Source organism: Camarhynchus parvulus, chromosome 13 (assembly GCF_901933205.1).
Source record: "Camarhynchus parvulus chromosome 13, STF_HiC, whole genome shotgun sequence".
NCBI lineage: Eukaryota > Metazoa > Chordata > Aves > Passeriformes > Thraupidae > Camarhynchus > Camarhynchus parvulus.
In genome coordinates, this window is record NC_044583.1 from 9708933 (window position 1) to 9853111 (window position 144179).

At 40.7% G+C, this 144179-nt stretch overlaps 1 protein-coding gene across 1 annotated transcript; it reads right to left on the bottom strand.

The window, feature by feature from the left end:
• Positions 1–5764: 5764 nt before the first annotated feature.
• Positions 5765–70263, bottom strand: TRPC7 (transient receptor potential cation channel subfamily C member 7). The gene is made up of 12 exons (XM_030957395.1): positions 69493–70263; positions 50688–50870; positions 35492–35656; positions 29175–29391; positions 24196–24429; positions 22152–22416; positions 15072–15267; positions 11888–12109; positions 9665–9745; positions 7933–7986; positions 6643–6718; positions 5765–5907 (listed from the first exon to the last, which is right to left on the bottom strand). Exons 1-12 carry the CDS (start codon positions 70243–70245, stop codon positions 5765–5767), a joined length of 2589 nt encoding a protein of 862 aa, XP_030813255.1. The 5' UTR covers positions 70246–70263.
• Between the last annotated feature and the right edge of the window lie 73916 nt (positions 70264–144179).

Below are 144179 nucleotides of genomic sequence, written 5' to 3' on the forward strand. Positions count from 1 at the left end.
TGCTCCCAGGTGTGCTTAGAGGCTGTCCCTCCAACAAGCCTGCTGGCCTCTGCTCTCCCAAAGGCTTGCCTGAGATCTGGGACAAAAATCAAAGTCCCTGAAGTATGGGCTCACTTGGCTGGCTGCAAATGGAGCTGGGAACACTCCTATTTCCAATTTCTGAATATGGTCTTCTGAGTATCTTGCTGAAGCCCTGTCTGTCTGTCCTGGCTGGCTGCAGGAATGACTGACAAAACCAGTCAGTGCTGCTTCTATACACACGAGCCCAACAAGCTTCTTTTTAGGATGAGCTGAATTCTTTAATTGTGTTTGGGAATCATGGTGAAGATTTGGCCCAAAGCATATTATTGTACAGAGAGCACTTTTGCATCAAACCAGCTTTTTAATTTCATGGAAGCTTTCATCTTCAAATGAAAACCTTGGAGTGAGTTCCTGCAATCCCCGCTGCAGCGCCTGCCATCAGAAGGGATGCTGGTACCAGGGCAGAGAGGCTGGGAGCCCTGCTCCAGGGAGAGAACACAGCACAGTGCAGGATGCTCTCAGCTGCAGGGCACAGGGACACCTTAGGATGGGTGCAGAACCCATGCCTCACCTCCCCAATTTTTTTTTCCTAAATATTTAAAGAAACTCAGCTATCAGCTTGTTTTCAGAAGCAACTTGCTATGAGTCTGTGCCACCCACCTGGATGTACAAGGGAACAATTTTCATCTCCTGCTCCCTCCCACATGGGCTGTGCTGTGCTGCCAAAGCTGTGCCCACCCTGGGGCAGCTGCTGGAGAAGAGCCTGGACTCAGGGCAGTGACTTCACACAGAAATTCATCTCCTCACCAGATCCCCCATGCTTCTGCTCTGTAAGCCTAATTAAAACCTTGCAGCACAATAATTAATCATTAGTAAGGGAATTAAATATTAGTCTGTATGATAGTAAACATTAGTTGTATATTGAGAGGATCATTAGCTGTTCATTAACTGTTTAATCCCCTTTGTCACACTGCAGGTTTGTGTTAAATGTCTGTCTCAAATGACCTGAAGAGAGTGTCCTTTTTACCTGCTGTAAAAGTCATCACAAATTTCAGATCCAGTTTAGTTATTTTGCTCCTTTGGTTACAATGTCCCTTCCTGTTTGACTTTATTTAAATTCAAATAGTAAAGACATATAATTGATACAGAGCCACTAAAATCTCCCAGGGATTGAAGGGGGTGACTTCTCAAAATTATATATGATCACTGAGGCAACCTTTTTTTTTTTTTCCCTGTTGCTCTTGTGCTGCTGGCATCAGGCATTGGCAGATCCTATCCCTCACTGAGGAGTATATGCCCTACAAGGATGCAGAACAGGGACTAAGAGAGGACAAAACTAATGAGCATATTTTCATTCCAATAAGATTCAGAACCACATCCCCATTTTTGTGCCCTTCCTTTCAGGTCATTAAGGCAAATCACTGAATTTCTCTGCATCTGCCTTCCTTCACTGGAAGCTAAGGCTGTTTCATTTCCCCTGTGCAATAAAAATGCATAAAACTCCTCCTTTCTCGATAAAAAGGTCAGTTCCTTAAGGCTGTAGCTTGTGCAGGCTGCTGTCCAGCACCAGGTGTGCTACCTGCAGGGTTCACAGCCCAGTCACAGCCAGGGTGAAAGGGGAATATTGGGACCTGCTGCCTGCAGCCTCAAACACTGCAGTGGTGAGAGATGTGTGGCCAAAGCAAGGGCAGAACTGTTTTTCAGGTCACAAGGGAAGTATTTATAGCGTCTGGATAGAGGAAACACCGACCCTGCCCACCTGAGCACAGCCTGCCAGCCCTCCTGTTGTTGTGGTTCCCTTCCCTGCCTGTGGGTTACTCAGGGAAGTAACTCAGGGTTACTCATCCTCAGCTGAGGATGAAATGCTCTGTTTGTCAGGCTCCTGGCAGGCAGCACAGGGGTTGGGTGGCAGGTGCAGGGCAGGTCCTGCCTCCTCCCAGGGCTGCAGCCAGACCTGGCCATGGTGCAGCAGAGATCTGCCCCCAGCTGCAGATGTGTTTGGAGCCCTGTCTGCACTGCTCAGCTCTCCTGCCTTTGTGCTGATGGACTGTGTCCTGGCTTGTCCTCTCTGAGTGATCATTCATTTCTTGTATCTTTTAATTAGGGCAATTTCTTTTGGCCTGCTGGAAATGCTTTCCTCATGTAGATTAATTAAAAATAAAGCCTAGCTCTGACAATTTAATATGAGCTCTGGTCAGGATGCAGGCAGCCTTTTAAGCCATTATTAATTACACCATTCATATTCTTCGTAATATTTACTTTTAAACCGTGTTTTTTGGGAACTGAGGAGAGTATTTGTTAGTCATCCTCTACAAAGTTACAGGCAGAATTAATCCAGCTGGAGAGCAAAGATGAGCATGAAGCATCCCATCTGCCCTGTGGCAGCACAGCCCATCCAGCCCTTGCTGCTGAAAGCAGGGACAGGGTGCCAGGTGCCCCTGGGCAGCTCCTCTGTTCTGGGACCTGCCCCTCTGGGGTCCCTGCCTTAACACCAGGCACTTCAGCCCCATGAAATATCAACTCCTCTCAATGATTCCTGCTGGCTTTTTCCTCTCTGCTGGCAGCAGCTGACTGGTTTGGCCTTTGCAAGGTGTGAAACAACTGTCTAGAGACTTGGGCAGTCAATAAATCAATAGTGGCTTGTGGATGACTTTGTTCTGATCCTCCTCAGGGTGTCTGTTTCAGTTCCAGTTTGATTGGCCTGTGGTATTTGCAGAATTGTGACCATCTCTTGGAGAATATTCACCTTTGTGTGGAGGACTCCAGATTAGTTTCATTTTTATGGGACCTCTCTTATTTCCCATAAAAAGTTATAATTCTGTATCTACAAATAATTTGTGCAAAAAGTTCCATCCCTTCACAGTATGAATTTGTCCAAGGAATCCCAAGTCCTACACTACAAAGCCAAAGGTCAGAGGTGTTACAGACTGGAGGAAATCCAACTCAGCTGCTGTGACACTGCTCTGCCAGGAGGTCCCCTGATGATAGGAAATGGGACAGGGGACCCACATGTCTCAGGTCTCATCCAATCTGGCACTCACCTACCTTGATTTTTCCTCTTCAAACTCTCAAAGTTCTCTCAGGCTTCTCTTTCATTGAAGCTTCTTGATTTTAATTTCTTATAAACTGACCTTGGAGAATAAACTCTGCTTCTGCCAACAGCCCATTGATACACAGCGAGCAACTTTCTTGGGTGTGTTACTGGGACCAGATGAGAAAAGGGCTCTGATGTAGTCGGATTTTGCTTGTCATGAATATTTATATAACGTCTCTGCGCTTTGATACTTTCAAGAATGTAAATGCAAAAGGGTAGGAAGCAGATTTTTTTTTAATAATATTTTTAATATTTTAGTCTACTTTTGAAGTCCTAGAAAATATTGTGCTGTTTCTTGGCAGGTTCCTGAGTGAGAGCAGCGAGCTGATGGGCACAGCTGCACCGCCACCTGAGACCCAAAAATTCAACAAAGTTATCCACAGTATGGTGCTCTTTGTGCTGAGCAGAGCATGCTTTGACTGAAATATTTAGCAGTAGAAGAATATTCCTGTAGGTGTTGCTGTACTGTAGATCAGGCGCTTTGCTGAGCTGCATTGAAATATACAAAACATGAGTGCATCATAGCATTTCAACTAAACCTTTCTGCAGGACTTGCATTCAATATCATGAGAAATTTAAATTATGGTGGTCCCTGTAAGTTTTACCTAGAACAATTTTCCTTAACTCCCTAAAACACTAAATGGGAAGGGTGAAGGAATACTTTGATCAGGAGCCTGGGGTAGAGATGTAATCAGATTAAATTTTAAGATGGTGCTGTGACAACAGGGCTGGTTTTTTCAAATGGAAAAAAAGTTTTACACAGTGGCTGGAAAGGTGGGGAGAGGACAAGTAGCATTGCCATGAAATATATTCCTTCTACTTATGGAGAAAACTGGATATATATTGGAAATACTTGCTGTGGGAGACAGCCCAAAGTGCTGAGTAAATACCATTCCCTAGTTTTATTAATTTAAAATATATTTTTGTTTAAGCATTGCATTTTGGCTCTTTCAGGCTTCGGAATGACTATGGTAAAATTGCTTTGTATAATAATTTCATTGTTCACAAATGGGAAAAAAGCAAAAAAAAAAAGGCCATGTAATAAGTAGTCAAAAGATCAAGCAAATATTTCACTCAATGTACAACAAAATATTATGAGGTAATTTTATTTTTTTCCATTTTTAGGTAAAAATATTACAGTATACAAGATAATTTTATTAAAGGTAAAAATACAGTATTTTTTTTCTCTAAACAGATCTACGTACAGTACACTTTTTTATTTTGTTTTCTTTCATTTTTGTACAAATATAACTATTATTCTAATAGGCTATATGTATTCTCATCTGGCACTTAAGAACTGATCACAGGTCACCTTCTGGCTCTGCTTGTTTGTCTCAGCTGAATCCTAGATGTCATGTTCATTTTATAGGTGTCTCATGTAAACAAACAGTCCAGTTCCATGGTTCCCAAGTAGTAAGGTGTGCTTTAAGTAGTTGAAATCATGTAGCCAACCATGAAAACCTAAGCCATTCATGTTTGCAGTTGTGTTGCACAGACTTACAACTTTCCTGTTGAAAAAGTGTGATCCTTCTATTACCACAGCCTTAGAACAGTTTGAATCCCTTTCTCATCCTCTGTAAGAGCCAAAAACATGACAACAATTTCTGCAATGATTTTTCCTTTATTTCCTTTTTTTTTTTTGGTCAGAATGTTCAATTGAAACTTTTTGTACAAATTTCAAGGCTGGAAACTACTGGGCAATGTTCTTTGTGATTGATCTCTCCCTATGGCTTGCAGTTTGACCTCCGGAATCTGAAAGCTGAGCTCAGTTGCATCGCTGTCTCTGGATTAATGTTGTTCTTTGAACTGAATACATTAGCACAAGGTGTTTTATCTCTGGGTATTCCTGGGAAGTGAGTTTCACATCATTACGAATATTTCAGTCCGCTGTTGTCGGAGATGGGATCGACTAAAGATAAAAGAGAGGCTAAGTGCATACAAAGAGACCATATCCATCAGCAGACTAGCTAATACAGCTGGAAAAGGGGGACAGGAGTGTTTGGCTGGAAATCCTTTCATCAGGTTAAAGGATAATTTACCCCACAAGCTTGGTTTCATTTTTCCAATGCTGTCAGTGTCTACTTCTCGTTCACTGCCTTGGTCACTTCAACAGATGATTTCTCATTAGCTTTTCATTAGCCACAGTGCTGATCAAAGTTATATTCAGGGTTGCCAAAGTTGTATTCAGGGTTCCCAATGTAAACATAAAAGGAGAGTACACACCCAAGAATAGGAATTTAAAAATTTTTGCAGGGAATATGCTTGGCACATTTTCCCTTCAGGCTTCACCCATTCCTGGTCAGTACAGACTCTGTTGGTGTTAATGAGCACAGTTACACTGTCTTCTCTGGAGTCGGGTGAATGAAGATCTGGCTTTTTTTGCCTTTAATTGGAGGTGCCTTCTCTATGGTGCATCTGTTTCTGATGTCGAGGGGCATAGATTTTTACCATTAAGTCACTTTTGTATCAGAAAAGATTTAACTGGTCACTCACCAAGTGCAGGAGAAACACAAAGTGCTCCTACCAACACTTGCTTGTCAGCAAAAGCTGAGTGTGCAGTACCCATCTTTCACATTTTCTGCCCTCCTTAGATGCTGGTTGAGAATGAACAATGTTTAGAAAACAAGTTGTCTTTCTCTGTATTCTCCATCAAATGTCCTTATTTAAGGTCTTCCCAAACTTGTCACTCAGCTGCTGTATTAGTTTTGCCAGCTCACTAGTAGCTTGGGACTTTTCCTCTAAGAGTTCATAGCGGAGACTGGAAATATCTTGTTTGATTTCTTTAAGTTCTCCTGAAAGAGGAAAATGTTCTTGTTAGCCATACTGAACCAAGTCAGCAATCCCTATGGTTCCAAGACCTGAGAGAGCAATAATTGCAGTGTGTTCAGTCAGGAATGTGTGTGGAGCTGCATTTGATCTCCCTGCATTACACATACAATATCTGTAGTTATAAGGAATAACCTGTACTTGCAGTAGTGGTACCAACAGCAACAGCAAATATGTGTGGAGAGTTCATGTTTCCTTCTCAAATTTGTTCTCTCTCCACAACCTGATCTCCACCTACATAGGGTATTTGCAGGAGGGTAGTTACGAGGTGTTAGAGGTTTTTTTCTATCTGCACACAAATCTCACATGCCACCACAGCAATATGAATCTGGATCCCATTCAAAACAGGGTCCTTGGGGCAGGCCTGGGCAGGGCAGTCAGAAAATGCTTTACCTAGACACCAAGGTGAGGTTGGGTGTTGGCAATACCCTGGTAATTGTAAAGGAAGAAGAGCTAGAGCTACAGGGGTGAGCAGGGCTGGGTGAAGATCCTGTGAGATCTGTGTTCTGCTAAGGACAAGCAACGATCTGGAATTTCAAGGGCACAAGGGTGGCTCAGAGTCAGCACTGCTCACCTGAGTGTGAGCATGAGCAAGCTCTCTCTACAGAGCATCTTAACTAAGCTCAACCCTCCTACTGGCCAGATCAGCAGCAATAACAGCTCATGCCCCTTAGGTGGGTCAGTTATAAAATTCCACTTGCCTTCATTGACCTCATCATTTTCCCGGTCAACCTGAGCCTTCAGCACGTAGCGCTTGATCAGACGCTTCATTATCTTCTGGAAGGAGAACAGAAACACTGCTTCAGTGGGAGACTCTCCACATGCCAGACTTCTTATGAGCAATTCATCTGGTTTCACTAGGGATATTTTTTATTTTTTATTTTTTCCCTATTTATTTTACATTTTATATTGTGAACATTGCACTACAGTAGTTGATTTACAGCCACTCAATCACTCAGCACTTTGGGGTTCCTTGTGGGATGCATGTGAATGTAGAGCATGTCCCACAGACAGAAAGAAAACACAGATGATCCAATAAAAAGCTAAGGAAATGGGTTCCAGAGCCTTCTTTTAGCATGTTGCTGCCTAATAGTACTTTACAGGAAGAAATAAGTGGTAATTAATGATGTTAGCAAACTCACTCACAATGCAGCTGACCTGAGGTCCACAGAAAGACTCTGTTAGCCTTGTCATTGGGTGTTTAAGAGAAAATAAATTTAGAGAAGGACAGAGAAAATAGAGTCTGAACAAAGGTGGGCAACTTGGCTTAAGGGAGAAAAGTTTCTTATGGAAATGTGGATTTAAGAGACATATATGGTGAAAAATACAAAGCCATGTAAATTTACAAAATGGAAGATGATTGTTAGTAAGGAAGAGTAAGTATGGTTATGGATATGAGCTTGCAATGTGCTATTGTTCCAAGGTTGTCTAGGTTCCATTTATCTGGAAGGAAAGTAACTTTGGCAGTTTTGGGCTGCACTCTGGGGTACAGCTGATGGCCTTGTCTTCACTGTAGAAAAGACACCCCAGTGGGGAAAAAAATCTTATAATAAAAACTTATACAGAAAAAACATGTTTTATATAAACATAAAAAGAAGTGCTCTCTCAGAGGCAGAGATTTACATACATCCTCTGCAAACACAAGAGAGCTCAGTGTCTTTGATTGACCAGATGTCCAGTGCCAAAGGAGAAACCTCTCCCAGCATGGACTCACTTCTTCACAGAGCAATCACATCTCTGCTTGGAACGCCTGAAAAATGCTACAAATGGTGTGAAATTAAGAAAACAGTACACCTGCTCTTTTTTTCTGCCTAGCCAAATAAGGATTATAGCAGTGCAAAAGGCTTGTGAAGATCAAAGAAGGATCCAGTCATTTGTCTATGCCATGCAGCCATGGAATATGGGATGACTAAGACTGTCCTTTATGCCAGAGGCATCTGGCTAAGCAGGCGAGCCGCTAAGGCAGCAGAGATGAGGTACAGTGCACCTACGGTGTGCTGGAGATGGCCAAGGCAGTAGAATCCAGAGGGAGGTAGGGCTGTCACCTGAGAAAACATAAATGAAGTAATGTTTGGGGAAAGTAGGGAAATCCTGGAGCCAAAAATAAGTAATTTTTTCCAGAGCAGAAGTCACAGGAGATTTAGACTAAAACAAGGAGTCAGTACACAGGTTCTTATTACCTGGAAAAAAATTATACATAACCTCTCCTTACACCACTTCCCATATTTTCTTTAATAAAGATACTGTTTTTCCTAGACTAATTTATTCCCAAATCATGGCAGCTGTATTGACTTGTTCCTCATGCTTTTCAAAATATTGCATGTTTAAATTCTGTATATTTTTGTTATCCCTCTAGAGCACTGTTCATATGTAGTCTTAAGCACACAGACTGCAGAGATTGCAGATACATCCCTCAATAAACACTGCTAAGCAAGAAGCAACTGCTTCAAAGGTTTTCCTAGTAGTAGAAGAAAAGCCTTCCAGACAGATTATCACACTGTTCCTTCTTCTTTATGTTTAGATAATCAAGACTATTACATTCTCCTTATATTATTGGGCATTATTATATTATTTGGGCAATTTCTTTCTGCAGCAACCAGAATGTTCTAAGGTAGTTTGAAGACAAACCTGGCATTATTAAAACAAAATAACAGGTACTTGTCTTTTTCTGTCTATTTTTCCAGGTCACCTTTGGCTTTTTCAATATTGGAAATAAAGGTCTAATTTACCACAAACACTGGGTGGTCTCATTGAGAAATAATAGCTACAGGAAGAGAACCAGTCCAAGAGAGGCTGACACATCACCTGTGGGTTTGAATGGATGGGGACATGTCAGAAGTGCTGAAATGCCACTTTGAGCAGGACACAATCTCTCATCCCTTTTCCTTTGATAGAATCAAGCCAGCTAACTCCAGATGCCAGAGTGAATGCATGCCATTTCTAACTTAGAATTTTAGATACCCCTCCAATTTTGGTAGAAAAGCATGAAAAATTTTTAAAAGCAGTAGAAATTTCTTACTGGTCTGCTGAACAGCTTGGGAGCCCATTGTGCTGGAAGCTGTACCAACACAAGACAAACCACTTCTGGAATTGCCCTTGCACATTTTAGCCAATTTAACTCCTATTTTCCTCGTCTGTCTTTAATGTCAGTCCCTTCAGACACAACACTTGCCATCGAATTCCTTTCCACTTTATGCTAAAAAAGAAGGCAAAAATCCTGCGGGGCACATTTTGTATTGCCCTGGGACACGTTTGCACAAGAAATAACACATCTGCTGGCACCACGCGGGAGCTGGACAGACAGCTGTGGTACCCTGTGCCACCTCTGCAGCCACAGGGGGGGTTCTGAACCGTAGCACATTGCAGGGTTAGCTGGGCAGGACGAGCCAGAGGAAGCACATGCAGATGTTAATGCAGCAGCTGGAGAGGTGGGGGATGAAATGTTGTCAATGCAAGATGAGAGGAGTAAAGGTTGGGTGATGTGTATTGAGTTAAACACCCTCGAGAGGCATTAATTAGCATGACAAATGCTAACACCATGCGTGTTTCCATGGGGTACAGGCTGCCTTTGTTTCCAAAACACCCCAGCCCAGGCCTGAGCCAGTGCCCAGCCTGGCACATGCCAGGACAGCATCGGCTGGAGAAGGCAAAGGTGATTCCTGCAGGTAGGAGCTGGGCACTGGCAGAGCTCTCCCCTGGCTCCTGCGTTCATGCTCTGATTACCTGGTATCTCGTGGGCTTGGTGTAAGCGTTCTTCCCGGAAAAACTCTCTGTGTTTTGAATGCTAGAGTGAAAACGAACTTTCTGAAATTATAAAACATCATGACATGATTAAATCAATGATAGCTTCTCATACTCAGACAGCCCCAAACCAAGCTGAAAAACAGTGGGAAATGGTTCTATGTACAGAAGAGTAAAAGCCAGAACGTTCAGGCCAAAAAAAGGAAATTTTTGGAAGACAGAAAAAAACAAAAATTACACAAATTAATGGAAAAATCTGGATTCTGAATTATCTAGACAGAAATGGTATTCACACACAAGCTTTAGACAACAAGGCGTGAGGAGGCACAAAATACTTTTATCTTAATGAGGCTGATGCTTATCAATTCAGAACACAAGATAACTACTTGTATTGGGAAAGAACAAGATTGCGGGACAAAACCAAATTCTGAAACATAATTTATTTTCACGGGTACTTTTAAAACAGCAGTACCCTTTCATATTTCTTTCTGGTCAAGAAAAAGATGCATTTTTTAAACAGATGATTTTATTTTTATCAGAGGCATGACAGCTCTAGAAACTTCCAAGGAGACTTTTGTGGACACTACACACAATATTTCTTGGAGGTTTCTTTGACTGTAATCCACCTCTGAGGTTTTTGGTCCTATACGAACAAAAAAAAAAACTTATTCAGAGGAATAAATATCATAGACTTCTGCACCTATATGCAATTGTATGTAGAGGGGAGGCCCTGGATAAGGGCTTTTCTTCCATGGTTGAAACAGAGATCCTGATGTTTTTTTTCTTTCAAATCAGGATGTTTATAATGATTAGGTTGAAAGTCTGAAGTAATAATGTAATCTTTAAAAAATTTCTTTCTTACTCATCAGGTGTATCATGAGTTTACAGAGACTCTTAAAGATGATACATGAACAAAATCAATAGGCAAGCAAGAAATGACTGATATTCTTAATTGTTTATGCTAAAGCCATGGAAAATATGAATTTTGCATGAGTTCCATGAAAAAGGGCAAGCCATACACTTTCCCTCATCAGGCTTAGGGAAGCAGAGGCTTAGAGAAAATTTTATTACTTTGTTTTAGGCTTTGAAGCAGAAATTACATTTCAAACAAAGCGAGCTTAGTGCAGTCTGATTCAAATAACATTTAAAAAGCATTTTAAAATCATTATTTGAGGTAGTTGAAGGAAAAACACTTCTTTCATTTTGAGAATCCACTGTTCTAGTGGTTCTTCCAGTAATCAATAGCAGTGTTAAATGCATTTGTAGACATGCTTGTCTATCTCAGCAATGCTCCCCATGTTGATAGTTAAATTATTTGATAATACAGAGTAAACCCCATGGGCAGACTTCTCCCTTCAATTTAGGTGCTGGCAGAGAGTGGGTGAGCACCAGACCTGAGCAGTTCTCTCAAACTCCTGGGAGGATGATCCTCTTTGGAGGCTGTGGGCTTTGCCTGGAGCTGGGAGGCTCACCATGACCTGGAGGGGTCACCATGAGCTGGAGAGGTCACCATGAGCTGGATGGCTCACCATGAGCTGAGGAGCTCACCATGAGCTGGATGGCTCACCATGAGCTGGAGGGTTCACCATGACCTGGAGGGCTCACCAGGAGCTGGATGGTTCACCAGGACATGGATGGTTCACTATGACCTGGATGGTTCACTATGACCTGGATGGTTAACCATGAGCTGGAGGGCTCTGTTTGCTCCTCCAAGAGATCCAGGCAGGCCTTAAAGCAGCCTGCATGTCCCAAAGGCAAATTCTGCAAAGCCACCTCCAACTTCCCTTCTCCTCAGTCTTCCTTCCAAGGTTACAGCTGAGGGTGGCCTGCACACATCTCAGCTGGAGAGTGCTGCCCTGTTGTCCCCTCCCTGGGCAGTGTCACACAGCTCAGCTGGGAGAGCCTGGAACGATGGCCCTGAGCCAGACAAGTTGTGAACCTCTTTGTGCCTCTGCTTCTGCCCCTCTCTCTGACCTTGCTTATTTGGCCTTGGAGTGCCTGCTTTTACAAAAGTTAAAAAGGTGCCTTCTTTTACAAAGACTGCCCTTTCCCTGGTGCAATGAGGCCACTCCTTTGGGAGGACCCTCTGCTTGCAATGTGATAGAGCAATGTGCACTGGTCCCTGTGTACCATCCAGCCCTCTCCAGAAGCTCCCTGGCATGAATCCTTTCCACAAAGAAGCTGAAAAGTAGAAGTAAAACATACCCGTTTTTTGGAGTTCAGCATCCCCATCTCAAGGTCATTTTCACAGTTTTTGGCCTTAGATTTGCAGAGTTTTATGAGGCACATTTTTATTCTCAGTATGAGATAATAAAATGATTTAGGGCTTGGCACTAGATTAAAAGGAGCAGGTAAAGTCCTTCCTTCATCAAAGTAGGATAGCCAGAGCTTGGCACGTGCAAACTTCCACTCCACATCTGCGTCCTCCTTGGGAAGGGAAGAAGGAAAAACAAATCAACACCCAAATTAGTAAATAGGAAGGAATTTAGCTCTGACCAGGACAAACATACAGGTAGGAGTTAACTACAACCAAATTCTGCCTCCCAGAACAAGGCCCCTGCACAAAACATGTATTTGTAGGTTTCTCTGTGGTAATTTCAAAACAAGGAAAATTTAAACAAAATGATGCATAAAGCATAGAGCATATGTGTGTTCCAAATATTAGACTATTTTCTTGTATATCAAAGGGGTTGTCTCAGTAACAATCTGGTTTTTTGCTCTGCTGACAAATGAATGTGTCAGAACATAGAGACATGGAAAGCAGAAATTTTTTTTTATGAGCACAACAACAGCAAAGACTGTCTGTGATGAACTGCAATGCTCTGTGCCATCTGTTACCACTGCTCTGGCCAGGAATTCCCTTTGGGAGGCTCAGACACTGCTGGATGAGCATTCTTCTATCATCAGCTGATTTCCTCTTGGGTCCTGTCTGTATTCACCACCATGTATCCCTAAACCCCTCAATTCTCCTACTGTTCACCTCCTGCCACTGATGAAGGTAGAGAAAAACTCCATCATTCAGTGTCTCTGAATGTCCTTTATGAACTGTCAAAGTGGGCCAGGATCACTTCCAATAACAAGGGCAAGGTTAGCAAATATTTTATGGAGGAAATCGTTCACTTGGCATTTATACAGGAGGATGATCAGGGCCATGTACCAGGAGCATTTATCAGACACTGTGTTCATTGTGCTTTACATGGAGGGCAGAAGCAGCAGCAGAGCTGTGGATCTGCCAGCTCCCTGTACTCGTGTACATCTGGAATTGTGTGTTCTGCTGGAATTCATACCCTCTGATTACCCTGAACCTCTGGAACCTGCTCAGGAAATGCCATGACACCACGGAGATGAATTCTGCCACAGCTACAGCAGTGTGTCTTCACCAGAGCAGCAGCATTCCCTTCTGCCATTTGCAGTTCTCACGGTTTAGGGTTGCACCTCACAGAATCCTTAAGGTGAATTACAGAACAAACCACCAGTGAACAGTTCTAATGCCCTTCTGTTAAGCAGTTAGAGGTACTACTGATGGGAGTAGTTCTGTTCTATGGCTAGCAAAAGGATTTCTTTCCATAAATCCAAATTTTGTCAGGAAGCACCAATACTTGAGGCATAAACAGAGCAAAACCAGAAGCAGCAAAGAGAGATGTTAAATGGAAGGCAGGCAAATATGGTCTTGTCACTCCAGCTAATAGCAAACCATCTGCTCACTGACCATAATGGAATTTAATTCCTCAGTAATGTCCATCCCAGGACATCACTGACATTGCTCTGGTCAGACAAACACTTTGGCAATAGGGACTTCCTCTGCAGTCAGTCACCACTCCTGGGGATACTGGAAGATGTGCAGATGTGACACTTTGGGGACATGGTTCGGTGGTGGCCTTAGCCATTTGGATGAATGCTTATAGGTTTTTTCCAACCTATTTGACTCAGATTCTAGAGCTCTCTTTAATCTTCACAGAGACTCGCAGAGAGCTCTCGAAATCTCACTCTAGTGAGTACTGAAATGAATTACTAGGAGAATAACTAGTTTTTCTTCAGTTAGGAGGATCTGGGCCAAACATTCACACTTGTTTTGCTTGCTGATAGTTACAAGCAATCTTTAACAAAATTTTGAAACTTTCCATGCAATCAAGAAGGATGACAAACCATTTTGCCAAGAAAATGGCTTTCACAAAGTTTAAACTGGAAAGTTAATATAGGCCATCTATTCAGATATTTTCAGAGATCTTTTTTCTTCAAGAGCATCTCTGTCTACGACAATAAACTGGAAAATGCAGTAAGAGGCTGAGACCTCTTCTGAAGTAAAACTTGTTTCAGGTGAATAGAATTCAAGGAATTGCTTCATCCTGTGTGATTAGAAACCTTTGGAGAAATGACTCTGCTTTCTGCAGTCCTGAAAGGTTCTGGGGCAGAGAGCATGTGTAAGGTCTCTCTGACATTTAGACTCAGTTACAGCATGCACAGGATAGAGTTATATTTGTACTACAGTTCATGGATGAATCAGACATTACAGTGAGAAAATATTTTCAGCCCTGGCCTTTTTCAATGTCAGGTTTTGAGGGGAGATTAGGACAAGTAATTACTACAAATCTAACTGCAGAAGTTTGACATTTAACAAATCAGAAGTAAAAGGTGACTCAACATTAACATTATCCAAATAATGTATTTTTTTCTGCCTTTATTTAGATTAGCAGAGATTTGTTTATGTCTAAAGCATTTAGCAAATCCACTCTGCTGATAGACACACTACTGAACAGGGCTGGGTAAGCCCTGCAAGTGCCTTTCTGCAGAAACCTATTAATATTCCTTGAGGGCTCTGTTTATATGCTTTAAAAGATGGATTTTGTACATGTCCATGAAGTCATGTTTTGCAGACCCTAAAGACTCTTCAAAACATTGTATCAAGTTTTATGCCTGGTAATTGGACAATATGGAATTTCTAAACATTTTCATGAATGCACATGAGTTTCATATCTACGTGGGCTGGAGTGTTTAAGCAGTAGAGAACAGGGCAAAAAATCAGAAGAAATATTACTCTGTCATAAGCAAACAATGCAGCTAAGGCAGCACACATGGATAAATTATCATAACCAACAAAAGGAATAAAAAATATCACAAACCACTTTCATTAAATACATGTTAAGGAAATTTGGTTTACTCACAGAGGGTCATTAAAAACAAGGAAGCTGAAATAGTTATAGAAATGATTAATTGTGTATTATTAATTCAATCATAATTTGGGGACAGACTCAGCCTTAACTGTTATACCACATATAATGTTTTCAGGATTCTAACCTTGGATATAAAGTAAACTACAGCCTCCTTGGGTTTTTAGCATTTTCATTATCAGTAATAATTAAGTTTGTGTTTGTAATCTGATTTATCTTACCTCAATTTCCTGATAGGAGTTGTTGATCATGGCTATTAGCATATTAAGCAGCACAACCACCATAGTCACGTTATATACTCCATAGAGTACATATCCAATATTCTCAATGAATTTATGGTCATACTTCAGCACCACAGATATCACTTCAGATAAGCCAAATATTGACCAGAATAAGGTTTTAAAACTTTCTTCTACCCTAAAAAGAAAACAAACAATCTCTTAATAGAGTTGACACTGGGTTAGCCAGGCCACATGCTAATAATAAAAGCAGCAATCCACAAATATAAATATATCTTAGCACAGTCATTGCCACCCATTATCCATCACCCAGGGATGTGCCAAATCACATTTCCTGATTTGATAAAGAAATATGATTTCTGATTAATTCTACAAAGTTACAGTGTGCCCTGATTTGCTCCATCTGTTCTTATCAGGTGCATTACACTTGGATTTTGTGTCCCTAATAGGGATGACAAATCCATGGGCAACTTGCAGTTTGAAACTTTTTATGTAGGGCTTTTGCTTCTACTCACTCATTCACTCTTTTTTCATCCCAAGAAGATAGAACCAGGTCTGACCTCCTTCTCTGCAGTTTCCAGGGCAGAAGAGAAGCATGTCTTTTACCCAGGAGAAAGGATTGAAAAGTTCTGCATTGTGGCATTCATATAAAGAACACAGAGTGCAAATATAGTCAGACCATAGTTTGATTTTCTTCCCATCCTGCTTTGGGACTCCAAACGTGTCAGACACCCAAGCATTCATAGGAAGAAATTGGATTTAAGGAGTGGTAGAAGATGTTGCAGAGAGGCATTTTGATTTGATTATTATCCTTGCTTGAAAGTAGAAAGGAGCAAGAGTAAAATTAAAAGGCTGAAAGATAGGAAAAAGGGGAATAAGCCAATGACAAAGAGAAGTGGGGCTGGAAAGAATGAAGCTGGACTAACAGGTCAGAAGGAGAATCTGATCCGAGTTGGGGCTGTAACAGGGGAGGGGAGCAGTAACAGCTGAGAAGAACAGAAGGAGGAGGAGGAGAAGGGATGCTGGCACATTTTGAAAGCATTTTGCCTAATATTTAACTTAGAAGGCATTTTGCCTTTGCTGAGCAATCCTTAGTTAACAGTTAATTGCCTCCTTTCTCCTCCTACCTGCCAGCACCTTCAAATGAAACAATGCCATAAAAAATTACTTTGATGAAATTTTTCTTACTAGGGTAGCATCTTAGTAATCCTGCTAAATCTGTTTATAAAAACTGCTTATAGACACAAACCATGGCATATTCAACAGGAAAAATAAACATTACATCAATTCCAGCGTCAATTACATCATTCATAAAAGCAAGAGAAATTAATTTCAACCCTTTGAAAGGCTGGTGCAGATTCCTGGACAGCTCCTTTCTGCTGCAGCAAACTGGTTTTTAATTCTCATCATAATTTGTGGTACTCCACGGCTCATTTACAAGTAGTAGTAAAACTGCAGTAAACAGTATAATATTTACTCTTTATATTGTTTCCTGGGAAGTGACTTTGAGTGATGTTTCAAATAAGTGTTGCACAATTTCACAGATAACCAGAGTCACGGATGCCCCACTCCCCGACCCTGTTGCTCTGCAGGGCTGCAGAGACACCCTTGGGGGATGTGTGACCAAGCTGCACTGTTCCACCTGCTTTTCCTCTCCTGTGACACCCTGCTCTGTTCTCCTGCCCTCTCTGCAGCAGAGCTGACCTGGCATTCATGTGTCAGGCTCCCTGCACTGTGCAGTGGCAATCTGGCCCCTGCTCCTTCAATAGATGTTGTACTTTCCAGTCCAGGAAGAGATATTGCAGCAATGATCTTTGGCATTGAAACCCACCACCGAGGTGATTTCCCAAACTAATAAAAACCATAACTCCAGCCTTGAGCCCAGCTGCACCCTGCTATTAACTTTCCTTTTTAATTTAGAAAGGTTCCCTCAGTTTTCCACCCTGCTGGCAGATTTTAATACAATGTGTCAGCTCTGCTCCTTTTCTGCAGCTTGAGCATTGACCTCTATACTCGAGCAGCGCCAGATTCTCCTTGAAAAGTAAATTGAGAGCTGTGAGCAGCCTTACCACCCTGAGCCCCGGAGGTAAGGATGGGGTGCCAGGTTCCTCTGTCATGTCCATAAACCTGATTTCCAGTGTCAGGTAAGGGACCAGTGCCCGTGGTGGTGGGGCTGGGCGGCTGCTGGAGAGGCTGACCTAACCTGTAGCACCAAAATGATGTTTAGCAGTGCCCCCAGGCAGATGCAGGTCTCTGTCAGAGGAAATGGTTTAAGGAGACCTTGTACCAGTCCATCCCTACCCTTTACAAAGGCTGCATGACTCTTTCCTTCTCCCTTTTAGATTATTGCCAGCTTGCACGAGATTTGGCACAGGTTGCAGGGAACATCGGTTGGGCTTTTTGTTTTTCTTTTTTTTTTCAAGAACATCTCACTAAAACATGAGAGGAGGACGTTGGGAGCCAAGTTCCCAAAGACTCCAAGATGCCAAGGTGTCTCCTTGTTGCCAGCTAAGCAATTTACCCCCTTCCTGCAAGGTCAGCAGGTGTTTTATCCTTCTCAAAGGCAAACAAATGAAGGGATTAGGAAGTCAGGAGTCCTGCCCAGACTGACAGCTCCTGGCAGCAGTGGGGTCTGGCAGTGACAGATTGGCAGATGCTCCCTGTGGAGGTGCCTATGCAGCAATCACCCTCTTTACTGTCAGTTCTACCTCTTTACTGTGGTAGAACTGACTGCACTGGGGAGACCACAGAGATTGTTTGTTTGTTTGTTCCATTACACTTATTTCAGTAAAATTTAAAGATTTTGCACTGAGGAAGGTGATGCTTCCTGACAGACCATAACCAGTTATTTATTTGCAGATTTTCCTCACTTTTGTATACAGCAATGTGCTTTTCGTCAAAAAGGATCATGGCAAGGCTCTCATATCAGTCTTGTGCCCTCCTCTTTAAGAAACCTTAAGGCATCCTTTCAGATTTATCTCCTTAAGTGAATTGGAGAACTAACTCTGCCAAAAAAGCAACACAGTCAATGCAATCTACAAAACTATCACATTCTCACAAAACAAAACAAGTAGAAAAAAGCCTCCAAGCCTCGAAGTAGCTTTGGCACTGAACAGTGAGTCACATTCCCCTTTGGGGAGAGTGAGGCAGGAAACCTTGCCTTGTAGCCTTCAGCCTGATTTCTGATGCAGAAAGCAAGATGAACACAATCAGCCTTGCCTCCGCTTCGATTTGTTTGCATAGCATGTTCTTAATTACAGGCTGTTTCAAGAGCTGTGTGCTGTACACAGCATCTGATAAACAGATAAACATAGCTGGTGTGGTGGCAACTGCTGGGGAAATGATCTGCTCTTCAGCATTGAAGAACTTCCAAAAAATTTTAAAAGTGTATTTAGTTAAATAATTTCTATATTTAACTAATGTGGAGTAAAGACAACTGCATCCTTATTTCCTTTGCTTCCAGAACATCAAAAGGGAAGAAATGACAGAAACTGTGTATAATAACTCAAAACAGAGGCCACTAGGGTGCTATGTGCTTGCTCTGTAGGTGAACAGAGAAGAAATTGAGCACACAATTTCAAAGTACAGTAGAAAGGGAGGGCGAAAGTTAAACCAAATATTCACTAACTTATCATTAGAACTAAGCAAGCAATTCCCTCAGTGTACACTCTTTTTTCTGCTTACATACTGCCCTGGGAAGGTGTGCTTTTTTAAAATGTGTAATTTGAAGTATTTTGTCTAAGGCTTCCCACTGAGGCAATCCAGGGAGCTGCCAGTGCTGTTTGGAACTGCCCACAGTCAATTATGGGCACAAATCCACTGGGTCTTTTTCTGTCACAACTGTCTAAGTGACCTCTGAGAATCAGAGTTAAATATTCACATTTCTGACTGCAGAACTCGCTGTAAAATTTCACCTATCCTCATCAGAATTCACCAACATGCTCCCAGGAGATGCCTTCTGTGATGCTGCTGCAGTCACAGAAGGGTTATGAGGCCACCAAAGTAAGCATGACCCCTTTGTGCCCCAGGGATTTTTCAGGGAATGAAACAAAGATAATAGATTGTAATACCTGTAAAGCTGTAATAAAAGCTGTAATACCCAAGCTCTAATACTGAAATCTTCCTCCTTTCCATGAGTAAGCTGATGGCAGCAGGAGACCACCACCTTCAGCAAGGCCAACAAGCAGCCACCCAAAATAAAGCAGGAAGCATTGCTGGTGTCTGCCCATCTGCCAAAACAACCTTGCAATTAGCTTATTAAAATTGTTTGAGGCTGTCTACCTCAGGGCTTCTAGTTTGTTGCATGGAATGTCTAAGAAGGATTTTTGGAATGAATGTAAATCTGTTCTCTTTGTTTCACATGATGAAAGGGCTCATTTTCACTGATCGTCATTTGCCACCTCCTGTGTGTTTAAATTATCAGAAGAAAGTAGGTATTTTTAAAGGCTCTTCCAAATTCTTGAAAGGAAAATTTATGCTCATGGAAGATTTGCTTTATAAGAACATGAAGTCCCCCCAGGATAAGTAGTCAGCAGGCTGAAGTTAAGGAGGATCTCTCCAAATATCCCTTGGGCATTTAAAGCAATCTTTACTCCAGTGAGCAGTCATCATTTAAGTGAATATTTGATCATTATTTCAATCAAAAGACAGTAGCTACTGGAAGATGCACTTAGATAATGAGTGCTAATAAGAGAGCTACTGTGCTGAATTGCACCAGTAACTGGAATTTGTCAGTGCTGCTCTCCAGGGATGTGCCTGGGGGATGCCACAAGTGAGGGCTGCTGTGCCACCAGGCAGCCAGGGATGGTACAGCCTTGATTCTCATTAAATCTTGTGCTTCAAGGGCATCTTCTTCTTTTCAAATCTGAAGCAAGTCACATCCCACACACTCAGTTCTCTTCTCCCTAACTACTGAGCACAGATAGATGTAAATGCATCTGGTCTCACAAATCTTTCCATTAAAATGCACCCTGAGGCTCCAGGAGAGGTCTAGAACGCAAATTTGGCTCAACAGGGGAAAGTAAACATTGTGTTACAGGTTACATGTGGCACAAGAGGGTGGTGAGGTAAAACTGTGAGGCAACAGCAACTTGCAGGACAGAAATTATGCTGGAAAGGTAATTTCTGCAAGAGGAGTGATGAGCTTAGCCCCAGGCTCACTGTGTAACACGTTCCAGGACTGACACATCAAATGCAGCATCAAATGTCTGCTGTGCACACAGTAACCACTGTGGGCTCAGGCACTATGGCTTGGGAGTTGTTTCCTGGAACTCAGCTCACAGCAAGGGGAAAACATCTTACCAAGACAGGTATGTGGGAAGGAAAAACCTCCCCTGTGTCCCTAAGGCAAGTCAAGTTGAATTTCTGAGACACAAAACAGACTGTCCCAGTGCTCTGCTGGTGCCACACTGCAGTGAGACAGGAGGCTTTTCCCTGGATGCTTGGGACACATCCCTCATACTCAGCAGGACTCTCCCCTGCTCTGAAAATTCCTTCAGGACCTCAACTGTCCCCTACAGGACTGGGACTTGTGTTGCTGGGTCCTGGAGAATCCAGGCTGCATTTTGCCCTGCCACCAAAGGGCTGTAAGTTCAACAGCAGCCTCACCCTGAACCTCATTCCATTGGCATTTGCCAACCTCCTTCTCTTCCCAACATCCCTGACAAGGTGAAGGAGGGACGCCCAGCACAGGCAGCTCTGCAGGGCTGGGAGTGCTGGCAGGGGAGCGTGGCCCAGGCAGAGCCACTGTGGGGAGGAGCCGGGTGTGATGCTCTGTGCCGCTCTCACGTGGCTTCTGCTGGTGAGCTCCCAGCCAGGACTTGAACCCCACATCACAGGCACCCTGCGTGGTTTGCTCTGTTTTGAGCACATGGCCAGCAGCTGGCTCTGCAGAAGGGCACCCAGTAATCACAGCTGCACTGAGATGATGTCCTAAAACAGACCACGCAATTATAGAATATTCTGAGTTGGAAGGGACCCCCAAGGACCATTGAGTCTAACTCTTAAATGAATGGCTCCTATGGGAATTGAACCCGCAATGCTGGCTCTTGGAGAAGCAAAGGTCTTCCTTATTTTACATACATTTCATCTCACAGGTTTAAGAACATTAATCTTAGGTTTAACTTCTCCACTGCTTTTCTTGACACATTGAACTGAACATCTCACAAAATATTTCCCTGATCTGCTATTTTGATTTCCAGAAATAACCGGATCTGAACTGCTCCTCTCCTTACACTCAGGCCTAGAGCTGGCTGCCAGGGCTGCAGGCTGTGGTGAGACATAAACTTCAAGGAATTTAGAGATTTTAGAGGAGCTAAGGTTTTAGTTAGAGATGAGCTTTATTGGAGTTAATTAAAATAAATGGGTAGGCCCTGATGAAGTTAAGAGTTAGTAGTTAACTAATAATTGATTGCTTGTCAACACAATGTTTGGTTAGCTGGGTTTATAATGAAGAATATAGAAACTGATCAATAGCTTTTATGAACAAAAGACAATTGTAGGCCTCCTCTGTTCTGAAACCAATTGAAGACAGGGAATGGGAGTTCTACCAAGGGTTCGTTTGTCATATTTGCATTGAAAAGGTAACCAGGTCAGAATGAGGAAGACTTCATTTACTTCCTCATTTTGGGACCCCTCCCTATGAAAGGGACCACTGACCCATTTCAAGGAACAAACTATGCATGCTTAACAGCTTTTGAACTAATTGCCATATGAAATGGTGAGTGGGATCTACCAAAGTTATGAATATGTATTTGTATTTTGGGTATTCAATACTTGTGTAGATAAAAGGACTCTGTAATCATCTGTAAATCACAGTGTGTATTTGGGAGCTATCCCACAATAAACACGCACTTTCTAACTTTAAACTGTTAGAGAGACTTTGTCCGTCACAGTTGGATAACGGTACTAGATCAATATCCATATTTTTTTAATAAATCAGTGGTTCAAGTTTCCCTGTCAAAACCTGGGTGTGATTTCCCCCCAGAGCTGCAGCAGGAAGCCCCTGAGCAGAGGGCCAGGGGGGCCAGCCCTGCAGAGCAGCCTCACCCCACGGGTACTCACGTCGTAAACGCGGGGTTGTACTTTGCACCAAGGTAGTAAGAGTAAAGGTTGAACATCCCAATCATGAAGGCTAGGAACACCATGATGAAGATGACCATGAACTTGAAGATATCCTTCACAGTCCTGCCCAGAGAGATCTGCAGGGGGCCGAAGCTTTCGTTGGCTGGAAGAATGTAAGCAATGCGGGAGAAGCTGAGTACCACAGCTATGGCATACAGGCCTTCTGAAATGATCTGGGGATCCGAGGGGAGCCACTTGTTCCTGGCTAAAACAATACATGTACACTGGGTGTTAGTAACAAAAAGGGTTAGGTGGAAGCTGCTATGATAAATGACCCTTTTCCAGACTCAGTCTTGCATTTGGGTAGGAGTTAAAGAAAAAAAAACAAATTTGGGGTAATTGTACACTGAACCACAACATGCTGTACAAATATGGTGAATTAGTTGTATTTTTCACATGGTAAAGGCAGGAAATTACCAAGTCACTGGGATTTACTGAAGCCACACAGTGAAAAAAAACAGCATGGCTTTAAACAAACTTGATATTTTCTGTTTTCTAGTTGAATATTAACTGAGCTGTGCTTTCTCCATTTGAAGCTCTTGAGATGGAGAACCAAAACCACAACACAGTGGAGTACAGCTGTAGATTTGGATACAGGGCTCTGTGTCAGTAAATGGAAAGGAAGCATTAGGGAGAATAAGATCTTCTATCCCCACCATTAGATAAGGAAGTTAGGATTTGTTCAGATGAAGCAGGTATAAGCATTGTGTACCATTTTCATATTATCTCTAAATTAAAACCAATTTCTGAACTCTGATTACTCTAATATTTTTACTTTAGAAAGTCCCAGATATGCATAATTTACCTAATCTGCTGAAATGTAAACATTTATATTAATATGGCTTATAAGTGTCCTTGCATCCACTCAGGTTCTTGATGGAAAGATTGCGCCTCACAGATGAAACATGTGACATCTTCAGGGCCACAACACTAAACTTAGGCATTATTTGCAGTAATCTGAACCAAAGGAAAAGCAGCAGAAGGAGGAATTCACAGGATCTTGTTGGGATACTCTGTTCTGGCGCCTTTGCACCTTTGTGTCATGAACTCACTTTAAATGGGTGAGCAGCAAGGCAGAGAGGGAAAAGCCACAACTTCATCTCTGTGGCTCTTGGCTTGTGTGGGCAGAGAGGGGTGCAAGAGGCTGAGCTGGTGGGGCCCCCCAGGTCCTGTGGCTCTGGAACTGCTCTGGGTCAGGCCTGTGGCTCTGGGGCTGTTTGGGTCTAAGTGGAGGAAATACTGCCCCAGCTCTCCTCTCCAGCCCACATGCAGCACCAGAACAACCACCAGAACACCTAGGGAGACACTGGTGCTGCTTGGTGCCCAGCTCTGGAGCTCCTGCAGCCCCCTGTGAGCAAAAATCCCCATGGGTTTTGCCCATCTAGAGCTGGCGGAGGTGTGCAATGTCTCCAGTCCCCACACCTGTGTGAAGCTCTGTTCATTTCTGTATAGCGAAGGAAAACCATTTCAGCCATCCAAATGAACATTTTCAAGGCACTGCTGTGGCTTGCATTTCCCAGTGTCAGCACTTATAAATGATACAGGCTCTACAAAAATGTAGGTTTTGATGAGCAGCAGCTATTTTTATTGCTATTCTTATTTATTTTTGTCGAGGTGTTGGATGTAACAGAAATGTTTGTTCACACATTTCCCTCCTCTCTCATTTGGAAAGCCAAGCAGATTAATTCATCTGTAATTTAAATTCTATTCTGCTCACTCAGAGTTCCTGATTACCTGTTGCTCAAGCTACATTTTCAGGATGTGATTGACCTGAATGTAGCTGCAGCACAAGAGCAGAGGCTGAATGAGGTTCGGGTCCTCTCTAAATGGTTAGGAAGATGGCTGGAATGGGTAGATCTAGGGAAAATAATTTGGTTAATTTAGAAGAAAACTATATAAATATCACAAAAAGAAAGCTGCTTTCAGTATTGCTGCACATTAACCTAAAAGAACAGGAAGTATTAGATAGCAAAAAGCATCTTACCATAGGTAAAGTAAGCAACTTCAGGGGGAAGGGTGACATTATTGAGGTCATCATCCTGAACGTACTGATCTACGTACTCTTGTGCCTCAGAGGCTTTAAGAAAAGCCATGAACCTGGCAGTGAATGATGCCACAAAGATGGACAGCATCCCAAAGTCCAGCAGGTTCCAGAGATGCACCACATATTCACGTGGGCCCTCTTCCCAGATCTCCTTGCACTCCGACCATATCATACCTGTGGAGGGACCAGAGCATCTTTAACTGGCTTATTCAGACAGATCTGTTTCCTCCTTGCAGTGGCTTCTAAGATCAACGCAAAAGACTCTTTAATTAAACATATGAATTGAGAATGGCTCATGTCATCTTTTCTTAAAAATTAATACAACCTTTTGCGATTATGAAGCAGAAATCTCAAAATGTCACTCTATAAGTCAATGAAAAAGCTGATTTCTGATGATGACAGAAAAAGCACTGTTCAGAAATTCTGATGACACTAGAAAATTCTACTCCTGATGCAGTTGGGAAAAAACTTAGATTTCCTCTCTTGTCCCCAGAATGACCTTCCTACACCGTGGCACTGAAGATGGCACTGCTTGCTCTGCTGCTCTTTTCCTCCTTCCCTAAGACAGTGGGTGTGTCCATTTTGAGAATGCAAACAGAACTCTTCAATAGTGATTTTAGTATGATTAAAAAAGGGTAAGGCAGAAGTTCTGTCTTTCCAATTTCATAAAGCTTTCTGTATTAAATAATGAATTTCCATATAATAAAGTCTGAACTACCACTTTGAAAACACTGAGTTTAGCCCAAATTTATGATTTCTGACAACAGACTTACAAATAAACCTAAATGCCAAACCCAGTGAATTCAAATATTTGACATCCATGTCCTACTGGGAAGAGCTGGAGCGGACAAGTGAATTCAGTCGAAGAGCTCAGGTCAGATTTACCAATTTGCCCAGCTTTCAATCCCAGCAGAGCTCCAGGGCCAAAATCTTGCTCCTGAATAGCTAAAGTGTTGGAATATTTAACCCACAGATAAATATTTCCCGCTCTCTACCCAGTCCTGTTTCCATAGCAGCAGCAAAATTCACATTTAATCAAGGAGGAGCAGCGCCTGCCAATTTCCGTGTGACCTCCTGCAATCTTCTCCTTTCTGTGAACTCCTTTCATCCTCTCTGCTGGAAGCTCTTGTGATGTGGCATGTAAATGCTTTTGCTTGGCTCCTTCTGAAGCTCCTGGGGTGTCCCCAGAGGTGCACTGGGGTTACAGAGAGGGAAACAGGTCACTGGGAATTTAGCCTGAGGTGGAGGAGAGGAGAGCTGCTGCTCTCAGTCCTTGTGCATGGGGAAGGATTTAAAGAGAAAAAGGAAAGCTGAGCTCTCCATAGCACCATCAGCCAAGGTCACAGTGAGCCTGTGACCTCCACAGCCCTGGGATCTCCCTGGAGATGTGCCCTGATTTGGGTCTGTCCTGGGAGAGAGCCTGAGATCTGCAGGATGCTGAGCAGAGGGCAGGAGAGGAGCCTCCCAGCTCTCCTCCTCCATGGTGCTTGGCTGTGTAAAAGCAGGAACTGCATCCCACACTGTCACTCACCAAGAGTGAGATTTAATAATAAATAGCCTAAGGCAGAAGGTGGGAGAATTGGTTTCTCAGGAATTTTCCTGGAGCAAGGATGAAATATTAAAGAAACATTTCTACCCTGAAAAAAAAAGCATTCCAGAAATGATGGATAGGAGCCATTAGCCCTGTGCATTACATGTGTGCTTTAAAAAGGTACTAAAGCACTTAAGGAAATATCACATGCGTGGTAGCACTGCCCAACAAAGCACTTGTTCACTGATGACCAGAAATGATTCCCATCCAAATTTATTTTTAATCTTTCTCACTTAATATACCTGAGCCACAGATTAATGAAGAAGTGTCTAAAACTGAGGAGTCTGACTAAAATAAGAATCCATCTGCGAAACTGACGTGCTATTGGCCTATAATTTCCACTGTTCTTTTCCCTAACTTTGTGGCAATCATTTTTTAAAAATGTCTGTTCAGGACGAGTAGAAAAGTTACAGAAATTACTTGGTCAGTACTGCTGGTAATTGTATATACGTTGTGAGAGAGTAATTTAAAGCTTCTCCTCAATAAAAGTATTGAGAAGAGAAAAATCAGCTAAAAATCAGGGGATGGGACATAACATGAGATGTAAGAAATAAGGAGAAGTAGTTAGACAAAGCAGCTCTGCCAGGATTAGATTGCAGTGGTGTTTCTGAGGCCCCCAATGGCTCTGGCAGGGGGTGTTTCCCTGAGTCTGATGCTCAAGATGTGGGATGTGAGCAGCTCCTGCTCCTAGGCTCCAGCTTCTACATGTCTCTTGTTCCCACAGCAGGGATAATCAGAAATGTCACCTTGATGGGCAATTCTGGTTTCAGCAGGGGAAGAAGAGTCAAGATACAGCCACAGCCCATCTGGAAGAAAAATGGGAGTGTGCAAGAAGTGCTGTTCACCACCTGTGCACAAAAAGGAACAGTTTGTCAGATTTTTATATCCTCTGGCCTGGTACATAAATGAGGAGCAGCTGATGTTGCAGAGCTGCCTTTGAGCCTTCCTGGGTCCACCAAAAGCTGTTGGATTAAGAGATTAATAGTGCTCAGATTGCATCTGCTTTAGAGTTTAACTGCTACCCTGGCTGCTTTTGCAGTGGGGATTTAGAAATAAACCCCCTGCTTTCAGTGCACACTTCTGTCCATGCTGTTCATGAGGAAAATGCCAGCCTTCCTCATTTGAAGAGGAAGAGATGGGAAGTCCTGGCCACAGGGAAGAGGCAGCCAAGGCAAGCAATGAGCCCTGGGTGCATGAGCCAAAATTGCTGTGCACCACACACAAGGGGATGTTGGTCTTGTTTAACCTCATGAGATCCCCACGATTGTTTGGACAATTCATCCCATCCTTCAGGTGTGCCAGCCTCAGCATTTACCATCTGCCAGCTCACTAAGGGTGCACTTGAGCCCTCTGTCTCTGTCATTAATGCTGGTATTAAATAACACTGGTCCCCATACAGACCCTGAGGGACACCACTTGTCACCAATGTCCTTCAGTGGACTCTGAGCCACTGGCCACACAACCCTCCAACAGCTTTCTTACACGTCTATCAGTCCACCCATCAAATCCATCTCTCTCTGATTTAGAGAGAAGGATGTTGTGGGGATCCATGCCAAGGGCTTTCCAGAAGTCCAGTTAAATGACATCTGCAGCTTGTCCATGTGCACTTGCACAGTCACTCCATCAGAGAAGGCCACTAGGTAGGTCTATGTTGGCCCCTTTAATTGTATTTCTACTTGCATATAGGTATTTATAATATCTGTAAGATTTTAGCACCAAAAGCTGCTACCCTTAGTGCTTTTACAGTCCTTGAAGTTCAGGGTCACACATGGGGCTCAACAAGTGCAGTTGTCTGCAGGTCATGGCACCAAACTTTCACCTCAGTATTGCTGAAACATTACTTGAAGCTTTATGGAGGCAGGCAGGTAAAATGGCCAGAGAAGATTGTCAGTGCAGATGTAGGCAGTCATTAGAAAATCTCATTATATTCAGGAGTCTGTACAATGAATCACCTTTCTACTCCCAGAAAAGTGAAAACCTTCTCTTTAAATGAAATGTTTTCTTCATCTCTCAGGAACTCAACAAGCAGACAGATACCTACTGCCTATAAGAAAAGAATTCCTAGTTTAAAATCTAATCATATTGTCCAACTGCTTTAATATAATTTTAAAAATAAATCTTACAGTCTTACTCTATCCAGTCTGGCATCTGTTCAGTATTTTCTAGCCTAATATCCTGTATGGGACTCTGATTATCACAGGGACAGGGAACAAAGAAACACTGGCCAGGAAGTCATCAGATAGAGCAGCCATATCCTATTTTTTCAGGGGAATTTAATGACATCAGTACTTATGGAACAGTGGAATTATATTTTGCTGCAAGAAGAGAATCAAAATCATGGTGGTGAACAAAAATAGATACAGAAGAGGTAGACAAAGATTCTACAGAGTTGATAAGCTCAATTTCCCAATAAATTCTCCTGAACTTGTTTAGATTTGTGGTTCAAACTAAGTGACCTGCCAGGACTAAACGATGCCTGTAGGAAAAGTGAGACATCTGAATTTGTCTGAAACTCCTTAGAAATTTGACCTGTGGATGTGGTACACTTTCATACTCAAAGGGTTCACCCACATGAATCCTTACTTTGTAATTGCTGAATACCTTAATTTCTGTTGTAAGATTTGAGCACTGCACTGTCCTCTCACCAGTAAAAAATTCATACTAAGGATTTCATAAAATCTCGTTCTTACTTGCCTAGAAGGTTTCATCACTAGACCTTGGAGTGCACTACAAGAAGAGCAAATGACATTATACTCATTTTGCAGACAAAGACACTGAGATTCAGTGAATTACAGTAGGAGCCCATGGCAGGGTAATAAATCAGACAGACTCACCACACTTCTTTCTGCTCACTTTGTCCCAGAGTGAAGCCACAGGTTTCTATTATAATATTACCTTCTTTAAGATGCAGTGATTAAATCAACAGAGATAAATAGGCAACATCTATAGCATTTATGATGGAAAGTGGAAAATCAGGTAAATGAGAATTTGCTAAGCATTATTCAATGTTTTCAAAAGTGGTGGCCAAGATCAAAGTCTTCTTTGCTCCTCTTTTAATCAGAACTCTTGACATCAACCTCTAGACTCATAGTGGGTTGTTTCAGTTGGGGAGTTTAATTGGTTTGGGCTTTTTGTTTGTTTAGCTTGGGGTTTTGTTGGTTTTGTTGGTTTTGTTGGTTTTCTGGTTTTTGGTTTTTTTTTGGGGTGGGGGTTGTTTTTGGTTTTTTTTAATTTTTCTTTTTTTCTCTGTCTTGCCATTATGTATTATGCCATTCCTAATGATGTTGAATTTCCACAGAGCACTTGTGGACACTTTGGTCTTACTTACCCAATACCCACTTCATGATCAGCAATTCTGTCCATGAGAACTGGGTTGTTTTGACTCTGAATATTTGTTTTGGATGATCCGTGATGGTCTCGTTGGGGAGATTTTTGACCCCTTCAAACCGATCTGAGGCGTTCACCACTAACAGTCCCAGGAAGATTGTGAAAGAAACTGCATGAGCCACAAACTTCATGAAAGGACTTCGAAGGGTACGTCCCAGCTGCAATGGAACATGCAGTCAGAAGGTTTTTATTTACTCACCTCAGCTAGCCTGCAAGCAAAGCTGAGTTAATAAAAGAAATAACAATTGATTATTTTTTAGTGTATCCATAGCAAAAAAAGAAGACAAGGCTGTCAGCATGGAAACAAGATACATGAAAATTTTTGTAAGCTAAACTATGTGCATAAGTAAATGTGTATACGTGCCTTATTAAATTTCTGTAAAACTTTTGCCAATTATATTGACACTAATTGCTTTGCACCAATGCATATAATAAGTTATTGTGATGTAGTTAATGACTTAAGATCACACTTTTTTAAGAGTATATAAGCTGAAGAACATGCAGAATAAAAACTTTTTTCTTAGACCCTGATCACATGTATGTATGTCACATCCAACCTAACAGTGACATTTGATGTGATGTCCTAGATGGTTTTCACTATAAAATTTGAAACCTTTTGCCCAGGGTTAAAAGGATTCAGTAATTGATTCTGGATCATTAGCTAAATCGGGTTTAGAGTTGTTCAAGTTGTTATTTGCTATTACTAGACATTATGCATTGGGTAATTTTCTATGCATGGCAATGCCTCTTTAAACCCACATGTAATAACTAATTGCCCTGGCCATATGGTGAGTGGAAAATGAAGAGCCAGGACATTTATATGAGAGACATGTTTGTTTGTGTTATATGAATGCACTTGTGTGTCAATATAAATGCTAATGATGGACACAATTCTCATCCTTATATGTTAGAATATTTTATTAATGGTGAATTCTCGGTTCATTATCAATGTGTAAGAAACAGCCTTCTGTTTAAATATGCTTTAGTAATGCTTTTCAAATGTTTTGCTATGATAGTCTTTCATAATTAGTATCAAAGCTGGAGAATTACTCCCAGAATACAAGGATTTATTTCAAGACACTAAGCCAAGAACCAGAGCAGCAGGTCTCTTCACTACAGATAATTGTTCTGCTCTTCCTGACAAGCTTCCTTGGTTAATTAATTTAAATATCACTTTTCAAATTTTAAATTTTCTGTGACCCAAGAAAACATTACTCCAGAAAGATGGAAAGAGTAGAAGCATTTTCAGGAGCACTAGGGCCAAAGCCTGTAGTGTTGGACACTACAGGGAGCAATGGAAGAGCTGGCTGTGATGGGGCCTTTCCAAACTCCCTTCAAAGCCAATTGGAATTTTTTTTTCAGTTTATTACTCATTGATCCCTTCCCTTTGATGCCAAGATATCATCCATTTTTTCCTAATATCCACAGATTTGATGACAAAACTTCATAGGAAAAAGGACATAAAAAGGAAATTACTTGTTTTCATATTTATCTCCAATAGCAGATTAATTCCAAGGAGCCCTGGTCTCTGCTTATGGCAGAACAGGAAATATTTCAAAAGCAGAGGTCTCTAGGTCTAGCAGAAATTCAAAGGAAGTACTAGATTTCTGGGGTTTATTTGTTTTTCTTATCAGAGTTTAAAAAATGTCAATAAAATATTTTATTAAGTTGACAGAATAGGAAATACTATTCGAAAATGTGCACGCTCCTAAATACTGAAGAGACTTTCCATTAAAGAAAATGAAAATATCTGCTCTTTCCTGAGGTCCTTATTGACATTCTCTGAGGTCAGTAAGGACATGTTTAGTTGGCTAGATATTGCACTGGCTTGAAACCTAAGTTTATTTAATCTTGTCTAGGAATAATATAGCAGACATAGGAGTGGATGAAGTGTTAAAACCAGTCTCAACACTTACAGTTCTGTTCACCTCCTGTGCTGTCACCATTGGTGTAGTTCTCTACAGTTTATTATGGTTGATGTTGTGTAGATTGATGCTTTGGAGTAGAATTTATAATTTCAGTACTGAGCTGATGGGGTGATGGGATAGGTCAGAAATCACACAGTAATAATCTCAGATGTTTTCCTCCTATGACCTGAGAGAGTTCAGATTGCAAGAGTAAAGTGGAACACCAGCCATGGATCCTTAGCAAGAAATTTTTAAGAAAGTGCATTTGCAATGTGTATGAGACTCATTTCTACCCTGATTTCACTAAAAGAAAAAAAAAATCTATTGAATCATGAATCCTCTCCACATAGACTTTTCCTGCTGTCTATAGAAATGTAAAAAAGACAAGACCTTGGATTAAAGTAGCATAGTCTCAGTTATCAGAGAAATAATCCCATGTATTACAGAACCAAATGAATTCTGTGGGTAATTTCCCTTCTCTCATGATTTAACAGAAATCTGCATTTCGTTAATGTTACATCAGCCATTTGTCCCATTTATTATTGCAGAAAGCTTACCATTATTTTTTTTGAGCTGGTGCTTTTTATATCATCTCAGAAATCTAATTTTTAGCTAAGAGCTACAGAGGGTGTAGACTAAAATGTTCTGTATAAAACTTATGAAGTGTGAATTCCTCCAACCAGTCTAATGCTTTATGACAATAAGATTTTTCAAACAACATGATACAGCTAATCTCAAGGTGTGTAACTGCATGAGTGTATAAATTTCTTGATTTTTTAGAAAATCAAAGTACCACCTTTCATCAAACCAGGATTGCAGGGTAGTGTCTGGCTGTTACTGCTAAGATAGAAACACTGACAGTGTGTGAATACAAAGGTTCATTCTTAAGATAATTTCATGACTTAGCATCCTATCTCTGTGATAGAAAAATAATGAAGCATACATTCATGTTGAAACAAAAATATAGTGTGATATCACCACAAAATTTTTCAGCTCAAAGAGGTGGGAATAAAAAGGTTTTTTTCCAGAAGCATAAGGAAAAATCCATTACTATGCTCAGTACCTGTAGCAGAAGCATGAAGGATGCTGTTGCAGTGATCTCATGTATTTTAGGGGTCAGAAGGTAAAGATGAGGCAACCATTGAAGTTCCAGTGTTTCAACAGTGCAGAGTCTGCTGCAGTGGGAGCTGCTCTCCACAAATCCCCAGTGTGGCTTCAGGAAATGCCAGAACAGCCCAGACTGTGAGGCTGTGTGTGAGTGACCTCTCTGTGTTGTGATGTTTGAGCGTGCACTTCAACCAGCCCAAGAAAGAAAACTCTGTTTGGAGCTCTGCATACAATCCAAACAGCCCCTCCTGCTCTTGTCATTACATTTTCAGGTAACAGACTGTGCAATTTTTCTATCCAATCTCTTTTCTCTTTTGATCACCAATGAAAAAAGTTTTGAAGACCAACATATAAAGCAATAGTTTATTTCAGAGTCACAGCCTCCAGGAGATAGATGAGTCAGCAAGGATATTTCAGGATAGGATAGGCTTAAACTTCATGGGTTGTGTACACAGTCTGTGCATCCAGAAGTGAATGAATGACTGACTGACACTAAAACTGGTTTTAATAAGTCAGTTCTGGGCAACTGAATAAAAAAAAAAATGTAAGGTTGAGGTACAAACTGCAGTCAATACTATGTACCAATTTTTGGGGGGTAGTATTTGGTATGGTACGTTCTAACCCCACAGAGCTTCATTAAAGACAATTTTCTGTTGGGGAGGACAGGCTTTAAAGTATGTTCCTAGCAAAGATACATCAGTGAAGGAATTTTGAATGTGAATTCCTCTATTACCCCATGTGAAACTGCAGAATTTGATCATCATGAGAATGTGACACACAGTAGTGTTGCTCAGGACAACTGAGCTATTGCTATAATAGCAATTGCTATTGCAGTAGAGATTTCCTCCATTTTTCTCACTGCCTTGGTCCAGAAATGAGCCCCTGTCTCACACCTGGGCACCTGTGAGTCTCTGAAGACAGGCCTGATTTAAGTTATATGTCTCAACTGATTATTACTGTGGAAAAATTATTTCTTTGCCCAATTGTGTAACATCAAGACTGCTCCATCAGTAAAAACCAAATAAAGCACTTTTAAAGTTGACCAGGACAAAACTGGGCTGCTCAGAGTGGAGATGCTGCCTGTGTAGAATTTTTTGCAATAACACTGTGAGAGGATAGCAGGCTCTTGGATCAACCTGCAGCCCTTGAAATTAACTATGATGATTTTGGGTGAGGTACCAATTCTTAGGGAAAAAATTGTGTTTGTGATTCAGTTATTTCTATTGCAGGCCCCAATCAAAAATCAAGACTACATTGTTCTGATCAAGGCAAATCCATGCATTAAAAGACAATACCTGCCTGAAAGAAATTTCAATTGGGCTTTGTGCTAGAAGGTTACATGTGGTTTTTCACAGTCTAGTGGGGTGAGAAGGAAGGAACATTGAAAAATGACAATGCATGAAAAGTTTAGGATAATGAAATCAAAGCTGATGAACAGTTAAGTATCCCCTTCCCCCCATTTTTAAATTTTAATACACCTACCTCAAGAAATTAAAAGCAAGTAACTTTCTCGATAATTTCTTACTTCTGCTGTAGAACTGTTTTAGTTTTAGTGGGGCATTGTTTCAGTTTCTTTCCTCTTAGTTTTTATGTTTTTCTTTTAAATTCTCCACTTATTTCCTGTCTAATTGTTCTTCCCACCTACTGCCATATTCAAATGTGGCCTCTGTAATCCTGAGACTGCAGCACAAATGTTGCTGTTGGCTGGTGTGCCAGCTCCCAATACATTCAACAGAGGTGAAGGAAATTAAACAGCTTCATAAATCCCTGCTTGACTGGGGTCTGGCATGAAGGGATCAAGGTGGTAATTCCACACAATAATTCCCTCTGTGAGCCAGCCAAAAGCACCCACAGCACAGCCTGGATTTCACATGAACCTCTCTGTGAGCACCTCTGAGTCCTGGCTGGTACCCATGAAAAATGAGGGGCTTTGTGTTGGGACAGACCTCGAGGAGATGAAGTTACATCCTCATATCCTCTAACACAAAGTGCTCCTCTTGGAGCTATTTTGGAGAAGACCAAGACTTAAATGTGTTTTAGTATCTCAGATGTACTGAAGGACTTTTTCTGATTGCATTAATATGTGTTTCAAATTATAGTCTTTCCTCAATACTAATTGATGTATCTATAACTACTTGAGTTTCAAACATTTAGAAAGGATTCCTCACTGGTTTTTAGAGGAAGTGGAAGAAGTTACTTTCAGGACTGAATACCAGTGCCAGGGGTCATTTTTATCAAATTTATGTACCTGTGACAAGCCTCCTGCAGAAGACATCTACCTTGTAAGGGATGATGTTGCTGGGTATTGATGAATATGAAATTATCTTCTCCCCTGCCACCCCTTTTTCTATGGCAAGAGCAGTGACAAAGCTGTTTATCACTCAGCCACACACCTATTTATCTCCACTTGTTTGCGCAGATTCTTTCAGGATGAAACCTCTACAGATTTCATACCACAAACCACTTGAGATTTTACCTAAGTTAATGTTTGGCTCCGGTCCTTTGACCTCAAGGTCTCAACAGACTCTCCTCCTCCATTTGATCTATATTTAGGTATACAGCAGTATTCTGAGTTTCATCATCTCTTCCCTCAAAACCATAAAGATTTTATGATTAAGTCTAATCCTTGTTGCAACACTAAGAAGTTCTTCTGGGGCTTGCCAGAGTTTCAGGCCCATGTGTCATAATAATGTTACACTAACTAAAACCACAATAATGCTGCATTAACTAAAACCAAAATAATGCTGCATTAACTAAAACCACAACAATGCTCCACTAATTAAAACCACAAGCTCAGAAAGAAGGAGGAAAGGTAACAAAGGAGACCCAAAGAAAAGAGGAATCCACAACAAAAAGTGCATAAAAGAATAAGAACTTAAACATCAGAGTTAACTAAAACAAGAATCTTCTCCTTTAGTTACTTCCAGTTTTGGTGGCTCTTCTATTTTTTCTTCTTTACACTCCTGTGTTGTTATCTCCTACAAATTTCTTTTTCCTTTTGTTTTCTTGTCACCCATTCCCTCACCCTCTTTGCCAACCGCCTCACTTCTTTCCCTGTAAAGATGAATCTCAGACCATGACAGTTCCATTTGTGTCAGTCAAGCAACACCCCAAGCCTGCTCTCCCCTGGGGCAATCTTAGAGGCTACCATGAATCACTTCCCAACATCTTGATGGAAAAATCTGGGGTTTCACTGCAGGCCCTGGGTAAAACTGCCTGTAAACAGCCCATCAGGAGTTTGTACCTTGCTGCAGGGAGCAATCCAGTAGGCTATGGCAAGGAAGGGCAGCCCGATGGAGACCCCAAAAACAGCCAAGAACTTCACAGCTATGGATTGCTGCCGTAGGCCTGAGAGGTTTTCATACCACATGGTGAGCAATTGCTGCTGGCAGTTGGGGTGAGCAACGAACTGCAAGAAAAGCAGAAACAGACATCAGTAACATTGTCTGAAGAGGAAGAGATTTCAGGGAAAAACCTTCTGAACTTGCCCGTGGAACATGACAGGTCATGTTGTCCATAAAACAAACAAACAGAAAAGTGCAAACCAGGCACACAGGACTCCCAGGTGGTGGCAGAACGTGCATCACTTCTGCTCCTTGTCTTCTCTAGAGAAAAGCTATTTTGTATGATTAAAAAGCAGAATGTCTGAGCGAAAACCAAAATCCATCAGTGGTCAGCACTGACAAAATGCCTCAGAGCAAGTTTCCTCTTGGGGTAAGACAGTGTACCCTGAGATTCAGAAAATACACAGAGAGGGGCTTGGAAGTCAGGCTGGAAAACGCTGTGATGACTTTGCCAAGGCCATTGACACAGCAGCTTAACACAGCACTAATATTAAATTGTTCTATTCACTTTGTAAAGACCAAAAGGGAGCCATTCTGCAGGGCTCTCCTGCAAATGATGAGATCTGGCTGGTATTTTGCTACTTTAAATGCTTTATCTCAGAGTACCTTTCAAAATATGACAGCTCATTCTTTACTGATAGGACAAAAAGACAAATTCAAAAGCAGCAGGGAAAGCTGTGGTGCTCTGGTACAGAAAGTACCTGTTTTGTACCCTGTAACTGGGACTCTTCAGTTTACTGCTCAGAAGTAAAAAAAAAAAAAAAAAAAAGGTAAAAAAAGGTGAATGGCAGAAAAGTGAAAAGGGCAGTTTCTTAATGGCAAAATTACAGCACCACCAGATCCTACCTAACAGTTTTATAATAAAAGATTAAACTTTAGTTAATTTTGTTCTTTGAGGTGATTGAATTTAGAATGTGGCTATTTTAATCACAAAGAAGGATAATTAAAGTGCAAAAGAGTAGAAAGAAAAAATGAAAAATAAATATGTTGCTGGTGCAGCTGATTTCATAAGTAGAACTGAGGGTTTCATTTATTAGTTCTGTGGCTGAATAAATGTTCCTAGGAGGGAAATGTAAAATGCTCTGCTCTTTCAAAGAGTAGAACTTTCTGGAGGCGAAGGGGAGGAGGAAGGGGGTCGAGAAAAAAGGAGAGGAGGAAAGCAGAGGCTGCTGAGGGCTCGGGGGCCACAGGGACAGGGACAGGGACAGGGACAGGGACAGGGACAGGGACCATGCCTGGCAGCCACCCCTTGCCCTTGCTGGAGGATTTCAGCTGGCATCTGTAGTTTTCTTGGGACTGAAAAACAGAAAAAATTCTAACTGTGCTTTCATCATCACTGTGAACGATGATCGATTTGGGAACTTAATGGACTGTTTTTGAGATGTTTGCTTAACAGAACTGTTACTGTTCAGGAAGAAGTACAGTTGCACAGTAATTAGGATTGCTCTGCAGTAACACTTTTCCTTCATTAATAGCACATTAGCAGCTGTTTTGAGATGAATTAGGCATTGGGGTCTACATTTCTCAAAAAGAAGGAAAAAACAAAAGAAAATGAGACTCTACCCCTTCTACTGAATAAATCAATCAGAACAAAGAAAATTGATGGGTACTTTTAACCTCTTTTGTCTTTAGAATTTTTTTCCTGGAAATATTAACATTTAAATAGGCTTTCTTTTAAGCTGCTTTCATGAAAAAGAATGCTTAAAAAAAAAAAAAGGTAATTATAAGTCATGAGTCCTAGTCCTTCTGAGCATTTCAAGTGAGAGGTTGAGGTGATGACAGCAATATTACAAGGAGGCATTTCCTATTGCCTGGTGTTGATGTTTGTCCTAATGCTGCTTGGGCTTGTAATCTTCCTGGCAAATGGACAGAAAAACAAAGTGGAAGGAAGCTCAGTAGAGAATTGATCCCTTTTGCAAATATTATTTCCAGATATCATGAATTCAACCACACTTGTAGTGACTCATGGGAAGGGAAATGACACTGGTGAATGTGCAGACTTTGGGATGAAGGGGCCAGGCAATATCCAGACCTCCTCCTCCTGTTGTAATTGTTCAGGATTCTCTCAAACAAAGAAATTCAGTTGTCCTTGCCAATGAGACAGTCAAAGACTTCTGGTTGGCATTTCAGAGACTTCATCAGACATTTTAATCTGTCCATTTTTTCAATGTGTCTGGAAACAGCTACAATAAAAATACAAGTATAGGAAAATTGAGAAGGAATTGCCATAAAACCCAGTTCAGTGGAACAATTTATTTTGTACAAGGCAATAAAGACAGGCAGAGTGCCGCAGAGCCTAGATGGTGTTCATCTGTCTTCTGTTTGGCCCAAATCCTCCCATTCCCCACAGCACCGAGGATTTTCCATGGCTGGGTCCCCTCCTGGGTCAGGGGTCTCATCAGCCCCTCTGGACGTCTCAGCCCTCACTCTAGACATGCTGCAGACCACAAATAGAGGAAGCTTACCAGATAAACTACCAGGAAAGTGGTCTCTTTAACATTCAGGGGAAACAGAACATTCTAAAAAAGTGATGTAACAGATTCAAAGGAGAAGAAGGAAGGGAAAGGCTGAAAAGCTTCATCCTCTGCTCCTCCTCTAACAAACTGGGTGCAATTACCAATAAACCCCCAAAACATGCTACTGGAACTAGGACACAGGCTAGGATGAAGAAACCACAATCCATACACACCTTGAACAAACCCCAGTACCTCTGTAAACTTCCTATAAATCGTTATCAGCCCAGCACAATCTATTGTTGATTAGAACAACAGTAGCTGTTCTAACCCGTGCCCCTCTACTGTAAAAGCTGCGTGTTAGGGACAATACTGGAGCTATCTCCAGAGAAGAAAATAAGCCCAGGGAACCAGAAAAGTGTCAAAAGCTCAGAAAAGCCTAGGAACCAGAGACACATGACGGCCTCCATCCAGAGAGACATAATGAATTCAAGCAGCATGGCTACTGACTGATTTATCCCATTACAAAATACAACTAAAATGTAATCAGTACAGGCTTTTTCCACTTTCTCAAGCCCCATGTTGAGCACCAAGAGAGTTTTTGTCCTGGTTTATGGCAAACGTGGGAAAAAACCTCCAAAGGAGTTCCTCTAGAGAGCAAATTGAAGCAGCCCCTCCCCGCCACTGGTTTGGGAAAAGATTTCCTTGGGGAAAAGTGGAAAACACTGTTTATTTAACGAGCAAAGCACTCACAAACATGAAAAGATTAATAATATTGAACAATGGAACCTCTTCTTGTTCTGAAGAGATGGGAAATTCAGAAAATCCTTCTGTGGTTTGGAGAAAGTCTTTCTCGTGGGTATGTCCTTGGTGTTTTCTTGGTCTCTCTGAGGCTCAGGTCTGGTGTCCCAGCTGCAGTGCAGCCTGGGGGGCCCTGGATGGTAGTCCTGGTGTTCCCAGACTGAGCAACAGCTGAACAGCTCCAAAAAACATTCCAGCCTCAGCTAACTAAAAAAAAACCTAACTAAAGTCAAAGGTGAGTTCTCTCCTGCTCCCTGCCCATGCTGCAGACAACACAGATAGCTGAAGCTCTTTGTTTTTCAATGCAGACACAAAAAAATTCACTCCTTTTCCTCTCCCCTCCTTTGTTCTTGGACTTAATTTTAAAGGCACAAAATTTATTTCTGGGCTAAACAGATGAATGGAGATATAATTCAGCATCATAAAGTCACCCCAGGACATCATCTTACTCTGATTATTACAAAAATGAGGGAAAAATAAGGATCAGAGCTGATAAAACGATGATAAGTTAAAGATCAGAGCATGAATGAGTTTTAATCTGTTAGTTGCTTACAGCAAGCAGTACAGTTTTCATTGTTTTCCCCATCAGATATTAATGAAACACACAGTGACCCCTTGGGCACTGCCAGCCCTCTCTCTGTTAACATTTCAGAAACTGGTCTTAGATCACCTCAGAGATGTTACATTTACCTTTCTGCCTTCCCTGGGGATGGGCACTGACACCAAGGTAAAGATTACACTAATGCTTTGGTTAGACACTTAGCATGGAGAAGAACAGAGCTTGAGACAAAGGCTTCAAGGCAGAATGCTTCAAAGCATAATGACAAATGGTGATGTGTGATATTGAATTTCAGAGGACTGAATGCTGCACTGCTTTTTCAATGTTCCCATTAAATGCTCTTTTCCTTTCCTCAGAGCTGGAAAATGAGGCGAGGAGGCTTTTAGGGACAAACCGTGGGCGCTCCTGAGCTGCAGACAAGAAAGAGCAGTGTGACCAGGGCTGTGCAGAGGGGCAGGAAATCTCTGATTGAAATGGAAGCCCTGGCAGTGGAGGGGATTGCCTGGCTCCAAAACCAACCACTTAAAAGCATTGAGTGCTTTATCTCCTGGGCAGAGTCACTAAGGTAATGCATCAGGAGCTGCGAGCTCAAGCAAAATGTTTTGCAGTGCTTCTGCATTCAGAAAGCACCCCAGGGCCCTGGATCCCAGTAGATGGCAGTGGATTTTCCTGGTACTGTGCATACCTCTTGATATAGGAAGAAAATTGTACTTCCCTCCAGCCTATCACTCACACAGCTTTTTAAGTTTAAAAAAAGTTCAAAAAACCCCATAATAAAATCACACAGCAATCAGCTCAAATAATGAAGCCACCAAACCAGCATTTTTGAGAGGTAGTGGAAGACTCAGGTAAGTATTGACACCTCCAAAAGCCCTGCCCTGTGCTACAGGGGATTAAATAAGAGACATGAATATTTATCTGGAATATGGAAAAAGTTTCTCGAAGAGTTCAGTGGGAATTGAAAGGGCCTAAAGGAAGAGTTTTACATATAGGAATAAAGAGGGTTTTTCAGAGACCACTGTGGATACCACATTGAGTGATCGCTTTTTCACATTTCCATTTAATTTGATGTGTGACAGCTCTCTCTGGCAGCTTAACATGCTATATGCATTGTGGGGAAACACTTCTGAGCTCTTGTGACAGAATGAGAGTTTTTCCTTAGCATAGTTGCTCAAAAAAGCGGGAGTTTCACTCCACAGATGATAAAGTACCTTTATAAACATATAGAAAGTTACTTCTGATAGAAAGCAATGCAATAGAAAGACTTTTAGTTTTTAATTTTCTATGATATTGAACAGAGAAAAGCTGTAAGAACAGAGAAAGAGAGAGGAAGGAGAGGAGAAGGAGAAGGAGAAGGAGAGGAGAGGAGGAGAGGAGAGGAGAGGAGAGGAGAGGAGGAGAGGAGAGGAGAGGAGAGGAGAGGAGAGGAGAGGAGAGGAGAGGAGAGGAGAGGAGAGGAGGACAGTCTCTTATCTTGGACAGAAAAATGGTGTCAGCAGAAGTAAGGAAACTTATGGCAAGACAGCTAAGAGACAGAGGTCAGCCTCAGATGACTGGAATTAATTGTGCAGAAAGAAACCAGTATCTCTTTTATTACTGAAATAATTCCATTTCCCTTAAAAGTACAGAAATCTACCACTGAGGCAAAAGAATGAACCACTCAGACAGGATCATCTCTCTTTGCTAATGTAGCCTACACTGAATAGCCAGGGGCTGTGGCAGGAAGGCAAAACTCATCAGTGAAGCAGTGAAAGCAGATAAAACCCTGCAGATCAGAGCTGACAACATGAACCTGGCACTGCAAAGTCCTGAGGTGCTCCTGTCCTGTCCTCTCAGCTCGTGCCTTCCCTGTCAGCCTCATGGCAAACTTCAGGGTGTTTAATCACTGAGTGTGAGCTAAAAAGGAGCTGCATAAATAGACTTTCAGGAGAACATTGGGGATGTCAAGAGGCACTGGCAGGGGCAGGGATGAGCAATTTCTCTTTCCATCATGTAGCTGCATTCATGTCCTTGGAGCAACCTTTCTGGGTTCATTATTAAGCATTTATCTTTTGATGTAGCTCTTTGCTTCTGCAAGCCTACATTTATTAACACATTTTAGGCTGCAGCACCTGCTCACAGGAGCCCTGGGCTGGGTGTGTAATGCTTCAAATGCCAGAAATGTGAGGGAAGGTGCTGACTCAAGTGAGCCATCCAAAGGGTTTCAATTGGCACTTTGGGCCCCTGAATTACAAGTGAAAAAGAAGGGGGCAGCAAATGGGTTGCACACATGGCTTTTCCCATTTTGCCAGCCCTGCCCATGGCAGGAAGGTTGGACCTGGGTGATCCTTAAAGTCCCTTTCCAACCCAAACCATTCTGTGGTTCTGTGCTGTCAGGAACAGAGGAGCAGTGCTCCTGCAGGGATCCACACATTGGAAAAACCAGGTGGGATCTGGACCACACACATTGTGTGCTCTGCAAAGTTAAAAGCACATCAGAATAATCACAAAGATCTCCTGACACCTCCCAGACAAACCCAGCCTGAGCTGAGCTTGCCATGCTCGTGCTCCCAGCAGGACCAAAGCCAGGGCTGGTCTGGAAGGGGAGCTGAGGTTTCCTTGGCAGCTTTGCTGTTCTTGGGCAAAACCAGAGGGAAGGAGGGAGGGAGGGAGGGAAGGAAAGCTGGGTTTGCTGCACAGGCAGTGAGTGCTGTGCTTCTCCCAGCAAAGCCTTCACCAAAGGAGAAATGAAATCATCCTTTCTCAGCAGGTCGCTGAACGCTGTGGGAGTATCTGCAAACATGGGCAGGGCTGGGAAAATCTCAGGGAAAGTTCAAAGCAGGATATTCCTGCTCTTCCCATGAAGGGTGAAAAGTACACTGCCATTTCACCAGAGGATCAGATAAACTAAGAGGTAAATACATCCCCGCATGCGAATAAGAGGGAAAAAAATCACTCAATGTATTGAAACAAAAAAAAAAAAGTTTCTTTGCTTTTATAACACTTCTCCCTTTTGAAGATTCCTCTGATATTTTAGGCATTTTTAAGACTTGAAGCCTAAATAAAGGATCTGCATTTACACTGAATTTTCTTGAACTGAAACATACTTTTTTGGGGGCAGGAAAAAAGGTGGAAAATGTGTCCAAAACATTTTTTTATCCAGTAGAAGACCCGTTACAGTTTTTTTTTCACTTGATGCAGAGCAGAAGATGACAGAGCTCAGAGGGAATCCTGAAGTTTGATGGAAAACACACAGTGCAGGGAAAGACCAGCACAGGCAGAAGCCTTTCCTTATCTCTGCTCTGTGAACTTCCAAGTGAACAAAGAGCCCTTTGTTTTGCAGAAACTACTCTGAGACCTTTAGCAGAAGCAGGTGGGATATTCTATATATTATGTATTTATTTCATGCTCTGGAGTGTGAAAAAGAATTGCCTTTAGCAAATGCATGTGCCATTAAATTCTGGCAGCTGAAATTGTCAGGGGGTAAATATGGCTGGAACTTGGTTCACTCTTTGCTCTTGTGGCTGCAAGAGAGGAAAATAAAACGGCAGAAAGTTTAAGAAAGAAATAGAAAAGTACATGCCCCACTGCTAATGAATTAGAAATAACAAGTTCCATTCCAAAGACCCATGCTGTGACATTGGGACCTTTTCACAAAAAAAAAAGATCTGCTCTAATTATAGTTAAATTTCATCCATGGCCACGGGCCCTGTTTTAAAAACACTTTGCGCCAGACTAACCTTACAAGAGAGAGTAAAAACAGGTCCAGATTCCTTTGTCCAGGTGCAAAAGAAAGATTTTCATGGATGAGAGAAAATTCAGCTGATCAAGTCTTGTTTCAATGGGATCTAACCCCAGCATGAAAGGAAACAGTACGTGACAAAAGGTCCTCTGAGGTATTGCTGCAGACACCCAGAGAACAGGGAAATGTCCCTGCCCCGAGCGTTGCTGCAGCTTTCCCTCTGTCCCTGGGGCTCATTTGACTGTCTAATGGCATCACACAAATATTCATGAGGTTCTTGCTCATCCTGCAGATGAGCTCTGTGGCAGGCTTGGTGAATATTCAGACCTGCTGTCTGGAGTCTCACTTCAGTGTTTTTAAACCTGTAGCAAAGGGGAAGGTTTGTATTTGTAAGCAAGGCCCAGATGAGCCGGGATTATCAGGAAAAAAAGCCCAACTAATTGTGCAGCTTCAACCTCTGGGTTACATTTAGGGCATAAACCCACAAGTATTTAGAACGGTTTTAGTAATAAATTGCACCTTTCACAAAACCTTTCACATTGTTTCTTTCTGAACCAAAATATCTTTGTTATTAGAGCCATTTGGCACAGGGCAAATACTCACACCAAAACCCAGGATACTCACACATTCCCCAGTTTTATTGAAATCCAATATCTGGATCCACTTGCTGGTTGACCCGAGCTATCCAGTACAAAATTATAATTTTGATCACTGAAGACCTTACATAGATCCAGTTTACAGCCACATCTCCTTCCCGTGACTCGTTCTGCTCTATAAAAACAGGAGTGTTTGGGGCAGATCTGCTAAATCAGAGAGTGCATTACCAGCCTGGGCTCTCCCTTTGCAGGGGTGGCAGGGGACAGAAGCAGTGCAGGTCACCCCACTGCCCCAAAGCCCCCGTGTGCCTCAGCTCTGGAAAGGGCAAGGCAGGATCCTGCCAGGACGAGTGACAGGGGTGGAAACAGGCTCTGATCAGGTACAACTTAAACCCTATGAGCACAAACTGGTCTAACAGAAAACAAAAATAAATAAAGCTGCCAAGAACACAGCGAATGAAGTTTGCCCATTGACACTAATGCTCTTCAGCACTGACTGGAAAGGCAAAATTAATGATAATAGTGGAAGGGACTTTTGTTGTCCTCCTGTTAATTTTAGACCATATGAAATGAAAAGGCAAGTCTGATATGTGTGATGTGTGTAACTAGAAAATGTAGAGTTTACACAAATTCTTTGATTGGTTCAATTTAAACCTTGCTTTGCCTTTAAGTTTCTTTATAATTTGACTTTCCTGAGAAAAAGATAGGGCTTTTTTTGGGCTCAGCACTCTCCTCTAGGGTAGGGAAAAAGGTGATTGGCTCTTTGGAAAACTTCAGTTTCTTCTTCTAGTGGGCTGCATGTTTTCTGAAGAGATTTATTGTTACTGTCTGATTTCTCCTCTTTTTACATATATGAATAAATCTTATCAGCTGAATTATTTATCTGAAAACAAGAGACTGAATTGCAAGTCCCAGCCTTTAACATTCCAGGATTTTCATATCTGTGCAAAATCAAAACCACTTGAAAATCCTTATCATTGAATTATTCATCTGAAAACATGCCACAATAAACTACCAAACAACAATGTCCCTTTGGTATCTAAAAAAGCAGCCACAGAGGGAACAGAAGGAGAGAATTAAAACATTATCTATGGGGATTTAGGCAAAGTCAAAATTGGAGTCAGCTAAGGTCAGGTTTGTAGCAAACCATATTAATTGCTCTTTTCAATGGGAATTTTATTATTAATTATTAATAAAGGTAATTTTAAGCCCTTTCATCAGTGATGTACAACCATACAATGGTTTTGATATGTTCTTGTGCTCACTTGTCTGTATCTTGATGGACATTTAAGACCCTGACATTTAAGACACTTTGCAAATGAAAATAATTAAGTCTGCATATTACAGTGAACTGGGAATATTGCAGACAATATTCAGGATGGAGAAATGATTCATTGAAACCTTAAGAGGATGGATGTTTGTGCAGGAAATAACAAAATGAGATTCGTCAAGGAAAAGAAAAGAAATTAAAACATCTGGGAAAAAGGAAATAATCAGAGTCACAGATTTTAGTGGGAGGAAGGAACCTTGCTAATGAAATACTCAGATATAGAAATGCATTTTGTGGGGAAGGGAAGTAACTCCTTCCCTTTCCAATCTCTGTCAAAACATCTGCAACATGCAATTAAAAATGTAAAAAGAAAATTTACATGGATAAGCTTGAGTCTGGACACTGAGTCCAGAATGACCACAGTGTTTCCACTGATATTAAATTACATTTTGCAGTATTCACTGGCTCTCCCCTGACAGAAGCAGGAGATACTTTTCTTCCCACCACCACTCTCCAGGTTATTAATGACTTCACAAGACCTCAGTTACATTTTCCTGAAACTAAAAAGTGGGAAAAAATTAATGAGGGCTTGCAGAAACAAAAATACAACTTTCTGAAAGCTCTTTTGATAGAGAAGTTCTTCTCCTTGAGGCTTCTCATCAGATGGTAAACCATAACCCTGTCCTATTCCAGGCCATATCTGTGTCACTGGGGCACTGAAAGGTCAATGTTTGTCCTGTGAGAAATTCCTAAACTGAATTTGTGGATGTGAATCATTCATTTGGGTTACCCAAATGAAATTTTCCATGGGTGTTCAGGCTGGTGTGCAGGCTGTGCCCAGAATCCTGCAGGATAACTGAGAGCAGAGAGATCTCACCCACCATGGCACAGAGACACTCCTTGCTCTCCTACTGCCAGAACTTCCGGTCACTTCTGGGTTTCTCCTGCCCTCTGCTCTCCACCTTATTTTCCTGTGTTTCCTGGGACAAACCCAGCCTGTCCCAGGTAACTTTCCTAAGGATGCTCCAGTGGAGCTTCTTTGGGGCAGAGTCTGTTACTGCACATTTGGGGGGCAAAGCTGTCCCTTCAGCACAGGCAGGGCTGGCTCTCCTGGCCTTCTCCAGCTCCCATCCAGGCTGTTGCAGCAGTTAATGAGAGCTGGGACTTCTCATGCCCTCAAGTATCTGAGTCATGTGACCAACACAGTGAAAAGTTATAATCTAATGCAGCTGTGAGTATTCTGTTCAGAGCATCCTCCACATGTTAATTATTAATAATATAGTTATGAAAAAAGTTCCTGTTCCAGCTCTCTCTTAAATAGGATTTACACAGCCATCTGGTGTTCTGTTTAATTCTTATTTTTTTTCCCAACCCAATTTGTATGTCTTACTGTTAATTCAATTAAAACTCGTGAAAGAGAAAGGTGCTCTGGCTTTGTGGTGGCTATGGGCAGAGCTGCTGAGAAGACAGAGGTGGGCAGTCAACATTTGCAATTAAAAGAATAGAGCAATGATAATTTTGCCATTGGGAAAGCAGGGAAATGAATGCCACCTCCTACAGAGGAGCAATAGCTGCACACCTACAGGGAAGCTTTACACCTAAAAGTAAATGTTGACACAAGTCCCCTGCCAACATTAAAGAGAGGCAAGAAAGGATCATATTGGTACAGACTAAAATAAGAACATAAAATATGTGCATCTGGGCAGCTGATATACAGCAGCAAAATGGTTTTATTGTAAGACATCAAAACTTTAATTTTCTCACTGTTGGCTGTCCAAGGGTAGTTCCAACCTCTGAACCTCTCAAAAGCAGGAATCATATTCTGGCTTAATTAGAAAGGAGTTCACACAGAGAAAAAATGTGAGCTACCCTTACATTTCAAGTACCTGGGTGAAAACAAATTTGTTCGAATGTTTAAAAAAAAACACAAACAACATTACTGTAAAATTTTCAATCAAGAGCACAGTAAGCTGTCAGATGTTGTAAACCTGCATGAGCAGCAGCTGAGGATATCCATGGCCACAGAGCTCATGGTGCTTGGGATCAGAACTTAGCAACTCAAGCCACTTTTGGTTAAAATCCACCAAAACCACCTGTCCCACCATAATGCTGCTTTTTATTTTGACACTTCTGTGGGCAGCTGCTGGACCCCACCAGAGTTTGGTGTCACTGTGAGAATTCCCAGCCTCTGCTCCATTGTCCAGGTGAGCACCTGGGCAGTCTGGCTGCAGCATCATCAGGGTGCTTGGCTGCTCCTCCTGCTCCCCACCCTCCTCCTCCCTGTGCCCCAGACCCTGCAGAGCTGGAAGAGAAAGAAATCTCTTATGGTCTGAGGTGGGCAAGTGCAAAGCATCACTAAATAAACCAGGGAAGACAATGGTGCATTTGCAACAATCCCATAGCATGGGCTAAACGTTCAGTTCTTAGAAAGAATCCAGGACTCAGTAACTTAAGTGTTTGAAAATTGTTTGTTTTGCTCTTGAAAAACTGTTTCCATTTTGATAAATTTCAAGGAATGATTAAGACAGTGGATCTAAATGGAAAAATGCCTCTGGAAAACTTGGTCAGAGGACATTTGAGTGAATTTTTCCAAAAATACTGGAGTATAGAGTGATTATTTAGTTCTTTCAAAAGTGTGAAGAATAACAGCAATACAGCATTTTTATAAACAACTTTATAAGCTACTGTAGTTTTGGTTTTGTCCTTGCTGCAAAATATGTAAAAGCAGAGTTTCTTAATTCTTCAAATATCTTTTATAGGAAGTCCTTGAATTAGGGCCTTAAGCTCCTCACCATCTTCTCATATGTGTAGGATGCTTTGCAGAAGAGAAGAAAAGGAAAAAGGAGACCAAGAAGTGAAGCCTGTAATTGTTGATGCTTTCTTGAATGACTTTACAAGGTTCATCTCAAACTTTGTGAATTAGGAAAAAAGATGAGGATCAATAAAACCGTGTCCTTTCACTTGACCAGAGAATTGCTTTTTTGAAGTTGAAAATGAACGAGGTAACAGGGGACTTTGATTGGAAACACAGAAGGAAAAATGCAGAGACATTTCCATTAATATGGCAAAAAACCTGCTGTAGGTACCAGCTGCAGGTTTACTGAGCAGAGCAGGTAAGAAGGCTTCAGCTCTGATGAGAACACAAGATTTTCCTTAGACACCATAATTGCAGTAACTGCACTTTGTGAGGACAGTGAAGTAACAAAGAAATTTGGAAGAACTAGGAAGATTTTAAAAGATTTTGCAAAGGCCTGATGAAACTGCAGATGCAATTGCTCTTCTGTCTGAGGGTGGGAGTCCTTGACATCTTTCCCAGACTCTAGAAATAAAATGTGATGAAATACAGGCTGCATCAGAAGCTGTAAAAGTAAAATAATGGATATTAAATAATAATTTTCAATGTGTTTCATGGTTCTCTGCAATTTTTCATAAAAGAAAGCCTATTGTAGGCACTGAGTATTAATATGGAAATGTGAATTAAGAAGCTAATGGTAGAAATAGATTTTTTAAACATCAGATATTTCTTAAAATTTCCCATGGGAGTGCAAATATTTAGTCTGGATATGAACTTAATGAAAAAATAACTCATAACCACTAACCCTTCTTTCTTTTTTTTTCTTTGTCAGACCATTCTGAAGTCCCTGAAGTTCTTTCGTATAAAACTCCTGCCCAAGCAGGGTCATCCCAGAGCACATGGCTCAGGATTATGTTGGGACAGTTCTTGAATATCCCCAGTGAGGGAGACTCCACACTCTCTGGGCAATCTCTTCCAGTGCTTGGTCACACAAACAGTGAAGAAATTCTTCCTCATATCCAGGTGGAACTTCCTGGGCATCAGTTCCTGTCTGATGTCTCTTGTCCTGCTAGCTGGAGCACTGAGCAGAGCCTGGTCCATCCTCTGGACCCTCCCTGCAGGCACTGACAGACATTGATGGGGAATCCATTCAGGTATGAACAGGCACAGGTCCCTCGGCCTTTCCTCATAAGAAAGATGCTCCAGTGCCTTAATTATCCTTGATTTCTGCTGGACCTGTTACAGGAGCTGCACATCTCTCTTGTACTGAGAGATGGTCTGGACAAGGTCTAGTCATGATGAGTCATTAGCTTTGGAAAAGTGACTTGAAATTTACAGAATCTGTCCAAGAATCAGTTCATTAAATATGTATAATACTTCACCCTCCTGCTGACCCCTCTCTATTACAGGATTTCCTTAAAATGGAAATGGATTTCAAAGCACAGGATCTGTACACATAAACCTAAATATCTCTCAACTGAATAACAAGCTTGCACCTGAAGTGCATTGCCTCTTAAGGAATTAATTACTGTGTTACCACAACACAGTGTCTTTGTTCAGCAAGTGTGACCAACATCAGTCCATTATCATGTCACTGCCAAAGCCAAACCCATTTATCTGAGTGTGTCTGTGTCTCCCACAGACTGAACTGTCTTGTTTTGGAGTCAGCAGTTAAATACTGATCTTATACATAGAAACACACCAGCTGCTGAAAGGAATGTGCTGAAAAGTGCTGACCTGAGAGCCATCCTGAGAATCCTGCAATTAGTTTAACAGTTGTTACCAGTGTGCAACAGGTTGGTGTGATCCACAAAGGATGCTCAGCTCTCCTGGGCTTAGGAAGATATTTATACATGAAAAGATCCACTGTCCATGACCCCCACTGGTACTTTAGGTCAGTGTTAATGCATTGTGAAAAGCTGCGCATAGAGACAGGGTAAGAAATGGGGGAATGTCCCTCTGGAGCCAGGTAAGCCAGGGTAGAAGTGCCCAGAGCAGCACAGCAGCTCCAGCTCGTGGTCTTGGTAGCAAAAGGATGACACAAATTTTTAGAAGGATAAATGAGCAAAGTAGTGCAGGAGAATTCACACATTGAAAAGGCTCAAGGTCCCTTGCAGCTCAGAATGTTCTGTGATTCTGTGACTGATGATTCTCAGGTCATGGATCACTGGGCACTGTTCCATGATGAGGACACTATCTGTGTCTTTTAGATTAGTTCATTTTCTGAAAGAGCACCAGAGCAAGTTTGGCCTCCTGTTACCAAAGCAAAGATTTCAATAACTAAGCTTGACACAGCTTGTTGAACTTCTGACTGAGAGTGAACTGAGATGTTCAGCTTGGTCTTGGTGATGGAACAAAGCAGAGACACAGCATCCTAGGAGAGAATATTTGGCTCCATTCTACATGCTCCTGCATGAAAGCATTTAATTTCAAATATGTTTTAAGATTCTCTTTAATTAATGGCTTTCATAACAGGAAAAGACCTTCTCCAGCCAGCACAGTCAAGAGGAAAAATGGAGCAGGTGGTGGGTTTGGGAGGGGAATGAGAGAGCAGATGTTAGCTCAAAAATTTGGAATGCTCTTCGAGTCCCATAGCAGGAGCCCAGTTTCCATCAAAGCATATTGTAGGAGCAATTAATTGGGACCACCCAGGCCTAGAATTTGCCAGAATAACATTTTCCATTCACACAACACACTTTTGTAAGGCTGGCTAGTTGTTTCTAGAAGAATTTATTTTTTATAACCTTCTCCTATGCGAGAAAATACAAACCAAGCCACAAGTTGCTAAAATTCTAGGGACAGTCCTGGTCCCACTAAAATCTATCTTTTGTTTATTTTTCAGGTGGCATCAAGGAAGCATAATTAAATGTGAAGACATATGGGAACCAAAGGAAGAGCTTACCTTTTTGACCTCATATTTAATAGCAAGTTTAATCCTGCTCAGACTCGGCCGGTGGTGCTCGGGGCACAAGTGGATGTTCACATCTCCATTCAGAATAGCCTCCACCTCTTCAGTGTCTCTGCACAGGTCCAGCACCCCCACCACAAAGTCCTTGCATTGCATAGATAACTTCCTATAGTCATTCTGAGGGAAAACAGAAAAAAAAAGGTATTTAATTGTGTGCTGGAAAGCTGGGCTGCAAACAGCAAATGAAAAAAAGGGAGAGAAAGCAATTGTAAGCAAGGTTACTCCTGGAAAGCTGCTCCCTGGAAGAGTAAGAAAGCATTTGATTTACACAGCATGTTAATGGCTTCTCACAAAAGTACAGGAACTCCTCCAGACTTAATTAGCAATGTTTCTATCAGCAGCATAGTTTGCATGATAATAGAACAAGTTTTACAGAACAAGTAAATAATTTCTAGGGAAATTTTGATTTTAAGCAATCAGTTGATGTCTGCTCTCTGTGTGGTGTATCTCTAGGAATGTAAAAATATGGCCAAGAAAAAGGTCCTGCTAACTGGGTAAAATATACAGCAAATTTTTCAGTTTAGATTCTTTCCTAGTAATTCTTTATTTCATAACTTTCAAGAAGTTTCAGACTGGTACAACAAGCTGGATCATCACACACAGATGTGTTCAAATGAATTATATAGTTGCAATTCCAAATCAGCCTCAAACCTTAGAATTTAGTTAAACATTCCTGAAAGAGCATCCAGATGAAAATTGTCACAACACCTCTCCAAGAAATGGAACTTCAGAAACTCAACGTTATTTCCTGTGAAATAATTTCACTTTGAGAACCCAAATTACACTTGTGGGGAAAGAGATAACCTGTACCTGACTTGACAGAGGACTAGAAGAGCAATTTCCCTGCCCTAAATTAAATTGTGATTGATTTTCACATGCTGGCACTTAAAAAGAATGAGGAAAGTGCCACCGAGTAAATGTTGTAAAATTAGAACACAAGTAAGGCTACCATTCATATCATAGCAAAATGGTGATATTAAAGGCTTCATGCAACAAATAGGAACAATAATCATAAGACAAGCTCTAATTGATTTGAGAGGTCTTTTCAAATTAGGTTTGATGAGTTAATTAAATTCAGAACCTTATCTAATTAAGCCAGCAGCCAAAAGAAGAAGATAGTTAAACTTGGCTTTGATGAAGTGATAAGGGTAACTGGGCTTTGTGCTTCTGTATTTTCTAAATTATCTATTCTATCATTTACACATAGCAACATATTGGCCTTCCTTGTTACACAAAGATCTCAAAGCACTGTGCAAACATTCATTAATTAGTTAGAACAGCACTGTCTAAAATGCTTAATTAGAGGTGGCTTAACTTCTTTGGTCAGATTTTCCCCTTCAGAACTGAGATGCAAATGAATTTTTACAATCAGTTGGTTTAATGACTTTGTCATAGGTTTGAGGTTACTTCTACCACGAATGTGTGTGCGTGTCCCAACTTCACTCTTCATGCATGGAAGAGCTGGGAAGAGCACAGAATAATTGAATAATCACAGAATAATAATCACAGGGAGCCAGAAAGCCCCTCAGGGCTGCAAGTGGGGCATCCTCACAGGAAGGGGAAGAAGCCATTTCTGGTCTGAGTTTAGGAGAAGGGGCTGAAGACAGCTGGGGAATAGCAGGGATTTTACTGCTGACACCTTCTGCGAGGTGAAATGTACGTTTACATCCTCTTATGTATCAAAAAAGTTTAGATCTGAGTTCCTCTTTTTGTCATTGCGTGCTGTAGTCAGACCAGGTGTTCTAATTGTGTTGTTAATGGAGGAGAGCTAGAACTTCACATCTTCATTAAGAGGAGACATGAGAAGCAGATCTTTATCTGGGTGAATGCCCCATTGCAGAAGCTGGGGCTCCAAGACTTCCACAAATGTGCCAAGCTAGAGCACGAAGATTTAAGATGTTCTTATGTCTCAGGCAAAAGCTGATGGTCCATTTTACATCTAAATCTAGTACATGAGCCTTTTGTGGAGATAGGTAGGATTTGTGGAGTAAATGTTTTCAAATACAGGGTGAGGTAAAGTCTGAAATGTAAATGAAAGACAGATTTTACTTTATGGCTTCAAAGCACTCCTCTCAAATCAATTCCATGCTTTAATCTTCCCCACACCAACATGAATTTCAATAAATTGAAAGTTTAACCTCTTCACTGAGAGAATAGATGGCCAAACAAAAAGATCAGCCTCAAAATAAATACAGAAATAGTGAAGGACAGCAAATATAGATAGATGTGAAAACATGTGTAGGGTGGGAATGAAATGCTTTGCTGCCACAGGTAATGGAGATGCCTAATTAGCCCAGCAAATTAAAAAAAAAAACAAGGGTGAGAACTCTGCTGGGCTTTAATGTCATTCTCTATGTACTGTTTGCAAAGTTCACAAGCTTATCTCCAGCACATTTTAGGTAATTCTTATCACCACTTCCACATCATCTGAACAACTAGTTTATATTAGATTAGATTATTTTCCCTCTTCTCCTTTCTTTAAGGAAAGATATTTAGTAGCAGCTAGGAAAGTGCTTCCAAAGCATCTGCAAATGGTAGGTTCCCAGCTGGCAAACTCTATCAAGACCCAACTTTATGCACATCTCCAACCTTAATGTGTTTACTGGTTCTGTACATTTGTAGAAACTATGGATGATTTCCTCATTCAAAGTTTTTTACTCTGATTTTTAAGTAGATGCAAGCAGCTATACATCCTATCCAAGACACAGGCTGTAGAAAGAATAAAATGAAAAGAAATGAAATAAAATGAAATAAATAAAATAAAATAAAATAAAATAAAATAAAATAAAATAAAATAAAATAACAAAATAATAAAATAAAATAAAATAAACTGCCCTACAGCAATTTTGCAGCCAGGCAGGGAGGCAGATTACATCTCTCAGGAGACTGCTCGTCGCTTAAAACAAGTCCCAAAGATCACTGAACCTGCTGTGTCTTCTGATGATCCCTTTTACAAAATCATTTGTCATCTTCGTTCTGGCCTCCTTAATGCTCACAGTCATCATAGAAAATCCTGATCACCCTGATGGCGAGAGCACGCTCAATGACTCTCCTCATGTCAAGGTATTTCTCTCAAGCACACATTATTCTTTACTTAAAAACTGAGATTAACAGAGGTCTGACAGCCAAGCTCCTCCTGATCCTGGCTTGCAAAGCACAGCTCTGGTGATGCAAGGAGAAATTGTACCTGCACCTAAAATCCTGAATTGTGAGTTCTGACGCATGGGAAAAATCCCACGGAAGCCAAGAAGATTTATTTACAGGCAGCATCCAAGCTCCATTGTTGTTCATGCCAGCACTGTTTATTTCACACATTTGCCTGTATTTCACACATTTGGAAGAGTCCAAGATGCTGCTTTCCCTGCAGGAAGGAGTGCTGGGACAGTGGATGGGAGGCTGCACCCCAGGGCAGAGATTAGCCAGGGGTGGGAGGAGGAGGTGAAGAAGAACAAGGATTCATTTCCAGATACTTCCAGACACTGGTGAGCAGTTACAGAACTTGGGGAAAAGCCCTGAAGCTGTGTCAGGAGAGGTTAAGGTTGGGTATTAGAACAATATTCTTCACCCTGAGGGTGGCTGGGGACTGGAAAAGGATTCTCTGTGGTTCGTGTTACACCAAGGTTTTTGAAGATCACAGCCCTGAGGACTCCCCTGACTCTGCCAGAACACAGAGGGGCAGGTGGCCACTGTGCCTTGGGGTGCAAAGGGACAGTCCCCACTTCACCATTGCCCTGCCAGCCAGGTTCTACCCCTACACCAGGCACTTCATGGCCCTGCTGTCTAAATAAGTTTTGTGGAGAACCATGCTGGCTGAAAAGCCTGGCCAGGCAGTGGGGTCAGACTCGTACCACAACAGGAAACTCAGGGCTGGGGACACAAAACTCAGCTCAGTTCTCCTGGCAGGGCAGCAGAAGCAGACACAGGCAATGACAATAACCCAAACCTTCCCAAGCTCCCCCGTTAGGTGCCATATTATGGAAGTCTGAGGATTAAGAGGCTCATGAACCAGATGGATTTTTACACTAATGAAAATTGCAGATTACACATGAGAGATGCTGGGGCCTCATCCTGACAGACTGAGTGCTGTCAAGGCTCAGGGAGGAAGATGAAGGATACAACCCAGTAGGCAAGAGAGCCAGTCTGTTTCAAATAACACATGGAAGAGAATTTTATTTCCAACAGAGGCAGTGAGCAGAGCAGGATCAGGATAATGCCTGAGAATGTTACAATATCATTTTTTAAAAACTAGAATGTAATAAAAGGATTCCAAATTAGTAATTTCCTGCTTCTTCTAACACTGTTGTTCATGTGGAGTTAAAAATGTCTAATTTTGCTGTTTTGAAAAGGCTGATGGTACTTGTCATTCACTGCAATTTCTCCGAGCACCCTATTATTATCTGTTGATTATGTTCTAAATGAACTCTGTCATGTCTCCACATCTGTTCACAACCAACCAGATTTTTTCAGAAAAGATCTGTTTCAGGTCAGAGGGATGGAGTTTGAGTAAAAAAGTTAAGTGAAATGAGAAAAACTAAGACCAGGAACCTATCTGGCATTTCTGGGTAGCATTACATTTGCTGTGCAAATGAAAGCTGTAGGCACATTGCTCAGAGTCTCTTTTTATGTTTCTTTGAGCTCTTGGCTCTTTGTATTTATTCTGCATCAGACATACGCATATATCAAGGAGAGAAATATTGCATTGCTTAGATTAGCATTTTGAGAAGAGACAGCAGGAAAAAAATGGAGAGGCAATTCTGTAAATATGAACAGAAAACTCCCCCAAGTAAAAATTGTTATAGAAAGAAAAAAAAAAGCTGAGAGAAAGGAGGGGGAAAAAAAGCAGAAATATTTCATGCAATACTTGAAATGAAATTGTTAAATAAACCATAGTGTCAAATATTCAAAATGCTTATAAATATTTACCAATTAGATATCACATGAAATATGCACAAGCCTGTACAGAAAAGTTGTGGGACAGATTTCCTTCTGGGAACATACAGTGTCTTTGGCTGGCCATATATCTGGGAGGGAAAAGAAGCACAAGGCCTGTGGCAGGAAAGGTGATGAGAGAAGATGCTGAGGAAGGGCCCTGCACTGATCCTGGCCATGTAACTTTGCTTTGCTCTGAAATGCACTGAGCATCCTCCCAGAGAGCTTTGCCAGCTGCTGACACTTTTGAATACAGTTGAGTGCATTCTGATTGTTTCCAGACTAAATGCCTACGTGCACAGTCTGTGCCAAGGCTGTACAGTTAATTCTCCACAAAGCACATAAACATTGGTTTATGTTCTCTTGCTCCTTAAGTGGCAGCACACCAGAGAATTATTCGAGCTCTGGGTACATTGTGCCATAGCTGTGGGCATGTCTCTGAATTTAGAGCCCAGTGCTGGTTTAAAACATTTCCCCACTCAGGTGCAGGCTGCTAAATGTTTCTAGAGGTAGGAACAGATGCCTCAGTTCATTTTCAAAGTGATCCAGACCTTGACTTCTTAATCTCCAGCATGCATAATATAATAAGCAATCTGTTCATATACAAGAGTTTGACATTTCACAAGTGTGACTCTGTTGCTTTCCAAGCAATTTGGACCCTTCTAAATGGAGTCAAGATAAACATGGCCATGGTTTCTCCTCTGAGCAGTGCCAGGTTGCAGCACAGCACAGCAGAGGGGCCTCCAGGCAAAGGGGGATTTTAGATTCTGTCAGGAGGCACCAAGAGATGTGGCCAATATAAGAGCCCAAGGACAAACCACAGTGTGTCTGTGTTGACATTATTCTTCTCAAAGAATCCCAGAAAACAACAGGATCATTTGATTGAGGACCAAAAATTTTCTGACTTCCAACAAGCCATGGAAATAACATCCCTTGCATCATTACAAGGATTTCAATGGCAGTTGCACTGACTGATTTACAGTAAGACTAATTTTTTTTGGTGTCTCTTTATTCTCCTCAGCTTTCTAGCTGCAATTCATCTCTTCATATGCACTGCAGAAGCTCATCTCTGAGAGAGCATATCCCTCCACCAAGGGGATAGAGCAGCAAGGAATCCATCAAAGAACTGACTTTGGATTTCATCTCGTACCTATTGACTGGTAGATACATGAAATACTTCAAGGAGCTCAATAAGATGGTGGTAGTAATTCTAGTTGTGGGGTTGAAAATCCTTTAGAATTGTTACCAAGTTTTGCAGCATCATTTGCAGGTCCAGGTATGTGTTTAATCTTCAGCAATAACATTCCAAGAACTTTGAAGTGTGACTTGTCAAAAGCAGCAGAAAGGACAGGTTTGCACCTCCCTGTTTCGTTTCTACTCTTTTGCACTTCAGCTCTTTTCCGCTGTAGCTCTTACAAATCTACAAACTCTACCAATAATACCTTCTGGGAAATTATTAATATTTTTGATAAATGTAGCTTCAGTGGGACCAAAACTAATGAATAAATTTTGGAAGCTGTTTTTCCATCAATAAAAACATTAGAAAAGGAAAAATACTTTACTTTGACTTCCCCTTGGAACAATTCCTTTAAAAGGTGTCTGGGTGGTTTTTTAAATCTAAAATTAATGGATGTATTATTTGGGGAAGCAAATGCAGGAATCAAACAATCCTTATAGTTAAGGACTGAGACTGAGAACAATTCCTGACTCTTCAAAGTTTTAGATTCCCTGACATAAGAAATTTCAGAATCAGTCTACTCTCAGCCTTTTTTATTATTTCTATTGATTTTCTTTACTATCTGAAACTTGAAATAAGTTTCCTGTACACGTGAATCCGTCTACACTGAAATTAATTGATGATTCGACTTATCCAAAGTTCTCACCCTGAACAGAATACAGTCTTTCTTTTCATACCTAATGAGTTGCCAGAAAAACACCTCCATCTCCTCTACTCCTTTCCTCCAAAGTCACCTTCAGCCTGACAGGTACCATTACTGAGCATCCCTGTGCAGGAACACCAGTGCTATTCAGCAGAGAGCTACCACTCCATTGCAAGTCTCTGAAAATATTTGATTAACCTAGAACAGAAATGATATTGGTTTAATTTTTTTTTAAACGAGAATATTCAGTCTCAAGGTTGGCATAGCAGCTTTTCAACATAAGATGGCATTTGATGCTTGAGGTGCTTCTCTTTCCTATCACCTCAGCTCGTTTTCAAACACACATCACAAATAAGCCACAGCTTTTGATCCCTCAGCTAAGTGAAAGGTGTTTTTTTTTTTTTTGCAGATTTTCCCTAGCTCATTTGAATGTTTATGCTGAAACACCTGTTTTCAGAAGATAAACTATCAAGTCCCTGGATGTCTCATAAACAGGACAGAGGTATTAGTGAAATGTGCATGCCAAATGTGGGGAATACACAAATGTGGCCAAGGAGAGGGCCTGTCGCCAGTGTTCTGTCAACAGTTTCTCTTTAAATGCAAACTATGCATTTCAAAATAACACTCTGATGGTTTTGTGGTTGAAGAAGAGTTTAGGATCTGCTCATGCCAGCAGTAAAATCAAGCTCATGAAGATGCAGTGCATTGCTCCAAATCCCGTTTCATGACATTCAAACATTTGCTCTCTCCTTGTGTGGGGATATGACACTGAGAATCACCTGGGAGAAAAGGCCATCCCCCCACCTCATCACAACCTCCTTTCAGGTCATTCTGCAGCTCTGATGTGAGAGATTTATCAAAGCACAAAGTTACCTCTGGGCCAAGCTTCTCATTCCTCATGCCATCCATACTTTTTCTCTCTGACATTTTCCCATGCATATTACATTCCTGATCTCTTTGTTTCAAGTTTCACGGGGGCAGATTTCTATTTCCTATACAATTTGAGATGAAATAGCTTCCTTGCACTAAAAGAATTAGCTGCTCTTCCTCAATTGTGTGGCTGTTTTCAGCTCAGCTGCTTGAAATCTCTGTGTTTCCTGAAAATCAGATGGGAAACAACCAGGAGAAAATAATGGATTTAAATTCAAAGTAATTGTTTGATCATGACAGCTTCATTTATCCCTTAGGCTGAGGTAAATTTGGCATCTTCATCTTGCTTAAAAAACACACTTGTATGTTCAAAGGTGCTCTGAGTCCCTCCTCTCACAGGAATTTTGGCTACAAGCAGCACGTGCATATCAGGAAAAAGACTCCTCCTAAATCCATCCTGCAAATGAATATTGGCCTAATTGCAAGCCACTGCAAGTGATATCAATAATTAAAATAACCTTATGTTTTCCAGGTCTCAAAGAGCCAACTACCACAGTTCTCAATGCCCAGCAAGGAGAGCTTCTAATGAAACTGGTCACAAGCATCCGAGTGGGTGGAATTGTGGTTCCCACAGCACATCAGCAGCAACCAAGCACTTTGGAAAAATGTGATTCCAGTTGCTGAGTCCTGGCACAGGGCACTCTTGACTATATGGAGATTCTCCTCTCTCCAAGAAGAGCAGACCTAGAAGTCGCGCTGCAGAACCTCCTGGAACAGAAATATCAATATACAAAGTGCATAATTATATCTCTTTGTTCTGAAATGAGTTCAGATCCTGGAGTTTTGGACAGTGAGAATGATATGACACCCCGTGGGTAATGAGCTGTTTCCATGCTGCACTGGTGACAATTTCACTGCACCAAATTGTATTCCAGAAAATTGCCATTTTTGATCATATAAATGCCAGAAAACCATAGATACTTCAGTACCTAGCACCATTTTAAAGCAACATGAAATTGTTTGTATACCATTGTTTATCCACAATTCTCTGAATAGTCTGCCTGGACTCAGTGAGGATAAGTTCATCATAATTATCTACAATAACAACAATTAACAACATAATGAGGGATAAACTAAATCACTTTCCATCTGCATCCTATTTGATGTCAGACTTGAGATCCCCAGAATGTGTTACTTCATTTACATTCATTAATATGATATTGATTCCCTACAGTGCCTTGGATAAACGTACCTGACTCCATTCTCCCATCTGCTGATCTAACATCATTAGTCTGTTCTGAGCAATCATCCTCATTATGCTCATTTGTAGTTCCAGTAGATATCCCTTCCCAATGTGAATAATGAGCAGCACTCTTTGGAAAGCAGTCATCTTGCTCATCACAAACCTCCCAGTTCCTAACTGTTCCCAAACCCCAGTGCTGGTACCAGCTGAATGGTTGGCCATTTGGTGGCACTAATTAAATGCAAAGCTTACCAATGTTGGATTGGACTGATATCACAGTAGTGATCACAGCCTTTTCTGTCTGTTTTCCTCAACAAGAATTGGATTTTGGCTTTCTGAAAAATATCTTCATCTTTGGTGCTCTAAGGTGGAGCCCTTTTGGTACCAGTCATTACCGAGGGGAGGAAGGAGGAGGATGTGTTGCTGTTCCATTTTATATCAGTGAATATAGTAAAACAGCAGGGCAACCCCAGCCAAGGGAGAAATGACAAAGAGGACTCCATTGATATCAGAAGGCTAATTAATTACTTTATTATACTATATTATTCTATACTATATTACACTACATCTAAACTGAACCTGCACAAACACTCAACTCCACTGAACAAAACCTTGTGACTCTGCTGACCAGCAGTCTGCACACACGCTTGGCCCTGACAGGCCAAGGAAGCCAAACACCATCACTCTGGGTAAACAATCCCCATATTGCATTCTACTTTTGCACAAACACAGATGCAGCAAATGAGGTAAGAATTGTTTCTTTCTCTGAGGTTCCTCACTGCAATTCCCAGAAAGCATCCTTGGGAAGTTGTGCCTTGCTTTTCTCTTTGAAGAGAAATGCGGCCACAAGTAAGTGTGCTGAGAAAATTCTCTTAGATGAGTGCTGTGTGTAAGGGCAAGCTCAAAGTCAGAGGAGCTCTGAGCTCCCTGCAGAGGACCCAGTGACTGGGATGGAAAGGCCCAATGAGTCTTTCCTTTCAAACAGCCAGCTCAGGGCAGCAGGAGCCCTCTCACTGCGCTGCCACTGAAAGCACACACCAGTTTGAGCACCAGGACTCATTTTGTCTTCCACGCTCAGTGGGCAAGAAAGGAAAACACTCTGTCACTGTTAACTAAACACAGGCAAGTGGCCAAATCACTGTCCCTGCTCTCAGAGCTCCTGAGCAGCTGGCAGCAGGGCTGGCAGGGAATTTGGGATGCTCTGCTGCAGAGCACTGTGAGGGCTCCAGCCCAGCACCATGGCACAGGGACAGGGCAGCCAGGGAACAGCAGGAGGTGGCACAGAGGGGTTTGTCTCACCTTCACTGCTTAGAGAATGATGGAGAGACAAAGGTTCATCCTGTGGGAGAACCCAGATCTTTGGGAGAGATTGTGCTAGGGATCAATCCCCCCTACTGATACACAAACCATCACGCCTTGCTCTGATGGGTCCAAGATGTGAGTTGTTATTCCTCATTTGTATAAAGAGAGGAATCCATGAGCAGGGATCAGCCTTGGATCAGACCTGCTGGTCGCCCCACTGCTTCACTGCCTGTCATTCTTCCAAAGGGTGAGGAAGAAATCATGGCTTCAACAAATCTGAAGATGATGGTCAATGGGTTTTGCCAGCTACTGAGTTTTTCTCCCATGTTAAAGATGTTAAAGATCAAAATGTAACAATAATAAGATTGTGGTAAGCTGAACTTATTGTATTTGAATTTTGAAAGTATTTTTAGACTATTTGTATAGGTATTTTCCAGCTCCTCAGGAATGGGCTCTTGTTGGAGGATGGGCTGCTTATTTTTAAGGAAACACTGAAATCCCAGGAGGAAAATTACCTTAAAGCCATTTCAACTGGTTCCAGATTTTACACTTATTTCTCTATCTGGCTAAAGCATCACAGTGATTGGCTTAAAAGCTTTATATGTAAAAATGCTTATGAATTTCTTGGCAGTGGTGAGGCAACTGCTGTGCTACTTCCTTATGTGACACTTTTCTATTGCTCTCTCCTTCCCAGATGTTTTCTCCCATTAATGATTATAAGAGGATTCCATGTTATTTTATATTTTTATGATCCTGTCTGTTGCTCACCTAAACTAAAATCCTGCTCCAGGGACTTGTTCAATCAAGCTGGAAGCAGTAAGACGTAAGTGCTGCAGTTGCAATGTTGCTCATCCTTAACTGAGTAGGACTAAAAATGACTTCCCAGGGAGCTGTAAAGGGTAATAAACATTGCACTGATGGTGTGCACACTGGCATTGCCAAAAATCTCACTTGCAGTAGCATCACAGGGAACAAATTATCCCAGCCATACTGTCTGGGAGAGTCAGATATTTCCAGGGTTACATCTGTCTTGCCATCCTCAAATGTTGAAAGTTTCCTTCAAGTTTTGGAGATTTTTTTTAGGGGAGCAAAACCTTTGAGGCATTAATTCAAATATTCCATTTTCTTATACTGGTGCATTGTCTATGCTTTGATGTTTAGTGAGAACCTTTTTTCCCTTCTCAGTCTTTCAAAAGAGAGAATGGGCTGGTTCCCCAGGAAAGTGAAGAAAACTTTTTCCTGCATTTAAAGTGTTTTGATAACCTTAAAGAGGTTTTCTTTTAGCTGGCAGATTTTAACAACAATGCCACTCCTAAGGTAGGTGAAATAACCTTGTGGGCAGCGGGCATTATCCAATTTTATGTGACTGCTCCGTGGCTTGAGCTGCCAACAGAGTTACAAATTCCATGAAAAATGATCTTAATTTTCCCAGGTACAGGTGTGGGTTGTAGATGACTGAATTGTACCCTTCACTGTGAATCTCAGCACCTACTGCTCTGCTTGACTGTGAGCAGACACAGACAGATGCTAACACACCTTCACACACAGAGATACAAATCTGGGATTTCTCAAGACAGCTCCAGACATCCCAGCTTTGGCAACAGTTCTACACCCCTCTGAAAAGCTTTGAAGATTTTCTTCTCATGCAACATTTTAAAACCATTTTTCTTGGGCAATATGCCAGGCAGAAAATTGTTTAATCACAGAACCTAAAAAGAGCACTTACCAAAACAACTCTCAAAATATAAAGTATATTTCTTAGTTTATAAATATGTAGAGAGCAACATAAGAGTCACAGATTTGGTGAGTTCTAAGGGCAGAAAGAATATATATATATCCTTTTTCCACAGTCTCTGCTACATATCCTTAGAAAAATGCAACCACAATTAATTAATTTAGCTATCAAGACAAAGCTGGTGTAGCAGCTATTATTAGTGAATTTGTCTCTGAAAAAGAACAGCATAGAGAATGAGTTCCTTCTGCACAGAGTCCTACTCAGTGAGCCAAACACTGATTTCACTAGAAGGCTTAAATCTCTCCTCCTTCTCCCAGGCTATTTCCATTATCACTTTTAATTTCCTCTCTTATTTTAATACCTAATTTGTTCCAACAAGAAGTTAAACTTGTAACAATAGGAGATTTGTTTTCCTGCTTTACTGGGACTTGATTTTTTCCTGTACTATGAGTTGGGTAATTAATTGGCTGTACCTGTTTATGCACTTGGTTTGCACAAGTGAAAATTAAAATAAAAAATCATAGGTTCTAAATGTGCGTGTTTTCATGGCAGTGGGGAAAGTTGGCTTATAGGTGAGAGAGGGAAAAAGGGATCAGTTCTTTTAAAAGTTAGAAACCACCAAACCACATCCCTCACTCCATCCCTAAGAAAAAAAAATATATTCTCACTAAAGATTGACCTGAAAAAATTAATATCCAAAAAAAAAATCACTTGTGAGTAGTGATGTTCCTATACTCATTTGAACTGGGATGCTTAATTTTCAAAACAGGCAGTAGGTAAGACTGAGAGCTGTGCAAGAGAAATAAAAACAGTAATAAAAGGCAATGAGTACATTCTGCCTACCAGACCAAATTTCTGAAGTTCCCTGCTGCCTTCTCAAAACCCAGCAAAGTGAAACATGAGAAAAAAAAAGAAAGCTACTTAAATTAAAAAAATCCCTCTCTTTAAAATGCAACTCCTGTCTGGAAGAAAAATAAAGAAAAGAACAGAATGTCTGAAAAATTAAATGAAAACTTAAACAAATGCCATATAAACACACTAAAGCCTTTAAGAGCAGCTTGCTGAAATAATAAATATGAGTCATAAAAAGTATTCCCAAACATAACAGAAGCAAGATGTCTGCCAGAGAATATGTTGAGGGCAGAGATTAAGAAAAGATGAAAAGATCACTGAAAGAAGAATGGGTCAGAGCAGAAATATTAAGTGATGGATTTACAGGAATGTTCATGAGGATAATGAGAGAGGTTCCCACGCCAGTTTCTGCTTTCAGTGAGTTGCAGGCACCAGCTCCCATCAGTCAGTCCTGAGAGCAAACAAACCCCAGAGTCTGTCCAGCCTGGGTAGGAAGCAGAATTTATAAGTGCAGCCTTGCTGGTTTACAGTCTGAGAGTTTTCAAGTATTTTTCTCTTTCCAAGTTCACTGCTATCCTCCATTCTCTCAAAGTATTTCCCCCTCCTACTATTTTACTTTTCAATGTTTTATGCCATTTTCCATCTTTTTATCACTCATTTTAAAAGACCAAGAGTCCAATAATGATTTTTTTTAACTCCCTGCAGCATGGAGCCAGAAATACCAAGAAAATGGACTAAGTAATTTCTCTTAAAAAGTTTAAGTTAAGCATATCCTGTGAAGCTAGGCAAAATAAAAGCTGGAGCTGACTTACTGAGGCAAGAGGAGTTCCAGATCATCCTAACAAGTCTCAAGGGCTGTTCTGTTACTCTTTCAGCATCATGAGAACAGAGGGATTTGAGGCTCAGCTGCTCTGCATCACTGCAGCCCCAGTCCCAATGGAACCAGAGGCAGCTCAGGCTCATCCCTGCAGCATCCGCACACTGGAGTTGCTGCCCCACCAGCCTCCCATCCTACAGCCCCTGCACCTGATGCTCACCTGCACATGAGAGCAGGCTCACTGCCAGGACCTGCTTTTGGATCCCAAAAGCTTTTAGAGAAAGTGTTGTAAAGGAAGAGAGACAGGAAGAAACACATAAGTGAGAAACAAAACATGTTCTGCTGTAGTAATTGCACTGACAATGCTGGTGGGAGCAGTAAACAAAGACCACACACCATATGTCTTCCAGGTGGTGATTTTGATCTTGCTTTTAGTAACATTTTAGTCAAGAGGAGCTGAGCTCTGATTTACTGCTTATGGTTGGTGAGATCTTTTCTAAGCCTCCTTTGCGAGGCTCTAATTTGATTTGTCTGGATTGCTAAATGGAATGATTTGCCTGATTTACTTCATCACAAGGATGCTTCCTGACACACACAAGCATGTGGTCTAATTTGAGAGCATGCAAGGCTGTAAAACAGTCCTGGCTGTGGAGGGGGATCTCACCAGAAAAAGGAGTACACAGTCAGTGCTTTAGGAAAAGTAAACAGAACAATTATTCTGGGTTTCACTCAGTTTCCACATTGTGGACAGTAGCATTAAGCTGATGCTGCTGTTAAAGACAGTTGCAAAGGCATTTCCTGCAGGCTGTTTGCCAGAAATTCAATCTCCTAAGGCTTTTGATAGACATATAAAAACCATCCTGTTGACACTGCTTTTAATATTCCAGTCTTGGAAATGAGTCACCTGGCTGTGAACAGCTGGTAACTGTGCAGACATCTGCAAATGCTTCCACACCAGGCTGCCACGAGGGAGATGGATTTCTCTGGACCAAAGAGGAGAGCAATTCTCATCAGCCTGGCTCAGGGGTGATTGCTTCAGATGGACAAGCCCTGGCTGTGTTATTCACACTGCAAGTGACATCAGACTTATTTATATGAGCAAAACAAACAGAATCCTCTGTAGATGGCAGAAGGATTATTTGCTTTATGACTGAGGTCCAAGATCTGCAAGCTTTTAAAGAAATTGGAATGTAGAGAGATGGGGTTTTTTGAGTAAAAAGGGGAGAATGAGAGGGGAGAATTCTTCCTGTGTGGACTAGAGGGATCCTAGCTCTGCTAGGTTGACAATAAATGTTTTCTCCCTCAAAACAGCTTCACATATAAATCATTAGCCTAATATCTGTTTTCCTCCCTTTGTGGAAAACTACAAAGCACTTTGACTTTGTCCTATAATTGTTTTAGTTGTACTTTTGATTTTTTAAATTGAGGTGTCCCTCAGTTTCCTACCCAGATTTTCCTACACTCTGCAGAGGCATGGTCACCTGGAACCCTTCAATCCACACGGGATCCTCTCTCTCTGTGTTTCCAAGGGCAATGCAGAAGGGACCCATCCAATGGAGCAAATGAGGCCCCCAGTCTGTACTGCCTTTGCTCCAGTGGATGTTGGCTTGGTTTTTTAAAGCACAAAATTAAAACTAGAAGGAGAGAGAAAGTCATGAACTGGTTCTTAATTTTGAGCTTTCTGGTGGGATACACAAAATTGACAAAGCACTAAATTAAGGTTGTTTCTTTTTCAACTTGGGCTGCCTCCACTACAGGAGAATATCATTGCAAAGAGACCTGCAAACATACACAGGGACTCTGATGTTTGCTTCTCTCTTTTCTGAAATCCACCTCTGGGGTTTCCCACCCACCCCATTTCTGCATATATTTTCATAGAAACAACTGGGTCCATATTTTCGTTTTGCTTTGGGGAAGAGGCCTTATTTATTTCTAGACTAATGGACTACAAAATTAATAGCAATTTCTTTTTCTACCATTAATAAGAAAAATTGGGTTTTGGCAACACTTTACAAAGATGTTTCATCAGCTTTGCAGCATATTACTGAATCTTAGCAATTTAGGGTGATAAAAATCTATTCAGATTCTGCCACAGTAAAAAACTAAAGAATGGATAAATTGGCCTACCACAGGTAACACAAGTTTTCTGCTTTAAAGTGGTCCATGTGGCTGTTTTGTTTCACATTTCTCTGCACAAAGAGGCAACTTGCTTAAAAAATTTAATGTTCTCCAAAAAATAGCACATGCATTGGCTTCTCATTTTGATGTGCTGAAAGGTGCTATTGCATAAGAGATTTGGGGCAGCAAGCAGCAGGAGAGAGGCACTGCATTTATATTTTAATTAGCTCATGCTAGCAGTTTCTTCAGAGGTTACTAAATTACTATTTGTCCACCTACATTATTAAAATTTTGTCTTTCCGTTTCAAGGACTCTTTGTACCTCCTGAAAACTGCACTTCTGCAATTGCACACAATTTTTAAATAATGTTCTTAAATAATCCTGAGTGATAATTTTGTAAATCTGTTGAGTACCAATTTTAATTATAGAACTTTAGGAATCAAACATATTAAGTTTCTGGGAAAATTCTATTTTAGTCACAAAAAAAGCCCTCTAGAACTTGTCTAATTTCATAAATTTTCTTCATTTGTGGGCTTCTTAAATACATTTTCAGCAATTGTGTTCTTTGCTCAAAATAAATTCTTGAGTTGTCATGTTCTGTGAAAAACCCCCCACTGTTTTATTAATACCCTATTTCACATCACACTGATTATGTTAATAAGAATAAATATTTTTACATAAATACATACCTCTGGGGGTATTTTTTTTGCTACAGTGAGAATAGATTAGAACCTTGAGAACATTCTTATTTCTGGAAGAATTAATATACCAAAGGAATGTGAAATCTTTGCAGCAAACTAATGGTGTGGGTAGGTACTTCACTAACATTTATGAATGTGTGCTGCACAGACCCTTCCAATAAGCCAATGGACTTGGAAAACCTGGAAATGCAGTCATTTGGCAAATGGTTTCTAATATTTTGGGGTTTCTCCTGGTATTGATTTGTTCCCATCCATTTGCCAGTGCAGAGATATAACTACCATGGAACTCTTCAATTTTGGATTGTTGGTTTGCTCCTGGAACATTCGTGCATCCGCCAGTGCCAGTACAGACCCCACTGGCAGCTCCAGGAACAAAAACAAGGATTCTGGTAGGAATATATTTACTCTTCTGCAGCCAGACACTTATCAGGACTGACAGGCACTCAGTGCTTGAGGCTGCTCGTGCTCCTCTCAATACACAGCTGTCTATGGAAAGAAGCTGGAGCATTAATGAGATATTATTGTCGTTACGTGTGGGCATGAGCCTCCAGTGCTTTCACACTGGAGCACCCCTCACTCAAGCACTGAGATTCACTGAGTCCAAGGAGGTTGCTTCAGGAGACTGAATCCAAATAAAATTTCCCCATCAAATTATTGAGTCCTTGCATTCTCATGTACACGGGGAAAAAGAAATTGCAAAATTTTACTCTGATTTTATTGCCCAAAAGATCTCAGTGGTTTGGGAATTTTTTCCTGTTAGTTCCCGGGTTGCAAAGCCCGGGAATATGTTTTCTTCTTACATTTAAATTGGAGAGCACAGATTCATAGAACCATTTAGGTCAGAAAAACCCTCTGAGATCGAGGTTTAAGCCCAAGAGTGCCAAGGCCACCACTAAACCATGCCCCCAAGTGACACATCTACACATCTCTTAAGTCCCTTCAGGGATGGTGACACAGCCACTTCTCTGGGAAGCCTCTTCCAGGGCTTGACCCTCTTCTCTGTGAAGAGATCTTTCCTGATATCCAGCCTAAACCTCCCCTGGCACAATTTGAGGCTGTTTCTCCTGTTGCTTCTTATCTGGGAGAAAAGACCAACCCTCACCTGGCTACAACCCCCTTCAGGGAGCTGTAGAGACTGAGAAGGTGCCCCCTGAGCCTCCTTTTCTCCAGGCTCAGCCCCCCATCTCCCTCAGCTGCTCCTCATCAGACTTCTGTTCCAGACCCTTCCCCAGCTCTGTACCCTTCTCTGGACCTGCTCCAGAACCCCAAAATCTTTCCTGGAGAGAGGGGCTCAAAACTGAACCTGGGATTCAAGGCAGCCCCACCAGTGCCTGGTGCAGAGGGATGATCTCCCCAGTCCTTTGTAGTATAGAGCTACAAATCCTGAAACAGATGCTTTAACACATGAATAGTTTTCTTAATTAGAAATGATGGATTCCTGGTGAGCATCCTGCCCCAGTGTACTCACAACGTGGACTTTATTACCCCAGAGTCACTGATCCTGATTGTTGCTGCACAATAGCCATAAGTCAGAAAAAAGGCTAATGTTGATGGCTGAGCCACTGAAAATGAGGGGTTTAATGACTAATTTATATTAGAAAGGGAGACAATGCTCTTTACATCATGTAAATGACATACAGAAATACTGCAAATGGCATTGGACATTTACAAACTCATTATGATAATGGAAATCTCAAATAACTTGTAAGAGAGTTCCACAAGCTCTCCTCTTATGTTTGGCATGATGATAAACTTCATAGCTATTTATTGATTGTTTCTCTTTTCCTTTTTCATGCAATTAATCATGTATAGATGCAGTACCAAACCATTAAGATGCAATTTAAATTATTTCACAGAGAACCAAAATTTCTTGATTTATACTTTTTATCATTGTAGCAGAACTAGATGTACTGGATTCTTAAAACAGTCTCTAGAACTCTGCCTCTAAAATAGATTGCTCAATTAAAGGACTTACCTTACTTACAAAAAACGAGTCTCCATTTTTTGAACAATCTAATTTTTATTCCTGCTGCAAACTAGAGATTCTAAGCAATCACAGTGTGCAACACAGAAACTTAAGCTTCTGCTGTAATATGCAATGTTCAGTTCCAAGCATTTATTAACTGGAGAATGACAGTGATCTGAATCTATGCATAGCTAACACATCTGGCAGTCTCTGCCAGTCTTACTCCCCCACCTCTCAAACAGCAGCCCAAAATTTGATCAAACCTGTAAACTACTCAATAGCCTGAACACTCTCAGCCCAAGGAAAAAGGCACAGTGGTGAGTTACCTTAAATTCAGTTTCAATGTTGGCTAGCCTGGCCAGTTCATTGCTAAGCTCTAGAGCAGTAAGGACAGGGTCTTCACTGGACAGAGACAAATAAGCAGCACTGGCTAATCCTTTGTAGGCATTCATTCTTGAGCGAGAGTGGCTAAAGGAGTCTTTCTTCTGCTTTTCCATACATTCATTGCACTTGCAAAAATAGTCATGTGGCCTTTCAATCCGTGCACCTTTGAGAAGTAAGATGTGAACAATTTCATACTCCTGGCAGTGGGCAGCAAGTATGATGGGGGTAATGTCGTGGGAGAAGCGAGTTCCATCTTCATCGTACGCGTAGAAGTCATCATCCCTCAGCTCCTGCTCCAGGGGGCTGAGCGTGAGGCGCTGTCCCTGCGCGAAGGCCGGGTGGTTCAGAATCGCCTCCACGATGCGCACGTACCCTTTGCTGATGGCCAACAGGAGGGCATCCCCAACTCGGGCGAGGTTCTCCTTCTTGAGGAGCAGCTCTGTCACTTCCAGGTGCTCGTTCCCCACGGCCAGCTGGAGGGCGTTCTGTCCCATGTAATCGACGCAATTGAAGTTCAAGGTTTTGGATTCCTCCAGCATTTTCCGCACGACGGGAATGTTGCCATACTCTGCGGAGTCGAGGAAATGCTCCTCCTCTGCAGTGAGGCTGGTGCCTTTCTCGTTGAACATGTAGGCAGGGCCCCGGATGGCCTGGCGCCGGCCCTTCTCCCGAAGGGTGGCGTGCCTCCGATGCATGTCTTTAGAATTGCTGTGTCTCAACCTGCAGAAAACCACAGAGGAATGTTGGTTATATCCTAGCTGAGTCATCAGTTCACAGGACTTGAAATAAGGTTGGAAATGTGTCATTATGGCCACATCTGGCTAGCTTCTTATGGCCTGAGCCAGTTACTTAAAATCATTTATGACATACGTGGAATAAAGATTAGCTTCTGAACAAAAGGCAATCTCTCCTGTGATTTGTTCAGCCTTCCTGATTGCAAGAAGGATGCTCAGCTCATCCTTGACTTGATAAATAGGAAAAGAAATGCATAATTTCATAATATATAAAATTTTACATATTATATATTATTTTAGATATGATATGATATGATATGATATGATATGATATGAATAATATATTGTTTTATATATTATATTTTATTTTTTATATTTTATAATATATATAATTTTCCATTTGTATTGTTTAGAACTTCATTACATCGTATTTAGGATTAATGTACCCAAGACAATATTACTCTGAACTACTCTTCATGAATTTTGTCCTTGAGGGCACAAGCCCTAAAGAAAGTTAGCATGACTCTCCCTTGACAATAGACCTTGGACCAGGCCAATAAACTATGGTCCATGAAGTTTATATGTTTCTAATTTTAAGCACATGGTAGTAATGATAATTATATTGCATATTCTGATAAGATTCAGCTGGTACAAGCAAACCACCTATTCATTCCCTTCTTTTTTTCTAGGTACATAATACCATTTTTCTGTTTCCTGATATGGAGAGTTTAATAATGAATTGTCTAATTTCTTACTGAATACAGTTGGCCACTACTTCAAATACAAGTACCCAGATCCAGGGGAGAGTCTAAAAAAACACAGGAATAACTCCTGATATAGTGTCACATCACTCCCCAGTAAGCATCTCTTAGAAAGCTATTGCAGAAATACAAGACACAGGTCTCTCATCACAAACAGAAGGCAGGAGACAAAAGGTCATAAATTTCCTCACTGATTATGTGGCTGAAATATCCTTCACTTGGAGCTGGTGAGATGAAGACAAACTATTCTTATTCTCCTTCTCTGGAAGTCCCAAAGAAAGCAATGGTATGTGCAGTTTGTCTCATGGATGAGAAAACGCACTTTTGTATGAAATAAACATAAATCCTAAATGTATCTGTGCCTTTAAAACATTCACATTTTGCATTCAGAGCTGTCTCAATGTTGTTCTTTTAAAAAATTTTATTGCAGCAGCCTTTCAAGACACTCACAGTGCCTTTTAGAGTCTAAGCATGTGGAGTTAATTGCCATCCAAAGCCCACAGAATGTGCAGCCTGAGTAAAAAGGTAAAAACAACACCTCTTTCACAGACTGCATTTGCACTCAGCCCAATAGAAAGTCCTAAATCACTTGGGTAAAATCTTCAGGAGCCTCTGAGCTGCAGTGCACAGATGTAACAAATAAGCAGGTGTTAATGCTCAGTGGGTGGCAAAGGTTCATCCTTCCACACTCCATCTGTTCTCCAAGTCAGTGCTGACCTTCAGTCAATGAAAAGTTCATGTGTTTCTCTGAAAAAATACTACAGAAGTTGGAAAGTTCTGCAGTGAGTGACAAGAGGGAGCTGTGCCAGGAGACAAAGGGAAGAAGGTACATTACCTTGAAGAATAGGTAACAAAGGAGTAAAGGAACCAGCAAGGACCTGGTAAAACACAGAGTATCAGAAACCCAAAATAACTAGAGATCCAGGACACCAAAATTCTCAAGGCTGCTGTTCTTATGGAACTAACACATACTTATAATTTTAATTCATTATGGAACTAACACATACATAATTTAATTCATTGTGCTGATATGGACTGAAGACTTTCAAACAAATTTTACAGCATTTTTTTTAAGAGTTACATTAAAATTTAAACAAATCCTAGGGAATCAATTTTGTGACCACACAAGGTTGAAACGGAGATTCATAATTGAGAACGTTCTCCCTCTAAGCTTTGATGCATAACTGTAACATCTTAATAAAAGCTAGTAGGCACTGAACATATCATCCCAGGCTCCACTGAGAGTAAAGTGCTGTATGAATCTCAAAACTATTTCCTTCCAGCATGGTTTGAAGTTGAAGAAGCACACGGAGATGAGGTATACAAGAATAATGAAGGCAATATGGTTAAGTGAATGAATTCCCTAGACTGCATGAAATTTACTATAAGAGAAAACAATAACAACTAAATAAATAAAGTATACAATTAACATATTTGACAGGGATATAGAGTTCTCTAAAGCCAAAAAATGCCTGGGGTAAAATTTGGGACCCTTTGAAGTCAACATTATAGGTTTCATTGATTTCAGTGGAGTCCAAATTTTGGAAACATATATGCATACACACAGATATTTTCCTCAGCAATTAGCTTTCATCTCAGAAGCAGTTCCAGCAAGGCCAGGAAGAATAACGTGGTTAAAAAGAAGTGTTTAACCATATGTACAAATGCTTTTCTAAACTGGAGCTCCTGTCCTTAGCCATTCAGGACAGCATTTATGTTTTGAACATGTAGTGGAACCTTGCTGAGTTCAAGCAAGGACTGCACATGCAAAGAAACATTTCTGAGCTGTGACTTTGTTAAGTGGGGAGTTATAGAACTAGAAAGCACTTTTTAAAAATTTACAGCCTTGGGAGTTCCTGAGTGTTGAATTAAATCTCTTAAAATGTTAAGCAACTTGAAAGGACAAGCTAATGATGACTTAGGCCATCATTGCTGGGATCAAGGGGAAACCAGCCCAGGTAGGTGCTCAGTGATCACCCACAAGTGCAGCAGGATTGAACATGCCTGAATATTTTAGGACAGTTAATTTTATTAGCTGCATCAAGCTGGAGGAATTCCACTGGGCTTTTTTGATATTCAAAACCTATGCATGGTAAGACATTTGGCAACCTTATATTTGTTATATTTAAGTATCACTACTGGAAGCAACTCAGAAATATCTATAATTTCTGATACAGTGAGAAATCTGTTAGATATTTTTCCTGATGTAGAAGTTCTTGATACTTTACTTATTTTTTGTTTGAAAAACTTTTCAGGTATGTTTTTACCTCTAAAGGACAACCCAGATAGATGGGACAGATAGTCTTATAATCACACCCAAAGTAAACATAAACCCATAAAATATTATTGTTGGCCTAGTTGGGATTTTTGCCTGAAAAAGAGGTTAGACTTTGGCCTAGAGCTAATTCACACCTGTTTGTTGTAGATGTGAAAACATGCCAGACAAAAAGGACCTTCATTTCACTTTCTTCAATTCAGAGAGAACACTGGTTTCATACACAGTTTCTAACAACAGAAATTGCATCAGAAAAAGAGGAAACAGGAAAGAACACCTGCTCTTCACAGAGATAATGACCATCCAATATTTATCTTGCCATAAATGTTCTGCAGGGATGTACTTACAGCACAGAGCTGATCTCCACTCCCTGCAGCTAAGGGCAATAACACCATCATCCAGAGGGCTTCACCTCAGATGAATTATGACCCCCCCACCCCCTTGCTCATGAGCAGAGAAGATCAATGTCTCAGCTATCACACTTTATCATCTTTATAGAGAAGTAGAGATGAATAAAAAATTATACTTTTAACTTTGAATGACTTCATTAGACATGCTCAGCTGCCAAACCCTATTCTGAAAAAAAAGTTATAATTATGCTTGACCTGAGCACTGAATCATGACAAGAGAAGCAGTAGTGCAAAGAGCAAAGTATGCAGTAGCTGAAGCTCTTGGAAACTGAACCCTACTGCAATGTCACGAGTGTACTCGACACCTTCTTCTATTCTGCTTTTCAGCTATGTACAGGCAGATTTAGAACTAATCATATTTACTGAGCCTGTGTAACGTGCTCACTTAATAAAAGTAATTGTGTCTTGATTGCATTTATCTTATCATTTTTCTTCAAAGATGTTTTGGATTGAAATGGCTCTGTATTTGCATATTTTATTGAGACAGCTAGTGATCAAACTCATCAGGCACTGCAGTTAAATACTGTGTTTTTCTAGGAAAGGATGCCAATGCATGCAGTGCTCTTGGAGACAAAATGGTCCAGGAAAAGAAAATTAAAAATTTCAGAGCCTGAGTACTGCTTGCAGCAAAGCACATCCAGCTTTCCATGGCTGAGGGAGCCACAAGATGTCTGGACTCCTGTGGGGAGTGGAGAAGAATAGCTCTTTCTGAAAGGTGATTTAGCTGGTAACAAATCTTCCTCTGGGAGCATTTCAGTTTCTAATTAAAGTGACTGAGAGCAGGTCCTTGCAATTGGTGCTGAGGCACTCAGTGTCTGAGAGGGGAACATGGCATAACATGAGGTTTGCTTTTAATGTGGAGGCATTAGAAACACACTGAAGCTGAAAATCTGCTTTTTTTTTTTTTTGCAGCCACACTCTCTTAACTGATCTGAGTGCTGACATGGAGGACAGGGTGGACATAACAAAGGAGTTGAGCTGCTCCACATGGAGCTTATTCCAGCAAATGGCCTCTCCTTGATCTTCCTTTCCACAGTGCTCCAGACTCTGCCATTCAACACCTTCTGCTGCCTCTCTAGTCCCACACAAAAACCTATGGAAGGGCAGGGCTACCACCTGGAGCTGGGGCTTGGAGAAAATGTTCAAAGACCCAAGAGCCTTAAAAGGCTGAATTGGAGTTTTTACACATGGCTTTGAACCAGAGCTTTTAAAGTGTGTAGGAGAGGCTGAATAGTACCTGCTTGAGATTTCAAAACATCCAAAGTCTGTGAAAGGTATTGAAATCAATAGGTATTAGGAACTGCAGCAATTCTGGAATTCTCAGGTGATGTCAACCTTTACTTGTCTTTAAGCCTAGAAATTGAGCAGGACGTTTACAAAGGCAGCTTTAGGGACACTTGGTCTCTGACTACACTTTGGGTTTGCCTTCACTAAGTGGGGAGAGGTTGGCAGGAGTCTCCCTGTGCCCTTTCAGTGGTCCCCTTTGTCCAGAAACTACAGAAGAGACTTTGGATATGTAACCATTACAGGGCTCTATAAGCTCTGTCAGCATCCATCAGAGCAGGCTTTGATGAGACGTTAACTGCCTTGTTGAAAAGAAAATTTCAGTTTCTGAAAGCCATTTTGAAAGTACTGCCCTCAGTTCCTACAGAGCCTCAGAAACTGTCAAATTGACACTTTACTTATTATTTTTCTTTCTTCTTGCATCAATACTTCTGAAAAGAATCAGGGCACATAAAGGCTGCAGACTCCCTGAGGCCTCTTTGGAATTGACACAGCTCTTATATATCAAAGGACCATTTTTCTCTGTTAACCCTTGGTTCAACACAGAAAACCTGGCCAGCCAAGACATGCTATAAACATGAACAAAATAGAAGGAAATTGGGTTCTAAAAGCAAACACAAACTGATATAGAAATCAATCAATTTAAAAGAATAATTCAAGTTTTTCAGAGTAAAAATAGTAGAATGTTTAATCTTTTAATTAAAATTTACAACTTATTTTGAAGTATACGCCAGACTTCAGTCAAGGAACACAGACTGAACACAACTGCATACATTTTTATCCTATACACAACAGGCTACTCTGGCATTCCAAATGCTGCACAGACTCATATTGCCAGAGTCCACTGATACCCCTTTTTCTCCAAAATCTTAATCAGCCTTCTAAATCTTAAGTCAAGCTTTTTCTCCTGTAAGACACGAATTTTAAGTATCCTTTTTCACATATTGCTGATTTACTATGTAAACAGACTCAGTAAAATTTGGGATGACTGCCTTGTTTGGCAGCAGCTTATTCTGAAGTTTTCTATGCTTTGAAAAGCTGAAGTGCCACTTTATTTATTCTTGGATTGTGACCAACATTGAAAACCCCAAATCAATACTGTCTGCAATGTGGTCATTCTCCTACATGTAAAGTTGAGCACATGTCTAGGATGTATTATTAGATTTTTCATTAATAGATTTTTAGATGCAATTAATAGAAATGTTTAGCCTATGCAGGCAGATATTAATTCATTTGCAGAGTAGCCCTACAAACCAGATGCAGGAAGTAATATCCCCTCCCCATCATTCCCACTGCTCATACAGATAAAATAAAAATTTGGAAAGAGGTCTCTCTCCTCATGGAATTACAGGAACAGTCAGCAAAACCACACCTTTTCAAATCTTTTTAGGGAATGGCAGCATGAGAATGTTCAGGAAGACAAACCAGGCCTCTGGTGCCATTAAAAAATGCTGATCAATGACACACATGAACACTTCTAACGTCATGACATGAAGCACAAGGTCTGAGGTCAATAGCCTAGAAACGTTTAGGATGGACCACCAAATCTTTAATAGCATCTACATCTTCCAATCCTCCCTGTTCTCTGTTAGAAAGGAGGCAGCTCTGTCTTGTGGTTTGGAAAAAAAAAAAAAGGAAATGGAATTTGGTTTTCTACCAGCTATCTTGCAGAAAAAAACATCAGCTGCTTTTCAGCTGTCTCACCCTCCTCTTTCTTATAAGCTAAGCATCAGCATTTTCTTCCCCATCCCATAGAAATGTTGTGCACCAATAAAAGACTTTTACAGCAGGAGAAACTGACAAATAATCACCTTTGCTCTTTTATTCAAGCTCTTCTTGTGTTATAAAACAAGTACTAGGTTACTTTTTCCCCCTTCCTTCCTTGTTTCCCCTTAATCTCTGGTTGTGAAGTTGGCTAATTATTACAAATTTATCACAGAACACTTGAGATAGATGTACCAAAATTAAGGCTATTTTTAGATTCTCTCCCATTGTTCATTCATTAATATGTTTGACCGCCAAATGAACTGTCACAAAAAGAATGAGTTCTACTTTTTTATTTTAAATCTGGCTTTAGGAACTAGGAGTAATTCACCCTCACTGTTGAAGCACTTCAAAACTCAGTCTTGGATCATACTAGAGAACACAACAGAGAAATACCTGTTCATTCATAAATTTTTACTAGTGATGAGAGAAACGAAAAATCTCTAATTGTTCAAGCAGGGGGCAGTGTAACGCTGATTTTCAACAAGCAGTTCCATTAAAAAGAGCAAGAAAAGCTTTGAAAAGAACTAGTAATCTCTGTTCTGGCTGCATGTCATTTTCCCCTACTGATGCACCCTTTTCAATGCTCACTTCATAGTTATCTCAAGACAGGGAACAGTGTGCAGAGAAGGATCCCTGACAACCATTAGACCTTGCAAGCTGCAACAGGCATGATACAGGCAGGATAGAGTGTCCCCTTTCACTTTTTTTTTTAAATTAAATTTCACCTTGCCCAAAGTACTTTAACGAAAAACAAACCCTTAAACATTTCACCCAGCTACCAAAGAAGACAACAGCGTGCCTCGGAACCATGTGGCTGCTAGCAAACAACAAGCCCTTTGCCTTACACTGACAGCAAGCACAAATTCCAAGGGTGAAAAGCCAAACCACTGGTGAAAAGCCAAACCAAATTGATTGATATAAAAATCCATTCTATCACACACAGCCAACCCGCCCCACTCCCACAGCCCATCCTCAGGCTTGCAGGAGACCAAGTCACCCGGAGACCTCTCCAACCCCCACAAAACTTCCCAGTGCCTAAGTAAGGAGCGGCATTGGAGCCAGGAGCCGAGAGGAGAGGGGCAGGGGCACCATCCATCCATCCATCCATCCATCCATCCATCCATCCATCCATCCATCCATCCATCCATCCATCCATCCATCCATCCATCCATCCATCCATCCCCGGTCAGCATCTTACATGCGCGCGTCGGGCAGGCTGCGTTCAGCGGGCGGCCGTGGCCGCGGGGCGCTGTCCGCGGTGCCGCTCGCTCCTGCCGCTGTCCGCGGTGCTGCAGCCGCCGCCCAAGCCGCTCATCCTTATCCCAGCCTCGGAGCTGCCGGGGCACGGCTCCCCGGGAGCGCCCGCGGTTCGCCTCCTGGAGGAAGAGCCGGCTGCGAGGTTGGCATGCGAGTGGCGTTGTCCTGCCCGTCTTCCCTCCCCCTGCTGGCACGCCGCTGTCCCCCCGGGGGTGTGGGTTCGGTGCCGGCTTGGGCGCGCCCCCTTCTCCAGCCCGGAGCCCTGGCAGGGGCTGCCCCGGAGCAGGCGGGGCGAGGGAGCCTTGCCGGGGAGGGCAGGGCTGCCTGGGGGGCTCCGAGGGGGCTTTCCCCTCGCATGCCAGGCTCTGCCTCACCCCGGGAGTGGCTGGAGCCGCTTCTCCCCGTCTGCCATGCCCGGGCTGGGATTGTTTGATCCCTTACCTAGGAGAGCTTGGCTTTTAGGAAGTGGGGGAGAAGGGCTGTGTGCTAGGAGAGGAGGGAAAGGAGAGTGAAACCAACATGCAAAATTATCAGTCAGTTCAATCACTCCCCTCCCTTGCGTGGCAGAGGAGAGCTGCCAGAACAACTTGAAGCTGCATCCAGGAGCATTGGGGCATCATTCTGCACCCATTCTGAGTGCTAAGAGCAGGTGTTCTTCCCCCAGTCACCCCCCTGGATGCTCCCAGTGCCTCCCACTCAGCTCCAGTCACACAGGGCTCTCCAAGTCCATGACCTTCCATGTCCTTCCCCACTGGTGCAACTCCCCTGCTCACTTGCTTTGCCTTACCTGGATGCAGGGATTTCCTAATCATGCAATTACCAAATAATGCCTCCCCTGCCATGTCTCTGGGAGTTCAAGCCTGGAGGAACCCCTCAGCTTGGAGGGGTGCTGGTGGGAGGCAGGCCAGGGCTCTCCAAACAGCACACATGGGAGGATGGCACAGGGATGATTTGCCCCAAGTTCTCCTTCTGCCACCCCATCACAGCACTGCAAGAAGTGAGAGCACTGATTAGGAGGAGATTTTTCACCATTATTCAGTCTCAAATCTGTGCAATCATCTGAGGATGTTATTTGATTGAAACACCTGAGGGCACTGACCATTTTGGCAAGGACCACAAAGAGCTTGCGGTGGCTTCTGCAGTGGCACTAGAAAAGCATCCCAGATGATGCCTTTTAGAAACATTTAAAGGTGGCTGATGTAGGATTTTCGTCCCACATCTTTGGGCAATGAAGTTAGTTTCACCAACCTGAGCTGTACTTACAGCTGTGGGAAGGGAAGTCTTTTCCTGCTGAGAGTTTTTGTCTTGAATAAGGGGGAGAGAGTATTAACCTCTAACGATCAAGAGCAGCAGCCAGCCCTGCAGGATTCACTGCACTCTGCTTTGACACTTTCAGCACCTCCTTTTCTGTAAAATGCACCCGTGGCTTTGGTCTTGCCCCATTTAGGGCCTCTTGAAGTTCACTTAGAAATGAATCAGGTCTCGTATTGGCAAATATGAGAAGGATGCGGATGTCACCAGGCTCATGGGAGAACAGCATTGTGTGGGAAGAGATAACCTGTGCAGACTGGAAAATAAAATGAAAGAAAACAGGAGAAAGACTCCACAGCTACATACTCACTTATGCTGTTGAGATAGTTTTGAAATGCATGCACTGCATTTCTACTCCATGTGTCTGTACAGTTGCAATTACATCTCCTGACACTTCTGAGTTGTAACTTCACTGGAAAACATTCACCAATTCTATTTCTGTGCTCTTATGTTTTTCCCACCTTTATTTTAAAAAACCCAAACCCCAGCCATAAACCCCTAAAGCCCCAGCAATGTCTAGCACTCAGTTATCAGGAGGATCTTCTTAATAATCTTAATAATCAACATATCCACTCCATAAATCTGCAGCTGATAAAATACTGACAGCACTCCCAATTGCAATTAATTATGCCAGATTAACATGCAAAGCAAAAAAAAAATGAGAGAGGAAAAAGGGGACTGGGGATGTTTGCAGTCTGTTATTATCAATGCACATTAAACATGTACAAAGTACTGTTGTAGGTTTCTGGTTAATCACAGCTCAGAACCAGTGGAAACCCACAGCTTCAGAACCAAGAAATCTTACACTTGGTTCTTTTAAAAGGCATTTAGCAGAAGGTTCTGAACTTCTGCAAGTTGCCTTTCATCATGATTAACTTTGCATTTTGCTATTGCAACAGTTTCATTTGAAAAGAGTGTGCTGAGAAATCTATTTCTAATATTATACAAAACTCTTCTGACTAAAGTTGTATTGAGTAAGAAACCATAGAAAACTTGTGGGTTTTTTCCTAAAAATCATCAAATATTTGCACTCTTGTAGAGTGTACCAAAAATGTTCTTGCCTCACTGGCAAGATTCTTTTATTAAAGAATCAAGTTGTTACTTTTTTCATCTCACCTGTGCCTTTAACTAAAGAAAACACATGGTAATTGTTGCATCCTCAAAAACAAGTGCACATTTCTCTGCAGAATCCAAAGATGGAAACAATTAAGCAATTTTAGAAGTCATGGAATTGTATGGTTATGTCATGACATTGAATGAATATTGCGACTTCAAATTTTCTCTCAAGGTTTGTAGTTTTAAAAATTTGAAGTTCTTATTGGGTTCATTATTCCTTATCCTCAAATATTATTGTATTCCCAGACATACTGAAGGAAGAGAATTGCAACTTCTTTACATATTCCTGTTAAACAAAAGTCTATTTTTGTTTGCTAATGTCTAGAGTCTTATATGTGCACCACCACTAAAGACTAAAGAAAGATTTTTGGGGAGAAAGCTTAAATCAAATGGGGAAAAAAGTTTAGAAATTGTGATAATAAACTTTTTTATTGATTTAGGAGTAGTTAATTGCACAGTTACTCATCAGAGTAATTTCTCTTGTCTCTTAATGGTTTCCACCAGTTAATTGCTGTCACAACCAGACAAAACAAGAGGACAAATGGCAGTTCAATGATTTTTTTGGAAGAACTTTTGCTTCTGTTGATAAACATTTTGTCATTATCATTGATAAACCATTTTTTCCAGATACTTCTGTATTGTTTAGTCACTGAAAAACTTGATTTGGTCCTTCTTTCAAACACATGCATGTATTAATCACCAACATTTCAAACCACTTCAGCTAAAACATAAACAATAAAGAAAAGAACATTAAGAGTATGAACAAGGTTGGTAGGATTCCATCTCTTTCCCCCAGTTTTTTTTGCACTGCTCCCTGCTCCTGATGTGGAAAAACAACCAAAGGACCAGGAGAGAAGCAGCAGAGTTCTGCTGAGCTTCTGGAGATGCCAAAGAAGAAAGGAGAGGGAGGAGGAAGAGCTCAAACTCATCAGTACTTGTAACTCATTAAAGACAAGGGCAACCAAAAGCACCCTAAATTTCCTTCCAAGCCCACACAGAACCAGCTGTACCAACATCCTACTACTAATACTCCTTTAAATATTAGTACACAGGCCTATCTTGCATAATATTTTAAAATTCAAGAAGATAATTCCAACCGATATGACATACAATCCTAATTATTCCTGAAATGGTACCCACCTGAACCAGCTTTGACCCAGGGCTGAAGGGCAAAATATTGCTTTATATTACTTCCACCATCTCATGAATTTTCCATTCTCCAGAGCTACTGGCTGGGATGACTGGCAGCTTACAGGGGTATCTATGAATAGTAACCCTGTTGGCTGTACAATCTCATCTAATATCCTTCCACATCAAAAATTGAAATAAATGCCAAAGTCTCCTCACATTAGAAAACATAATAAGCAGAATCTATTTTTATTACTCACTTTCTGTCTAGTTGTGAACCTTTATATGGAAGACAGTTTTATTCACCTTAGTGCCTTTTTTTCTCTTGAAACTTCTTTTACTGACCCAACAGCTTCAGGATAACTTTGCCAAGACTAGCAGCAGTCTACCCCTAACAATGAAAAAATTGATCATAAAAACATGATAACCCTCAGATTAAAGAAGCATCAAGAGAACAAATGGGTTCATTTAAGATCCTATCAGTGATATGATTGGTCGGACAAGAACTTATTTCTTTTAACCCATTTTACCTCAAGAACAATTTATATGGTAATCAGAACTGGTGCAATTATTTCTCATTATAAGGGCATGATCCTTACATATATGAAAAATTCTTCTATTAATAAATTGGATAGTTAACACTTGAATCAGAAGAAACTCTGAAATACAAGTGTATAATTTCCCATAGAACATCATTGCCATTATAAAGTTGCAAATGCAGAAAAAATATTTACAAATTGAAATAATGGAGAAGTTTAAACTTGAAAGAGAAATTCAGCTCTTTTCTTTTAATAAATATAACTATTTCCTTCCTGATATTAAAGACTGCTTTCCTTCTAAAAGTTACGAGCAGTTTTTGTCAGGGCCAAAGACAGTGATGTTTCTAATCATGTCTCCTGTACACATCTCAGCTGCAGAGGCCATTGTAAATGTATTTTTGATGCACATTTTAACAGCTGTGACAATTCTTTATTTTCTGTGTGAGACCTTACTGACTGTGTATTCTTTGCTGTTTACAGAAGTGCATGTGCAGGTGTTTGAGGTTTTGCTGCTCTTTCCCACCAAACAGTAGGATGATGAACCTTTGCCAACCGCAGATTATTTATTTGAAAAATCTTCAGGTAGCTTCTCTGCTCTCCTCCAGTTTTACTGCTTCTCTACAACCCTTGCCAAATCTTTCTAGAGCTTTTATACTTTTCTTTGTCCCGTTTTTCTCTTTCAAGTGTTTAATTATTTTTGCTCATCTTTTCTACTCATCACAGTTTCCTTTCTCCTGAGGGTACAGGTTGGGGACGAGTTGCCAGATGGCCGCGCTCACACTTGAGCATATAATAATTAGCCCTAAACTCTTCCCATTTCCCTCCTGAATCCTTTCCCTCTGCTGTCTTTTGTAATCAGATTTTATGCAACACTTCCTGCATGCTTCCCAAACACATTTGGTTGCAGACCCCACGGCCATTTCCCCCCGTGATACTTTCACTTTCTGGATCCCACTCTAATTGCATTTAGATGTCAGAGCAGATGTGTTGCTCTCATGGTGCTGTCCATCCACTCTCAACAGTTCTACTGATGTGGTCTGAATTACTTATATTTCAGTTAAATATTGCTCCCTCCAAAAGCATCATAGAACAATATGATATCTCTCACCGGTATTTAAAAAAATATTTTATATATGGGTAGAGCTTATTATGTGTTTCATTAATTTTTTTTCTCTCTCAGACCTGCTCAGGATTTTTTATAATGTTCAGCTCATTTTTTTTTGTTCCTCTGTTCACAATATTGTAAATTGGCAGAATTTCAAGGAAAAGGAATTTTATTCTAATTGCATAGTACAGAACATTTACATCTGTTAGCGCCAAATCTTCCTCTATGCTGAAATGAAATAACTGCTTAAGGGAAAAGAAACCCACAAGGTACAAAATTGCATACAATTGTGTGATTACTAGAGAGGATTCACAGAATTGTGATTGTTCAATATTTTAATTTCTTTAAAAGTATGCCCAAGCATAAAATTATTGATAAAACTCTTCACTAAAACATTGTACATAAAGTAAAAACAACATAAGGTAATTCATTTTCATGGGAATCAATATATGTGAACACAAGAAACCAGAGCCCCAAAAAAGATGAATATGTTTTTTGTTGTTTGGAATAAAAAAATCTTTATGTAATCAATACTTGAGAATGTGGGAAAGACATAAAATAAACAAAAAAATTCCATTGAAGGATCAGAACACAATGGAAAGTTCTCTTTTTGGATTTTTTTTTGGGAGGGGAGCACAACAAACCTGGAAAATCGCAAAATCACAAATAATTCTTACATTACATTAATTATAAGTCAAAGAGACATTTTTGCTTTTCCAAGGTAAGACATTTTATTCCTATCTGGTTTCTATTTATTTTATACCTATCTATTCTATCTATTTTCACTATCTGGTTCTAGAGTATAATCTGTAAACATGGCATAATTTTTAAGTCAAAAAATGCAAAATGTTGATGTTTTAGTATGTTTTTAAAGCCAGTGTTTAACCACATATTAGAGAAAGGGCCACTTAATGAAAATCTTATGCTAACACTAAGTTCTCAGTTCTGGTATAAATTTTAAGCACAAAAAGCTTTTTTCACTTTTCACTCCCCAGAAATATGCACTGTTCCTGGCCCTTCCAAAACTGTATTTTTGGTGCCTTTTAGGGAATGAACACAAACTCTACCAATGAGAGCCCAAACCCTCAGCTGTGCCGTGTTTATCCTATAGGTGCCCAAAACAATCAGAATAATAATATTATCAGTGAGAGTATCAACGCTGCTGTTCTCTCATCCACTTTTCATCAGGGATAATTTAGGGCAGTTTAGTGCTGTGGGGAGCTCAAGGGTAGCTCTGAACCCCCATGGGGACCTTCCCCAAGGCCTTCTGGCAGGGGTGGTCCTGATGAGCCTCTTGGGCATCAACAAGGTCCCAAAAGCCCAGCTACACTTCCCAACTCTTCTGTTTCCCAGCAGAAATTAGATCACACTTGAGGATAACTTTTCAATTTCTTCAAGCATTTGAAGAAGCCAAGAAGCAGAACCCAGATTAACTGTGTCTGAAAGAAGGAACCCAGATTAACTGTGTCTAAAAGAAGGATTTCCACCTAAATGTTTGTGCTCTGGAAACCATATATAACATGGGACAGATGATGACCTGCTTCATTCAATTTTACTCTACTTCAGAAGAGCCTGAAGCACAAGCTACAAAATGAAAAGCTTAGCCTTTGAAATCAGGGTTTCCATCAAATTTGCACTTGAGTCCTTGCAGACATGGAGAGCTCAGACTGTGCTGGTGACAGAAACATTGACAGCACCACTGCTGTGAATTTTTGTAGTTAGCAGCCTGTCTGTCCTAAAGCATCCTTCTGTATGTTCTGGGCCTGAAAGTCAGCATCTCAAAACATTGTTCTGAATCTGGCTTGGTTTTGGCCTTCCCTCCTCTCTGAAGCAGTTTTGTAAACAGTGTTATCACCAGACCAAGCTTGTCTAAAGCCCATCCGCTTAGGGATGCTGCTGTGATGCCAGTGCTCTTGGAGTTATCAGCTAAAGCAAACTGGCTGAAGGTGAACTTTCCTGCAGTACTTAAAAAACTTTATATCTCAAAATTTAAAAAAAAAATCACAACTAGCCATTTAAGTTGTTAGGAACCGTTCACAAGCAGTTGGTCTTGGAAATAGCAGAGTGTGATCAGCAGCATTGGACAGTAAGGCCACACAATGGCCTTTCTTCTGGCTTTGAGACAGTGACACAGATGAAGGATTGGCTCAAGCACAGACGAATCTCTCTATCTGAAAGAAACAAGCCTTGAAATAACTTAAAATTTCATGCAAGAGAATAAAGTCTCTCTCAGCAGCCTCTAGAGTCAGCAGGAGGAGGTAAAGCAATCCAGATTAACCACTGAAAGCTGATGAGTGAAAGGTTTAACTGCACCAAGTTTAGCCTGGAGGAATCCCATGCATTTGTTTGACATAATATGTCTACACATTGATTGAGCAAAAGAGAAAATTAACAGAGATGACAGCTTAGTTCACAAAACCACTAGTAAATTCCTTGTCCACAGGACACTGAATGAAATCAACAGACTCCACACACTGTATTTATTCAATTTGCTCCTTCTTTGATCTTCCATCCCAAATACTTTAATCCCTAACAGTTTTTCTTTCCTTAAATAAAATCCACAAGATAAAGGCCATTCTGCATAATATTGTGTTCAGCATGAAGCTTAGATTTGTGGGTACCTCATATTCTTCTGTGCATTTTCAGCACAGAAGAAAAGATGAAGAAAAAATATCTGGAACAAATATTTTGTATGTGTGTGTGATTTAGTGCCTTTTAGCAAAATTTGTTTTAATGTCATCTTTGTTGCGCTATGAAATATGATTGGCATAGTAGAATTAAAATAAAAACAAACCAAAGAAACTACAACTAAATCTCAACAGCATTTCAAAGAGTGCCCCAATTTGATACTTGCATTAAATGACCATAATAGTAGAAAACAGATGCCAAAGTGGAACCTGCCTGTGGATGAATCCCAGCAAAGTCCCCTGAGTGTCTTCCAAGTAACCAATGGTCTGAAATGGTTTACAGAAAATAGACAATTGTTAAGCCTTCAGAAATGCTTTAATAAAGAATATCCATGTCATGCCAGCCAGACTGTGAGCTTCAGATGTGCCTAACAAAGTCCTTACTCTCAGTGATAACAAAATCAGCCTGAGCAACATGTTACATAGATAGGCATCTTTCTGGGCATATTCTGTAATTCAGCAAAGTCTGGTTTTCTTCCCAGGACAAGTTTATTTGTTCATATCTCTTAAAAAAAATACCCATAGAATGAAGGTATTCCATAAACATTCATTTGGAGACTAATTGAAATAGTTATCAGTATTTGATATGTGATACCTGGCTTCCAACATTAAATTCTATTATATGCCTAAGAAGAATGAGACAGATAATAAACCCACATCAGATCCTTTTTGAAGGCTAGCAGTCAATTACTTGCCTTAAATGCCTATTACCAGTTTGGCCACTGCCTTGGCTTCCTCTTGGATAAGAAAAACTCAAGAGAAAAATAGAGCTTTTACTCCTTTACCTCATCTTTCGTACTGTACACCAATTCTTCAATTATATGAGATTTCTCTTATCACTCTCAGTGCAGTCCCTGGCAAATGGAGTGAGCTCAGAGATAGGAGTTTTAAGCTGACAAGCGAGTTTTGATATTTGGATTAACAAGTTGCAGTCTTAATCAGAGCATCTTTCCTCCATCCTTTGCAGAGCAGGTCTGCACCCAGCAGTGCCACACGCTGCAGTGCTGGTGTCACCATCTCCAGTTCTCATCGGTGGTGCATTCAGCACAGGCAGTGTGCAGGGTGAGCTCGGAGCACAAATCCCAGTGTGGCACAGGAGATGGGAAGTGTCAGACTCAGCAAAGGAAAGAATTAAGTTATTTAACTCAGCCATAATGTAACAGTTCAGAAACTCCCTAGTTAGGTGTGGCATTTTACAGTTCTAGAGTCAGGATCAGCTCCACACAGCTATTTTCACTGGGGTTGCTGCTGGGTACCCAAGCAAATCAAAGACATAACAGGCCCTCAGCATCTATTTAACAACTTTGCAACTGAGGGGTTGCAAATTTCTTCAACATCAGTTCAAAAGACGACAGATGTAACCCATGTACTATTGCTGTAAATCAGTGTGTGCCAATTGTCTTCAAATACAATTCCATTGCGTTAAAACTACCCCTGATCTACTTTGTTTTCTTCATGTGCCTAGAGCACATAATTCTTGCTCTTTACTATACTGGAAAATGAGTTTTTTGAATTACTCCCTCAGAGCATTTGTATGCACTTCATTTTAAAGGCAGCAGCATTTGAGCATTCTGGAAACCACATACTTGTTTCACGATGAAAACAAAATGTCAATAGTGTCATCTTTGAAAGGCAGGGAAATAGGTCTTTCATTCCACCTTGTTGAGGACATCTGTAAGTCATTTAAAGTTACTCTTGACATGCTCCTATTTTGCAAAGAAGGTTGCAAGAAAACAGGATTTATGAACAATAGATACATGATACATTATAACAAGAAAGCAGTAAAAACTTAACATACCTTTCAAACAATGTTGAAAGACCTGGAAATCTCTCCTGCCTTTTACATTCTGAATTTCATGTCAAATCTTTGTGAATGTAACTGGTATGATAAATACCTTATGTTTATATTCTGATTTTAATCTATGTAGTAATCAATGGTGATATTTAAGAATTTTGCATGCGGTGACTGAGTTTTGAGTCTTGGTTTCCACTGTTGATAGATAAAAAATATACAAATATTTGAGCAAAAGAGGATCAACTATGACACTAATTCTTTTTTAAACATCATTACTGAAGTGTATTCCATTCTGCATATAATGCAATATAAAATAGTATGCACTGAACCCTCAGAGCCAATTTCTTTCTGGAACACATCTGTGGTTATTTAATATCTCTGCTCCACATCACCTTCCCTGCCCTTCAGAAAGGGGTGGTACTGGCTAAAGGACATTGGTTGGAGAACATTCTCTTCCTTTTTTGATTAGAAATTTACTTGGGAGGAAAAAATCTGGTCGTTGAAATAGTGGTGGAAAGTAGGTTCACTCTTTTCTCCTTTCTCATGATGTTCAGCTTGGAATCAGGGATCAGATTATTTATTCTTCAAACAATGCCACAACTACCCAAGTAGGTTAGAGGATGGATCCACATGTGGTAAGAGCAGGAAAAAGTGAAAGAAGATTCCTTTTACTCAAACACAGGTTGGGGAGATGACAGTCTAAGGAAGTCTGAATCAGTTTTTCAGTGAAAACTTTTGAAATAATGGGATTTTCTTTAAATGTCAGTCATTGCTTTTAGCCAGTTTGGCTTATATTCCTCTAACCTAATTTGTTTTGATTATATATGAGCCTTCTCATTAGACCGCAGGATTTAATTTCTCCCCAAATTAAAGCAAAGCTCAAAGAATGGAATAAATAGCATCACACCTACTTCATATGCACAGTGCTCCTCCCAAACCTCAGTTTGCCAGCCTGGGAAACTCTTACGCTGTGTATTATTTTCAAAACCCTTCAGATAACATTTTAGGCATAATTTTTTGTCTTCACTTTGTGCTTAAACACAAAAGCTCTCCTGAAGAGCCTTTCCTAATCGCTGGGGAGGACAGTTGTGGTAAGAATCCCCTTTCCTCCCCAGCCTGGTGCCACTGCTGACTGCAGCTACTGCACAATGCACTCTCATTAGTGTGAACAGCCCACTTACCTGTCAGAGTCTGTACTGTTTGCCTCCCTCCTCTATTTACTGTTAAAGAGAAGCAATCAAGGGAAGCTATGAATGATGAGGTTTAATTAAGCTGCAACTCCATTAACTGAGATTCCCCCAGGAATTACCCAGCAATTACTCACCTGCAGCAGGTCATCCTTCCTTCTGTCATTTCCACCCAGTGCAGGGAGCTCCCACTGATCCTCCACACCTCAGCCTGAGCTTTGCTTTTCCACAGGGTTCCTCCTACATGAGAGGCTTGTGGCTGTAGCAAATCCCTGTCCCCTTTTTGTCCTCCTGGTCGTGGGATCTTTCCTGACAGGGGTTTACAGAGAGAGGAGGCAATGGCAGTCTGAACTGGACATACAGCTTCTCTTTGCTGTCAAAGGAAAGAATTAAGCACTCCCAGGGTGAGACATGCTTTGTTTAGATGCCTTAGATCTATTCCCAGCGTACCTCTTCTCCTCCTGACAAAACAATAATGTAGACAATGATTTAAGGTATAGTTACAGACATCTCAGTCAAAAAGGACAAATCTCACTTTGAAAGAATCAAGTCACTATTTATAAAATAGTTCCTGCAGTGGATGAGGCTCAGACTGAACACTTGCCACAAGATGATTGTCCTGCATACATCCATCCAACCAAATAATCCTGAATTTGGAGAGGTAACAATTTACTAACTTTAGAAGCAAATTAATTCACCAGATGAGGACATCTTTCATCTTCCTTAACTTCAGAACACAGTGTTTAGGTGTTTTGCTTAATTTCTAAATTTCTTTCTAAAAAAAAAAAGGGCTAGATAATTTACAATCCACCTAGCCTATTGTCTTCTTGACCCTGACAAGCCTGACTGCTCCTTTTTGCCTTAGCTTTTATTCCAAAACATTAGATTTGTTTAGAAGACTTTCCATCAAATATTATCACCCTAAATCCTTCTCTGTCCTGATACTGCACTTTAAACCTCAAACTGATTCCACTCCTTTTTCTTGGAGCCAGCTGTCAATGACCCATCACTTTTAAATCCTTCTTTCAAGCTCAGTCAAAAAATTGCAGTCTCAGCTCTAGAAAAGTGAGACCAAACTGTGTGAGGATGAAACCTGATTGTTCTAACTCTCCTTTTATGCCAACCAGCACAAGTGAGTATTTTGCAAATAAATTGTCTGGGTAGATGTCTGTGCAAAAATATTTCCTGAAAAAATTACCCAAATGTAATTACTGTGGATTCTGCACTTGCAGTTGAGTTTGCACAGCTTAATGAATAACACATGGTGGCTGATGCTTTATCTATTATCATGATTTCACAGCGCTGATTGGAATAAAGATTGTGGAATGAAAATCCTTTTTATAATGATCATTTAGGCAAATAGGTAGGTCAGTCTTCTTGATCATTACAAGGCTTTGTGCTTTGTCTGGAATCAGCAGGAGTTTTGTGACAAAATCCCGGAGATTCAGTAAAATTTCAGTTTAAGCCAGATTAGTTTTTTGTATGTTCTGATGATCATACACCTAGTGAGCATTTTTGGGGTGGCACCCATAACCTGATGGTGCCACGCAGCCTTCAGCCTGGCACAGCCCAACATGCCACGGTACAGACAGGAGCCAATGCTTCCTGAGGGAAACAAAATGAGTCTGGCTCACTCCTGGAGTCATCTTCACAGAGCTGGACTGAGCCATCACTGGAAGAAAGTGCCAACCATGTCAGCAACACCACTACAAAATTCTGGTTTCATCAGGGGTGTAACTTTCAACTCATCTCAATCTTTAGGAGATGCTTCACTGCACTAAGACAAAGCTTATGGCCGAGACTCATAATAAATTTTATGAGTATAAATAAATCATCTTTCTAGGATGAGTTTTATTTGTTAGAATCTGTGTATCTTAAAGCAGTGGAAAAAGAATTTTCTGTAAAGTTTTGCAATATGCATTCTGTCCACAACCACCTTTGATAGCCAGATAAAAGCCCTTATCTCCCCAAAACACAGGTAGGCAGTCTTGTCATTGAGATGATTCATGAAAGCCATTTGCCTTATGCTGTTCTTCAGGGAAGCTTGGAAGGGTGAGAAGGTGCATCTTACAGAGATTTATCGGGGTCATAATGGGAGAGGAGGGAAATCTTTCTTTTTCACATTCTAATGGAAATCCAGCATCATTTCCTCCACCAGTTCAGAATTTTAAGAGAATACTCAAGGGATGACTGGTGGGTTTGTCCATCTGAGCAGTGCACACAGTAAACAGGAACCTGGGGGCTGTTTAGCAGAATCTCTGGCTCAGTGGCACCAGTAAATGACCAAAGGTCTGAAGTAAAACTGAACCCAGTAAGCAGAAAGAGCACTGACTTCACAGGGCTTCCCTTGAGCACATCCAGATATTGTGAATGATGCTCCTCCTGAAGCTTTCCTGCCCATTTTTTCTCACAAATAAAGATGCTGAGTTGATAACTGGAGACAGGTTTATGTATTTTGGTTCACATTTATGACAAGCACAATATTTTTTTAATGTTTTTTCATGCTTATTTTGAAAAAGGCTAACCATCCTCAGAGCCTAATGCTTCCCCTGCTGAGAGGTTTCCATGGAAAGATTTAGAAGGTAGCACTGCAGGTCCTGCTCAGGCTCACATCAAGGAAATGCCTTTTCAAAACCCTTTTCTACAGGGTTTTCTTTCAGGAAATGGGAGTTTTTTTAGCTAAACCAACCTGAGTAATTTGTACAGACAGAGGTCACTGTGGCCACTTTGTGCTTTCAGATTTATTTCAGTTTTGAGAAACTGTGCACACCACCTGCCTCTCCAGTCTGCTGCTTTAACTATGAGAAGGGTTAGACTCTTTTATCTCTACTTACTTTGAATACTAAATTAAACAAGGAAAATCTCCTTGCTTTGTTCACAATAAGTCTTTCAAATATCACTGTTTAGACTGCAGAAATGAAGAACAGAAGAGTAATTTTTCCTTATAAAAATGCAGAAACTGTAAGATTGTTTTCATCTGTCAAAACCTAAAATAAAAAAAGTTTCAAAGAGAAATGTTTTTGCAGCATGGGCAAAATCTTTGTAACATCAAATCTCAGTCTATTTGTAAACTCAAAGCCAGTTCTTGTCTTTGAGCAGAAATCCTGAGCAAACATCCTGAGCAGCTTGTGTGTGCGCGTCACCTTGTTACACAGAGCAGGGAATCCAGCACATCTCTGCTGCAGTTTCATGATTCCTGGGGCCAAGATCAGAGCACTGCAGTGCTCACCCTGTTGGGTACTGATCCTCTCTTCCACCTCAGCAAGGGATGCCTTGGAGAGGCTGTCTCGAGCAGAGGCTAGGCAAGGTTAGGAGAATAACGTGGGTATTTATTAAAGGCCTTCAAATTACATACCTTAGGCAGTCTCTGAGAGGGGCTACATCCAAGAGGGACAACGGTCACGAGTTTTTCAGACAATTTTAAGTTTGCTCTATTTACATATCAGGGGTTAATCCTCCAATTACAGCTTCAGGTGATGAAGTCATATTCCCCCAGTTTTCTTCCTCCCAATTCACTTTTGTTTATACTTTTCAGGGCCTGAGGCTGTAGGCTGTCCTTGAATTTCAGGCCCAGAGGGATTGTTTTGTCTGCCAAAATCTGAAGACAGTAGCTAACACTGTATATGGAGTTTAAAGTTATGCACTAATGCAGTACAGGATGTGAAAAATATAAAAACTAAAATCTTAAGGCATCACAAGAACAGAGTATTTGCCACAAGACTGGAGCCAACCCTATGTAGGCACATAAACACTGGAATGCTGTTTCCAGATATGGCAACTTGGTGATGTTTTGCTTTGAACTGATTTTCTAAAATGACCAGGAAGAAAATCCAACATGAGGGTTTTTTGGGGGGGGGGGAGATTGAAGGGAAAAATACAGCTGCAGCCCCTTGTAAGCCTAATAGGAAAACAAGTTCCATAAGAACTGAGGAGTGGATAATTATGTGTTGGCTAAGAAAAAGAAAACTGTTCCCTCCTAGAGCTTATTTCATTTTGAACTTAAGTACTGCTGGTGGATTTCTATTGAGGCAAAATAATGGGAACAGAGAAAACTGGGCAGGAGAAGCTACACAAGAGTTTGTATACAGGAGCAAGAAAATATGCCAAATTAATTTCATAGAATCATAGAACACTTTGGGTTAGAAGGGACCTTATCGATCACCTAGTTCAGACCCCTCTGGTATGGGCAGGGAATCTGGATTTTTTTCATATCAAAACAGGTATTTTGGAGATGGTGAATTAGTTATTTAATGAAAGAGAAAGCAATATGCCTATTAAACAGGTATTTAGAGTGATACATGAATGTCAATGGATTTCTTAAGGGAATAACTTGAGTCCTTTAAGAGAAAAAATAACCATGAGTGCTTTAAGAGAAAAAATAACTATGTTTCACTAGATAAATACATGGATCATGTTTTTCCTATAAACCAACAGCAGTAGACACAGAGAAATGAGGTAAAACTGCAGGGGCTTCTTAATGGTGCTTGAAACTAAGAAAAAAAAACCAACAGCAAAATAAAAAAAAATCCATTTGAAAACATGCAGAGATTGGAAAGAATATGAAGATCAGATTCCTCTTAAAGTGTGATTAGAGTGACAGGAGGGTTCCTTCTAGGACATGCTCCCCCACAGTCGGCTCTGGAGGCAGCCAGAAGTGCACGAGTCAGGCACAGTCATGCTGAGAACAGAACCAAGCTGGCTTCAGGTTTGAAAACCCCGAGGCAGCTCAGGGCAGGAAACTCACCGAAGCAGTTCAGCACCAGCCTGGGTGGAAAGTAAAGGAATTTCTTGGCTGAACAGAAAATGAGGCAAGACACAAACCCAGGAGAGTCTGGTCACAACAGCCGTGTGATTAATGAAAGAAATTTTAACAAGGACTGCTGTGCCCATTTTAGGTCACACATTTTGAATTCTCAGAATAAAGGCTGGTTGGGGTTAGAAGGGACAGCTGGAGCTGATTTGGTCCAAGCCCCTACTCAAGCAGGGCCGCCCAGAGGCAGCTGTGCCCAGGACTGTGTCCAGACAGTGTTCCAGTTTCTCTAAGGGTGCAGAGCCCCCAGCTCCTCTGTGCAACCTGTGCCAGTGCTCAGTCACCTTCACAGCAAAAATTCATTTCCTTGTGCATTACCAGCCCTTGTAGATGGTTTAGCACTGGACGTGTCTTTAATTCCAGTGCTGTGAAATATTACCTTCAATCAGCTCACCATGCACTTGCCTTCCAGAACTGAGTTTTCACACCTGTAAATCTCAACCACAAGCCCTACACACAGATTTAAAATTGGGTAGTGGGTAGGAGCTACTGCTTTTAATTCTAACTTTTGCTGAACTGCTTCCTTTAAACTGGTGCCACAGTAATTTAATTTGCCTCTCCAGCACTACCAGTTGGTGGGATTTTATTTTGCTTGTGTGTTTTGGCTTTTTTTGGGGGAGTTATTTTTGGGGGTTTATTGGAACTTAATGGTTCTCTTTTGAATGGTGGAAGAAAACATCCCCATCACAGTGATGCAGCACAGATGATGGGCACTGGCCTGGAGGATACCCTGGCTGTGGCACAGCAGGCAGGATGCTGGCAGTGCTGTGTCACAGGGGGCTGGTGGCAGAGGTGGGCCAGGACAGATATAAGGAGGCTGGTAGCACTGCTAATGGCACAAAATCAGCTCTCTGCTCCGGAAAAATGAGCTTTCTCACGGGACAGACAAATGCAGCAGGCTGGGAAGTTGCGTGTGAGGATTTGTGCTTTTAGAGATAAGGAGCAGTCTCACGGCAGGCACTGACCTACATTTACAGCTGCAGAGGTAGAGCTGACCCACAGGGAGTTGCATCCAACCTACCAACACAGAGGGAGTGCTACTCAAATGGACTGGGCCATTTAAAGTGCCAAACGAAGCTGGAGCAGCTACTTGGGGACAGGCTTTGTTCCTGCTGCCAGACATCAAAAGCAAATGAGATCAATACTTAATTACCAAGGATTATCTGTAATTGACAATACCCTTTATGTTAGATGAAGTTTGCATGGTTTCCAGTGCAATACACACTCCTTAGTGACTAACAGAGTTTTTTATTTTCCTTTCCCAATCTCATTTAAGCAGTGCCAGCCCCACTTCTGTCCTGGCTCCCAGCAAATGGATCAGCTGCTTCAAGGTAAAAAATGTGTCCAGAACCAAAAAAAGCTCTGCTCTATTCAAAATTTCAAGGCAAGATTGTTTTCATAAACACTAGGCTTGTCTGTTTAGAGGTTTGATGTGTTATTGACAGCCATACAAGTCAGGTTATGCAGATGGAAGAGATGCTGCCTTTTTTAGGTACAATTAGCATTTCATTTCCTATCAAACAATTTCCCCATCATGTTGAGCACCACCAGAGCAATGGGAATATTCAAAAGAATGCTTCATTGCAGATTTTTGCTATTAAAAAACCCCCAACCAACAAACAGAAAAACCTAAGCAATTTCTGAACTAAGGGATATTTTGTGATCTTTTTGTTTGTTGTTGTTATTGTGGGTTTTTTGTGTGCAGTAATTAATTCAGTAATTACTGAATTAATACCACTTATCACATCTAAAGCTTTAGGAAGGTTTGAACTCTTTATATTTTCTAGTTTTATTTAATTTCTCTTATTAAAATTCTTCTTGCAGAAGGGAAGTTTGTAGTGAAAAACATAATAGGAGAATACAGTGAATAATATAAAAGGAGACCAGTAATCTCCTTGGCTTTTCCCAAGCCACCAGGGATGATTTCCTATCATCCCCAGCTTGTGAGGGGCAAGGAAGGGGGGATGAACCTCCTGTTAGATCCATGCCAGGCTGTGTTGGGATTTGGGTGCTGCTGAGGAAAGGGCTGAGGGTCAGCAGCTCACCAGGTCACAAATCCAACCCCAAGAGTTTGAATCTCTCACACCTCCAGAGGATTATTGTAGGCAACTGTTAGCCACACCTCCTCGTTTTGAGAAAATTTCCAAGGGAATTCCTGTCAAAATTGATGCATCTCTGGAAGAAGTTTGGGATTTGGTAGGAGGTTTTCTCCCAGCTGATCCCTCCTCTGTGGGTGAGGTCCTGCAGGCTCTGGCTGATAACAGACAGAAGATGACACCTTCCTGTCACAAGGCTAGGTCATTACAGTGCTTGTCTGGTTACTGGGGGGCTCTCTGAGGATGTAAAAGGACAAACAGCCTGATTCCTGCTGAATCCTACCCAAAATTCACCATCCATAGGACATTTTAGCATGGAAAAAGAGACCAACACCTGGCACTGTAATTTACAAAGCCTTTCCCTGTCAGGATTTAACTACAGTTTGCCAGAGACTCAGCTGCTGCTTTAATAGACTTGATGTGTCATTTATGCTGCTCTTGCCTCCCACAGATTTCTGCAAACCATGAGCAATGCTCATTTTGCCATTCAGTGACAGCAGAGTGCCCCAGCCACACTGTCTGCTGAGTGTCAGCCTAGTCACAGTGCTAAATACACCCAGAAAAGCAGGCTGGAGGTTTAGAGCCTGTTCTGGTGACATTTGGGGCTTGACAGAGGGGTGTCAGCACACAGTGGAGCTGCAGGATCCTCAGGCTGTCATAACAGCTGAAATAGGTCACATTGGAAAACCCAGTGGTGCTTCCTGTGCTAAAACAAAAGTTTCTAAAAAGTCGTTGTGTAACCTCAACTATCCTTTGCAGAGGGAATACAGAACAGAAAGAACAAATATCTATGGCTTCTAAGCATAGTATTTCTACTTTTAAAATGCATTAACCACTTTGAAATTTAGGTTTTCTGGTCATGCTTTGATTAGAATAGAGGTGAGTGTCAGCTGTCCCCTGGAAAACAGAAATGTCCACACCTGATATCCATAACAGGGCAGTTTTAATACCCCGTGAGTTAAATGAGAATTATATACCCAGTGAATGAGACTCTGGAAGAAATGAGCTATAATTACTGTCCCATAGTAGAAAGTGGCTTTAGAAGGTTTGCAGAGTGACCAGTTACTTTCTAATTTAGTAATAATACTGATCTTCTGCTATTATGGGCTCTCAGGCACATGGTGTGATTTGTGGGGTGTTCCTGTGCAGGTTCCCATCCAGGAGCTGGGATTCAGTGATCCTTGAGGATCCCTTCCAGCTCAGGGTTCTCTGTCATTCTGTGTTTGTGTGTGATCACTGGAAAGAAGTTTGAAAGAGACAATTTAATAACACTTGAAAAACAAGAGTTCATAGTGTATTAAGTTGAAAAATGAACTGTGAAAGGTTCTAACAGTAGGGGCTTGATTTCCATGGTAATTCTATGTATACAATAGAATTGTACTTCTTTAAGAAATTATCTATAAGATTGTGGATTCTGTGTTAGCTACAGTCCTATAGACTCCTATAGCCATGCTTAAGCAAAAAAAACCAAAAAAAAAACCAGAGAATTTTCAGGCTTACTTGTCACCTTGAGATAAATATCAAAATTCAAGTAATTTCAAAGGGAACTTGAAAAATGCAGCAATAAAATGAGAAGTATTGGGCAACCATTCATATTTATTGAAAGCATTAAAAAGATTTATTTTCTTTGTAATCAAATCCACACATAAGCATCTGTTTCTACTATTGTATTCCAATAAAAGTAAATTAAATTAAATCAGAATTGATGGCTTTTCCTTGTGAAACAGATAACAGCCCCAAAAGAGTATATGGAAAAGAATCAAACTATGGGTCCAATTAATATTGTTTAAAGAGTAGGAAAATGAAGCAGCCATGTAAGGACAGACTGTGATGGTAATTTTCCTTCATTCCTTTTACACTAAAAACTCTTTAATTATCTTCTTTAGTTTTTGGTTTGTTTTTTCTTTTTCCTGAGTCTTAAAAGATTAGGAATGATAATGCAAGCCAGTGGCAGCCAAAGAAAAGAGAAAAAAGTTTCAGACATTGACAAATCTCCATCAGCTCCACGTATGAAAGCATTTTTAATCTGGGCTGTTTCTTTGTGCTGTGCTGCCAGATGAGTCACGGGTAGATGGAGGAGTTTGTAGTGCAGCAGACATGAAAACTGTTCCTTACAAACCAGTAGAGGAAATTGCACACAGAAATACTTTATTTAAAGGCAGACACGCCAAAGAGTTGCAAGGAGCTGTTCCTGCAATCTCACTGCAGCCTCCCCAGGCTCAGGCACTCCTGGCACAGCCAGCACAGGGACAGCCCTGGGGGCTCTGCTCCCAGCCACTGAATCCTGAGACAAGGCTTGGTTCTCCTTCTTTAAACATTTCTGCCTCCATTACTATTCAGCCTGTACATGAAAGGAGACTGGCATCCCCCAGATATCCCTGGGCTTGCACAGAATGTGGCTTTGTCTTGTGGCATTTACTAAACTTGTTGCTTGACTTTGCAACCAAATGTTCTCAGCATGGAAGTTCAGCATTCCTGCACCTTTATTTTTCAAAGAAAAAAAGGCTTAAACTTCTTAGCATGTGTGGCCCAGAGAGATATTCATTGGCTCCATAAGAAAAGATGAAGTTCAAGCTCTAATCAAGCCAGCAACAGACCTCTCTTGACTCAATAAAGTCAGCCTTTGCTTTGGATTCCAGTTCAAATCCATCACTGCATGAGAGCTGAAGGAGCAGCAGTGATTTGGGACTTGGGACTCCAGACCACAGTGTTCCAGAAAATTCTGTTCCAAGTATCTGTCCTTGATATTTGGCTCAGTAGAATGTCCTGCGAAGGGCACAGAAGGCGCAGTTGTGCGGAAGAGCCAAGGTGGGATTGAAACCCTGGGAGAGGGATGAGAGACAAGAGCTGCCCCTGGCTGCCTCTGTCCCTGCTGGAACCCCAGCAGGAAGCCAGAAACCAAGACCATTTAGACAAATATTTGGAGATGTTAGAATAATTTGAAAGCTATTGCTGTTATTTTCAGAAGGACTTGGCCCCTGTGCAAAAGGAGTTGACCTTATGTAAAGCACGAGGCTATGTCATACTTCTGCTCGCCTGCTTAGTGCTGGAAATCAGAGGCAGAAAAGGCACAGGGCATCTCTCAGTTCTCCCAAGGTGTCTCAAAGGACCTCAGACATCTGCTACAAAGACACTGCTTATATTTTGATCAGATGAGGCCTGCATGATTACCCTTTTTAGGCGAACTTTATGATTTAGAAATACAGCAGCATTTGCTTACCCTGTCTGTGACCTCTAATACAGAAGAAATTCTGACAATTCTCTTCTGGTTTCAAAAAGCAGCAACAGCAAGAGCTGAAACTGCAATTAGGAGCCAAGCAAAACCCAGTATTTTTATGCAATGCCAAAATGTGTCTCAAATTTTTAATTCTTTCCCCTGCCATATTGGAAGCTAATGCTGAATACAATAAAACAAACCAACAATAAAACAAACCAACCTGCAGTAAATTACTTGCAAAATGAAAGATCCAAAGTATTTTTTGTCCCTAACCAAAGGTAATAAATGGAACAGCTGCACTAAGTAATAAAGAAAAAAAATTCTAATTTATGGAACGTTATAAAAGCTATATTCATCTAGTTACTCTGGGGAAATGGTCTGTAGTAATAAATATTCTATAAATATAGCCAGGAAGGAAATAGAAACTGACTTAAAATAGAAAACTTCACTATATAAACGTTGCTGAATGATGGTGTATAGATCCAAAATAAAAGGTTCCAGTCCCTGAGAGACAAATGTAAGACTGACTCATCCAAACCACTGATGCAAGAACAGCTCTATACCACACAAGGGAGAACCAATAGTCCCCACCAATAATGCATTTCTGAATGTTTAAGATGTTAAACGCATCTCTCTTTCTTTAATACTTTTATTAGTACAAAATGTTACTTGAAGTATTTTTGACATTTGACTAATAGAGAGACACTCCCCAGATCACAACCCAACTCTGGCAGAGGTAGAAATAAAAGTCACACTTTACACATAATCCCCACATCAGCAGAGTTTTCTGTAGCTGACTGAGCTGGTCCTTCTCAAAGCTTTCAGCTCCTGACAATTTGAAGTGCATGTCTTTAGTCCTCAGCAAGAGCTGCTTCACTGTAGAGCTCTGTCCTTGTACACCTCTTAACGTAAGCACAGAATCTCTTCTTAAGCTGGAGACAGAGAGTTCATTCTATGAAAAACAAAACCAGAGTGAATAAGTTATTATTCATATCTCCTCCCTTCTCTAGCACCATGAGATCCATGCTGCAGAGCCTGGTGATGATGTTTTGGGACAGGGACATGCACACATTGTTCTACACTGAAAGAGAAAACCCTTGGGATGGCTTGTAGGCAGTAGCCTCAAATAACCTAGAGAGTTTGAATAGTTTTGGAAATTATTCTGCATAGGTGAATGTAGGGAGAGAAAGGACCATGGAATTAAAGAAGAGAGAGCAGTGGAGCAGGAGAATGAGAGGACAAGAAAGTAGAAATTTTCCATAGATTTGCTATTTATATACACACAAAAAATTAGCTTTTAATAGAAACGGAAATTTAAAATAAATTTTAGGCACTTAAAACAGTAACACAAATGTATTTATCTGTCCATTGAGCAAGGCAGTACCTTGTACATATGAAATAGGAACTCGTAGACAGAAAGTTGATCCAGTTCCCAAAAATGAGAAAATCTAGCTATTTAACTAATTGCTATTTCTCTAAAACATCATAGTGACCTTTATGGAGTGTTCTTTTGATGGCTTTTATTCTCTGTTTCAAGGCCAGTATAGCTAAACACAGGAATTTCCATAATCCTCCAAATCTTCTTTTCTCTCACTGTAGACACCAGTCATCCAGTGCTACTTCCCAGGCAATACCTTCATTTCCCCTTCTAGGTCACGCAGACTTTAATGCACCTTAATTCCAAAACTAAAAGTTTTCTAGAAAATTTTCCTAGATTTCCTGAGGCAAAAAGTTATTTTAAAACTTTTCATCTCTTCACCACAGTTTTTTTCCCCTTTGTTCGCTCTGAATTCTGCTGAAAGATCATTTACCTTGCATGGCCTGTTGGTATGACATCTCTATTTCCACAGGTTTTGCTGCCTTCCCCACTCTGCTGGTATAAATTGAGTGTCCAGCCTTTCCTGGTCCTTCCCAGGCCAGCTCATCCCTGCAGCACAGAGCCCTTGGCACAGCTCTGACCCATCCCCAGACCCTGCCCCATCTAAATGCCAGATTGCAAATGACGTATCACCATCTTGCTTACCATCCTTCTTCCTTACTGAGCTCCCCAAAACTTTTTCTAGATCATCTAATTGTTTATTTTCAACCCCCCCCCCATTTTTGCCACTCACAGACATTTAAGATTTCTTGCTCTTGATGGGAATCTGCCTTCAGGCATGCAAAGATCAGCCCCTGTCATACTGACAAATCTCTTCCTATTACCTTGTTTACTCTCATCTATCTGTCAACATCCATCATATCCAGCACTCATATTCTTGGAATATTATATTTTTCAGCAGGTATTGTCTTTTCCTGTTCAAGAGACCAGTACAGCTGTGAATTTTAGGTGCTCTTCCCCTTCCCAAAAGAGCTGGGTGAGTTCACAGCAGGTCACATAAGTTGAATTTAATTTCTCTCATTAGGAACGGGATCAAGGAGCTTTAATGCAGGATTTTCTCAACTGAGGGCTACAGAAACAGGGATAAGAAAAATGCAGTACAAATTGGAAAATTATTTATGTTAAATATTGATTTATTTTAGCATCTGAGAGCAAAATGGTTTTGTTTAGGTTGAAAAAAGAAAAGTTGGCCAGGGTGGACAGGGATTGGTGCAACCTGGTCTAGAGGAAGGTGCTCCTGCCCATGGCAGGGGGTGGAACTGGATGAGCCTTCAGTCCATTCCAACCCAAACCATCCTGGGATTCTGTGGAAGGTGGAGGAGCAGGGTCAGTTTAGAGCTGAGGGGCAAGGATTGCTCTTGTCCCAGGCGGTCTTGTGTTGGCCCAGTGCCACTCACAGCAGGGAAATACAGATCCTGCAAAAAATCATAGAAATACAAGAAATACTTAGAAATACATAACCAAGAAATACATAACCTGCAAAGCTAAGTTTCATGTGCATTGTTTCCCTTGATCCTTTACCTATAGTATGCAATTAACATTTCAAGCTAGACAAAGCATTATCATTTTGATTAGAAGGCTAGATAAAAGGGATAAAATACGCATTTTAATTCTGGGTTTTGTTCAAGTTATGTTTTTATTCACGACTTGTGTTTTTTAATTACTTTGGATTACTATCTCAAGAAAATGTCATACATCAATCCCTAGAGTCTTCCAGCTAGAAACCTGAGGGTGTATCTCTAAAGGCAAACAATTGAAATCCACATTTGCTGCACCATGCTCTGTTCAAGATTCACACTGAAGAAAAACAGTCAAACAAGAACCCTGACTGTAAAGGGACGGGTAAATATGCATTCCCCAAAGAACAGAAATAATAATATAGAGCTGAGCTTCCTTTAGCAGATACTTCCTAGGAGACATTTCCTAAAACATCCTGGGATGTTACATTTTCCATCTCTGTAAACTCATAGCAGGTCACCATCAGGTACAGGCTGCAGAACTAAACCTGTGCATTGTAGTCTTGAGCAGTGCAAAGCCACAGTGAGATGCCACTCCTTTCCAAGCACAATCCCTCTACACAGCCAGCTGTGACAGTGAGAAACCCTCACTTCATGGGATTTAGAGTGCTCTTTGTGCTCTTCATGAAGGTCCAGCAGAGAAAGGCCCACTCAGTACTAAATTACTGAAACCAAGTGCTGAAAATACATCTTTTTCAGTAGATGAGGACTAAGCACAACTGCCAAATAGTCCAGGAGATCTCTAATACCTACATTCAATCTTTTTCATTTAGATAGAAAGCTATAAAGCTATATATTTAGAACCAACATGAGACCTTAGTAGTTACAGTTAAAACTACACACAAATTACTAACCATGGAAATCACTTTAATTTTCTAACTAGTTATTATTTCCATACTTCACTATGAGATGTTTTAAGTGAATATGAATTTTCTTCTCCTCCCCAGGCCTAGATAGCAGATAAGAATCCCCTCACAAAGCTCCAGGGACATAATTCATTTTATAAGAAAGGAAGTAATAATACAAGTAATAGAACCATTTGTGAGAGAAAAGGAACATTGTAATTATTGTTTACAATATTGGTGTTCTTCACACACTGGAGTCATCTCAACTTCTCTAAAAAGAGAGATACTTTTGACACTTTGCTTTTGAGAAAATATTGACTTGATTGCAAAAATATAATGTTCAGGTGTTGCAAATACTTGTTTGGATTTTGAAGAGATGGAAAGCAGAAAAAGGTAGGCACTCCTGGGAATAAGCACAGCTTGAGGCCTGATTTTTTAAATATATCATCAAAAAGATTGAGGTAACAAAATGTGTGGGGAGAGAGGCCTGTGACTAGAAGCAGATGCTGTCCACAAATCCTGACTTGCCCAAAACTTACCTGGAATTTTAAGAGACCTGTGTTCATATGACTTCTCCAAGCATCTTACTACCAACCAGACAGTTTCACTGAATATTGAAGATTTTCTGTGTAATTACCAGATGAATCTCTTGGTAACATGATGCTCAATTACTCCTACCAGTGATCTTCTGTCTCCCACTTCAGCATCAGGCCTCCCACACAGACATTCCCAAAACAAGCTAATCAGTGCAACAAAGAAGATCACATTATGCCTTCATATTTGTGTATTAGTCTGATTGCACACAGCAGAATGTTTAGCTCCAGAGCTTGGGGATTTTACAGCCACCACAGGTATTCTGTTCAGTGCAGATGGAACTTCTCACTTAAACCAGGCAGGTCCTGCACAACATAATAGACCAGAACCCTTGCACAGTGTGTGTTTGTGTGGGGAAAGCCCTGAAAGCCATTTTTCCTGCAAGGGCTCTGTCCCACCCCTTTGCCTGCTCTCTCTGGAGAAGGAACATCCACTGCAACAGGGCTGCCCTGCCAGCTCCTGCCAGGGGAGTGAACATTGAGGAAGGAACCAGTTCATATTCAAACACCTCTATAGATTGCATCTGGAACTACACCATCCAGACCAAACAACTGGATTGTTCATTAAAATCATCTGATTGCAAGCACTTATCTTTGTGTTCACAACAAAAGAGAGAAGAAGAAAGAAGAGCTGCTTTTTTCAGTCCTTTGTACCATCATCTCTTTCTATTAGAGTCTGCCTATTGCACAGAGATTTTACCATGATTGGTTTCTTTGGCATGTGTTTCGATTGCTTTTCATTTGAAAGGAGAAGGTGACTAAAAATTAAATGAATTGTTCATTTAATAGTTGCCCCTGCTTTGAGAAAAGGTTATCCTTTCTTTGGATTCTTTGATGCTGTGCTAACGATGCCTTTTCTTCCATAGGCTTTGTGCATAAAAGGAAAGCTCTTGGGGAAAAAATTGGAAAATAAACCTTCTCCGGTCCACCCCTCCCATGATGGTAATTTAAGAGATAACTGTTTTCAAGATAAAGCTGATTTCTGATAACAAAAGACTCACTCTTTAAAATGGGAGTCTGAAATTCTTAGCAGATGATTGACAAGAAAAATGGTCCAGTAGAAGGATTGGTCATATTGGCTGATGGAGACTTGCAACAATGAAAAATAAAGTAGCAATCACAAATCAAAATTACTCCACTCCTCTTTCTGGGCTAGAACGGTGTTTTCTTTGTTTGTATTTTGTTTTAACTATAGGTGCATTTAGACACAGCAGGAATGTAGGTCATCTCGTGAAATTGCATCCAAAAAATAAAAAAAATCAGCCAGCTCCTTGCTCTACCCATCCTCTGTCTGTTTGTAGTGCAGACATTCTGACTTGTGTGTGAGTTATGTGGGTTGTGTAGTGGTTTTCCCTTTTATCTTTTGTCTATTACTGCTAATAGAATCAAGTTTATTTGTTCTTAAAAGAAAAGATGTTAGGGGAATGTAAAAAAGACAATAAAGATAAAGATATGCTTGGGATTAGCATTTATTATTTCTTGAATGTTGCCTTATTCGGGAATATGTTTATAAGAATTTGTAGGTAAAAGTCTGAGAACAATGTTTCAGATCCATATTTTTTTGCTGAGGGATGTTTTCATACTCAACAAATTACAGAACAAAATATCTAACAACTCAAAGGTGTCAGCACCCACAATCTGATGATAGATGTAGAAAAATGATGCATGATTAAGTTCCTTGCCTAGTGAGAAAGGACATATGCTATTTGCTTTTTTAATTATCTGCTGCATTGTTCATCAACTATGAATACATTGATTGGAGAGGAGGCAAAAAATGTCACCCAAAGCCCCCCATTAATTGTCATTATTCTTTCTCCACTCAATTGTTCCTATCCTCAAAACATTTATACTCTGCGTGCATACCCTACCCAGAGTATGGTGGGTAGAAGAGTACTGAACAAAAGAGATGGGAAATAGGTGATAAAATAAACCAAAGGAGTCAGACATGGACAGGAGATGCTAATACCAGCAGGGTGGACAAGAGACTCTTAAAAACCTCTTCAAGAAGAGTTTGGGTGCAGTGCAGCAGCAGCAAACTCAGAATTACGCACCAGGTAAAGGGGCTGCAGTCTGCTGCCTGGGGAGCTGCCTCCTGCTCTGACTCCATTCAAGCTGTGCTTGCTTTTTTACTAATAAATGAATGTTTGGATGGATTCACCACAGATTTCAAAAGGCTTGCCAAGGAATATCTTCATTTAGGAGGCAAAATTACTTTTTTATAGTTCTATATATTATTAATCCCTAGAAAATTTCCCTCAAAAATACTTCTAGGGGTACATCAACAAGGACTGAAGGATTATGGGGTGCTCAATCATTGTCCATCAGCCCATACCTAGCTCTATAACTAGCTCTCAGCTCTGAGACCTCCAACTTGCACTAGCAGCTAGCACAGGTGATCGGTGTATAGGATGTGTTTAGGCTCTTAAGGACCATGCAAAGTCTCTCCCTTGGCAGCACCTTCCAGAGTGTTCCAATGCCAGCAGGAGAACAATGAGTTGAAGCCAGCACCAGGTCAAATCCCTGGAGCATATTTTGGTTTTTTCAACCCCCTCTTCCCCTGGAGCTGAGCAAAGCTGGATGCTGCTCCACATGTACTTCTGAGTCTCAGGGACATCTGGAGAGCACATCTGCTGCAGAAGACAAGAACAGCTGGGTGTCTGCAGCACTCTGGAGCAAGGAGACCCCCAGGGGTCTCAGATAAGTGTTGAAAAGCAGACCAGAAAGTCCAGTTCCCAGGGGGGTCCATATGCCAGGGTCACAGGGGACAGGAGCAGCAGATGTTTCTCATGCTCCTTTGGGACCTCCCTGTCCTTCTCTCCTCCCTTCCAAAACACTGACACTGCTGGAGTGACAGCAATCTATAGCTGCATGTTGTCCTGTGGTTTGGGCAATCAGCATTCATTGACCTTTTCCTCCAAACTCCGTTGGTCACCTTGTTCTGATCATCCTTTCCTCCAGTTCTGTTCTGTTCTGACACTGCCAGGGCTGTCTGGAAGGTGCTGGGCATTCCGGAGCCAGCTGGAGCCCTTACAGTTTCCAGCAGGACTGGATGCACTTGCAGTGCCTGTCCTGAGCTGTGAGCCCAGACACTACACATGTGCTCCTCTATGATTACTGATGGATTCTAGATAGCTCTGAAAAGCTATAGCTCCAATATAAACCTGAAATATAATTCTGAGAGCTGTTTGCAGAAACAATCAACAAACATAACAAATTTTTTCCTTAGCAGAGAAAAGAAATAACCATTCTATTTCACCCAGTTTTAACCAGGAGTTAAAGCTACAGTTTTTTGAAAATTATTGTTTCATCTGTCTCAGTTCTTTAAAATTAAAATGAAAAGGGTGGATGACTGTAGAAGCAGAAAACATGACCTACAGCAGATCTGAAGTAATTGAAATCATCTAGCCTTGAATATAAGACACTTGAAGGAAAACAATAATAGCTCTAAGATAAAGAAAGCAAATTGTACACCATGGCATGCTCCACAGCCATAATATATGTGTTGTTTTGACAAACATTTTTTTTCTGTATGATTACAGTGACTTTTATTAAAATAAGAAAACTACCATTTGGGAGGGAAGAGGGGAGGAAATGGATTAATTGCATCTCATTTCCTCCTAAAAATCTGGATTTAAGAATCAGAAGCTGCATATAGCACAATGGTGACACATTCCTAATGGCTCATCTCATCTTAGGTGGGGAAGGGATAGATTTTGTCACTTAATTATATGCATGAAACATCACTCAAAAAGGCTGCAAAGATGCAATGGAAGCAATGGAATGTTGAGAAATGAAGGGAATAAGCTGCAGAGCTCTGTTCTAGTGGTACCCAGTGGTACCTCTTTAGAAGTGAGCAAAATCTCCCTAACATAAGTAGGGTGTTGCATGGGAGCTAGGCCTATCATTCACTATGTCATTATTTTCTGTTATCTATTTAGTTTCTATAATTTTTAGAAAGGATTTGAAAGAGAGAAGCAAAAAAGGACACAAAGATTCAATATATTCACTGTTAATCTGTATTTCATGTACATCTAGGCATCTTCACCTCCATATAAAGGTACATTTTAGTGCATTGTTTGCCATTCTAAGAAATCATAGAGAAATACATGATCATTAATCAGCTGAAGATACATCTTCCATTTGAGACAGACATACAACAAGCCTTCTTCAAGCCGAGCAATCATATTTTATCACTTTATCAGTAAAGTACTTCGTTATTCATACAAAGTTTTTAAACAATTGTATTTCATAGTTCTTTTTCTCAAGTGTTCCTTCAAGGAATTAATCTAATAGCAAAACTTAAATAAGTAGACAGCTTACTGCTAGGGAATCAGTGTTTGTAGTTTTGTTGTTTAAAAACCAATCCTGAAATAGTATTTGAAAACCAAGAGAAGATGAGTTGCTATCACCACTGCAACTACAGAAATATTCAGTATCTTTATACTTCCACTTGTAAAAACAACCCAAAGGAACAAAAAAACTGTAAATGAACCAGTCTTTCTAGCTCCAAAATGGAAAATTTAGGAAGATACCTTGAATAAAACTTGCACCCTTGTACATGCCAGTCGAGCTCCTAAAAACTGGAAGAAAAAAGACTGCAGTGATATTTTCAAAACACTTGCAAAGAAAAGTAAGGATAATATTTCATTGCTATAAAATCAACACTGTTTCAGTTACTTAGAAAATATTAGCACAGGCAAAGGCAGGTAAATAACAGTTAATGAGAACCTGAGAAGTAGCTGGGTTCTGCACACTTCTTTTGTTCATTGAGGTGAAGTTCAATTAAAGCAGGGGAGAATACCTGGAGTCAGGAATCCATGGGAGGAGTAACCAGGCTCCTTCTCCACTTCCATCAATGCACAAAAGCATTTTGGGAGGGACAGGTTGCCTGATTTTCTCTGAAGTGTCAATAAGATAATAAAATAAAGCTTTTCCAGAAATGCCAATAAGAAAGGCAGAAGGCTTCTCTGCTCTAAAAAACCCCAAAACGCAAAGAAACTAAACATACAAAGCTGAACATCCCTAAATAGAAGAAGGTGATGGTGTCTGCTGTATTTCAGGCAGGAACTAGAGCTTAATGCCCCAGCTGGCACTCATGGAACTTCCCTGCTGATTGTCCTGTCCACAGCTGCAGAATGATGCCTGCATCAGGATCCCAAAGTTCCTGTGCTTGCCTGGCAGCTGTCAGGGTGTGACAGACATCAATCAGCCCCCAGGGCACTTCCTAGGTATCTGATTTCTGGTAAGTAACACAGCATACATGGGAAGATCCATCACCTCCTGCTTTCAGTAACAGCAATATTTTCATGCAGCATTTGCCAAAGGACATTGTCACAGACATTTGCACATGAGCACAAACCCACTCAGCTGCACCAGCACTTCCCCCCAGCCTGGGTGATGGATGCAGAGCAGTCTTTGTTCCCTCCAATGTGCTGCACAGGAGAGGGAAAATGCAGGAAAGGGTATGATACTCACTCAGTAGCCCAAGGTGGACTGTGTTTTTATAACTGATTAGTATTGCTGTGCCATTGCATTCCTCATTAAAATCCCTTTCTTGAAGCTAGGTACAATTTGCACCATGTTTTCCACTTGTTTGAGCTTCAAGCTGTCGCTCAAAAAATTAATTTTAGCTGGGTTCATCTTTCCATCACAATTTTTTTGTCACAGTGGTTGATTAATTCTATGTCATTGTTTGCTCTTTTGCAAGATTAATTGCAGGATGAGAGAATAGATGACTTTCTGGTGAGGGAATATATGAAGTTATTGTAATTCCACAATGCTGGAAAACAACTTTTTCTCCATGTGACTTCAGGCAGCCAGAAAATGATGTAATGAAGCTGGTTTGGTCTGTTATTGGATCAATAACTGACCCAAGGAAAGACTTTGTTGAATTTTTTTGTTAAGTTTCATTTAAAGTCTCCAAGCTCTAAAAGTTTGAAAAATATATCCAGAGCCCTAGGAAGGAGACATTTAAATCAGTATTTCCTGTGGAATTGTGTAGCATTTCATGGTAGGAAGCACTGCGACAGAGGCTTGCCCCAGGTGGGGCTTGTGCCACTCCAGCCCAGGTGAGTTGGCACCTCCAGCTGTAATACCCTTAGGACACAGCAGATTTATCTCAAGTAAGGACAGGAAGGGGGCTTTGGGATGTTTTTTTCAGTCTGTAAGGACACAAAGCTGACATTATTTTGTATTCAGTCAACCTTTCATTGGCTCTCTTTACTATACATTTATTTCCCCACAGAGCTGCTTGGCAGAGCACATCTTCAATGCTGTATGATACCCTCATGGATTTCTGTTCTATACAAACCTTATTTATTCAGCTCTTATTCCATTTATTCTGCTTACTGATCCTTTGCAAAAAATACTACTCACTTCTTAGACAACTGAATTGATATTTCTCTACTGGTTTTTCATTTAAGTTTGAACATAGTCTTTCATTTACCCCATTTTATAGAGAAATAAAAGGTTTTCCAGAAATGTCTATGCTCCCAGATGTATAATATTGCAGTTGCTTGTCCTTTCCTGCTCTGAAGGCAAGGAGAATATTTCTCCAGTTTCTATGAGAGCAAGTTTAGGCACTGCTTGTATAAATTAATTTCATGAATAACGAAGAATGAATTGCTTTGCATCATAAGGCATCCAACCCAAAAATTCATGGTGCTGCATAAATGCAATAATATTGTCCACAGTCTGTGAGATTTTTACTATTTGAATTAAATCTATAAATATAAATTGAAAGTGGCTTTGCAGTGTTCAGCAGAACTGTGTAAAAAAGGAAAATGCTTGATATTTTAATTTTTTTGTTAATTTTCCCCAATCAGCTCTAATTTTTTGCATGCACCAAGTTGGGTGTGCATTGCCAGGAATATTGCTCTTTTTTGTCCCATGATACTTGTGAGCAAATCAGTAAGACCAATGGGGATAATTCAGGTAAGAGAAGGCAATAAAGCACATCAATTCACTGGTTTTAAACCCTCTAACAGAAGCCACAAACCACCTGGAAACAGCATCTACTCAAAACTGCCTTGAACTGCATGAATATGTGAATAAAACCTGAATGTTAATCTGAATTTTGCAATTCTCATCAAAATAGATAATGAACACTAAAAATACCTACCCCTCTGCAAGGAGATAACTACAAATTTGTTTGTATTAATTCTCCTTTTTTCCTGAATTTAACCAGAAAAAAAATTAAATTACTTTTTTAAGAATGCACTTCAATGGAGTATTTTCAATTTATACTCTTCGAAAGCCGAGCTACACAATTTATTCTTAAGAAGACCCTCACTCTATTTTATCCAAGAAAAATACACTGCAATGTTGGAAGCGTGTACCAGCCTTTCATAGTAAAACCTGGCTGTCAACAAAATCCACCTCTCCTCAGAGTACAAATGTAATAAAATATTTAGAGTTTCTGTATACAGCATCAAGCTACTCATGCAGCAATGAGGGAAAAGCACTGGGGTGATGGACTGAGCTGCTTTAACAAAATAAGAGTTTTGGTTGTACTGGCCCTGTCTAAAGTCTTCCCTCCATGAATGCTGCTGGGGAGGATCCCTGTGCACAGAGGGATGACAACGGATCACTTGTGCGCCTAGAACACAGGGAGGGGGAATAAAACCATAGAAAGAGAGATGGAGAAAGTGCTGTGACCCCCACAGCATGCATTTGCCTGCTGATTTATGTGTCAGGATTGCTTCAGGAGCAGGGAATGCAAGCCCCCGGCCAAAACCCAACATCTTGTCCAGTTTGTTTGGTTTATTGTTTTCCATATTCAAGCTTTTCCAATGTGTCCTGTCATATCTTGTGAGACAAATCTGCCTCCTAAAATCCAGCCCACAGAGGAAAGCAAACCTGGTTTGGCTTTTTCAGATAATAAAAATATGTGTTCTATGGGGAGCTGCTGTACCCAATTGAGTGAAATCATCGCTGACGTTACAGCATCAAGCCTGTGATTTTGAGAGTCTGCCTTTGGGGACTTACTTTAGAATTTAACAGGAACTATGTGACTCAATCCCATCAGGAAAATCCCACGAGTAACTGGAAAATTTCAGTATTAAAATTGAAATTCAGTGAAATACTGTGGGAGCAATCTCTATGTTCCTATTGTCCAAGTAACAATGATGAAATCATATCCTGTGTGGAAGAGGCCAAAGAAATATGTGAGATGTTGTAACTCACAAAGAATACTCTTTTTACAGCTATTTTACCCACAGGAATATTTAATACATCCCTCTCCATCATGAGCACTCCAATGCCACACTGTGATGCTCAAGGAGCTGAGTAATTTCTGCAATTCCTCTTCAGTCCCAGCTCTTTCAGCCTTCCTGCACCACAGCAACGTGTCTGGGGGAGAATTTGCAATTTCTTGTCATAAGGCAGCATCTGATAATCAAAATATCATCTGTGCTATAGCTGGCAAGTCAGGAGATGACTTAATGAGCCATAACATATACATAAAGAAGAATGCATAGTTTTAAAAAACTCATGGTTTTCTCTTTCAATGAAAAGCTTTTCTTAAGTATTTATCAAAGCACCAGGACTTCAAGAGATGTTTAAAGATGTTTAAAGCTTGTTATTTGTTTAAATATCTCATAGTATGAGGAAACTAAACTTAATGAGCAAATTTTGCTTGTTCACAATATGCAATTTTTTTCCAGTCTTGGGACTCTTGGGCATTATACTGAAAAATTTTAGAAAGCAGTAATAATTAGGTAAAATTGCATGCAGAAAGTTAATCTCAATATATATATAGCAGTGTAGGATTTTACAGGACTTTCCCCCTCCCTCCAGGCCATGGTACTCATTTAGAAAATATGCAAAAGGAAAATATACATCAGTAAATGAACAAAGTCTCAAAACAATTTACATGTTTACATACCTCTGAGGAATTAGGACAGCTTTATTAGCTACTATAAGATTGTTCATTTACTGATGTATATTTTCCTTTTGCGTATTTTCTAAATGAGTACCACAAATAGCTGCAGATTCAACTGCCTGGTTTTCTGAAACTTGTCAGAGAGCTTAATAGAAAGATAAATGAGAACTGCAAGCTCTAGGCTTCAAATCCTTGGGATATGTCAAGCTACAGCTTTAATACTAAACTTCATCCCTAATACAGTCTCCAAATTCAAAATGAAGCTATGAAGTGTCATTATAGGCTTTTATTTTGCATCCTGAATTCCATTCTGGTGTTCTGTTCAACACACTGGATTTCTGGGAAGTCCTTTGTGCTTTGAAGCAAAATTGCACCTCATATCAGACCAACCTGCCTTACTTTTCCCAAAAATGTTTTTAATTTTTTTTCTGCAGCAGAGTGGTGCTGACATTTCATAGTTTTCTTTCATGTCAGGAATTGGGATGACCAGATTATTTTCCCTCTGAAAAGGGTTGTTTGGAGATTTTAAATCATCTGTTGGCTCATTTATAAGGGGAGGCGTCACCTGCTTCAGATTGCAGGACTGTGATTTCGTGCCAGGGATTGAGGGGTACATGGTTTGTTTGGAGACAGCAAATTCCTGTTCCTGCAGCTGGCACTGGAATTGCATAAACAACATGGATATATTAGTTTTCTCTCAAGAAGGCAGTGTGTGTATGTGTACACTAATACTTTATCCCTGTGCTATCTGTCCTTGCTGTTAGAATGAGAATTTTGCATCTGTGTAATTGAATTTCAAGAAGGCCAATGTCTGAACAAGAAAACAGAGATCTGCAGCAACCCAGCTCCTGCTCTGCATGACCACAATATCTGAAGCCACTGCAGCATACATTTTCAAATATCCCATTACCCAGGAAATTGCTCTTTGACTTATAATCTTTTAATCATAGCACGTTTTTCATTGGAAAAAGTCACCACAGTTTGCTTGCTTAAAAGAAAAAGATTCCCAAGTTGCGTTGAAGACCTTAACAATAACCATGTGCCCCTGGCATTTCAGGGAAAGAAAAGAAGACAATTTCGAGACAAAATATCAAGATTTCAAGTTTTAGAAATAATTTTGAAGTATGCCCTCTATGATTTATTTTAGAAATACCAAAATTCCTTCTAAGTGAAAACTGGTATATATGTATTAGTAATTTCATGTATATTTATGTCAACAACTTTTAATGCTATATTTTAGTTCATCCAGGAGATATCCTTTCCTTACAGCTTTCATTTCCCTTCTAAGAACATACTCAGTGCACACCTTTTTCTTGTGGAAGAAATGAGGCAGCAGACTTCTTTGCCCTGCCTGTGTAATCCAGGAATTGTTTTTCCCCTGCAGGCAGCAATAATTGGTAGTCATGATTTGGTTTTCTTGGAAAAATAACAACTCAAACAGCTCTTTATCAAGGCTGTAAAGAGCAAGGCTTTTTTCCTCCAAACCTTTTGCTGTTTCCTACCTGTGTATAATTACCCACATACTCAGATCAATTTATTACCCCATGCATAAGCACATTCACTCTGGTTTTCCTTTCCCTTGGGACCTTTACATTAAGATGACGACTCAGACTGCTCAAATAGCCCAGCTGCAAATGCCCTTTGATCAAATGATGACTCAAGGAGACTCAAAGATTACTCCTGCAGGGAAAGTCAAGGCAAATTGATCAGTGCTGTCGCTGGAGAGCAACAGCTCCTGAAGGACTGGATTTAAAATGCATTATCTTTAATGTAATCAAGGAGCATTTAATTTAATTTTAAAATGCCTTGCAATATTTGTTAGTGCTATCATTTCAGGGTGTTGCAGGGACAAAAGTTAATCACACTGACTAGACAAACACTAATTTGTTTAATTAAGGCTATCCTGCTTTCTTTGTGTAATATTTTTCCAACTTGGTCTACCCACACATAATTTTTGAAATAGTAGGAGCGTAGATGTAAATAATATTTCATGGCAGAGCTGCTGAGCCTAATGAGGTATGAGGGGGAACTAAAGAAACTAAAGGAAAGTTTTCTTACCACCTCATGACACATTTTAGATTTAAATGAGAAGACACTAAACATGTCCATGGCATGGATTTTCCAGAAGTAGATCATAATCCACCCATGGATTACCCAGGCAGCATGAGTGAAATTTTGGTTTGCTGCCTAGACACTGCTCCCAGAGCCAGGGATTAGGGGGGTTTGCAGCCTTCTGCTGTTTTCCTGTGTTGGCTTTGCCCTTTTGAGCTGCAGCAGTGATGGTGGAAGGTCTCCAGGGGCAAAGCCCTTCCCTTGCCAAGTAGCAGGAGGGATGTGCTAAGAGGAGAGGCTGAGAGCCCTTAAACCCAAAGAATTTCCCTCCCAGAGCTGCCCAGGCCCCAGAGCCCCACACAGGGCACCAGGCACAGCAACTCTGGCTTTTATCAGCCTGCTACAGGCAGGCTTTGAATGCTTGGATGAGTCAAAACCATGCATTTCTTTTACTCTTAGGAATTCCCATTGGCTCTAGAAAGCAAGTCAGCATCAAGCTGGCTCTTCCTTATGACTTTCATTTCTGTGACAGAGACTCATTGTTCTCCTGGTTTAACCACTTTTAAATGACAGTGTTAAAGAAAAAGAGAAATTAGGAACCAGTGAAAAGTGGACATCTGGAGTTAAATATCTATAAGACAGAGCAGGACAGGGAGGGAGAAATAGGGAAAGGATATCTCGAAAATGGAGTTCTGAAGTGAATGACACTAAGATTAATGTTATTTCTAAGGATCCTCCAATGGTTTTTTTCCTGTGTAACAACCCACAGGCATAAAATGAAACTCAAACCTTTAAAACCTGAAAAAGGGAAAGAGATGGAGTCTGAAGAGCTTCTGTACTTTCCAGATATCAAGGACATTACACATAAATCAGGAACCAACCACAACCTGGAGGAAAGATCATAAAAATAAGAGGAGAACCAGGATTACACCAAGGAAAATATGAATTAAACAACAGAGAGCCCTGACTAATGAAGCCAGCTGGCTGTGAACCAGGTGAGGACACATCTTCCCTGCCCATCTGCAGGATATGGGGTTCCCTAGAAAAATCATTTGCCCCTGGATTCTCTCTTTCAGTGCAAGACCATGGTGTCCCCTGTGCACAGAATGAGCACAGGGAGCTTTGCAGGGTGGTTTTAGATTTACAGTTGTTATAGAAAAGAAAAATCTGTGTTATTTTTCTCCACCCATATTTTTCAGATGCATTTTTTTTTTGTTTGAGAAACTTCATGGTGAGTAATTTATTTGTAGTAGAAATAACTTCTACTTTAAACAAGTTCTACAGCAAGAAAGGTTTGTTTAGAGCCAGCCTTTACTCTTTTCTTGTTTACTTTCTGTGAAATCTACACTGCACCCCACAAGAGCCAGACTTAAACATAGTAAATTTGAGTGAAAAAATGCCCGTTAAATAAAGCATTTATTCACTAGCATAACATTATCAAGCCATGGGCAAGACCCCAGATTTAAGAGACCAATGTAAACATTTTATGATATTCATATGTCTGCTTCCCTATAATAACATTGTGTTTGAAAGTCTTCTCTTCAGTAGCTTGGGCACAGAACAGCTCTTTGGAAAAAGGATGTCAGTCCTTGCTCCACCATTGCTCACCTTCACACCAGTCATCTTCTCAGTCAAGCGGAAAAGTGAAAATGGAAGTAACACATCGAGTCAAGAAAATAACAAAAAGCAAGTTCTCTGAACATGACAATTTGGATAAAAGCATTTCTGTGCATCCTCCCTCTGTTGCAGAACAAGAAGGGGGACGTGTTTGATCTGCTTTTCATTCAGGGCTCCAGCTGTGGGTGCAGCTGCAAGAGCTGCTCCCAGGAAAAGCACTTGCACAGGAGGAAGAGCAGAAAGGTATCATTTTTGGATAAATTCCTAAAAATGCAGAATCAGGCTCTGGTATATGTGGAGTACTAGTGCCCCAAGTATAGTTGACTTCCAAGAAATATTTAGTCCACTCCCAAAATCTGTTACAGAGAAATGTTGGGGTTGTTTTCTGATTCCCCTAAATGTGGCTCTACAATTTTCTCAGGAAGTTCAGCTATAATGGATCTCTTCTGTCAAAAAGGCCTAAAAAGGTTCAACCTGAACTGGTTCTTGGGGTCACTGAGGTGGAAAAAGCATAGACTACCCCAATTTGTTTGGGTTTTATTATAGGTTTGTAGCCAGTCATGCCACACACTTGACTTGCAATGCTGTTTCCTTCTACCACACACAGAGTCTGAGCAATGAAAAAGGGATTCAATCTTCCTACTTCAAACAACTGCATAATACTATGAGAAAATCTGGTTTGTATTTTAAAAAGGCAGTTTTTCACTAAATTTCCTTCAAAATTTCATTAAATTAGACAACAGCAGCTGCATTTACAAACTGTCCCTTTCCCAGGACAGTCACTCCAGACCAGTCTATGGACTTACAGCTCAGCATCATGATCAGTTTGAGTAAAGTGATTTTAAGGCTCCTCTTTTTAGGTTGGAAGGAAAACAAAAAGGAATAACTTATATAAGCCACCTTTTTTTTTCTCCCTTTTATATTCAATAAAGCATCTTAACTCTTACCCTGATCTTTTGTGAATATCTTGTATAGGATGTCACAGAAAAAAAAAGTGAAAAAACATTCACTCTGTACTTGTTACAGGCAAGTAATAAGCAACAAGGCTGCAGGATTTATTTGCAATTATCCTGGTTCCATGCCATTAACTGCCAAAAAACCCCTCTCCCCCCAAAAAACCCCAAACAAACCATAATGTTGTCTGAAGTCTACATTTCATGTACTCAAAGCAAGTGCATGGCGCCTGCTAAGCTGGAAGGAGAACCAGAGGAAATGATTTCTGGTGATTTACAGGTGAGCAGCAGCAAGGCCCTTCCAGGGAATGGAAACAAGAAATGTGTTGAGGACTTTGGGACAGAGAAACTAAAAGGTAAGAAGAGGAAAACAGAACAGTGGGAACAGACAGAATCTCAGCCTGTGTGGTCTCCTGTGTGCCAGTGGGAAAAGACCTTGTCAGAGTGAAGCAACAAGACCCCAAGGCATATAAATTTCTGGCCTCAGTTTGCTCTCAAGCTCCTTTCACAGCCTGGAGCAAGTGACTCCAGAGGAGGAGAGCAGCACAGGTTCAAATGACACCTTGGCAGAAAGCCTAAAAAACTCTGTGCAGGCTCCCACTGGATCATTTCTCCTGCTTCTTGTGGAAAGTTTTCAGCCCAGACTGCAGCCAGATTTAATGTTCAAGTTAGCTGATTATGACTTATTGTCCCCATCACAGAGCTGCCACCAGGCCACCCCAGCTGGCAGTGCCATGAGGTACTTTGCAAAAATAAGATGGATGGCAGCAGGAGGAGCAGGAGAGCAAGCCCTGAACCAGGAGCAAAAGCAGAGCTCATTTAGGTCTCCTTTGCATAGTGCTGCAAAAGTCTGGGAGGCAACAAGAGAAGGGGTAATGGTTTCAACTGATATAAATTTATATTAAATAGAAGGAAGGATTTTTCATAGTGAGGGTGGTAAAACACTGGCACCCAGGGAGGTGGTGGGCGCTGTATCCCTGGAAACATTCAAGGTCAGGCTGGACATGGATCTGAGCCCCCTGGCTGAGTTGGAGGTGTCCCTGCTCTTTGCAGGGGGATTGGTCCGGGTGAGGTCACTTCCAACCCAAGCCGGTCTGTGATTGCATTAACTTTGATTAACTATGATTGATTAACTTTCCTCAGAAGAACACAGGGTGGGCTGGACCTGCAGAGGTCAGATTGGAGGAACCTAAACAGAACTCTTCCTAAATAAAGACGTGTTATGGTGTAAAAAGCCCTTAAAACAAAAACAAACAAACAAACAAACAAAAAACAACAACAACAAAACCACCACCAACAACAACAACAAAAAAAAAAAAACAGGAAAAAACCCCACAAAAACAAACAAAAAAACCCTGAAAACCAACCAACCAAAAACAAAAACACCAGAAAATTGTGGGGTAAAGGGAACGGTGGAAAGGACTTTAAGAAAGTCCCAGGAAAGTAAAATATTCCTTCAGTATTGGACCACACCCAATTATTTTTTGTACTACACTTTCTTGGGCTGCTGCTGAGCATCTCTGGCTATGCTAAGTAGCAGAGCCTCTGAAAGTCCAGACAATTTGCCTCTGGATATATGCAATGCAGAATAGAAAGGAATATATAAAACCAGTAAAGTGAGGAAACCTTCCTTTGGATAGGTAAATACTTTCTCATTTAATGTAAATGAAAACCTTCAAGTAGCACCCATTCAAGAACACTTCTATCACAAACAAATCATTGAAACAAGGTATTATTTCTGCCATATGGACTGGTCTCCTTTGCATGGCATCAGTTACAGTTCAGGGTTAAAAGCAGAACATCTGTTGAAGATTTTTCCACTTGCTTTACACACATTTTCTACCACCACAGCATGAAGATTTAGGATGCTGGATGTTTATTCCAGCTTTAATTTTCTTCACAAATTCTTCAGCTCTGTGGCAAATTAAAGGAGCAGATGCATCCCTGGGAAGGTTTCCAGACTGATTTTGAAGAAAGTGAGACATCCAATACTTGCTGAGCTGAGCTGGGGGTTCTGATCAATGGCAATACCACACACAGGATCAAAGAGGAGCTTGCAGTAAATAACTGATGTGCAGAGTTGTATTACATGGTTAGGGTGCAGATGGTTTCTGTACCTCCCCATGGACTGCTGCTGAAGACATAAACTGCTGATCCCCATCTTTGATTATCACTCAGATCATCTATATTGCCTTATCTTTTGATGCAGCTGAATGCTCTGCTTTATTATATGGGTAAGTGATGAAAGGCCTTCCAAAAAATAAATACTCATGTAAATGTTGTATGTACAATATTATTAAACTACTGTGTTATAATCCAAAGTCTTTTTTGCAAAGACATGACTTTTATTTCAGATTTATGGAATGCAAATAACAAATCCCAGTAATTCCTCTCTGCTTCCCTGGGCGCATCAAATAAAAAGGAAAATATCAGCTCTTTATTTTGCTTTTAGTGCAGGTTCTAACTGAGTGTTGCAGAGCATTTCAAAAACTAATGTTCATCTATTCAGCTTATTGGAGGTGAGCTCCCACTGACTTTCATGAGGCAATAAGCATAAATAATGCATTTGAGAAAATTCAGTTACAAAATTAAACTGATCATTGTTCACCTGATTAAATAAATTCTATCCCTTAAGCACAGGCAAGAAAGAGGTTTGGGGATGTGGTTTAATCTCAGAGGGGCTGTGAAAGCTGATGGAGCTTGCACAGTTTTTCTGCATAACCTGGTTTTCAGAACAAAGCTGAGTTTTATTGGGTACACCAGGTAGAACTACAAATAGATTCTTCAAATGCTACTAAACGACCATTTAACTAACACAAACAAGCATAAGTTTGCAATAAGAAACTAAAAACCTCTTATTTCTAATACCAACAGAAATCTCTTACTTCAGTGGCCAATTGTCCTTTTCACCACATGAATCCTTGCCATCTCTTGGAAAAAGACATTTATTCATTCCTCAGTCTTCTTGAGAAGACTGTTTTGGTTTTAATCATGTGGGCAAAGCCTGAGGAGAAATTGTAATAAAAGTTGCAATTCACTCATTTCCTTTCAGCTCTAGAATTTGTTCTGGTGTGAGACTGGCCAAGAGAGCTTTTGTTTCATCCTCTTAACTTTATATTTCCTTTAGTATGGAGTAAAGAAACATCTTTTTTTGCATTTGTTAAAGTTATTATTCCTATGTTAAGATCAAAATTGCAAATATGAAGGAAATGGTTTCATTTATAATAAAAACCATAACATTTTCTATGAATTATGATGTTTGAAATGTGTATTTTTTCTCTCAGAAGTACAGTTCATTACACAATATGAATACTGAACTGAATAGCTAGGCCTTCAGCAGAGCCCCAAAGGCCAGAATTTGCAGTTCTACCATGTGCTGCTGTATTAAAAAAGATATATGGGAAAAGAAAAAAAACCCAAAACCCTGCAGTTTCATTAGGAAAAAGGAGAAGGGGTTACCAGGCTCTTGTGCACTACACTTACACCCAGAAAGTGCAATTCACACCCAGGGAAACACTTTCAGTGCTGGCTTTCTGAAAGAACTATCTGATAAATTCAATGTGTTGAAGTGAGAGCTCTCATACCTTCTGGGGAGAGCTCTGCTGAGCATGGAATTGGAGATTTATAATTTAATGTAAAAAAAGTAATTTCAATATAACCAGATTTTGCAATTAAAAAAAAAAATAGAATGTTAAGAAGTTATTTTTGTCTACTAAACTCAAGCAGGTTTTCCATTTTTTCTTTCCTCTTGCACACACTTTTTCATTTGGCATCTGAACTGACACACTGGCTAGCCCTGGAAGGGAGAGGGTATAAGCTGGGGGCGGATGAGAAGCAGAAGGACACAGCAGAGCCAAGAAATCCCATCACTTTTGTCAGGGACACACACTGATGCCAAGACAGAAAAAAGTCTATCCACTAATAAATCTCTGTCTGTCTTGTCAGCTCTAAAACACTTAAAACATTATCCACTGCCACTGCCATACTGTACTGCAGGACCTGGGTAATCAAGGGAATGTGAGTGTTAGAGTGAAATTACAGCATCCTCATGTAGCTCATTTTATGCTTTATTTGAGGAGAAACTTAATGAAGAGCTTTCTATCAAGGCAGAAGACCAGGAGGTACTTTGAGAAGTGCACTTCATTCCTGAGATCCTGTGCTGAGCCCCAGAATCAGATATTTTACAAGATTAGCACTAAGCTGCTGTACTTCCCTTCATCCCAGTGCCATTCCTACTGTGACTGAAGCTATTTGTTAAGCATTAGTGAGGCAGCTCCCCAGTGTGTGTCACCCCATGGGATTCTGGCTCTGGGGACCCTGTCCCATGCCACCTTGTCCCCTGCTGCACCAGGGAGTCTCTGCCTTTCCCAGAGCTCTGCCATCTGCTCTCCCACTGATCCAGCAGCAGTGGAAAATTCCTTTTTGTCTGAAAGGGGAACTGCATGGTAAATCTCAGTGACAGGATCAGGAAACATCTTAAACCAAATTAGCAAGAAGCAAAGCTGAGTGAACAAGTTATAAATTGTATTACCCATCCTAAGTGTCCCTCTGGTCTCAACTCCTGCTCTTTGTTTTTAATCTTACAAAAAAATAGTTTATGCTATTATTTTCCTAAGGCTTCTTCTGCTCTTTTTGGGAGGAGGAATTCAGAAGCAGTGGAACTGTAAGGAGTGGTATCTCCAATCAGATACAATGGCACGACCTATTCCAAACTGCAGTACAACACAACCCTAAGCATTTGCAAATTATTTACCAACCCTGGGTAGCAATATCTTCCAGAAAACAGACACTCACCTGCCAGGAGATAGATATCAAGTTCTTTGCAAACCTAAAGGAGCAAAATATGAGCCCACTAATGAGTTACAGCTCTTTCAAACACATGTGTGATTTTGCTTCTATTTGCTGCAGGACCTCTTCCTTTCCTCCCTTCCTCTAACTATTTTTCCTCCTTAATTTGCGAGACACAAACCTCTTTCCCAATATATTTTAAATACAGAAAAACCCACCACAGATTCATTGATGTACCCAATACCACGTGATGACACAAAGACAAGAACTTCATTTGCAATCACTGCTCAATACCCAGCCATTAACGCAGCAGGACGACAGTGCAATACAATGAAACCCACAATAATTAATCAGAATCTGGTAATTTGATCTTTCACTGTCATCCTGAACACAAGATAAGATGACTTTTTGAGATCCTTTCTGTCTTGGGACTGCAGAGGGACTTGGGTATTCACTTCTCCCTAACTTAAGCATTACTGCGATAAGAATAATGTTGAAAGGATTGAAAGATACCTCTTGTCACTTGAGCTTAACTTGTACTTTCTCAGCAGCTATATAAGAGCATGAAAGACACTTTGTTCACAAAAAAAATAATCCCAAACTGCATCTATCAGTGTATTTGAAATTGTCTTCTGTTGTTCAGCCTGAAATCCTATTTTCAACTGACTTTTAAAGGCTGCTCTCAGGACTCTTCCTAATGTTCTCCAAGCTATAAAGTCTAAAGACTTGATAACTCAAAGAGAAGATTCTTGGAAATCTGAGGAACACAAAAGTGGTGCTAGACAGATGAAATTTTCTGTGTTAAATCAGTGATGGAAAATGCCCACCTCCTGCCTGCTATCCCATTTGTCAGGCTGTGAATAGTGGTGGGAATAATAAGCAAGAGGTACAACTAGCTGGATTTCCCTCCTAAGGGTCAACCTATTTCTTCCCCAGAAGGCATCCAACCATTTCTGCTGGCACAGAGCTATGGCAAGCTTGGGAGTAAACATCCTAAGTAGGGAGAGCTTAGAAGGACTTTGAAATAATTTGAAAGAAACACTTTACAATTAATGTGAGATGGAAGATGCAGCAAGCCTTGTGGGCAGGGAAGCTTTTGGTCTGGATCAGAGGAAGGAGTTGGGAAGCTGCAGTGATAGACCATACTAAGGAAATCTGCAAAAAAGGAGTCTCCAAAATGCACAATATGACTCTGCTCAGCATTGCTAATAAGGAACTTTGTCCTTCAGGAAAACATTATTAGTTCAACTTCCCAGGATCCACAGTTCAGCTGAGCCAAATTACTAAGGCTGTGAATTAATCTCCTTATGGACTATTTGCTTTCCTGCTGTAAAAAGTGCCTTGGAATTTAATGTTTAAGACAAGATTTCTCTTTTCAGAAACACCCACCCACCCACCATACACTGAGTTTGCCAACAATTAACCAGACAATCTGTCTGTAAAATGGCTAAATGTGTTCTAAAGAAAAAAAAAAAAAAGTCTTTCTATTTAACTAAAACAATTACAGAAATAAACAGTGTGATTTTTTTGCCAAGTGCCATTTTTTTGAAGACAACATGACCTATATCTTGTGTGTACCAATTATAGGAAAGTTGTGGTTAAGACCCAACAGCAAAGAGCTTGATCTCACAGTATCTCTTCTATCTTCCTAAAATTAATATTCTTTACAAAAGTTGTCCAGCAAGGCTGAACAACCTCATGCTTCTGTTGATAGCAACCTGAAATGTGAACTTTCAAATATGGATCTGTGGCTTTTTAATTCTGTCTATTCACTTTGGTGTGAATCTCCCAAATACTTAATTTCAAGAACTGATTAAAATTAAAATTAATAAAATTAAAATTAAATTTCATCTCACTCATCAGCTATCATGCAAACTGAGCCAAGACATTTCCCTCAATGCATTCTGCAGTACAGATTTCATCTGCAACACAGCTACAGAGAAAGCAGCTTGAGGATCCACACAGATTCCAGGAGATACCACCACACAGGACAGTGTTTGCAGAATACAAATATCTTTATATCTTACTGTAAACTTGTCACCATGGCTGCTCTATTTTGTATTTAATTTCTTCAACTTCTTTTTTGACATTTGCACTTCTTAAAACTATGCCTGAATAAATCTTCATGCCCTTTCCACTTGCTATAATTAATCACCTTCCCGAAAAACTGCAGAAGAGAGCTTGAAAGTATTGAAAAATCTTCCAAACTAGACATTTTGTGAATACCAAAGTTTGAAAGAAAAAGCAAAAAACCAAGAAAAAAGCCAGAGTTGAGCATGTTTGCAATGCAGTGCTGTAGATATCCCTGGGATGAAGGGCTTGGTCCCTCGAGGTGCTGAGCATGTTGGCCATAAATCAGCATTCCACAGCCTCAGGGTTCAGCAGATAAACTGTCAGAGTTCAGTCTCACTTTCCCCAAACAGGTTGCTCAGGAAGTGAGGTGGATTGGAATGAGATTACAAAATTGTCATGCACTTCAGCAGTACTAGCTCTAATTATTGTTAAAAAGAGCCCTAAAGCAGTGATCATCATTTTTTAGCAGTTCTCAGATTTTTAATGACACAAAAATCAGCCTAAGTTTTCTAGCATATAAAATGTATCTTTTTCCAGCTTGGACACCTCAGAATTTCTTCAATTAAAATTCATTTCTATGTTTATTTAAATTCCTGAATTATTGACAAGTGTTGTATTCAAAGAATTTTTTACTTCTGCAGCAGCATATGTGCACAAATCTGCAAGACAGATGATGCCTGCAACACTGCCAAGCAGGATTTTGCCTGGTACAGCATATTTTAATTTTGAAGACTGAAATATACCGGTCTAAGAGAAGATCAATTCCAAAATTCAGGATAACACCAGATCATAAATTAATGATCCATCATAGCGTACCATGGATGCTTCATTTCTCATCTTTCTCCCTCCACATGATATCTATCTGATTAAAAAAAAAAAAGTGAAAGAAGAAAAAATGCAAGCTGAGAGTTGTGTATTTTGACAAGTTGTCATGACCTCTCCCAGTGAAATTTACCTACAAATGTTTCTAAGACACTTTTATTAAGTTGAGAAAATGAATTCACATTTTCCCAGGAAGTATAATTTTTTTGGAAAACATGACCCCAAGGAAAGGAAAAAAGAAAACCCCACTGTTAAAATTATATAATCAAAATTACATTTGGAATGCAATTTTCAATTCTCTGCTTTACCCTACTTGATACTCAGGTCATACATATCATGGACACAGGCAACACAAGCAGCAAGACAAAGAGATGTAAATTCCCTGTACAGCAAAGATTTCCATTAAGGTACCTAAATTCTGAATGGAGCCAATCTGCACATCCTAGGAGCAGGGAAATGTGATACAAATCTCAGAGTGAAATGGTGGGAAGGCAGTGAGGGAGAGGCTGTCCAGCCCCAGTTTGATCTATCATCTATCTATCCATCTATCTATCTATCTATCTATCTATCTATCTATCTATCTATCTATCTATCTATCTATCTATCTATCTATCTATCTATCAGAAAACGTCAATGCTTTAGGCAAGTCAGATACCATTTAATATCATGTAACATTTTTTGCCTCAACTGCTTGGGTTTCCTTCCAAGCCATGTTTATGTTACATTTAAGCAGTTTAAACATTTTAAACCTCACCCAGGTGTGAAAGTTTTCCATTGTTGTTACAAACCATTTGAAAAGAGCCATCGGTGCTGGGTGCTCAGGTGGGCTCAGCTCAGGGAGGGGTTGGGAGCTGCCCAGTGATTCCAGCCTGGGCTGGTCCAGGGTTCCTGCTGAGGATCAGCCAGGCAAACACATTATCCTGGGGCAGCAGAGCTGTGTAACTGTGTGCACCTTCCACCAAATCCACTCAGGGTTCTCATTTACAGCACCCAGATCCTCCCCAAGTGCTGCTGGAACCACACACCAGAAGGACTTGCTTTACCCCAGCTCCTGCTTCCCAGTACCCCCACCAAAACAGCCTCCAGTAAAAACCATAACAGTTTCATTCTCCATGAAAGAAAAAGTATTCCTTAGTTTAATGGGCTCACAGTTGTTGCAAAGCAAAGCAATCCCTCTGAAGCCAGGGGAGATGAGACCTCACACCACCTCCACTGCTGCTGAGGCACCTGGAAGATCGCACACAGAGCCCTGCCCTGCTTCTCATTGCCTGCTGCCCCACAGCTGGAGCCTTCCCTAGTGAGCTTTTGGTTTGTTTTTGTTTTGCTTGTGGCTTTTTGGTTTGGTTCTGGTTTCATTTTGTAAAGATAGTGTTCCTCTTTAAATCCCTCCATCTTCATGCCTGAAGAGATTAAAAATTTCCCAGCTAGGTGCAAAATACACTGATCTGCTTAATGCTTGTGCCAGCTCCATCCTACTGGATCCATGCAAAGCATGTGGGAAGGAGAAAGCTCTAGTGGAGAAATGAGCAACTTCCATATTGATTGAATGTGTCTCACAACACTTATTAAAGAGATTGCTCATCACTTTGCTTTTACTTGAACACCCAGATCCTTTAAAACTTCCACAATCTACATTTATGTGTGTCCTGATTACGTTCTCAAGTTCTGAGAAAGAAACCTACAGTTTGATGAATTTTAGCTCAACTTGAAGATTTTCAAGAGGTTTGATGCATTATCTGTGCCTTGATTTCCTCTGTCTTTGAGGCCAATAGGAGGCAAAAGGGTTTAAGTAGCCAGAGGTACTTGATTTCTGCAGAGCATCCCTCACTAATTTGCCCATCTCACAGGCAGTGCAGTGAAACTTGATTACCATCCATGCACATTGCTTTAGGAACATGAGGTGGAAGTGCCTTTGATCAAAAATGCAGCCAGAGTAAGATTTTCAAAATATTCAACTCCCACTGAAATCCAAGCTCTACCCACTAGCTTTAAAGAAAACAGATTTAGGCCAGAACTGAACACCTTTGAAAATCCAGACCTAAAGTAGAAGAGCTCCATGTGGTCACCACTCCCTAAAGTAAAAAGATGCAGGTAAACCAGGTGTGACTGGATGTGGAACTGCTGTAATTTACCTAAACCCATGCTTGAATCTTTGCTGAGTTTCAAACAGTTTGTTTTCATTTAATTTGTGATTTTTCCTTACTTCCCAAACGATGAGTTCTGGGAGCAGCTGGGAGTTGGACTGTCATAAGTGTTGTTTCCATAGCATTTCCAGTCTGACTGGAAGCCAAAAACATTAGAAAGCTCAAGAGACAGCCTGTTTTCAAGAGTTCTCAAGCAAATTTTGGCTGATCCACTATGTTTTGATGACTTCAGAACAGCATCCAAACTGAGGCATATCTCATAGCCAAGCTAAGACCAAACCCTGGAGAAATTTGACTGCAACAAGATGTGGTTTGAGAAAGAAAAGGATGGCCAAATATTTTCTGTGGTTTATTAGAAGCATTTAAATGCAGAGAAAGCAGAGATAATAAAAACAAAGAGATCCTGAAATATAAGATTGACTAATTGTTTTCCAATTCAAGCATTCAAACATCACTAAAATCCAGACCCGTTGGCACATAACAACATTACTTTGGGCAAAATTAATTTTGGTAGGGTTTGAAGATGGGGCACTGTGTGCTGGGATATCTACTCTGAGCAGGATATGTTTCTATATGCAAAAGAAAAACAATTGCTTTTCTCCTCATTTTACCTCAGGAAAGGTGGACTCCAAGTTCCTGACATGATACCAAAGCATAGGAAAGGCTTTTGTAACAAGAGCAAAGTCGAAAATCTACACTCAGGCTTTGTATCAGTAATTCACATTTTCATTCCAGTGGCAGAGCCTTTCCTTCAGCAAGTTGGATATTAGCTTGTTATCAGGTTTTCCTTGAGTGCCAAATTGAAACCAGACAAAAATAATAGTTCATTCCTCCAGAAGACTTCTAGCCAAGTGTCAAGTGAAGAGAAATTCATTGTGGTGAGAGCTTGCAGCTTGAGCAGTCAGGGAAGTAATGGATTTTCCTGAAGTTGGAAGGATATTGAAGACCTGACCAGAGAGATGAGCTGGGAGAAAACTACAAGTTCAGCCTGTCTTTGGTCATTGTGAAGCCCTTCTAGTTTTCTGTAAGCACTTTAGAACCCTGGTTCTTTCTCTGCCAGCCAGAAGAAAATACGGAAACATGCTCCTTTCATGCCTCACTTCATGTCTTGGTCAGACGCACAGAGCCCTCCTTCAGCAGCACCTTCTGGGAGCCCAGGTCCATCAGAAAGGTCAGAGGCACATAGGAGAGGAGCTTCCAGCAGCTTTATCTCACTGCTCTCCCTGGTGCCTGGCCAGGGACACGTGAAGGGCTGGCAAGAGCCTGTAGCCTTCAGCTCCCCCCCAAATCCCCAAAACCTGCAATGTGATGTGTGCCCTACTTTTCAGACCCCCAAGACTGCTTCCTCTCCTCAGGGAGGATGCCTTCTTTCTGAGCAGAAAGGACACAGCTTCAAATAGAGACCTTGCTGCCTGTTCCTGGTGGAAGCAGAGCTGCCTGCTCTAGCTGGTGCCTCAATAAACAGAGGGGGAAAAGCTATGAACAAATAAAAAATTGAATGAATTAATTTACCATGCTCTCCACGAAGTACTGAGTGTATAATTTTCTGTAAATCAAAGAGAAGATGAATGCTAAGTGTAGTTCCAGCTTCTCCGTGCAGATATAACAAACTATTTCCTGGCTCCAAATCTCAACCAGCCACCATGCAAGAAAATACATATGCATGTTAGTATTTCTTGTTTGATCACTGTCAAGATTGCTTCCATTTTTTTTTATTTCAAAAGAAAATAAGAAAATGCCTTTTTCAAATTCAGTGCCAAGCATAGATTCAGTGAGAAGATCAAACTCCCAATTGATTGCATCCTTCACGGTCACTGCCACAAATTCAGGGTACCAGCTGTGCTCGTCACCCCCTCAGAAAGCAGACACGGTGCATTACCAGATCTTTAGTTTTATTAGCTGCACCACAGGTCCCAGAGAGACCTCAGCTCAGTTTGCTTTTCTTTCTGCTGCATATAATGCCTCTGGCTTCTGCTGGATGTGCTACTTCATTCTGCATTTGAATTTCTTATTTTAAGTTCAGAAATGTGGCGCTCATTCCCCCGAATTGACTTCAAAGCTCACAAAGCAGGCCAATCCTTGCACATAAATATATTGATTTTAAGAGCACACTTGTATTTAGGAAGAAGACTTTGGCTTTGGAGCAATATTCCCTGCTAATGTCTCATGATCCAAGTAGTGACAGGAATTTTTCTCAGTCGAGTGTGTGGTTACTCATCACAAGGTGTAGCTGCAAATTTCACACGGCAGGACTCCTTTGTCAAAACAATCCTCTGCTGCAGAAGTCTCTTCTGTGGGAACTCCACAGGGCTCTGAGTACTCTGACATTTCAATCAAATTCTCTCAGCTCACAACTCATTTTCAGCTCTCTGTGCTAAGCAGATTTGCTCTGGAATGGCACAAGGAGAATGTTCCTTACTGCTCCAGCAGCTCTCACTGAGTGCTGCTCTCAATTCTCCATCAATACACTCCATGGAAAGCAGTCAGGAGATCAGTGCAGACCCAAAGGCAGCTTGGAAAAGATTTCAAATAAATGATCTGAAGTTTTACCTGAGCGTCCTTGCTTTTCTTCAAATATAAAATATATACATAAAGCATATTCAGTGATTTGTAATCTGTGTACAAGAATTACTGAGAAAATGTACTTTCAGCCTGAAAACAAGGTAATTCCTCCATTTCATAAAGAGCTTCATTACTATTTATACTCTCTTTTCTCCTTCCTGTTATCAGGTCCTAAACTGGATGAACTAACCACATGTTTCTTAATTTTATTTAAAGCTATACTTAATACTATGTCAAACTAGAGGCTGGCTGCCACCAGACTGGCTAAAACCCTGGAAAATCCTCTCTCAATCCATCTAATTGAGTCTCCCTCTTCTTGTCCCTGCAGATTAGAGATGCTTCTAAGTTTTCTGACTTTGCAAGGTGGTTAAAGCAGCATAAAAAATGAGAGTGCAGCTGCCAGTCCTGTGACCTGCCACAGAGCCATGGCTGTGGAAACAATCAAAAACTGAGACTGGGAGTACTGATTGAATTCAGTCCTGAAGACTTAGGTTTTGCTTTTGATTTTTAGATACAGAAGGAACTATAAGAGTTATTTTTACAAGGAAAAGAGAAAAGTCTTCAATCTCATATGTATATTCAGGATTGTAGCAGAATAAAGCTAGAAAAAATAGATTAATACCTAGGCAATGTATTCCAACAAGCTGCTTTTGGAGAGGAGAGATTACTGGAAGTAAACAGTTAGATGTTGTATTACTTTATTTCAGCAGAAAAATGGGGAGAACAATGAAAAGCAAAGGAACCCTAACTTTGCCCATGAAAACAATCTATAGAGTTGTGTGGTTTTTAACCCAAAGAACAATTAAGCCAAATACTAGAAGGCCAAATACCATATTTTCAGGGAAAATAAAATTCATTTTTCAAAGCTTTTTTAAAGAAACAATGTTTACCACAGAATGGATGAAAGTTACATGAAACCCAGAGGTTTTCTTGTAATCACTGGAGAAGTTTTTATATGAGAAGGAAATACAGCAACAGTATTGGATTTATGGATAAAATCCCAATGAAAATTGACCAAGAACAAGGGAATTGAGATGAAAACACCTGATTGTTTTAGAAGAAATGGCTCATTACAAATATAATTTCTGAAAACTCATTGAGTTATCAAATTGTTTCAAGGATGGCAATGGATAGTTCTTTATTGAAAACATTAGGCACTTGTGAGGCATAATAATTAAACAACAACCAGCACAAATTAATCTAATTATCAGGTTGTCTAGCAGCACTGTGACACATGGAGTTCAAATGAATGAAGAATTTTTTTTTTCCAGATTAATTTACAATGGCAAGGTTACTGCAAAAGAGCTCTTTAAATATATAAAGTGCTGCACTTCACCTAAAGTCACAGTTTATAACCCAAGGCTGAAAATCATATAATATTAAGTCCTTTGGAATCTTCTATCAGTATCTAGCTGTTCTTTGTTACTACTTTAGTCAAGCTGGATTCTTAATGTAGTATTTTACAATAGCTGAGCAAATACAGACAGGTAATAAAGTAGATTAATTTGGTAATAAGGTTTTTTTTCGATTTTCAGATTGATTATTCAGCACCATCATTAGCAAGCACTTCTTTTTCCTCACTAAAAAGATCATGCAACTCACTGTGTTAAACATAATTTTGTTCCAGTTATTCAATTAATGTCTGCACATATGCAAAAATTAGAACTTCAGCCTAATCCACTTTACTGTAAGATTTTTCGTCTTTTCATCTATCACTCTAGCAAAGTAAGAATCCATACATATCCCACATCTTCTAAGTAAAATAAATGTATTTAAAACAGGAAAGTTAATTCAGTTACTGGAACTGGGTGTTCATTCACATTTAGTGATAAACATCAGACCAAACCATCCATGTTGCACTTCAGTATTCACATCATCCTTCCGACACAGCCAGGTGCTCCTGAACCCCCAAAAGCAGATATTTGCAGGTGGGATCGGTCATTACCTGGCTGAGCCCCATCTCCTGCCCTGCAGGGTGTTTGTGACCCAGCACAGAGCTCCTCACCCCGTGGCTGGGGGCAGAACCTGGCAGGAACAGGGATGGCTGAACCCCTAATTCCACCTGCAGACCCTGGGAGATCAAAGCTCATCCAGGCTTGCTTCACCTGGGCTGTCAGTCACCCCACACCTTCCAGGTCATTCAGATTTGCATTTTAGGATCATTCACTGAGCACTTGTTTTATGGTTCAAACACATCTACTTGAGATCTGAAGATAGGAGAGCTTGCCCCAAAATCTAGGGGTTTTTTCTCCTTGGTGAGAAACGGTGCAAAACTCAGGGTAGCCTCTTTTTTTTTTAATGAAACTAACTAAATTCACATTCCAAAAATGGATACTGAAAGCCTCTAATATGAAGCTTTCCATAAGAAATCATCCTTTTCTGATAGTGGAAGCCCACTTCTGAGTAAATAACTCTTTTCCAGTTTCTTCTGTAGAACTCAAGCTTTAATAGTTCTGGAGCATATCCTTTATATAATGAGCATATATATTTTGTCTATATAAGTTCTAAACTTATTTACTTGAATATAGATGTAGTAAAATGAGATGGAGAAACAAATGAAAGATGGAGAAAATGAGCTATTGGTACAAAGCCTCCATGCAGCCTTCATTTCCTTTTAATTTTCTATGAGTACAATAGCTGCATCCTCTGTTTGTGTTTTTCTCAGCTTTCTACTCCCACTTTATCACATTCTGCACAATAATGTGAAAGTTTTTGTCTTAACTGTGCTTTGAGACAGCTGACAGCATGGCAAGTAAATTCCAAAATGGAAAGGGCTTGAATATTGGAACATGAGATGATTTCAAAAGAAAGAAATAGGATTATTTTTCTCCTCTCTTCTGACTATTGCTTATTTTTCACTGCCAGCCTTGGGATGAGGCTTCTGAATGGAAAATCCCTAGTTCATGTGATGATCCAGTTTTCCACTCTTTCCCTGGTTTGTCAAAGTTCTGAGTGTTTTGCAGTGTTATGTCTCTTTTATTTAAGATCTAGGATGCTCTTAAGTAAGACAGATAGTCTGTTTTCAGTGCTGTGGCATGTGTCTATTTATGAATAATGAGTATGACAGACAGACTGATTAATAGGCATTTTCTGTGTGGGAAGAGGCTGGAGAGGAGGACATTGTGTGGAATAATTATTAATGAAGTACAGTCAGCACCATGTAATGGGTAAGGACTGTGTGGAGAAGAAAGGGGGAACATAAAGGGAAAACTTCCCAAAATCTCCAGAAAGACTGGAAAGTAGATGGTCAAGGAGAACAGCACAAAAGAGGAATAACACGAATGGAAGGCAGTGAAAAGTGAGCCAGAGTCACATAAACTTAATTCATGAGCACAAAGAGCCTCTCTTAGGTTCTCTAATGCAGGTAAATAACAGAGATGATCACAGCAGTACCCCACGGGCAAAATTGTAATTTATATTTTATCCTGAATTAATGAGCACACGGTGTGTCAGTGTCAGTAGTGCCACAGCCTGAGTCTCATTCAGTCACTTAAATCTGCCACTCAAACATTAAATCAGAGTTCTCAGATTAAAGATCTGCCAAAGTGAGCACCTGCTGGCATTTCCCCACTGCTGCTACCAGCATCTCACGGTACCTGACAAAAAGTCCCAGGCTGAAATGCCCTGTCCAGGAGCTCCAGTAACTGTAGCTGGAGAACATATTTGCAGCCTACCAGCAGCAACCTTTTCTACCAATTTAGCCTTCCCTGACAAAGAAAATGGAAGAATTTTTCAAGATTCAAAATAACCCTGAGACAGTCAGGTTTGCATCACCCGGAACTTGTTTTTTCATGTTTAAGAACCACAGTATGCAGTAATTCACCTCCAGTGACAAACACTTGTCATGGTTGTGTTTTAGCCATTCATTAATAGCTCCTAAAATTCTCAGTAAAGCAAATGGAGGGGGGAGAGGAGAGGAGAGGAGAGGAGAGGAGAGGAGAGGAGAGGAGAGGAGAGGAGAGGAGAGGAGAGGAGAGGAGAGGAGAGGAGAGGAGAGGAGAGGAGAGGAGAGGAGAGGAGAGGAGAGGAGAGGAGAAATTTTTAAAATGACAGGTTGTTATGTATGTCCATGTCCATTGATAACCATCCATGGCTAATATTGTTCATACTTCTCTTTATTAACAAGTAGAATTTTCACCCTCTAAAGAGGCTGTAAATTAATCTGAAAGTAGGCTTATGTAATGCCTCATTTTTAACAATTTTCTCTTTTTTTCTCCTGAAATAATAACTTTTCTGTGAAACACTAGAATCCCCTGTGAATGCCCACTGTATCAAGCAGAGACTCAGAACCAGCATGAGACCTTCAGTTCCTATTCCCAGTCGCAGGGAATTTTAAAGTCCCTTCTCTATCTTAATCTCTTAGGAAAATAGTGGGTTTTTTCCCCCTGTTACCCCACTTAGTCATAAAAAATGAGTATATTTGCAATCCTGCTTTACTGTGTTTTTTCTCCAAATCCTCCTCTTCCTCACTGAAGATACAATGGAGAAATATTGTAATTGTGGCTAATTGTGGTTGCTGTGACCCCAGAGCTCTGTGAGGAGCAGAGCTGCCCGGGCACCCTGAGCACCCTTGGCCAGCATGGCCAGCGCAGGTGAGTCCAGCAGTGCCAGAACACCCAGGACACAGATCACAGGTGCTGAAAGGCCATCTTTTCATTTGAAATGCATGAATACCTGAAAAGAACCTGTAAGCATGTTTACTCCATTTGTCATCTGGATCATGAATAAAGGATGGCTGGAGAATGGGATTTCTTTGGGGAGCAGGGAGCTAATGCCTTGGCACTCACTTATTTTAGCATTTCTCTGGACTGCAATTTCCAGTTTGTTTGGTTATCAGCAACTGTTTTCATGTTGAAGAGGTGATTTCAGCGCCCAGTGCAGTTTGATCCTTTTAGATCTGATTTGTACTGGTTTGAACTGTCTTTGTCTGGTTGGATGCAGCTGGATCTGGTTTGAACTGGTTTGGTCTGGCTTTATTCTGTTTGATCCAGCTGGAAAATGTTGCCTGTATGTCAATCCCCACTCTAAGGAGATCTGCAGAGCTCAGCTGGAAAGAGCTGCAATGGATTTTACCCATCTGTTTTCAGAACTATTTGTTGTTCTGCTTACACTGCTCACAGGTTTTTCTGTACCATTTCCTCTTGGTCCCCATGCCCAAACTCTAGGATTATTTTGTTTAATTCAATGAATATCTGCCTCAGTGGTATGTGGAGCCAGGCAAAAACCTCATTTGCAGGATGTAATTTCTATTTCCAGTGCCCAGTCCTGTCAATCAACTTGTCTCAGGCTTCCAGAAAGCTGTGTCAGATGAAACATTTTCCATACTATCCCCTCAATCAGTGTGAAAGGGAAAATAATTTTATTTCATCTACAGTCTTTCCATATTAAATAAAAAGTTTCTTAAACCTCACCAGGATTCAGCAGGCACAGATAAGACAAAGCCTTAATTAATTTTTCAGCATCAAGTCTGCCCAGTCTGGATCACTCCTTTCCTCCTCTATTTTTATTTTTGCCATTCATTTCATCATGTATACAAAGTGAAACAGTGAAATTCAGTTGTTTGAAAGGCAAAAAGCTGGAAACCCCATTGATTTGGTGTTGTTTATTTTAGTTTATTTGTGAGAACAAATTCCTGTCTCTGAGAAAGGGGTATGTGGATAAAAAAGATGATGTGTTCTTTGGAAGCACACAGCCCGTTCAGAAACATGGAGTATTCACTGTTTGTATTTCATGTGTATATCAAAATCATAAAATAACCCCCTTCTAGACTTTTTTTACCATTTCTTATCATTCTGCCCATTTCAATTTATATCTTTTTCCTATAAAATGTAAAAGCTTCTGAAAATTGCTTGGAAAAGGACCATATTACAAATAAAAACATCACAAAACAAGATGAGCTGTATTTCTTTTTAACAGCTCATCATCAGTTCCCTCAAGAGAATACTTGTGTCTCTGGAAAGAAAAGCACTTCAGCTGAAATAATTCCTCAGATTTTTAATTAGTACATTCCTCTTCTGAAGTCGTCTTTTAATTGCTAATTCCTTCACCTGCCCCTTTTTCTTAATTCTTGAAAACAATCCCCTCACAAGTTCCAGCAGTGATGTGCTTTGCTCAATGACATTTAAAGATAAATCATAAAAGAAACACTCAAACTGACCAGCTCAGAGATTAATTTTAGGATGAATATAAAATAAATCCCAGCTACCTTTTACCTCTAATTTTACTTCTGTTAATGCAAACAGAAAACAATAGACACAATATTTCCCTGAGACACAGAATCACAGAATGGCTTGGGTTTGGAAGGGACTTTGAAGATCATCTGGTTCCAACCCCTTGCCATGGGGCAGGGACACTTTCCACTAGACCAGGCTGCTCCAAGTTCCATCCAACCTATAGCCTGTGACCTTTCCAGGAGCAGAGAATGCCTGTGCACTCACCAGAAATGATGCTCACCTGTGATTTTGGCAGGTGTAAACCTCCCATTTTAAGTTATCATTTGGGAACCCTGAGAAAATTAAGTCAGAACAATATTAATATTTTATGTCATATAATGATTCCAGTTCAATATTGGAGATCTCTCAACCACTCTTCACACTGTGCCTTCAAATCTGCAAGCAAAACAGTAAAGAGTTCTCACACACAAACATACATGTGGTGATTGAGTAAATATTCTGGTTTAAAGTATGAGAAGTGTAAGTAGCAGGAAAAACAAATTACTCAGAGAAAATGCATATTCCTCTTTTGAACTCCTATATAGGCTGGTTTTTCAGAAGACCTAAAATTACAAATCAACTGATTTCTTATTTCTGCACAATAGGCTGCCTGGCCTACTGCTGCTCAATGATTATTTTCAAGAGAACTTCAAGAGCCTCTGCTTTATTTAAAAATGCATATTCTATTTTCTCCTTCATGCAGGAGTTTGCTTTTTTCTCAGCAGTAATTCCGTTTGTCCAGGTGCTGGTATCACTGAATTCAAACAAGGCTCTTTATTCTTCTGCAATTTGAGTCACAAGAAGAATACCAAAGTGTCTCTGAGCACTGCCACACTAAAAGCAGCCCCTCAAGGTATTCTGCACACTCACACAGGATGTAAGATAAAAATTAGAAACCCTCCAGAAACATCTACTCAGAGACACAAATCTGAGCAATTTCATCTCCACATCTGTATTTGGTGTTACTGTAACTCTTAACATATTTTTTTACTTTTAAAAGAAAAATGATATTTTTTACAAGGAAAGTGATTGGACAAGGCTTTCAATTGAAAGAGTACAGATTTAGATCAGATATTAAGAAAAACTTCTTCCCTGTGAAGGTGGTGAGGCTCTGGCACAGAGAGCAGCTGTGGCTGCCCCATCCCTGGAGATGTCCAAGGCCAGGTTGGATGGGGCTTGGAGAAACCTGGGATAGTGGAAGGTGTCCCTGCCATGGCAGGAGATTGGATCTGGGGGATTTTTTGAGGTTTCTTCTAACCTAAACCACTCTGTGATTCTAGGGAAGAGCACATTGTCAGGCTTCACCTCCAGGACGCATCACCTTTGTTGGAGCACCAGGACAACTTCACTGACTTCACCAATTTTCATCTGAAGCCCAGAATCACACATCAGGAAATCTGGATCATCAGCCTGATTTAATGGTACAGAAGGACTTTCAAGCAGAGTGATTCATCACAGGGACTGATTCCCAGGGCTCTGCTGTGTGAAAGGCTTGGCTGGATATGTGCCAGGAGAGAGCAGGAGATAAAAAAATAGCAGACATATTCAGCGAGCATCCTTTTCTAAGTCACCAATAAACACAATAAATATTTATGCTAAAATAATGTCATTACAGCTTCTGAAAAATGAGAAAATCCCAGTGTTGGGTAACAGCTGACTGCTTCAAATCTAACACAGCTGATCAAGCAGAGTTGATGAAATTGAGGAAAACTGTGAAGATTAGTCTCACAGTCACACACACACAAATGCAAAAAAAAAAAAAAAGAAGGTCTGTAGAGGAGAATTTCTGACAAAGAAATTTTGATTTTGAGAAGGTAGAAAAAGAAATGCCTACTTAAAACATCTCTTTCCTGCAAAGAGGTGACAGCAAATCAAGTGCCTGGTTGATGAAAATTTGCTGCAGATGTAAGGGATGAGTGGAAGGTACAGGGTCTGCAGCTGCCTGGTTTTGTCTGTAACTGCTGATGGAGTTTGGCCTTGGTCATGGCAGCCTCTGGTGATCCAGGGTGGGCAGGAGCTGCCCCCGGCCATGGGTCAGTGAGGATTGGAGATGGACCAAGAGCAGGGATGAGGTGAGGCTTGATCTCAGTGGCTGCAGCAGTGAGACAGCTCCTCACATCTTGAAAACTGTGAATTTTTAACTTCTCTTCAGGCTCTCTGCTCCCAAGAAGTCGACAACACTGGTAAGACACAACACATTTTCATATACCACAAGTAAGAAATTAACCCTACTTAATAAAAGTGATTTTTTGGAAAATTACCTTTTTTTCTACTTCTGCTTGAAATGGAACCAAATACCTCAGTGTCCAGTAAAATAAAAGCTTTATAATTTCATATAGTTGAAAGATCTAAAAAAAAATATTTAAAAAATGTATCAGTACAGATTTTTAGTAGCCCTGCTTTTGAAAGTAAAGCTTTTACATTAATTAGTGTCTCCAAATGCTTACAGATTTGGAGGTGTCCCAGAAAAGTTTCTAGGGATTGGAAGCCTCTGGCAGACTTCAGCAAAATATAATAGGTCAGAGTAGAAAAAATCCACTAATGCTCTGCCCATCCCATTGTGAAAAGAAAAATGGCTTCTGTAAATGAATATTAAATCAAGACCCTAAGCAAGAGGAAAATTACATTACCTTCTGATTTCAGATCTTTATAAACAGCACAGAAAGAAGGATGGCCAACATCTTTGGCCCAGAGGGATCTCACTCCCTTCCAAACCTTCAAATTTGCATTTTCCAGGCAGGGCCCCTTGCTCTTCAGTGGCTTCACAGAGCAAGTGTGCCTGGGAGCTGACATACACTAAGTTCCATCTGAATAGGAGGAAAAATTTCTTTTCTGTGAGGGTGACAGAGCCCTGGAAGAGACTGAGCAGAAGGATTGTGGAGTTTCCTTCCCTGGAGATATTCAAAAGCCACACGGAGAAGATCCTGGGCACCCTGTGGCAGGTGAAGCTGCTTTAGCAGTGGGGCTGGGCTGAGGCTCTCCACAGGTCCCTTCCCCTCCTGTGTTTGAGGGATTTAAGCAGCTGGCAGATCAGCACACAGAGCACCTTGGGGCAGTAGGTTCTATTACTGTTTTCCAAGTATTTATTTTCAAAGCCTGTGGTGACCATTCTGTTCTAGCAGAGGTTTTGAAGAGATTAATGTGTGTTCTTCATGCTGGAAAGGATGTATTTTTCTATTCCTGAAACCACACTGATTGCACATTGAAGCCACTAGTATTTAATATTTCATCTGAAAAATTCTTAGCTGTAGAAACCACCTTGCAAGTGTCCTCTTATATTCAAAACATACCTCTACTAAAAAAAAAAAAAAAAAAGTGGTATTAGTCCAGAGGGCATTTTGGACCTTTAGTTCAATTTAAGGGGATTTTTTGCCATATTTTTATGAAGATCTAAAATACTGGCTTGTTCCACTGGTATGGTGGAAATGAAAATCAGAAAATAATCAAGAACATGGAGACCAATCATCAAGTAAAAGGAAAATGATAACTAGACAAACCAAAGTGCTCTGGGGCAGGACAAGATAAACATTTGTTCCCAGGGAGATGACAAGCTGTACTTTGCTTGGCAGCCAGGAAAAACACCAATTTACACCAGAGGAAAGAGCCCAATTAAAGCAATTAAAGAAACACCAATCAGGAGTTGACCAAGTTGAAAGCTTTTCAAAATGCAAACAGTTATGTTCATGATTGATGACATTCCTGTGTGCTGGGGTATTTCATACATTTTCTCTCTTGATACAGCTCCTGTTTGATCAGTCAGGGAGTAGTATTTAAGCATAAATGTTGCTGTAATATACTTCATAGTCCATTACAAGTTAGACAAGTATTTCCATAGTGGATTGGGGTTAAGAGAATAAATTAGAATCCTATTTCCATATCTTGTACCTTTCTTGGTAATAATTTGACAGTTTTGTTACTAAAACCATAAATCTGGTTGAGTTCATCATAAAGGCAATGTGAGAAAAGCAAAATTAACTGCTCTCTCAGCTTAGAACTGTTTTTAATTTAGGAGAAAGAATTACTCCCCTGCCCAGAAACAGGGCTGGGTGGATTACCTGTAGCTACCTCAGGGTGATAACCTAGGTGCAATCACAACCAGAAAATGCTAGAAAACTCTGCAAACAAGCCTGATTTTGCAATATTCCGGTTTTTCCTTTTGCTCCTGCACACAGAAGCAAAACTTAGCTTGGATGGAAGTTGTTTACATCTTATTCTAGTACATTTACCATGGCACAGCCATCTGTTTGCAGCCTGCTGGCTCTAATGGTACATCAGGAGAACAGGGACCCCTCAGGTTCCCTGCGTCACTGCGGGCTCAGGCTTTGTGCTCTCCCTGCGCCATTTGAGCTTTGCTGTGCTGGCAGGGCTGGAGGGACACACTGTGAAACAGCCCAGAACTGAATATCCTGCCTTGCTTCAATAAGAAGGGAAAGGGAAGTCGGTATTAAGGACTCTAAACATGCCATAAACTCAGTGGGAAAAACCTTTCTGATGATTTCCCAGGAGGTATGGAAAGGTTAATGCAATTATTTATTTGTATGCTTTTATTGCAGCTTCTCATCCTCCCCTAAACCTCCCTCTACCCCAATAAAAGCCAGCCACCAAACCTATAACAAATCCCTCACATCACACCACTGTTTTTAGAGGGGTAGAGTCAGGCATCCCAAATTAGACAAGAGCATCCTTAAGCACATGCTTAATTAAAATACTGACTATTGGGAGTTAAATATTTCTTTAAATGCTTTGTTCAATGGCACCATAAAGCAGAATGTCACTTTCCAGACCAAACTTCAGCTGTCATTGTCTTCCCCACAGCCTTGTGATCAGGCTGCAGCCAAGCTGCTACACAGGTTCCTCAGAGCACATCAGGGCTTGATGCCCTGCCAGCTGCAGCTCCTGCAGCTTGGAAAATGCCTCTGACTCACATGCCAGCCCCCAAATAGCTTTCCCTGCCCCAGGGCCCTCTTCCACTAATAAACATAAATTACAAGGGTTTGCCTTTGGATTTAAATTTTCCTTATCAGCCTTTAGGAGCCGTAGAAACAACATCTAAAATTTCAGCTTTGGAGTAGTCATTGTCAACATGGAGGTGTTTCTATATCAAACATTGTGGCATGGAGTTTTCAAAGTTAATCAGTGCAATTTCTATTACAAATTTATATGCTCTAATGTTTTTTGTAAGTTTCCCATAAAGCACCAGCCCTTCTGCAGATTAGTTGGGTTTTAACCAGCTCTGAGTGCCAGTGGATTGTCCTGTGTTCCTTAACCCTACTGCAGCTCCAGTGCAAGGGAAAGGGAGGAGAAAACTGTCCAATATTGAATAGTTTGGGGGTTTCTTTTCTCTTGAAAGAGCACTTTTCTTTTCCAAAATAACCACTCTGCCCTATCCTTCTGCCTGACAAACCTTGGGAAGCCTCAGCGCGAGCAGACTGAGAAGCAGAGCTGTGTCCTCCACACATGGCACAGGTACTGCCAAGATGTGGTTTCAACAACAATTCCCAAGGCAACTTTCAGCATTTCTTTGAATATACTACACACAGCTTGTAAAGATTTCCATTAAGCTCATCTAGCAAGAAAAAATCTACAAAACAACAATCACCCGCAGGAAAAAAAAAAACCAAAAAAACCACTAAAATCAGCATAAATATATTAAGAAACACCTGTGATTAATTCTGGCGAGGCAGGTGTCCTGGGGAGGGCTTGTGGGTGTTTTTCTGGTTTGTGGCAGCTCTGTGATGATGCTTTAGGTGGTTGAGGATGGGACTGGGCTCAGTATGGATGCTCAGCATGGCACAAAGCCTGGAGGCACTGACCTGCTTGCATGGATGAGGTAGGTTGGGAGCCCTTTTACTTCTGATTTAGACACTCTTGAGTTTCCTCTGCTTAAAAAGTGAATTATCCTGATTTGTACTGTAATAAATCCTTGATTTAGTGTGAGAGAATGTTGCTCTTTGCAGGGAGCTGCTGCTGCACAAGGCAGAGTGCTGGCCTGGGGTCTGCTCCCATCAGGAAGCAGTGATTGAGTGAGTGTTGCTTCCAAATTACTAAACCTGATTTAAAATTTTGTGGGAGGACAGTAAGTAATGTGATCCTGTAATCTAACAAATTTCCAAGCTAAATAAAAAATTCTTAGCTCTGCAGGTTCTCATGGGTGTTTATGTATTGTATGCTCTACAACTGCAATGTTTCTGAATTATTGCAGGTGCCAACAGGAGAACAAAAGTAATTTTCATGAAAAAAATATTTACTTTGTTTGGTTGGTACTTTGTTCCTTTTCTTGTCATGTAGAGATGATAGTATTGCTGAAAACTGCGATAAATTAATGTAAATTTCCAAGGTGGATGCGTGTGTTTAACCTAACAAGGAATGCTGATTAGCTATTAAAAAGGAGGTTCATCAAACTTTATTATATTTAGTCTGTGTGAATGTTTGAGTTTCTTAAGGGAGCAAATGAAGAAACTGAAAGGTAAAACCTTAATTTTAGGTTTTCACTCTGTTTCCTTTACTAAAAATCTAACTTTAAAGAAACAAAGAATAGTTTTAGGGAAGAGCAGGGCAGCAAAGGCATCTGCGGAACTGCACCTCTGTGCTTGGGCACTTGGAAGCTGCTGCTGAACAAACAGAGGCCTGAAGGCTCAAAATCAGCACTGGCTTTGACTTGAAGGAAAGGGCTGGAGCAGTGAGGAGGATGCTGCCCTCCCCCTCTGGGCAATGGCAGGAACCTTCCACGGAGCTCACAGCAGATTGTTGATCACTTAGAGAGAATTTGGGGTTTTTGAAACAAGAAATAGGTTTTGGGGCATGAGGTTCTGGAATCAGGCTCTCCAACAGGAATTTTAATGTAAGTTTAATTTATAGAAGCAGTAACACAAGCTGGCTGCTGAAGACTGGATTCCAGGGCCTTGGAGGCACCACTTGGTCCCAGGCTCCCATGATGCTTTTTCCAGGTGCAGGGGAATGAAAGATCCTGGCTGCAGCAAAATAGGGAAAAAACTGAAATATGATAGTATACTTCTACTTGCCTATTTTAACAGGCTCATGTAAAATGAGAGTTACAAAAGCCATTGTCTGCTTTCTTTTTTACTAACTTTCTGGGATCAGTGGGGGAATTATTCATAATCGTCGACTAATTTATTAAATCCTCGAAGTAATATTGTAGCATTCATTGATGGTGCTCAGATGAGTAAGTAAATCACAGGGTTAACAGCCTGAGAAGTGTTACAGCATTAGCAATGCATAGCTGGTTCTAAAAGCTACTTCACAAAGCAGCTGGTGATGATACAATGATGCTGCACAAGAAAAAGATTGTTATCCAGCTGTCAACTCTCTTACATGTTTTCATCCATCAAGTGCTTTAAAGGGGCACCTTCCTACACTGCTGTAATTTAAGCCACATAGCTGTGACATCCTAGGTCCATTTTATGTAAATATGAATTATCTGTCTGCCAAAAAACCCTCTTGATCTCCCTAGTGTGATCTTGAAAATTGAAAAATTCAATAGATCTTTCTACCCCAACTACACAGATGCATATAGAAAAGCATTTCCTGGCTAAAGAGTTCCTCTGATTAGTAAATATCACCCATTCTTTTCTTGGGTTTTGTTCTTGCTTTTGCTTTTATGGATTTTATCACAGTTCTTACAATAAATCTTGTGTGTATTTGCAACAATAGCTCTGCAGAGAAATTGGTTGTTCCCTCCTTTCCAGCTATTCCAATACTCAGGATCAGATTGTTCACAGTTAAGAGTAAGACCACAGGCATATAAAATGAACTTTTTTATTTTTCCTACTGTTTCTGTCGTTAAAGTCTTCCTGTTTTATTTTCTCAAAGCTCACCTCTGAAAGGTGTACTTTTAGGAGTATATAACTGCTTTCATTAAAATAATACTTTTTTGAAGTTAATCACGAATCTAGAAAGATCAGACTGAAGATTCAAAAACTTGTTTTATCTCCCATAGCTTGTGATGTTCAGTTAACCTGCAAATGCTTCTATAGCAATCAGGGAACAGTCCTAAGGCAGTTTTTGATTACTCTTGCAATTGTTTTTAGCTGTATTTAAGTATTTGGATGATTCAATATGGGAAGTCTAACAGCCATAATATCTGAGTGAGGTCTGCCAAATATTCATTGAACTTCCTTGATAGTAAATATTCATGAAGTAAGGGTAACTTGGATTCATGTTTTAAGAGGAAAATGAGCATTAAAAGCCAGATGTTGCCTTGCACTGAGCTGTTCTCTGCACCTTGCAAAGAGAGAGATGGAGCAGAGCCAAGGCAGCAGGAGCAGGGCTGATCTCTGCTCTGGCATTTTGAAGCTCTTGCCATGAGTCTGGATGGCATTTTCAAATGTGAATTAGCTGCAGGAACATGAGCTGGATTAGGAATAAGTGTGTAGTGCAAGTGAAATGCTATTGCCACTGCATTCCTTGCCTTTCTGCTGATGTTTATCTGGGATGTGCTGGATCTCTGCCACTGGTGGGTTTATTGGGACCCCTGGCTGGAAAGGAAGAGAGAAGGAGGCTGGTCCCAGCCCGTCCTGGCTCACTGAGGTGATGATGCTCATGCCAGTGTGCACAGGCTCCACCCAGCCTTTCAGTCTTCTGTGGCTTACCCTGATGTCCACAGGAGCTGAAATGCTGAGATAAACATTGAGCTTTGGCTTATGGTCAGCCCTTATAATTGACTTCAGCCTGAAAGTATGGTAAATACTCCTGA

What these genes read in the sequence shown, in the direction of transcription:
- TRPC7 (XM_030957395.1), bottom strand. Translation starts at nt 70,245, where the DNA reads ATGCATCGGAGGCACGCCACCCTTCGGGAGAAGGGCCGGCGCCAGGCC. An exon ending in GGATTGCTCCCTGCAGCAAG is followed by an intron (nt 29,392 to 35,491) that starts GTACAAACTCCT and finishes GTTCCATTGCAG; the next exon opens with CTGGGACGTACCCTTCGAAG. An exon ending in TGCTGAACTCCAAAAAACGG is followed by an intron (nt 9,746 to 11,887) that starts GTATGTTTTACT and finishes TTATAATTTCAG; the next exon opens with AAAGTTCGTTTTCACTCTAG.